Genomic DNA, 124969 nt, shown 5'->3' with positions numbered 1-124969 from the left:
CCAAAGTGATGCCATTAATTAACTGGTCAACTTTTGAAAATTAGCAATCTCAAACAATGATTTTGGAATGTCCATTTGACACTTTATCACTAGCCCTCCACCTCTGGATCGCGAGTTCAAAACCCACGTGGGGCAGGGGCCTGACACTGACCGTAGGCTGAAAATAAACCAAAGTCCCCGTCTCTCTCTCTCTCCTTTCTGTGGGTGTGGGTGGGTATGGGTGGGTGTGGCTGATAGCTACATGCACATTATTGGGGTTTTCCATTTCGTATTATTATTGTGAAGAGTATTTCATCATATGGTGAAAAAACCTACTGTTTCTGTTATGTTTTTTTTATTAGGGCATCTGTCGGAAGGGTAAGTGAGCTTGTGCCGTGGTGCGTCTGTCGTCCGGCCGTCTGTCTGCCCGACGTCAACTTTTTCATTTAAACAACTTCTCAATAACCAAGAGGCCCAGGATATTGAGATAGCAAGCTGGGGTGAAGGGTTATCAAGTTTGTTCAACTGAAAGACCTTGACCTTCATTCAAGGTCACATTGGTCAAATAGGTTAAAATCTTCAAGCAACTTCTCAACAATCAAGAGACACAGGGACTTGATATTAGGCCTGTAGCATCTTTGGGTGAAGGGCTTCCAGGTTTGTTCAAATAACGACCTTGACATTCATTCAAGGTCACAAAGGTCAAAAAGGCTAAAATCTTCAAATGACTTCTCAATAACCAGGAGGCCCAGGGACTTGATATTAGGCCTGTAGCATGCTGGGATGAAGTGCTTCCATATTTGATCAAATGAATGACCTTGACCTTAATTCAAGGTCACGGGGTGGGATAGGCTAAAATCTGTGAACAATGATTTTTAGATAGCCAAGAGTCTCCGAGACATGATATTAGGCCAATAGTATGCTGGAATGAAGGACTAGAAAATTCATTGATATGAATAAACCTAGCCTAGTCCGATATTTAAATAAAGTGGTAATCAGCATAGTATCTGCAGAAATGACCTCAATCAACATCAAAGTTGCTGTAGAGCAAGGTGAGCGATACAGGCCCATTGGGCTTCTCGTTATTATTCTTAACACTTCTTGATAACACTTTCGTTCGAAAAAGAACACTGATATAACGTTCATATTTAAGTACATGATGGAGAACTTCAAGTCGATCATTAAACTAACATTTTAGTGATCAGAAGGTCAAGGTAACATCTAAAAATAAATGTTTTAGCTAACTTTTTTCCATCACACATGAAAGAGCATGATCCGCTGAGGCGGAATGTGCAATTTTTTTGATAATCGGGTAAAAAATCAAAGTTTTCCCCGCCAAAATTTAAAAATAGGCAAAAATGCAATTAAAATGCTTCTACATATACAGACATGATTTTTGACACAACAATAACATATAAGAGTGTGCCTACAAAACCAATGATATTTTATTGACCTTAACCTTCATTCAAGGTCAAATAATAAAAAAAAAAAAAGATTGAAAAATAAATCCTTTCGAATCATGCTCTCCGTCTGTTGCTTTTCTCCTTGCACAATTAATGCATCTTGTAGTTCATGATCGGTGCTAAATTTCCTCTGTTACATGTTGTAAGAATATATCAAGGTCAAGTTCCCAGATTGAGGTCAAATCAAGCTCAAAATTTTAAAATTCAAAATGAGGTTTAATGTTTTAATTATATTGGGATATTGTGATAGATTATCTATGTAATATTCCTGTGGAACTTATGGTATTTCTTAAACCAATTCATATGAACAATTTGTAAATTTTGATTTTTTTATCAAGACCACAAATTCTGACATCTCCATATTTCAAATATGGAGTAATGAATTAATTGATCAATTGAAAATTGAAGTCATGGCAATGAATTTTCCTTAATTAATGTTTCAATAAACATGTACTTTTTGTGCCATGTTGCCACATAAGTTACAGTAATTAGTATGTAAATATGTGCTAGCCTGTCAACATCCACAAAGCGAGTAGTCTACCATAATCACAGTCATGCCAGTAGATAGCGGTACATATACTTATTGCCTACATCTATAGGGCCTACTTCTGTGTACTATAAGAAAATGATTCATATATTTCTAGTTGTCTTCACAAATTATGTATTGAATTATTTATAGCTCGAAGGGCAAGAGAGCTTAGGCCGTGGCGCCGATATTAACAACTCTAAAGGTCCACCAGTGGGATTCAGCACAAAGTTAAACAACATGATTATGAAATGGTACTGACCAAGTCTTGTTATCATTGGGGTCGGTCCGAAATCCAGTATGGCCGCCATGACTTCATGTATTAAAAAGTTTAAAATGGCCATAACACAAAAAGTAGACAATATACAGAGGTCATGTAATTATATTATTTGTAGATACTGTCATGGGTTAATTTTATCTTTGTACAATTTTCAAGGTCAGAGGTATAAAAAACAATCTATGGGGTCAAAGGTCACCAATTTATTTTTTTTTTTTTAAATTTTTTTTTTTAATATTTTTACATAGATCGATTCATTATGTCATGCTGATGATTTTAGTACCTTCGATGGCACTTTAGATTCAGGTGGTACGCCATTTTGAAATTTTAATGATTGCACGCTCATTCATGAATCTTTAAACGACATCCTCTAAAAAAACCAAGAGGCACAAAGATGTGATATTAGGCCTGTAGCATGCGTGGGTGAAGGGCTACCAAGTTTGTTCAAATGAAAGAACTTTACTTACATTCAATGTCACAGGGGATCAAATAGGCTAAAATGTTTAAACAACTCCTCAATAACCAAAAGTCCCAGGGACTTGATGTTTGGCCTGTAACATGCTGAATTGAAGGGCTACAACGTCACAGGGGTCAAATAGGCTAAAATCCTGAAATGACTTCTTCTGAATAGCCAAGAGGCCCAGATTCTTGATATTTGGTCTATAGCATGCTTGAATGAAGGTCTAAAAAAAGTTTAAGTTAATGATCTTGACCTACATTCATGCAATGTCATAAAGGTAATTGCTCCCTTAAGTTTGTCAAAAGTGTGAAAAGCCCGTCTTTAAACGACATCTTCTCAATAACCAGAAGATCCAGTGACTTGATATAAGGTCAGTAGCATGCCTGAATGTAGGGCTACTAAGTTTGATCACATGAATGACCTTGACATATATCGAAGGTCATGGGTTTCAATTATGTTAAAATCATTAAAAAAACTATTTCTCAAACGGAAATTCCCGGGATAATGATATTTGGGGAATAGCACGCTGAGTTGACAGGCTACCAAGTGTATGCACAAGAATAACCATCAAAAGTCAACATCCGGTATTCGGTAGGGATCAATTTTCTATCGGTAATGCGTAAAGCACAATACATACAACGACTGGTTCGTTTCGAATAACAACTTAGAGGCCCAGAAATTTGATAGTTGGTCTTTAGCATATACATTTTAAACTTCTCAAATTCCACCAGTGGGATTCACCACAAAACTTTTATAAAATAACTACGTTATCTTATGTGATTGCACTGCCATTATACGGAGGTTATATAATTATATTACTGGTATGTCTAGGGCTAACGTTTTTCCATCTTCAAGTTTAAAGGTCAGAGGGCAAATACAAAAAAAGCTTGCTGTAGGGTCAAAAGTCATCAAATTTTTCAACTTTTGCATTTTTAGGTGCTATGAAACAGCAACCTTAAGCGGTCATCGCCAAATTTTTCTAGAACAAATTTATTCGAAACTCTCGAGGGAATCAAAATGTCGCTTATTCTATGATAAGTCCCGAGGAGTTCAGGATGGGACCGGAAATAATATTTCCCAAAAAACGCTAACAACACACACGAGAATCTTACTCCTTCCGCGAAGAATTTATTTTAGATTTAGTAATATGATTCAAGCTTTTATATGTTTGAAGACATTTGTTGAATTTAAATAAATTTTAGAAAAAACAGCTGAAATCGCACACATTGATTTGTTTTAAGCTTGCCATACTTACACTTTTGGACATAAAACTATACTTTTATCTAATGTGATATTGGAGATATCATGTATGATAGTTCATTTTCATCATTCAACATAGATATTCTTTTGAATACAAATGAATGTATTACATCTAAAATATCTGTTAAGATTTTTGGATTGTCATAATTCATTTTAAGATGTCCATCATATTAGAATATATCTTCATTTAAAGATATCTTAACTTATCTATGATTCAATATTTGTTTGGCTCTTTTCACTATCCTTACAATAATATTACTTGTACCGTCGCATTAATTAAAACATTCACAGTTGTTTATTGCTTTTTTTTTACTCTTATCCAAGACAAGGTTCTTGAAAACACCGAGTCCAATAATAATACATATATTGTTCGCTAAAAATTTTCATTTTCATAAATCGTACAGCATTTTTAGTATTGATATATTTACGAAAACGATGTTTGTCAGGCTTCTTGATTAATAACCATGTAATTTTTTTTTCGTATGACCTAATGTAATATTTCCTATTGTGACGTCATAAAATGATAATGAAATCACCTCACACTTTGTGTATTATACCATGACATCACAAAATGTAGACAATAGATAAAGTCACAATTTTCTTCCGAATATAGTAATACGTGTTTTGCTGTGGTCAGTGTAATAGCAGAATAATCTAACACTGACACACTCGCTTTACATGAAGCACATTAAAGGTTATAATACAACTTTAATACAAAAGAAGAATGATTTATTAAAGAATTAAATACACTAAAACAAAGCTGAAAATTATTCTTTAGATTCAAACCAAACGACTTCCTTGTATTATAAAGCAGCTAGATCAGACAGTTCAGCAATCCCTTCACTTAGTCAATAACATAGCCTCAGGTCCCATCATTATCAGCACTTGTACAGGAGGGAAAACCCCTCAAAACGACAACGTTCAGGAGGGAAGATGCGAAATGGTACAAGATGTAGATAAAGGAGACGTTGAAAATGATACAGTATCAAGTTTAAAACTTTGATAATTAAATTCCTCTAAATAACTTTGACCAGTATGAATAATACTTATAGCACCTATATGAACTATTAACTATTAGTATCCAAATACTGATATTTGGCGGTTTGGAAAATACTTGTGAAGAGGGCACGATCTTTATGAAAATGTCATTTCTGATGCAATTTTATTGTAGTCGAAAGTTTATACTGCAGATGACAACTGTGATAGACGGTCCGTCATCCTTTCTGGACTTTTTATACTATTTTGTGTCGACGCAGGCGCACATTTTCGATGTTTGTAAAATTTTCCGTCAGTTGAATCACAAATCATTGCAGTTGGTAACCATATTAGCGTACCACGCGTCCGTTGTTGATACTGTAATAAGTATATGTTGTCCAACATTAGGTACCATCGCATACTTTACAGGTTCGCAAATGCTTCACAGTTGTGGTTCGAAGTGTAGAGGAATTGTTCCTGCATTTGTCAATTATAGTAAATGCTCTGGTAATCCGATCAAGGTAAAGAGTACGTCCCAGTTATGCAGTTATTGAACTATGTCGGATAGCTGTTCCAGTTATAGCACGTACATCCATGGCATGATATTACCGCATAGCGCGAAATTTTAGCGGTCATACAATTTGGCGATTTGGTCATGATAACTGAAAGTTAAATTTTGGCTGGTTAAAATTTAGTGATTTCCCTTAAATCTGGGGTTTTAATTGGGCGTTGAGCACATATATATTACCTACCGATATATAGATAATTATGTTATGTCCATACATCCAATCCATGTTGATTAAGTGTGTTGTGTATAATCGATCCTCTGTCTCGAAACCGGAAACTATTACCAATTTTTTTTAGACGAACACATACATGTAGATTTGTCAAATTAGTGTTGATATGAGTGTAGATTTGTCAAATTAGTGTTGATATGAGTATGTGTACAAGCAACAGTCAAAGAGAATTTAATCAACCTAATGATATTGCAGTGGTCATCTACTGTATGATGTGTATACGTACAGGTAAGTTAAACAATGAGTCTACAGGTAAAGTGTTAACATCAGTTCATTGAATGGTATGGGTAGATGGTTTTGTTTTCACAAAAAAATAATTATAATGCGATATATGTCATACTTTTATTGCTAAACATGTATCGTGAGTAGTTGTTCACTAGCTATATCGTATTATGCAATTGAACGTTTCAAGGGATATCCTTTCTTGACTTGATTCGTTACCGACACATTATATTGACCAGTTACCGTTATTTCAACCACAATTCTGCAGTGTGTATCCATGTACAGCCTTGTTAGTCCATCATTCTTTCTTTGCATATTTTTCTGGTGATATTTCCCGACATTGTATATCTAACGTGTGAAAGAATCGCCCTCGAGTGAACGCCATTTTGGTGTTGAACTTACTAATTGTCGTTGTCAATTATGCCTAATATTCGGGCACCGTATTGCAGTTGGTAACCATGTACAGTTTTGTTAATCCATCATCCTTTCTTTGCACACTTTTCTGGCTATCCATTAATAACGTATTCGAATCATGTAATCGAATCCTCATTGTCGAACGTTTTTACAGTTTCAAAAGGTTTTTTTTTCAAAATATAGAAGATTGGTTGTTTGAGTGAAGATCATTCAGATGTTGAAGTCAATTATGGACAATGTTCTCGTAATTCTTGTTGTTGTCGATATTTTGGTTTCATAAAGTTCGCATGTTTGTTCAAAAACTTTGTTTAAAGCGACTATTCGGGGAAGAAATAGGTCAAAGTTGAAAAAACGGCAAATCCATAAAGAAAATACACTCTTATGAAAAATTCTTATTGAAGTTTTGGCGATATGTAACCCCTAGAATTAAAAAATAATAATTTTCTGGGGAATCCTCTCACTGTCGAATGACGAGATAAAATGCAAATTTCCCGCTTTGGGCGCATGCGCAAGAATCTAGGCAAGTAGAACGTAAACATATAGATCTATATATAAGCGGCAGAAACATGGCTTCGAATTCCGAAGCCAAGAGATGTCGGCCTAGAATTGTAACGAGTTCGGCAACATAGCGACGTAAATAGAAATGGTCACAGGTCAACCCGATTATACGACTGGGGAAACAACACACTAGGTGGAAGACATTCAATGAAGAAAATAGTTTTCCTTTCCCTTTTTTTTCAAACCGAAGCCATTTTCCAAGCAAAACCGGAAATTCCCCTTCTTTTGGATAAGTGGTAAGGCCCCCCCTAGCCTGGGTTTACGGTATTGTTTGTCAAGGTCACATTGGTCAATAGGTTAAAATCTTCAAGCAACTTCTCAACAATCAAGAGACACAGGGACTTGATATTAGGCCTGTAGCATCTTTGGGTGAAGGGCTTCCAGGTTTGTTCAAATAACGACCTTGACATTCATTCAAGGTCACAAAGGTCAAAAAGGCTAAAATCTTCAAATGACTTCTCAATAACCAGGAGGCCCAGGGACTTGATATTAGGCCTGTAGCATGCTGGGATGAAGTGCTTCCATATTTGATCAAATGAATGACCTTGACCTTAATTCAAGGTCACGGGGTGGGATAGGCTAAAATCTGTGAACAATGATTTTTAGATAGCCAAGAGTCTCCGAGACATGATATTAGGCCAATAGTATGCTGGAATGAAGGACTAGAAAATTCATTGATATGAATAAACCTAGCCTAGTCCGATATTTAAATAAAGTGGTAATCAGCATAGTATCTGTAGAAATGACCTCAATCAACATCAAAGTTGCTGTAGAGCAAGGTGAGCGATACAGGCCCATTGGGCTTCTCGTTATTATTCTTAACACTGATATAACGTTCATATTTAAGTACATGATGGAGAACTTCAAGTCGATCATTAAACTAACATTTTAGTGATCAGAAGGTCAAGGTAACATCTAAAAATAAATGTTTTAGCTAACTTTTTTCCATCACACATGAAAGAGCATGATCCGCTGAGGCGGAATGTGCAATTTTTTTGATAATCGGGTAAAAAACGATGGAGATATGGACCCAGTTTCCCTAAAGGTCGTAGGTCTACTCGTAAATGTAAACGTAGACGTAAATCGAGTTACGACTTTATTTACGATTCCGTAAGGCGTGTTTCACAAAGCGTCGTAACTCTGAACGTAAACGTACATGTAGACGTAAACGTAACTTACGACTGGAATGGAGATCAATTATTCTGTAGTTACGAAAACAGATAATGCGGATTACTCACTTCCGTTTCGGTGTTTTTTTGTCGTCTGGGACTTGATATTTGGCCTGAAGCATGCTTAGAAGTCCGTTCAAATTGAGGATCTTTACATTCAAGATAACATGGTTAAAATACGCCTACATCTTTAATCAATGATTTCTCGATATCCTAGAGACTCCGAGGCCTGATATTTGGAAAATAGTATGCTGGAATGTAGGACTAGAAAAAATATTCACATGGATAAACCTAGCTTACTCTAATATTTGAATCAAGTGGTCATCAGCATAGCATCTGTAGAAATTACCTAGATTAACTTCAAAGTTGCTGTAGAACCAAGTGTGTGATACAGGTCCATCGGACCTCTTGTATATATCCAAGAACGTAGTTGACCGCTAAGGCCCATGGGTCTCTTGTTTTTTTCTTTTGAAATGACAATAACCGATCAATTATATATGTGCTACAGAAAAGTATAAGTACCAATTATATCGAAGCGTTCCGTTATAGTACTTTATGGTTTGCTACGCGTGTTGTTATCATTATAGTACATGTTTGTATGTGTCTGTCCATGTTCATGTTTGTGTGTGTCTGTCCATGTTCATGTTTGTGTGTGTCTGTCCATGTTCATGTTTGTGTGTGTCTGTCCATGTTCATGTTTGTGTGTGTCTGTTCATGTTCATGTTTGTGTGTGTCTGTCCAGGTTCATGTTTGTGTGTGTCTGTCCATGTTCATGTTTGTGTGTGTCTGTCCATGTTCATGTTTGTGTGTGTCTGTCCATGTTCATGTTTGTGTGTGTCTGTCCATGTTCATGTTTGTGTGTGTCTGTCCATGTTCATGTTTGTGTGTGTCTGTCCATGTTCATGTTTGTGTGTGTCTGTCCATGTTCATGTTTGTGTGTGTCTGTCCATGTTCATGTTTGTGTGTGTCTGTCCAGGTTCATGTTTGTGTGTGTCTGTCCAGGTTCATGTTTGTGTGTGTCTGTCCGGGTTCATGTTTTTGTCACTACGTAAGGGTGTGATCAGGAGTCTGAATGTATTTAATTTTCTTTCGATGTTGTTTGAGATGTATTTGTATTGTACTTTATTTCTCTTACTCTTAATATTTGGAGAAAATAAAGGAAATAATAAGAATGAAAACAGCGCATTATTTCTAATGCATATTAATGAGAATTCGATTTTCATTCAAACAATTTTGCGCACGCATATTTAATGGAAATTACATAGATGCCATTAACAAAGTTAGTGCTAACATCAATGGCATTAAATCAGCCATGATATCCAGGGCGTAACCCAGTCTTATGCATTCTTCATTAATTACGATGATACTTCATTTAAACTAACTATTTGATTTTGCTGAAATAGAACATGCATTTCTCCCATTTCGTAATTGTTATTCACGTTAAAGAATCAGGCTGTTACCACGGGGCATGTAACCAAAATATTGTTAATGTCCCTGTATCTGTTAAGTGGCATACTATACCTCTTTTCTCAGCATTAAAGGAATAGATGTTTTCAGATGCCGGTCAAGAAAGAAATAGCTATAAATTGACCTATGCATATTTCGTTTCTTTACTTTTTAAATATTGAAATTCCATAGTCAGACTTTTCTTAAGTGTAAATCATAATCGCTTCATGTAATGACGTGCAGTAGATTTCCTATTACAGCTAATCACAGTGAATATCTTTAGAGACACAAATATTACTGAGAAGACTACTTCATACTACACAATTCAATAAACGGATAATGATTAAGTAATAATCATACATAGTAGAAAATGTATGGAAGCAAACATTTTCAAGCAGAAAATTGGATTCATAGAAATACCAAATGTTCACTACATGTCGTAATCTAATCGTGACATAATTGAATTGACGTGATACAGATTAAAATAAAACCCCACACATATGGAGTATATATAGTAGTTTCTGTATAATGTTATACTCTCGTTCGTATTACACAACATTAACGCGTTGGATTGAGACCGTATCTAATTAGTGGCTTTCCCCTTTAGTACATTTATTAGCTCACCTGCCCGAAGGGCAAGTGAGCTTATGCCGTGGTGCGGCGTCCGTCGTCCGGCCGTCCGGCCGTCCGTCCGGCGTCAACTTTTTCATTTAAACAACTTCTTCTCAATAACCAAGAGGCCCAGGGACTTGATATTGGGCCTGTAGCATGCTGAGGTGAAGGCCTACAAAGTTTGTTCAAATAAATGACCTTGACCTTCATTCAAGGTCACAGGGGTCAAATAGGCTATAATCTTCAAACGACTTCTTCTCAATAACCAAGAGGCCCAGGGACTTGATATTGGGCCTGTAGCGTGCTGGGGTGAAGGGCTACAAAGTTTGTTCAAATAAATGACCTTGACCTTCATTCAAGGTCACATGGGTCAAATAGGCTATAATCTTCAAATGACTTCTTCTCAATAACCAAGAGGCCCAGGGACTTGATATTGGGCCTGTAGCATGCTGGGATGAAGGGCTACAAAGTTTGTTCAAATAAATGACCTTGACCTTCATTCAAGGTCACAGGGGTCAAATAGGCTATAATCTTCAAACAACTTCTTCTCAATAACCAAGAGGCCCAGGGACTTGATATTGGGCCTGTAGCATGCTGGGGTGAAGGGCTACAAAGTTTGTTCAAATAAATGACCTTGACCTACATTCAAGGTCACATGGGTCAAATAGGCTATCATCTTCAAACGACTTCTTCTCAATAACCAAGAGGCCCAGGGACTTGATATTGGGCCTGTAGCATGCTGGGGTAAAGGGCTACAAAGTTTGTTCAAATAAATGACCTTGACCTTCATTCAAGGTCACATGGGTCAAATAGGCTATAATCTTCAAATGACTTCTTCTCAATAACCAAGAGGCCCAGGGACTTGATATTGGGCCTGTAGCATGCTGGGGTGAAGGGCTACCAATTTTGTTCAAATAAATGACTTTGACCTTCATTCAAGGTCACAGGGGTGAAATTTGCGATAGCCAAGAGCCTCCAAGACCTGATATTAGGCCAATAGAATGCTGGAATGAAGGACTAGAACATAGTATCTTTAGAAATGACCTCATCAACTTCAAAGTTGCTGTAGAGCCAGGTGAGCGATACAGGCCCATGGGCCTCTTGTTACGATTGATAAGCATATGGACAATGTGGTATAGCCCCTATATCCATATCAATATATTACAACAGGAACAGTTTTTAAAATGTTCCTGTATTTGTAATGTTGTGGCATTTTGTGCCAAAGTTTGTTTGTTTGTTTGTTTGTTTTTTTTAATTTTTTTTTTATATACAGAGTGGCATATGGTTTTATTAATCCACTGTCGTTTGAAAAACGGGGGGACTATAGGTTTACCCTCCGTCTGTCTGTCTGTCTGTCACGCAATAGTTGTCCGGACAACTCCTTCTGAAGTACTACTCCGATTTTAATGAAACTTGGTATACATGATCAGTATAACATGTAGTTGTGCATCCCACTTTGTTTTTTTTGAAAAACCGATTTTCAAAATGGCCGCCGGCTTCTTATTGGTTGAGGCTTGTCCGGACAACTCCTCCTAATGTACAACTCCGATTTTAAGGAAACTTGGTATACATGATCAGTATAACATGTAGTTGTGCATCCCACATATTTTTTTTTTCGAAAATCCTTTTTTTCAAAATGGCCGCCGGCTTCTCATTGGTTGAGGCTTGTCCGGACAACTCCTCCTAAAGTACTACTCCGATTTTAACGCAACTTGGTATACATGATCAGTATAACATGTAGTTAAAAAAATGGGAAATGAATAGGTGCACTCCTAGCTCAGGCAGGGGACTTTGTATTGCTGTTGCAATACTATCAATCCTTGTTAAATTTATATGTACGGATAAAAAAGTTTTGCAACAAGCCTTTAGATTTCTATTTAGTGTGAGTGTTGGTCGAGTATACTACTTCTGTATTCTTTCCGTAGTCCAATGTTAAGTCCATTACCTACGCTATTTGATTGGTCAGAAAACAAAATTATTAGTCCAATAGTGAAAACGGAAATGAAGTGGATCACAGCTTACCTCCGAACTATCCTAAGAGCGGAAAAACATAGAATATATCCTATTTTGTTCTCCGTGAAAATGACCCGTCATCCGGTTTATATAAATTATGTTGTGTCATGTAACATCCATTGTTCAAATCGTCTGCTGTGACGAGGATTTGTTTTGTTTCACTTACGTTTAATTTTAAGTGTACTCAAGAGCAGACGTAGACTTGCGTGTAGAGTTAAGTGTACTCGAGAGCAGACGTAGACTTACGTGTAGAGTTAAGTGTACTCGAGAGCAGACGTAGACTTACGTGTAGAGTTAAGTGTACTCGAGAGACGTAGACTTACGTGTAGAGTTAAGTGTACTCAAGGCAGACGTAGACTTACGTGTAGAGTTAAGTGTACTCAAGAGCAGACGTAGACTTGCGTGTAGAGTTAAGTGTACTCAAGGCAGACGTAGACTTACGTGTAGAGTTAAGTGTACTCAAGGCAGACGTAGACTTACGTGTAGAGTTAAGTGTACTCAAGGCAGACGTAGACTTACGTGTAGAGTTAAGTGTACTCGAGAGACGTAGACTTACGTGTAGAGTTAAGTGTACTCAAGGCAGACGTAGACTTACGTGTAGAGTTAAGTGTACTCGAGAGCAGACGAAGACTTACGTGTAGAGTTAAGTGTACTCAAGGCAGACGTAGACTTACGTGTAGAGTTAAGTGTACTCAAGAGCAGACGTAGACTTGCGTGTAGAGTTAAGTGTACTCAAGGCAGACGTAGACTTACGTGTAGAGTTAAGTGTACTCAAGGCAGACGTAGACTTACGTGTAGAGTTAAGTGTACTCAAGGCAGACGTAGACTTACGTGTAGAGTTAAGTGTACTCAAGGCAGACGTAGACTTACGTGTAGAGTTAAGTGTACTCAAGGCAGACGTAGACTTACGTGTAGAGTTAAGTGTACTCAAGGCAGACGTAGACTTACGTGTAGAGTTAAGTGTACTCGAGAGCAGACGTGGACTTACGTGTAGAGTTAAGTGTACTCGAGAGACGTAGACTTACGTGTAGAGTTAAGTGTACTCGAGAGACGTAGACTTACGTGTAGAGTTAAGTGTACTCGAGAGCAGACGAAGACTTACGTGTAGAGTTAAGTGTACTCGAGAGCAGACGTAGACTTACGTGTAGAGTTAAGTGTACTCGAGAGCAGACGAAGACTTACGTGTAGAGTTAAGTGTACTCAAGGCAGACGTAGACTTACGTGTAGAGTTAAGTGTACTCGAGAGCAGACGAAGACTTACGTGTAGAGTTAAGTGTACTCAAGGCAGACGTAGACTTACGTGTAGAGTTAAGTGTACTCGAGAGCAGACGTAGACTTACGTGTAGAGTTAAGTGTACTCGAGAGCAGACGTAGACTTACGTGTAGAGTTAAGTGTACTCAAGGCAGACGTAGACTTACGTGTAGAGTTAAGTGTACTCGAGAGCAGACGTAGACTTACGTGTAGAGTTAAGTGTACTCGAGAGCAGACGTAGACTTACGTGTAGAGTTAAGTGTACTCGAGAGCAGACGAAGACTTACGTGTAGAGTTAAGTGTACTCAAGGCAGACGTAGACTTACGTGTAGAGTTAAGTGTACTCGAGAGCAGACGAAGACTTACGTGTAGAGTTAAGTGTACTCGAGAGCAGACGTAGACTTACGTGTAGAGTTAAGTGTACTCGAGAGCAGACGTAGACTTACGTGTAGAGTTAAGTGTACTCAAGGCAGACGTAGACTTGCGTGTAGAGTTAAGTGTACTCAAGGCAGACGTAGACTTACGTGTAGAGTTAAGTGTACTCAAGAGCAGACGTAGACTTACGTGTAGAGTTAAGTGTACTCGAGAGCAGACGTAGACTTACGTGTAGAGTTAAGTGTACTCGAGAGCAGACGTAGACTTACGTGTAGAGTTAAGCGTAACTTTACGCTTTGCGGAGTTACGACTTTAAATGAAAAACATTTTAGACGTAAGATACGTCCACGTCTACGTGTAGACTTACGACCTTTAGTGAAACTGGGACATGGCACTTTGTAAAAAATCAAAGTTTTCCCCGCCAAAATTTAAAAATAGGCAAAAATGCAATTAAAATGCTTCTATATATACAGACATGATTTTTGACACAACAATAACATATAAGAGTGTGCCTACAAAACCAATGATATTTTATTGACCTTAACCTTCATTCAAGGTCAAATAATAAAAAAAAAAAAAAAATTAAAAAATAAATCCTTTCGAATCATGTTCTCCGTCTGTTGCTTTTCTCCTTGCACAATTAATGCATCTTGTAGTTCATGATCGGTGCTAAATTTCCTCTGTTACATGTTGTAAGAATATATCAAGGTCAAGTTCCCAGATTGAGGTCAAATCAAGCTCAAAATTTTAAAATTCAAAATGAGGTTTAATGTTTTAATTATATTGGGATATTGTGATAGATTATCTATGTAATATTCCTGTGGAACTTATGGTATTTCTTAAACCAATTCATATGAACAATTTGTAAATTTTGATTTTTTATCAAGACCCCAAATTCTGACATCTCCATATTTCAAATATGGAGTAATGAATTAATTGATCAATTGGAAATTGAAGTCATGGCAATGAATTTTCCTTAATTAATTTTTCAATAAACATGTACTTTTTGTGCCATGTTGCCACATACGTTACAGTAATTAGTATGTAAATATGTGCTAGCCTGTCAACATCCACAAAGCGAGTAGTCTACCATAATCACAGTCATGCCAGTAGATAGCGGTACGTATACTTATTGCCTACATCTATAGGGCCTACTTCTGTGTACTATAAGAAAATGATTCATATATTTCTAGTTGTCTTCACAAATTATGTATTGAATTATTTATAGCTCGAAGGGCAAGAGAGCTTAGGCCGTGGCGCCGATATTAACAACTCTAAAGGTCCACCAGTGGGATTCAGCACAAAGTTTACCAACATGATTATGAGATGGTACTGACCAAGTCTTGTTATCATTGGGGTCGGTCCGAAATCCAGTATGGCCGCCATGACTTCATGTATTAAAAAATTTAAAATGGCCATAACACAAAAAGTAGACAATATACAGAGGTCATGTAATTATATTATTTATTTATTTTTTTTTTTTTTTAATATTTTTACATAGATCGATTCATTATGTCATGCTGATGATTTTAGTACCTTCGATGGCACTTTAGATTCAGGTGGTACGCCATTTTGAAATTTTAATGATTGCACGCTCATTCATGAATCTTTAAACGACATCCTCTAAAAAAACCAAGAGGCACAAAGATGTGATATTAGGCCTGTAGCATGCGTGGGTGAAGGGCTACCAAGTTTGTTCAAATGAAAGAACTTTACTTACATTCAATGTCACAGGGGATCAAATAGGCTAAAATGTTTAAACAACTCCTCAATAACCAAAAGTCCCAGGGACTTGATGTTTGGCCTGTAACATGCTGAATTGAAGGGCTACAACGTCACAGGGGTCAAATAGGCTAAAATCCTGAAATGACTTCTTCTGAATAGCCAAGAGGCCCAGATTCTTGATATTTGGTCTATAGCATGCTTGAATGAAGGTCTAAAAAAAGTTTAAGTTAATGATCTTGACCTACATTCATGCAATGTCATAAAGGTAATTGCTCCCTTAAGTTTGTCAAAAGTGTGAAAAGCCCGTCTTTAAACGACATCTTCTCAATAACCAGAAGATCCAGTGACTTGATATAAGGTCAGTAGCATGCCTGAATGTAGGGCTACTAAGTTTGATCACATGAATGACCTTGACATATATCGAAGGTCATGGGTTTCAATTATGTTAAAATCATTAAAAAAACTATTTCTCAAACGGAAATTCCCGGGATAATGATATTTGGGGAATAGCACGCTGAGTTGACAGGCTACCAAGTGTATGCACAAGAATAACCATCAAAAGTCAACATCCGGTATTCGGTAGGGATCAATTTTCTATCGGTAATGCGTAAAGCACAATACATACAACGACTGGTTCGTTTCGAATAACAACTTAGAGGCCCAGAAATTTGATAGTTGGTCTTTAGCATATACATTTTAAACTTCTCAAATTCCACCAGTGGGATTCACCACAAAACTTTTATAAAATAACTACGTTATCTTATGTGATTGCACTGCCATTATACGGAGGTTATATAATTATATTACTGGTATGTCTAGGGCTAACGTTTTTCCATCTTCAAGTTTAAAGGTCAGAGGGCAAATACAAAAAAGCTTGCTGTAGGGTCAAAAGTCACCAAATTTTTCAACTTTTGCATTTTTAGGTGCTATGAAACAGCAACCTTAAGCGGTCATCGCCAAATTTTTCTAGAACAAATTTATTCGAAACTCTCGAGGGAATCAAAATGTCGCTTATTCTATGATAAGTCCCGAGGAGTTCAGGATGGGACCGGAAATAATATTTCCCAAAAAACGCTAACAACACACACGAGAATCTTACTCCTTCCGCGAAGAATTTATTTTAGATTTAGTAATATGATTCAAGCTTTTATATGTTTGAAGACATTTGTTGAATTTAAATAAATTTTAGAAAAAACAGCTGAAATCGCACACATTGACTTGTTTTAAGCTTGCCATACTTACACTTTTGGACATAAAACTATACTTTTATCTAATGTGATATTGGAGATATCATGTATGATAGTTCATTTTCATCATTCAACATAGATATTCTTTTGAATACAAATGAATGTATTACATCTAAAATATCTGTTAAGATTTTTGGATTGTCATAATTCATTTTAAGATGTCCATCATATTAGAATATATCTTCATTTAAAGATATCTTAACTTATCTATGATTCAATATTTGTTTGGCTCTTTTCACTATCCTTACAATAATATTACTTGTACCGTCGCATTAATTAAAACATTCACAGTTGTTTATTGCTTTTTTTTAATAATAATACATATATTGTTCGCTAAAAATTTTCATTTTCATAAATCGTACAGCATTTTTAGTATTGATATATTTACGAAAACGATGTTTGTCAGGCTACTTGATTAATAACCATGTAATTTTTTTTTCGTATGACCTAATGTAATATTTCCTATTGTGACGTCATAAAATGATAATGAAATCACCTCACACTTTGTGTATTATACCATGACATCACAAAATGTAGACAATAGATAAAGTCACAATTTTCTTCCGAATATAGTAATACGTGTTTTGCTGTGGTCAGTGTAATAGCAGAATAATCTAACACTGACACACTCGCTTTACATGAAGCACATTAAAGGTTATAATACAACTTTAATACAAAAGAAGAATGATTTATTAAAGAATTAAATACACTAAAACAAAGCTGAAAATTATTCTTTAGATTCAAACCAAACGACTTCCTTGTATTATAAAGCAGCTAGATCAGACAGTTCAGCAATCCCTTCACTTAGTCAATAATATAGCCTAAGGTCCCATCATTATCAGCACTTGTACAGGAGGGAAAACCCCTCAAAACGACAACGTTCAGGAGGGAAGATGCGAAATGGTACAAGATGTAGATAAAGGAGACGTTGAAAATGATACAGTATCAAGTTTAAAACTTTGATAATTAAATTCCTCTAAATAACTTTGACCAGTATGAATAATACTTATAGCACCTATATGAACTATTAACTATTAGTATCCAAATACTGATATTTGGCGGTTTGGAAAATACTTGTGAAGAGGGCACGATCTTTATGAAAATGTCATTTCTGATGCAATTTTATTGTAGTCGAAAGTTTATACTGCAGATGACAACTGTGATAGACGGTCCGTCATCCTTTCTGGACTTTTTATACTATTTTGTGTCGACGCAGGCGCACATTTTCGATGTTTGTAAAATTTTCCGTCAGTTGAATCACAAATCATTGCAGTTGGTAACCATATTAGTGTACCACGCGTCCGTTGTTGATACTGTAATAAGTATATGTTGTCCAACATTAGGTACCATCGCATACTTTACAGGTTCGCAAATGCTTCACAGTTGTGGTTCGAAGTGTAGAGGAATTGTTCCTGCATTTGTCAATTATAGTAAATGCTCTGGTAATCCGATCAAGGTAAAGAGTACGTCCCAGTTATGCAGTTATTGAACTATGTCGGATAGCTGTTCCAGTTATAGCACGTACATCCATGGCATGATATTACCGCATAGCGCGAAATTTTAGCGGTCATACAATTTGGCGATTTGGTCATGATAACTGAAAGTTAAATTTTGGCTGGTTAAAATTTAGTGATTTCCCTTAAATCTGGGGTTTTAATTGGGCGTTGAGCACATATATATTACCTACCGATATATATAGATAATTATGTTATGTCCATACATCCAATCCATGTTGATTAAGTGTGTTGTGTATAATCGATCCTCTGTCTCGAAACCGGAAACTATTACCAAATTTTTTTAGACGAACACATACATGTAGATTTGTCAAATTAGTGTTGATATGAGTGTAGATTTGTCAAATTAGTGTTGATATGAGTGTAGATTTGTCAAATTAGTGTTGATATGAGTATGTGTACAAGCAACAGTCAAAGAGAATTTAATCAACCTAATGATATTGCAGTGGTCATCTACTGTATGATGTGTATACGTACAGGTAAGTTAAACAATGAGTCTACAGGTAAAGTGTTAACATCAGTTCATTGAATGGTATGGGTAGATGGTTTTGTTTTCACAAAAAAATAATTATAATGCGATATATGTCATACTTTTATTGCTAAACATGTAGTCCATCATTCTTTCTTTGCATATTTTTCTGGTGATATTTCCCGACATTGTATATCTAACGTGTGAAAGAATCCCCCTCGAGTGAACGCCATTTTGGTGTTGAACTTACTAATTGTCGTTGTCAATTATGCCTAATATTCGGGCACCGTATTGCAGTTGGTAACCATGTACAGTTTTGTTAATCCATCATCCTTTCTTTGCACACTTTTCTGGCTATCCATTAATAACGTATTCGAATCATGTAATCGAATCCTCATTGTCGAACGTTTTTACAGTTTCAAAAGGTTTTTTTTCAAAATATAGAAGATTGGTTGTTTGAGTGAAGATCATTCAGATGTTGAAGTCAATTATGGACAATGTTCTCGTAATTCTTGTTGTTGTCGATATTTTGGTTTCATAAAGTTCGCATGTTTGTTCAAAAACTTTGTTTAAATAATTTAAGTATCAGGGATCAGGCAATCTATTACAGTGCTAATAGTATACATGTATATACATATATTCACTTTCTTACTCTCTATCTGTACATATCTTTTTCATTCTCTCCCTCTCTTTCATATGAACAAATACATACATGTATGCAAATACCAGAAGTATACCATGTCTGTTAAAGGCGTTCGGGTATATGCAAAATCAATATGAAAACAATAAAACAATTTTGTATAATTTCCAAATAAATTAATAATATGTTTATATCGAAAAATAAATGTTGTTATTTTGCTTTACAAATGTTTTGGATAATATCAAAAGTTAACAACATGAATGGGTATCACACATAAAAATACATATTGCTATTAAATTCAATATTTAATTGCATCACATCAAACCCAACCCAAAATAAATGAATATGCCAAACAAGACGTGTCTATGACATATGCAGTTAGAAGCATTTGCGATAAGGTAAGAGTGTGGTTGGGGATATGGGTGGATCAGGGATACAACATCATCCGTTGGTTACATGTAACTGGTCGGCTAAAGCTGTAAAACCCAGTCCCTTAACACTCAATTTATACATTTCGCCACACGTCTCTACGTGTGGGCGCAACCCCGGTGTGTGGAGGCCCGGATATAAGACTGTACCTCCCCTTTGATATTTGATCCGGTTAGTTTTGAAAAGATATTGAAATAGCTTCGTGATAACTATAATAACATAACAATACATGTACATAAATCGTATCAATATCTTTCACATAAACATGGTCAATCAACGTCCCCCTTCTGTTGTGACTTCTTTAACACACTGTATGTATCCATGGGATTCCATCAGTAACGATAATTATGATTTTTTTTCCCAAAATATTCCGATAGAAATTATCAAAACATTGTTGACCTCATATTAGTATTACTTACTAATTGCACCAAATGTGTCATTTTATCTTTGAAGTGTTCAATATTGTTCGTTTGTGGTCTATAAATAGTAATAACAATAACATTTTCGGTTTGAAATGCAATATACTCCAAGTCATCAACTTCAAGGTAAATTCGCTCAAATTCTGTGTTTTGTTTACTCAATACTGCTTTTCCACCATGACCTTGTGCTTGTAATTTGTTTGTATCTTTACACGACATTTTTCTGGTTTAACTGTGTAATTGAAAGTTGCTTACATGGACAGTTTCAGTTCTATCTTCCTGTAACCAGGTTTCTGTAAAGCATATGTAATCTGCATCAGACTTTTGTTTGTTTGATCGTATATCATGTAAATGAGGAGTAATGCCCACCGTATTATGATACATTATATTTGTAATTTTCCCCAAAATCTTGCATTTGATGAATTGCGTCTTTTATTTTGGGTTGCAGAAAATTGCTTTTTCGTCAAAATCTTAAGTCCATTTATAGATGTAACACGACTCAAGGCAACATAAGCCTGGCCTGGTACAAATACAGTACTGTCGGTCGTTAAACCCTGAACCTTATCAACAGTACACGCCCATGCTAGGTTTAATGGACGTTTTCGTCTTGTATTTCTAGTTTCTGCCTATTATTTCTTCTTGACGTTCTATCATAACGAATGTTTCATTGCCCACTTTTCTTCCTGTATTAGACCAACCATTTTATCATAAAAACAAGCTTCAACACATTTGACTGTTACGCTACTGATATATTTTATCAACTGTTTAACTGCCCCAAATGCACCACCAAGTCCATCCTATGCTTCGACATTTTGGAGCTTAGCAAAGAACATTTTCTTGTTTGCGTTCATCTTTTGTCCAATCTTCTGCTCCAATACTGACATGATCGTTGGAAATTGTGTGTTATGTATTCAACTTATGTTCATCAACCTGGTCATTACAAGCATATATATGGATTGCGTTACTTACTTCACCCGGTTCTCTATTGGACAACAGTTCTCTCTCATTATTGAACACATTATCGTTTTTGTTTTTTACTCGACATCGGTTCAACACCATATCAAATATTCTTTATCATCTTTCTGTTTCATGATTTTGTTTAAGTTTACGAAACAAAAATTGTCAGTCCACAGGTCGTAGAAAATACCTTTTGCATACACTGACTTGCCTTTAACAGCAGGGAGCCGATAAAAAGTATCCGACAGCTAAAATACTAACGTTGCCAAACGGAGAATGATCACCAGTCTGTTTAATTTGCCTTAACCGACCGTGAATATATGAAAGTAATTTCTTATCAACCATCAATATCTCGTCAATGACAACCAGGTGTAGTTGAGCTAATTTACTTCGCAAACTGTTCAACTTTTCATCATCAAGTGGTTGGTATATTGCGGTGGCTTCTATTTGTATTGCCAATGTGTTGTGAATGGTTGCACCACCAATATTACATTCCACGACGTTGGTTGGAATAACTAATAAAACTGATACATCATCTGGAGGCGCAAAAAGTCGTGTACACTCATAATATACTTCTTCGATCAAATGACTTTTTCCAGTACCGGCTCCTCCACTGAGGAAGACATGTATTGGGTCAGGATTTCTACCATGGATTGTGTGGAGACACCATTTCATTATCTTTGCAAATACATCGCTTTGTTTGTCATTCACTGAACTCAATATTGACACTCCTTCTTCCCTTGCTACCACTTTTGGGCATATTTCTACGATTTGGGTATTCTTATTGCAAACCAAATCAGGTATTCCTTCAAAATATCTTCGTTTTGTTTTGTGTTTGGCTTTTCCTGTTCACATTCAATGCGTTCTGATTCAGTTTCAGGGCAACTCTGTGCCCATGCATCCTCTCGAGGTCCATCATTTTCCAACGCATTCTCGGCATCGTCGAGCACATCTATACCTTACTCAAAGAAACTACGGTGCGTATCTACAATCGATTTCACCTCTTCCAATGCTTCATTAATTCCAAATTTCACATAACCAGTGTTATAAAACTCCTCGTATGTTTCAAGCCCGTTTGGCTTTAATTGTGCATCTACTCTATATACGGTAGGAAAAGTTGGAGTATGCTCTGGACATATTTCTCTGGTGTCCATGTGATTGAGAAAACGGGGGTATCGAATAACATCGACATCTGTTCTTGTTCTTTTCAATATTGACCCTAAACCATTATGTAGAGTGTACACGGTGTTATAGTGGTTACAATCTCGTGCAACTGCTGTTGAGGATAAAACTCTGTACTCAACACAAAATGTACATATCAACTAAACTGGTCACCCATATACTACAATCATCGGTTTCTGATCTGGCTTTGATAACAGAGTGTGGAAGACTCATTCTAACTAGATTGTATAAACTTGTTTTTCTTGGGCTTTCTTTTAGTCTTGAATTACAAACTCTTTTGCTTCTTGCGCACTTATTCATGGTGATGAAGATATGCACTCCCCAATTTTTTCATTGCCTGCTCTGCGTCAGCATTTCCCTCTCTGGCTTCTGTTTGAGCATGGTCAAGTATTTGACTCATTTCCCTTTCTGCTTTGGCTATGTATGACACCATGTATACTACACATGCATAAGCATCAGTAACGTATTGGATATCAATATATGCATATCAACAACGAAGCAAGTTACGATAATATTGATTAATCCAAACATCCCGTTGTTCCCTTTTCAAAACTACGTTTGTCCTCGTCGTTAGAGTATCGCAAGCCAGTTCAAACAAGCACTGTGTTAGTCCGAGTTGCTTAAAGATATCATCAACGGTTGTGTTTCCGTTTTCTTCATTTGCCATATGCTTCCAGTTTCAACTGGCATGCCGCTAACCTTTAAGCTATGCGCACAAATTCTTCAGCGCTCATAGTGGGTTCACACTTTGTTTGAGGTATTCATTAGCTGGGCGTGACACAAATGTATTGTTTGAGGTCTGGGGAAATTAAATCTACATGCTTTCCCATTTATTTACATGATTTGGAATGTCGTTTGCTATGCTGCTGTACACTTGTTACAATTTCACGCATTTCTGGCCCATGTTCCGAAGGTACGTATTGCACAGGATATGTATTTGTCAATAAATTCAACTATATTTTGGGTATTCCTACAAAAACAAAAACAAAAAAAAACAATGAGTATGTGATCCTCTTTGTTGAAATTCTGATACACTTGTTATTAATCATGTTTATGAATAAAAAGGATCACTGGATAGCAGGTGAGCCATTTGGGCCCATTGGGCCCTTGTTTTACGAGGGTGATCGAACGGTTTTTTGTGGAACTCAAACGGAAGATGAATACCTTTCAATGTATATTGAGGAAAAAAAATACAACTCCAGGTGACCATGCCTGATGTAAGGGGGTGGTCGGGATTGAATGAAAAATAAATAAATAATAACCTGTGTTGCGAAAAGCTTGATTAATATTTAGTAATATTTTGTACAAGTAAATAATCTATATTTAACATATGTCTAGGTCGTATTCAAATGTTTAGGGAAATCATTATTTTTCATTAACCGTATGACAAGTGCACCTAACCAACCTTTTCAGGAATGGGATCATCCGGTTTTCTAAAAGTGTACGTGCTTTCTGCGTCAAGTGAATCGTGTCATGACACAGGGGGCTGACTTTAACACAATACCCGTGAAAAGCATATAATGCAGAATAATATCATGGTAATAGTTTTATATAGCTCGACGAGCGTGAATCCACACCAAACCCCTGAGAGTTTGGTCATGGAGTGCACTTAACGGGCGAAATTCTATTTATCTGTTGCCCAAATTGTATTCATATCAACTGTATACTACCATTTGGTAACAGTTCAATGCTGATATTTACCTTCATAAAGATTTTTTTATTTACTGTAGGTTGTGACGCGTTTAAATTTGCCGTTTCTCAATCACTGACGTCATCAAGTTCAAATACCGTAAAAGCCGAAATTTCGAGAAGGAATAATACAGTCCCTCATGTCGTTATTAATAGCAAATTTTGCTTTATTTTATTTTTCATATACGTTTGTAGATATCGTCAATTTGTTCACAATTGCATACTTTGTGTTGTTTAAAGTCAAAGCCGTTTTTCTTCGCAATGATATACGGTTAACATTTAGAAGTGATGCGTTGTTGAACGGGTATTGCACAGGACAGACTCGATTCCTCGGAAACACTGATGTTTCTATCGACTTGATTTACGTTATTTTCAGAGAAATATCAGCTCTTAAATTCTAAATGAAAGTCGTCTTGACAGTAGGTGAAAACGATTCCAAGGATCTTGGTCGCATCAGTGTCGCTAACCAAGCAGACGATGATCAACTTCAGAGGGGCTCGGTTTTGTAAGGTAGGCCTTTTGACATCAGTGAATATAGCCACAAAACTAAAATCCAGTATATACACACAACTGGAAACCGTGTCGATACTTCCAATTTTTCACAATTTTTTTTTATAAATACTGGACTTTTGATATTGTCGTGTCTTGCATTTCTGAAATTTCGAAAACGAGCCCCTATGAGTGTGATGACAATGCCAGTTTGATAATTTCGTATACGTATATCAAGGATGGCGCTTATAATAAGTTCGTGTTGACTACATTTTTTTGGTTATAAAATACTACTCTCAGTACTTGTGAAGTTGCTTTATTCTTTTATGGCGGCTTTTGTAAATAAATGCTAGCATTCGAAAGCTTTCTAGGCCGAAAGTAACTGGCGGCCATTGTTTTAACCTACAACACCTAAAAAAAAAAAACCATTGCTCATGTTTCCGTTGGACACAGATATTCCTCTGGGTGTTGTCATCACAATATAAAAGTCAAAACTAGCACCAACTCAACAATTTACCTAGATAAACTGGCATATACATGTATACCTGACTAGATAGTAAAACAAATTAATACATAACCTCACAAGGCTCAGACTATCCAAAACATTCCAAATCACATACCTATGATGTATTTGTATCCAGTATATAAATTAACATTGTGCTGCATATATATTATTTGAAATACGTTGTTATACAGCTAGTTAACCTGTGTATATATCAGATAATACATTTAATTTTTTTATCAAAGTCTGATAAAATAATATGAATACAAAAACATGTACATACATCAGTTATTCCAATATACTTTAAAAATACATTTCTTTGGAACTATCAATCCTTTTTTTCGCTTAGTGAATAAAATATGAACAAAACTCTGACATAGTATTCATGTACCTGGGTAACTCTAGATGAGGTCAGAATGCTATCTGCATTTCTCATTGTCAAACTACCAATGTAAAAGTGGAATAATCAAAAACAATTCTTATAACTTACATGATACAGCAGAAACATCACCTTATCAAATATAACTTCATATCAACAGTAAACTAGTATCAGCTGCTTATTTAATTGAAAACTATCCAGAATTTACTGAAAATGTCTAAAACCCGCATGTTGTAGTTAAATGTAATATAGGAGATTGTAATTGTAAAACACAAATACATGTATATGATGAGCATCATCTTAATTGTGATAATTAAGTTCTAGTTACACAGTTTGTCATCAAGAGATGATAGGTATATCAAACTAGAGGAGGTGGGCGCTTGTTGATGCTCGTTCTTGTCTTTGGATCCAACTTCTCCGAAGACACCCATGTGGCATATTTGGCCGGTTCTCCCCTAGGCTGTACTAAATATTGGTAGCCTTGTTTGCATCGTCTGCGTTCTAACACTCGTTGTGTGTGTGTGTGTGGGTGTGTGTGGGTGTGTGTGTGTGTGTGTGTGTGTGTGTGTGTGTGTGTGGGGGGGGGGGGGGGGGGGGGGGGGGGGGGGGGGGGGGGGGGGGGGGGTTGCCAAGTGGTTAAGGTGTCCCGACACTTTATCACTAGCCTTCCACCTCTGGGTTGCGACTTCGAAACATACGTGGGGCAGTTGCCAATTACTGACCGTAGGCCAGTGGTTTTTCGTAGATCGCGTACTTCGGTTGTCATCAAATATTCTGGATGCTAATTCGGTGGATTTGGCTGTGGTTGCGACGGCGTAACATCAGGAAGACAGTATCCTGTTGGTTCTGGGACACGAACAAACGCTGGTTTGAGACGGTTCACGTAGATTGGTCGTGGTAGTAATTTACCAGAGCTACGGTCCTGCAATCGTAACAGATGAGTTGAAACCAACTCATTGATTACAAAAGGTCCAGCATACTTGTTTTGAAATTTCTGACCTTTGTCTGTAGGTTCCTTTAACAAGTAAACATAATCTCCAATATCCGCATGTAATGGGTTGATCTTTGAATTTTCTCTCTGAGAAAACCTTCCCTTGCGATTGTGGCGTGTTTTTCGACATCATCCCGAATGGTTTTCAAACGATCTGTAATCGTCCCGATATATCGGTGATAGTCCCTTGGAATGGTGTCGGAATTCTGTTCGGAGAACATGAGTCGAAAGTGGTAATCGTGGACGATAACCAACAATAATCTCGTAAGGACTGTAACCCAATGTAGTGTTAACAGTATTGTTCATGGAGAATATGATGGACGGAAGAACATCACTCCAAACCTTTCCATTTTGAATAAATGGTGTTAGTCGGTCTGCTAGATTTGATTATTAGAACATCTGTAGAATGAATGGCTGGCCACAAAAGGTATGCAATTTGTTGACCTTGACATTCGAAGTTCAAGGTAACGATAGTGAAAAGACCGTTCAGACAAGGGTAGTGAAGAGAAAACGTAGGTAAAACGTATCAAAGCGACCGTCAGAACGATAACATGTCTACCATCATTTCCTGGATGGAAACCCGTGTTTTGATCTTGATCAAATCTAGTCATATTTTTTTTCTACTTGATTTATTTGAGTATTCATCTACTTATTTAGAATGAATAAGTAGATGAATACCCCCCTTTTAATTTCTTTCTTGCATTGAAAAAGCATAATAAAGTTAATGAAAGTCTTTGAGTATGTTTATAGCAACTATTAAAGTGTCCATATCTTGAATGTGTTTATCATCCTAAACCTTGACAAAAATGGTCCCAGGCATCTTTGGGTGAATACGGACCAGATTAGTAACGATGGTCAATGGGGCCTGAGGGACAGTGTCAAATAGGGAAATATAGCAAATTCTTTAAAATCCCTTTTATGTAGAAATGTAGTGTTTCCCCCATATTTAATGCCATATCTGGGTGAGCGATACATACCCTCTGGGCCTCTTGTTTTTAATATATGCTCCGAGAAGCGTTTTGACCATGTGGACGGATGAACGGACATCTGTGTATCTGTCCGTATATATCGTCACGTAGATAACATTTAGTTCAGAGATTTAACCAAGACATTTCGGGCAAGGTTAATGTATCTAGTTTCTGTGATTAAATTATAGCTGTTTTAATCAAAACTTGGATCAAGGACAGATGTGGCCGGACGTTAAGTCGTTCTGATATTGCACCCAGTTCAATCATTTAAACCATATTATAAATTCAGGGAAAAAATCAACCCATCTAGAATCACTGTCCTTAATCGTTTAGAGTGCAAAGAAGAAGCCTAGAATTTAACAGAAGTAATACATTGACCACGGATATTTTTCGTGGAGATATTAGAGAATCGGGCATGTCAGTATCGTCACCAACATCCCTTCAGACTTCGGGTTCCTGGTATTAAACATAAAAATGTGTAATAGCAATTTTGTTCACACCAAAAATTACTTGATACCTCAAAATCATGAACAACATGTCAAACGAAATTCACCGCCGCTAGCTGCCAGCTCGGTGATCATCTAATGCGACGTACCAGTCGTGCGTGACCCGGTACACGAACCGTGAATGCTGATATTTAAAGCTATTATGTGTACGTGTATACCCATGTACTTAGCCTACACGTAAGCACAACCACCATGTTGTATCTCCACCAGTGATATTGTGACCAGACAATCAACTTTGTAAAGTTTGGTGTTGGACGTCCGAGAGGAGTGGTAAGTACACGAAATAGTATACATAAGTATGTGTACTTACATACATGAATATCAGGTGTTTGTTAACATCATACGAGTTTTACTTCTGGACATCTGCCTTCTAATAGAGAAGAAACAGACAACATATGTCTATTGATATCAATTGTGTTTAACGTGTATACGAATACTTCCATTATAGGCAGTTATTCTTTCTTTCCTTATGTTTTGATGGAAGTTCTGGGAGATACCCCAGTTCTAAACACACCACATGGAAATCTAGACTCAGCACTATACGATTAAATGTGACATTTCATAATGAAATTGACCTGAAATCTCGCCAGTAAATACCAGTGGTTCCCATGGGTAATCGAGTAAAATAAACACCATACTCTATGATACACACGTATAGTACTCGGTCACGTCCATTATAACACCGGGTTTTGTACAGATAATTGGTCCTGCCATTTAAACTGAAAGTTTACACACACACAAAAAAACAAAACTTTTTTTTACCATTTTGAGAAAAATATAGAAAAAAAGACAGTAGGATGTTTGCTTGATCCCCTTTCACTGTCTAACTTACAGACGAAAGCTATCGAGGAAATGGAGTATTTGACTAAGTAACGCCCGACTGTATCTCTGTAATGTGACTAAATTCGTTCTTATCAACTATGCCAAGTCCATTTACATATTCCCGAAAAAGACACATTTATGTAACATATGTATCAGGTAAATAATTGATATTTCTATCATCGACATTTTACCTAGGTAGATAATAAAAAGAAAAATGAAAAACAAAACTGGGACATCAATAATGTACACGTATATTTGAACCAGCTAGGTATGTAACCTGATACGTAATGTCACAAATATAAACATGTTTGTAGACGGTAATTGCTTGGATTTTTGGATATTTATTTGCCATCTATTGTCCTTTTTTACAATACCTGTGTGTGTTCAGACTTCGGCACTTATAACCTATTGAAGGTGTAGGACACAGGGACCTGACACACGATAAGACGTACAGATAACAGAGAGGTGACCTGACACACGACAAGACGTACAGATAACAGAGAGGTGACCTGACACACGATAAGACGTACAGATAACAGATAGGTGACCTGACACACGACAAGACGTACAGATAACAGAGAGATGACCTGACACACGATAAGACGTACAGATAACAGAGAGGTGACCTGACACACGACAAGACGTACAGATAACAGAGAGATGACCTGACACACGATAAGACGTACATATAACACACAGGGACCTGACACACGACAAGACGTACAGATAACACACAGGGACCTGACACACGATAAGACGTACAGATAACACACAGGGACCTGACACACGACAAGACGTAGAGATAACAGAGAGGTGACCTGACACACGACAAGACGTACAGATAACACACAGGGACCTGACACACGACAAGACGTAAAGATAACACACAGGGACCTGACACACGATAAGACGTAGAGATAACAGAGAGATGACCTGACACACGACAAGACGTAGAGATAACAGAGAGGTGACCTGACACACGACAAGACGTACAGATAACACACAGGGACCTGACACACGACAAGACGTACAGATAACAGAGAGGTGACCTGACACACGGTAAGACGTACAGATAACAGAGAGGTGACCTGACACACGACAAGACGTACAGATAACAGAGAGGTGACCTGACACACGACAAGACCTAGAGATAACAGAGAGGTGACCTGACACACGACAAGACGTACAGATAACAGAGAGGTGACCTGACACACGACAAGACGTACAGATAACAGAGAGGTGACCTGACACACGACAAGACGTACAGATAACACACAGGGACCTGACACACGACAAGACGTACAGATAACAGAGAGGTGACCTGACACACGGTAAGACGTACAGATAACAGAGAGGTGACCTGACACACGACAAGACGTACAGATAACAGAGAGGTGACCTGACACACGACAAGACGTACAGATAACAGAGAGGTGACCTGACACACGACAAGACGTACAGATAACAGAGAGGTGACCTGACACACGATAAGACGTACAGATAACAGAGAGGTGACCTGACACACGACAAGACGTACAGATAACAGAGAGGTGACCTGACACACGACAAGACGTACAGATAACAGAGAGGTGACCTGACACACGATAAGACGTACAGATAACACACAGGGACCTGACACACGACAAGACGTACAGATAACAGAGAGGTGACCTGACACACGGTAAGACGTACAGATAACAGAGAGGTGACCTGACACACGACAAGACGTACAGATAACAGAGGTGACCTGACACACGACAAGACGTACAGATAACAGAGAGGTGACCTGACACACGACAAGACGTACAGATAACAGAGAGGTGACCTGACACACGATAAGACGTACAGATAACAGAGAGGTGACCTGACACACGATAAGACGTACAGATAACACACAGGGACCTGACACACGACAAGACGTACAGATAACAGAGAGGTGACCTGACACACGGTAAGACGTACAGATAACAGAGAGGTGACCTGACACACGACAACACGTACAGATAACAGAGAGGTGACCTGACACACGGTAAGACGTACAGATAACACACAGGGACCTGACACACGACAAGACGTACAGATAACACACAGGGACCTGACACACGATAAGACGTACAGATAACACACAGGGACCTGACACACGACAAGACGTAGAGATAACAGAGAGGTGACCTGACACACGACAAGACGTACAGATAACACACAGGGACCTGACACACGACAAGACGTACAGATAACACACAGGGACCTGACACACGATAAGACGTACAGATAACACACAGGGACCTGACACACGACAAGACGTAGAGATAACAGAGAGGTGACCTGACACACGACAAGACGTACAGATAACACACAGGGACCTGACACACGACAAGACGTAAAGATAACACACAGGGACCTGACACACGATAAGACGTAGAGATAACAGAGAGATGACCTGACACACGACAAGACGTAGAGATAACAGAGAGGTGACCTGACACACGACAAGACGTACAGATAACACACAGGGACCTGACACACGACAAGACGTACAGATAACAGAGAGGTGACCTGACACACGGTAAGACGTACAGATAACAGAGAGGTGACCTGACACACGACAAGACGTACAGATAACAGAGAGGTGACCTGACACACGACAAGACCTAGAGATAACAGAGAGGTGACCTGACACACGACAAGACGTACAGATAACAGAGAGGTGACCTGACACACGACAAGACGTACAGATAACAGAGAGGTGACCTGACACACGACAAGACGTACAGATAACACACAGGGACCTGACACACGACAAGACGTACAGATAACAGAGAGGTGACCTGACACACGGTAAGACGTACAGATAACAGAGAGGTGACCTGACACACGACAAGACGTACAGATAACAGAGAGGTGACCTGACACACGACAAGACGTACAGATAACAGAGAGGTGACCTGACACACGATAAGACGTACAGATAACAGAGAGGTGACCTGACACACGACAAGACGTACAGATAACAGAGAGGTGACCTGACACACGACAAGACGTACAGATAACAGAGAGGTGACCTGACACACGACAAGACGTACAGATAACACACAGGGACCTGACACACGACAAGACGTACAGATAACAGAGAGGTGACCTGACACACGGTAAGACGTACAGATAACAGAGAGGTGACCTGACACACGACAAGACGTACAGATAACAGAGAGGTGACCTGACACACGACAAGACGTACAGATAACAGAGAGGTGACCTGACACACGACAAGACGTACAGATAACAGAGAGGTGACCTGACACACGATAAGACGTACAGATAACAGAGAGGTGACCTGACACACGATAAGACGTACAGATAACACACAGGGACCTGACACACGACAAGACGTACAGATAACAGAGAGGTGACCTGACACACGGTAAGACGTACAGATAACAGAGAGGTGACCTGACACACGACAAGACGTACAGATAACAGAGAGGTGACCTGACACACGGTAAGACGTACAGATAACACACAGGGACCTGACACACGACAAGACGTACAGATAACACACAGGGACCTGACACACGACAAGACGTACAGATAACGGAGAGGTGACCTGACACACGACAAGACGTACAGATAACAGAGAGGTGACCTGACACACGGTAAGACGTACAGATAACACACAGGGAGCTGACACACGATAAGACGTACAGATAACACACAGAGACCTGACACACGACAAGACGTACAGATAACAGAGAGGTGACCTGACACACGACAAGACGTACAGATAACACACAGGGACCTGATACACGACAAGACGTACAGATAACACACAGGGACCTGACACACGACAAGACGTACAGATAACAGAGAGGTGACCTGACACATGATAAGACGTACAGATAACAGAGAGGTGACCTGACACACGATAAGACGTACAGATAACACACAGGGACCTGACACACGACAAGACGTACAGATAACAGAGAGGTGACCTGACACACGGTAAGACGTACAGATAACACACGGGGACCTGACACACGACAAGACGTACAGATAACAGAGAGGTGACCTGACACACGGTAAGACGTACAGATAACACACAGGGACCTGACACACGACAAGACGTACAGATAACACACAGGGACCTGACACACGACAAGACGTACAGATAACGGAGAGGTGACCTGACACACGACAAGACGTACAGATAACAGAGAGGTGACCTGACACACGACAAGACGTACAGATAACACACAGGGACCTGACACACGACAAGACGTACAGATAACAGAGAGGTGACCTGACACACGGTAAGACGTACAGATAACACACAGGGAGCTGACACACGATAAGACGTACAGATAACACACAGAGACCTGACACACGACAAGACGTACAGATAACAGAGAAGTGACCTGACACACGACAAGACGTACAGATAACACACAGGGACCTGACACACGACAAGACGTACAAATAACAGAGAGGTGACCTGATACACGATAAGACGTACAGATAACAGAGAGGTGACCTGACACACGACAAGACCTAGAGATAACAGAGAGGTGACCTGACACACGACAAGACGTACAGATAACAGAGAGGTGACCTGACACACGATAAGACGTACAGATAACAGAGAGGTGACCTGACACACGACAAGACGTAGAGATAACAGAGAGGTGACCTGACACACGACAAGACGTACAGATAACACACAGGGACCTGACACACGATAGGACGTACAAATAACAGAGAGGTGACCTGACACACGACAAGACGTACAGATAACACACAGGGACCTGACACACGACAAGACGTACAGATAACAGAGAGGTGACCTGACACACGACAAGACGTACAGATAACACACAGGGACCTGACACACGATAAGACGTACAGATAACAGAGAGGTGACCTGACACACGACAAGACGTACAGATAACAGAGAGGTGACCTGACACACGACAAGACGTACAGATAACACACAGGGACCTGACACACGACAAGACGTACAGATAACAGAGAGGTGACCTGACACACGGTAAGACGTACAGATAACAGAGAGGTGACCTGACACACGACAAGACGTACAGATAACAGAGAGGTGACCTGACACACGACAAGACGTACAGATAACAGAGAGGTGACCTGACACACGACAAGACGTACAGATAACAGAGAGGTGACCTGACACACGATAAGACGTACAGATAACAGAGAGGTGACCTGACACACGACAAGACGTACAGATAACAGAGAGGTGACCTGACACACGACAAGACGTACAGATAACAGAGAGGTGACCTGACACACGATAAGACGTACAGATAACACACAGGGACCTGACACACGACAAGACGTACAGATAACAGAGAGGTGACCTGACACACGGTAAGACGTACAGATAACAGAGAGGTGACCTGACACACGACAAGACGTACAGATAACAGAGGTGACCTGACACACGACAAGACGTACAGATAACAGAGAGGTGACCTGACACACGACAAGACGTACAGATAACAGAGAGGTGACCTGACACACGATAAGACGTACAGATAACAGAGAGGTGACCTGACACACGATAAGACGTACAGATAACACACAGGGACCTGACACACAAAGACGTACAGATAACAGAGAGGTGACCTGACACACGGTAAGACGTACAGATAACAGAGAGGTGACCTGACACACGACAACACGTACAGATAACAGAGAGGTGACCTGACACACGGTAAGACGTACAGATAACACACAGGGACCTGACACACGACAAGACGTACAGATAACACACAGGGACCTGACACACGATAAGACGTACAGATAACACACAGGGACCTGACACACGACAAGACGTAGAGATAACAGAGAGGTGACCTGACACACGACAAGACGTACAGATAACACACAGGGACCTGACACACGACAAGACGTACAGATAACACACAGGGACCTGACACACGATAAGACGTACAGATAACACACAGGGACCTGACACACGACAAGACGTAGAGATAACAGAGAGGTGACCTGACACACGACAAGACGTACAGATAACACACAGGGACCTGACACACGACAAGACGTAAAGATAACACACAGGGACCTGACACACGATAAGACGTAGAGATAACAGAGAGATGACCTGACACACGACAAGACGTAGAGATAACAGAGAGGTGACCTGACACACGACAAGACGTACAGATAACACACAGGGACCTGACACACGACAAGACGTACAGATAACAGAGAGGTGACCTGACACACGGTAAGACGTACAGATAACAGAGAGGTGACCTGACACACGACAAGACGTACAGATAACAGAGAGGTGACCTGACACACGACAAGACCTAGAGATAACAGAGAGGTGACCTGACACACGACAAGACGTACAGATAACAGAGAGGTGACCTGACACACGACAAGACGTACAGATAACAGAGAGGTGACCTGACACACGACAAGACGTACAGATAACACACAGGGACCTGACACACGACAAGACGTACAGATAACAGAGAGGTGACCTGACACACGGTAAGACGTACAGATAACAGAGAGGTGACCTGACACACGACAAGACGTACAGATAACAGAGAGGTGACCTGACACACGACAAGACGTACAGATAACAGAGAGGTGACCTGACACACGATAAGACGTACAGATAACAGAGAGGTGACCTGACACACGACAAGACGTACAGATAACAGAGAGGTGACCTGACACACGACAAGACGTACAGATAACAGAGAGGTGACCTGACACACGACAAGACGTACAGATAACACACAGGGACCTGACACACGACAAGACGTACAGATAACAGAGAGGTGACCTGACACACGGTAAGACGTACAGATAACAGAGAGGTGACCTGACACACGACAAGACGTACAGATAACAGAGAGGTGACCTGACACACGACAAGACGTACAGATAACAGAGAGGTGACCTGACACACGACAAGACGTACAGATAACAGAGAGGTGACCTGACACACGATAAGACGTACAGATAACAGAGAGGTGACCTGACACACGATAAGACGTACAGATAACACACAGGGACCTGACACACGACAAGACGTACAGATAACAGAGAGGTGACCTGACACACGGTAAGACGTACAGATAACAGAGAGGTGACCTGACACACGACAAGACGTACAGATAACAGAGAGGTGACCTGACACACGGTAAGACGTACAGATAACACACAGGGACCTGACACACGACAAGACGTACAGATAACACACAGGGACCTGACACACGACAAGACGTACAGATAACGGAGAGGTGACCTGACACACGACAAGACGTACAGATAACAGAGAGGTGACCTGACACACGGTAAGACGTACAGATAACACACAGGGAGCTGACACACGATAAGACGTACAGATAACACACAGAGACCTGACACACGACAAGACGTACAGATAACAGAGAGGTGACCTGACACACGACAAGACGTACAGATAACACACAGGGACCTGATACACGACAAGACGTACAGATAACACACAGGGACCTGACACACGACAAGACGTACAGATAACAGAGAGGTGACCTGACACATGATAAGACGTACAGATAACAGAGAGGTGACCTGACACACGATAAGACGTACAGATAACACACAGGGACCTGACACACGACAAGACGTACAGATAACAGAGAGGTGACCTGACACACGGTAAGACGTACAGATAACACACGGGGACCTGACACACGACAAGACGTACAGATAACAGAGAGGTGACCTGACACACGGTAAGACGTACAGATAACACACAGGGACCTGACACACGACAAGACGTACAGATAACACACAGGGACCTGACACACGACAAGACGTACAGATAACGGAGAGGTGACCTGACACACGACAAGACGTACAGATAACAGAGAGGTGACCTGACACACGACAAGACGTACAGATAACACACAGGGACCTGACACACGACAAGACGTACAGATAACAGAGAGGTGACCTGACACACGGTAAGACGTACAGATAACACACAGGGAGCTGACACACGATAAGACGTACAGATAACACACAGAGACCTGACACACGACAAGACGTACAGATAACAGAGAAGTGACCTGACACACGACAAGACGTACAGATAACACACAGGGACCTGACACACGACAAGACGTACAAATAACAGAGAGGTGACCTGATACACGATAAGACGTACAGATAACAGAGAGGTGACCTGACACACGACAAGACCTAGAGATAACAGAGAGGTGACCTGACACACGACAAGACGTACAGATAACAGAGAGGTGACCTGACACACGATAAGACGTACAGATAACAGAGAGGTGACCTGACACACGACAAGACGTAGAGATAACAGAGAGGTGACCTGACACACGACAAGACGTACAGATAACACACAGGGACCTGACACACGATAGGACGTACAAATAACAGAGAGGTGACCTGACACACGACAAGACGTACAGATAACACACAGGGACCTGACACACGACAAGACGTACAGATAACAGAGAGGTGACCTGACACACGACAAGACGTACAGATAACACACAGGGACCTGACACACGATAAGACGTACAGATAACAGAGAGGTGAGCCGAGAACGTAATGTTTGTCTCCAAGAGACCAAACTTGCTTACGTGACGTAAAGGTTGTGTTAACAACCCGCGTTCTCGAGGAAACACCAGCTGATTTACATCCTTACTTTCCCGTAGTTCAAGAAAACCCGTCTGAACAATATTGGTTTCGGGAGATAAATAATTGTCTTTGCTTGGACACATTTGCCATGTACATTTTTATTCGATTTTTAGCTCGTCTCTTCGAAGAAGAGGGACAACTAATGTTGTCATCCCTGCGTCGGCGTTGGTCTTCCAACTTTAATTTTTTGGTGCAAGTGTTGAAAGACATTAACAAACAACTTAATGATTGTACTAGGGTACTGATATTTGACATTAGGTTCCTTGTGGGATTATAATATTCTCTCCCGTAGTCAAACTAAGGATATTTGGGTGAAAACAATATGCTTTTTGACATCTTTTGGACTTGGACAAAAACTTTAAGTTTTTGGTGCAAGTGTTGAAACCCATTAATTTATCACTTTATGATCGTCCCCTGTAAGTACACAGTAAGTAACACATATATCGCCCCCTGTAAGTACACAGTAAGTAACACATATATCGTCACTGTAAGTACACAGTAAGTAACACATATATCGCCCCCTGTAAGTACACAGTAAGTAACACATATATCGTCACTGTAAGTACACAGTAAGTAACACATATATCGTCACTGTAAGTACACAGTAAGTAACACATATATCGTCACTGTAAGTACACAGTAAGTAACACATATATCGTCACTGTAAGTACACAGTAAGTAACACATATATCGTCACTGTAAGTACACAGTAAGTAACACATATATCGTCACTGTAAGTACACAGTAAGTAACACATATATATCGTCACTGTAAGTACACAGTAAGTAACACATATATCGTCACTGTAAGTACACAGTAAGTAACACATATATCGTCACTGTAAGTACACAGTAAGTAACACATATATCGTCACTGTAAGTACACAGTAAGTAACACATATATCGTCACTGTAAGTACACAGTAAGTAACACATATATCGTCACTGTAAGTACACAGTAAGTAACACATATATCGCCCCCTGTAAGTACACAGTAAGTAACACATATATCGTCACTGTAAGTACACAGTAAGTAACACATATATCGTCACTGTAAGTACACAGTAAGTAACACATATATCGTCACTGTAAGTACACAGTAAGTAACACATATATCGTCACTGTAAGTACACAGTAAGTAACACATATATCGTCACTGTAAGTACACAGTAAGTAACACATATATCGCCACTGTAAGTACACAGTAAGTAACACATATATCGTCCACTGTAAGTACACAGTAAGTAACACATATATCGTCACTGTAAGTACACAGTAAGTAACACATATATCGTCACTGTAAGTACACAGTAAGTAACACATATATCGTCACTGTAAGTACACAGTAAGTAACACATATATCGTCACTGTAAGTACACAGTAAGTAACACATATATCGTCACTGTAAGTACACAGTAAGTAACACATATATCGTCACTGTAAGTACACAGTAAGTAACACATATATCGCCCCCTGTAAGTACACAGTAAGTAACACATATATCGTCACTGTAAGTACACAGTAAGTAACACATATATCGTCACTGTAAGTACACAGTAAGTAACACATATATATCGTCACTGTAAGTACACAGTAAGTAACACATATATCGTCACTGTAAGTACACAGTAAGTAACACATATATCGTCACTGTAAGTACACAGTAAGTAACACATATATCGTCACTGTAAGTACACAGTAAGTAACACATATATCGAGTATGTATCATGGCAAACCGTGGGACTTGCTGTTGATATATAATTTGTGAAGCTGTTTGTAAAGTTCAACAAAATATCGCAACGGTTTTTTTTTGTCCTTGTAATATTTTTGTAGAATCAATATAAAATCCACATATGTTGAAATAGGTCCATTTTATCGTATTTATTAAACTAAACTTTCTAGGAGTCGAAAGGCGATTAACGGAATATCCGAAAATCAACCAGTGCAGTCCAAACTCTAGGTTCTTATCATCTTTACAAAACGTTACACACGGTATTTAAGCTAGAGTTAATACAAATAATTGACAGGTGGCATTTTATCACTCAGATGGTCACATTTCAGACAGGTGTGCTAATAACCTTAATTTCCCTTTGTCCGAGGCTAGGTGTTATACCTAACTCAGTTAACATCAAAAGATGGATGTACATACATATTGCGTGATTTAACCCGATAACAACGAGAAAAAAAAGGAAGTATACATGTCAATTTCAAAAGAAAGACAGCTGGTTGATGCAATCAAATAACTTTTAAATACAACATTTTTACAAAGCGAAATTAGGACGGCGAAGAAAACCAATATTATGAAAAATGTAAAATGTGCAATAGATATTTGTATTACCAATAATTTCATAAAATTCACTATGAAAAAAACAACAACAAAACAACACGCGAGAATATTATGTTTGATGGGACACGATTTGCTGATTTGTATCACATATATTACACAGAATAGCCATACCGTTTTACAAACAACTGTCTAAAGCACACAATATGAGCATTGGTTTCACACAGTTTTGACTTCATGATATGTACACACTGATTATATTTTGACATTGAAATGCACTTTTGAACATAACATCATATCTATGTTCCATGTTTGGTTAGTTGTATGACGTAGAATTAGTGTTTTTCTTATGTTTTCCTTTTAAATAAGTAAGTAGCATATATACCATATCTGTTCACAGAAAGTCAGTGGACATGCAATGTTACAGTGTGCATGCTTTCTTATCTCCATCAGAAAAGAGTTGAAATCAATACTTGCTGCGTTGGAGTACCTTGCCACTCCCAGTTAAATATTAAATATTACATCACTGCGCGGAACGGGAATAGCTAGTTTATTCTTACTATTTCTTTTTTTTTCTGATTTCTCTTTTTACAGAACAGCACGGAAATGACATGTATTCTTTAGCTGTTATCTTGGGTTTATTTCTTCTGGCGGACGGATGGAACCAGAAGGTTACAGAAGCCGACATGAAGCTCGAGAAACTGCTCCAATTGCTCATGGAAATGAAAGTAGATTTGCTGTTCGAAGCTGGCATTGGTGATGTATATCACTTACATTTAAAAATATGGATATAGTTAATTTTTGAGTAAATATGTTTCTTTAACAACATCATACGAGGGCTGATTGATATGTTGTTAGCCTCATTATTGAAGAATTTGAATTCTGCCGGACATATTGTATTATTTTTCAACATAATCCCCTTCAGTATCTCTACATTTTTGCCAGCGGTGTTCAAGGGTCTCAATGCCACTTTTATATAACTCCCTTTCTTGGTTGTTTAGAAAGTTATCCATTGCATGTATGACGTAATCATCGGACTGAAAGTGGGTGCCTAAAATAGCTGTTTTCAGTTTTGAAAAATAGATGTAAGTCTGATGGAGCCAGATCAGGTGAATAAGGCGGATGCTCAATACATTTAAAGCCACAATCGTGAATGGTAGCCATGGCAATGAAAGACTTTTGCCCAGGAGCATTGTCCTTATGGAATAACACACCTTTAGTGAGCTTTCCCGTAATTGCCTCAGAAGGATGTTTCATTGATTGTGTGTCCCTTTTGTAGATAATCTATCAGCAGAATACCATCTGCATCCCAGAAAACCGAGGGCATAACCTTCCCAGCTGATGGAACAGTCTTTGCCTTCTTGGCGGGGAGAGCCAGGGTGCTTCCATGGTTTAAATTGCTGTTTGGTGGTACCATGTTTCATCCATAGTGACAAAGTTCTGAAGAAAGTTGGCAGGATCTTTCTCAAAAAGGTTAAGATTAGCACGTGATAATGTTCGCCTGGTGTGCTTCTGATCAACTGTCAGAAGTCTAGCTACCCATCGGGCCGAAAACTTTCTCATTGCAAGATCCTCGGTCACAATGGAATGTACTCTTACGTGTGAAATGCCAACTTTACTGGCTATATATCTTTCTGTGGCTCGTCTGTCAGTAATAACAATATCATAAACTTTATTGACCATTTCTGGGGTTGCAACCTTGACAAGCCTAGGACGGGGGTCAGCATCAAGGCTCTGTCGGCCGCGCTTAATTTCCGCCACCCACCTTTTCCCTGTATCATATGAAGGGCATCTTTCCCTAATCCCCATATCCTTAGGTGTTAAACATTTTTATGCAAATATTGGATCTCTGTTCTTTCACCCATTTTGTCCATTTTGCAAAAGCAGTCTTTTTACTTTAGAGTAATACCTCGTCGATATAAACTAACCAAATGAGACTTGTCCTTGGGTACACGGCCCTATATAGTAAGAGAGTAGTAGGACTTAAAAAGAACATCCATGAGTACCACCTTCAACACGAGGCTAACAACAAATCAATCATCCCTCGTATCTAATTTGATAAAAGATACTATTCTTTTGCTATACATTGTTAAATCATGGATTTATGTTTACCAGGCAAATACGATTGTTAATATCCTATGCATTCGAGGTAATAGCAATTGTTTATGTTTTTATCTTCATCATTTTTGCTACATGTTTATATCAGATGAATCCTGTAGCGCGAGTGATGAAGAAGTCACGCATGGTTGGTTGCGGAAAATCAATGAGGAATACCGAATTGAAATGAACAGAAATGTGTTGGATAACTGGAACTACGAGTCCAACATCACCAATACTACAAAGAACACGGTTCGTGATACATATCCCCAACTGTTCTTGGATACATGTATAACATAGCATTAACCAAGTTATACCTGTTTTGTTTTGTATGAACTTATGGTAACAATTAACAGATTAGTCTACAGAAGCCAATATATGTAGATAATGTGACACTATAAAACACTACATACATGCTTTATATATGTAAACTAATTACTTTTATTACAATTAGATGTACGCAGGACCTTACAATTATATCAGCAACAGTGCGGAGTTATCTTACACACACACACAACGAAACATACAAGACTGATGATATTGACCAACTCACTTAATAGTTTAACCTATGATGGAGTTCAGACGACGGACCAGCTCTAAAATAAGACTCTACACCTTGTGTTTCGGCCTTTTTATACCAAAAGAGGGAAACAACGCCCCCTATTATTAATAACAGGAACTAGTCACGTGAACGCTTACACGTCACTGTCGATAGCAAAGCATCTAACTGATGCTGACAATAACAACACATGTACAGAGAATTACACACCTGGCATAGTGAACAAGAACGTAAGGCCTATTTTCGCCACAGGTTCATAAAGGAGTGGTGATCTGAAACGTAGGTTCCTAGATGAGTGATGATCGAAAACGCTTCTGTTGAATGCTTCGTTTTTTGTATAGAGAGTGTAAGGAATGCTGTCCATGGGTATAACGACTATATCAACTAACACGTGACGTTTGGTCTACAACAAAACTCTCCTCTATGATATCACGATAACACATCTCTACATTGGTCTGGTACCTGTATGTTTTATACTGCAGATGACGGAAAGCAATGTGAGGTTCACGGCATATGCACGACAATTGGGGGAGGAAGCTGGTAGGTGTAGGAATCCAAACTTCTCTGATGATATCAGCAGACAGCTGAAGCTGTTGAGCCAGATATACTCGCCCAAAGACCCGGATACTGTCAAGTAAGTCATACCGTATATCTACAACAAATAACATGACATGTTTAGTTTCTTTTACGTCCGTCTAAATTCGACTCGCGTATTATGGTATAGCCGCTGCGTCCGTTTTTATGTCGGTCAACAATTGCTTAACGTTTTGGTGCATGTTTCTTCAAAGGTCTACAGTTCAGTCAGATAATGTGTCGTTGTCCTAATTCTTTTAACGTGAATATTGTAGAAGAACATGTATTTGCGTTGGGGAAATGATCCTTTCTGGGGAAAATAAAATTTTGGTTTTTATAATAAGTACATTATTTACAGGATTGCATAAGCTGACTTTGTCCTAAGTTTTCCGTTTCCATTAACCTAGTTGAAATCTGGTTAAGAAGCATTGTGTGTTCCATACTAGAGACGCTTTAACTGGTATCAGGATTATACTAATGTACTTAAATCAAGAGGCAGTGTATAGGCAAAAATGCTATTATATTAAATATTAATACTACGAGGGCTGATTGATAAGTTGTGAGCCTCGTATTGAAGGAGGTACATACACCCAAGGATATTCTATCTGCTATTCCCTGACTATATAGGGCCGTGTACCCAGGGACTGGTCTCATTTGTAAGTCCTGCTATTCCCTGACTATATAGGGCCGTGTACCCAGGGACTGGTCTCATTTGTAAGTCCTGCTATTCCCTGACTATATAGGGCCGTGTACCCAGGGACTGGTCTCATTTGGTTAGTTTATATCGACGAAGTAGCACTCGAAAGTAAACAAGACAAGCGGCTTTTGCAAACTGTACAAAATCGGTTAGGGTTAGGGTGAAAGAGTCTGGCATTGTCATGACCACATTCACGATTGTGGCTTTAAATTGATTGAGCGCCGCCTTATTCACCTGATCTCGCTCCATCAGACTTTCAGTTATTTCCAAACCTGAAAACAGCTATTTCAGGCACCCTAACCCTAACATGCAATGGATGACATTCTGGATAGCACGAAAATGAGTTCAATAAAAGTGGCGTTGAGGCTCTTAAACACCGGTGGCAAAAGTGTATAGATATTGAAGGGGATTATGTTGAAAAATAATACAGTATGTCCGGCAGTATTCAAATCCTACAATATGAGGCTCACAACTTATCAATTAGCCTTCGTATAGTGATGACTATCACTTTTAGTAACAGAAGCATCCGTGCAACCATTTTTATCACATAGACATAACACTGGTTATTTCCTTTAAATATCTAACACTGGATCTGGTCAGACGGGCGTAGTATGCATCTGTTATATCCTGACTAGGGAAACACGTGATTGATATGACGCCCTTGCCGTTGTAGGGAGTTGGAGGATTTAAAAGCCGATCTTACCGAAATATATGGAAGTGCTGTAGTAGAAATGGACGGGGAAAAGCTACAGATCGAACCAGAGCTGACTGAAATCATGGCTAACAGCCGAAACGAGGCGGAGCTCCGGGAGGCATGGGAAAATGGCGTGACGTCACTGGCAAACAGATGAAAAAAAAATTTACTAGATTGGTAGAACTTCAGAACACTGGAGCCAAGGATAACGGTAGTATATACGACTTTGTTGTTTGAAGATATTTCCGAAATTAATAATCACAGCAATATTGCTATGTAATCGATATTTATGTATTCTGACTGTCGCTTGCCCTTCCTGGACACCTGGTCTTATTCGCCTTGTCCTTTTAATTGTTTCCATACAGATTTACACTGTTTCCCCACGTTTTATCGATCTAGTTAGAATTACTGTATCTTTAGTATGGCGGCATTCTCTGTTAGTTTTAATTGCAATTCGGTCAACAAAAGCAAAATCTAATGGCTTATATGTGTGTGGTCTAGCTTTATATTTAACTTGCGTAATAAAGGTAATATTGGAAATGATTTAAACGTTATAGAGTGAGAAACACAGCCATTAACAAAATCATTTTGGAGAGTATTTTTGTTGATATCGTGTAATTGCTAATCTACGCCCGATAACGAGTTACATCTGTGAAAGGGATATTTAGTAAAGATTCAAGAATGGTGTCAATCCACGAAATAAAAGATTTAGGAAAACCAGGAAATTTGAGCACTACAATCCCAGTCAAAATCCTACATTCTCTATGTGGCGAAGTGAGATAAATGTGTTATATACCATCATATAGGTTACAAATCACAAGCGGAGGTCTGGCTTACGATAGATTTCGACGAAATTAATGGGGTAGAGAAAATGTGTGACAAATTATGGACAGAGCTGAAACCTTTGTACTCAGAACTTCTCACATATGTCCGAAATAAACTGGTGGATTTCTACAGGGATGACATCACTTTTCCAGACGATGGGTCCATACCCGCTCACTTACTTGGTAAATATCTTCATGGTTTTGTTGGATGCTTGTCATAGACAATGATGTGTTGATAAATAAAATCATTGAAGTGTTGATAAATAAAATCATTGACGTGTCGATTGATAAGATCATTGACGTGTTGATGAATAAAATCATTGATGTGTTGATAGATAAGATCATTGACGTGTTGATAAATAAGATAATTGACGTGTTGATAAATAAGATCATTGACGTGTTGATAAATAAGATAATTGACTTGTTGATAAATAAGATCATTGATATGTTGATGAATAAAATCATTGATGTGTTGATAAATAAGATCATTGATGTGTTGATAAATAAGATCATTGAAGTGTTGATAAATAAGATCATTGAAGTGTTGATAGATAAGATCATTGACGTGTTGATAAATAAGATCATTGATGTGTTGATGAATAAAATCATTGATGTGTTGATAAATGAGATCATTGACTTGTTGATAAATAAGATCATTGACTTGTTGATAAATAAGATCATTGACTTGTTGATAAATAAGATCATTGACTTGTTGATAAATAAGATCATTGGCGTGTTGATAGAGAAGATCATTGACGTGTTGATAAATAAAATCATTAACGTGTTGATAAATAAGATCATCTGCGTGTTGATAAATAAGATAGTGATGTTTGAATAAATAAGGTCATTTATGTTTTGATAAATAAGGTCAATGAATTATAAATAACATTAGTTTTGGTCCATATTTTACCACCCCTGTATGTTTTGAGATATCCCAGGGTTGGAAGCTTTAGATTGATATATATGACAAAACAAGCTTTCTGATTACCTTTTATTGAACATTGATTGAAATCTTCGTATATCGTGGTTTGTGTTGCTAATAAATCAGTGGACGGTTTTAAACGTATCGGTTAGTGAGTCTTCAAATAAAATTTATCACTGGAAAGTCCAAACAGATTTACAGCCTATCCAGATTGATTTGCAATATTCTGTAAATACGTTTGGCACTCGATACCGAAGACAATGCAGCACTTTATTCTTTTGTTTCAGGTAATATGTGGGCGCAAGATTTTGAATCAATTTTCGATATAGTGAGACCTTATGATATACAAAACGAAAATTACGATGATGTGCTGAAAGATCAGGGGTATACACCAGTGAAAATGTTTATGAAGGCCCAGGAGTTCTATATGTCTCTAGGACTGCCGAGAATGACGAGAAAATTCCGGAGGAAATCTATTATTGTAAAACCAGCTGGTCGTAAACTTGTTTGTCATGCCTCTGCGTGGGACTTTTTTGACGACGACGATTTCAGGTAAAATTGGCATATTGTGATGTTAACTTCCCTTTGTTTGTCCTATTATTGATTGTTTATTACATTTTTCAACATTCTGCGATTTCAAAAAATATCCATCTTCGCTAGTCAAGGGTTAACTCCGAAACTTTATAGCCAAGGCTTACTATTCGTCTAATCTTCTAATCAAGGTTTACGATCCGTCTACCCTTCTTAATGCCAAGGGTCACGACCGTCCGACCATTCTTTTTGCCAAAGATCACGACCACCTACATTTGACAATCACATTCTCACCTATCCAGCTGATTGTTTATTTGTACATCAGTTATACAGTTCATAATGTTACAATACCTGTTTACTTCCATGTTTTGATACAACCTCGGTGTTAATAATAAGCTTGCAGCATGGCGAGATAAGCGCGCATACCATTCAAACCTGGTATAGAAAAAGATGTAACATCGGAAAGTTCCGGCGGGAACATAAATGCCGCTACCTTCGGTCTTCAGAGGGTATATAAAACCGTCTGCTAGCATGTCAGTTAGACCAGATTTCGACTACTGACCAGGCAGCAGCGTTGAATAGATAGAGGTATAAACTACGAGTTGAAGTGAGTGAACAGTCTGTAGATGTAGCTGAAAGAGCGGTCGTATAGAAGATAACATATGGACCCTACTGTAGTGAGCAGACGCTTTAGCCCATGCTCTGGAGTGCTCAGCACTGGTACCTATGGCTGGTTGTGACTTTGAGCAGCGGTGCATTCTAGTTATGTCCCTTTGAGCGGGCAGACGTATCGGCCTTGTCGTCTGGTGGGAGTACTCAGAGATAGAGTACTTTGTTCTAAGAAAGCTGTACATTACATGCTACCATATACGTTACCTTGTGGTATTAATAGTTAATATTAATTGATTTTTTTAAGAAGTGAGTAGATATAGGTAGAGACGTTTTGCCCTCGCTCTACATTAGTTGATATCTGTAATAATTGTTAGTCAGTTCTGCTCAGAGCATGTTTTTGTATATATCGGCACTCTTGAGCATCCGATTAGAGCACCGATCAGAAATCCCAGGAAGTAACTTTGGTACGGACCCCCGACACATTACATACCCTGTTGCTAAGGATCACGACCCACCTACCCTTGTTGCTAATGGTCACGACCCACCTACCCTTGTTGCTAAGGGTCACGACCCACCTACCCTTGTTGCTAAGGGTCACGACCCACCTATCATTCCTGCTAAGGGTCAAGACCCACCTACCATTCTTTACTAGTAATACTACATGTTTTTGCCTATACCAGTATTACTATATATTTCTTAATGAAGACTTTTAAAAAGCATCACCTCCATACGTCAATACTGTGTTTTAATAAACAGGATTAAGATGTGTACCAATGTAACTATGGATTACTTTGAGACGATTCACCACGAGATGGGTCACGTGCAGTACTTTATGGCATACGAGAATCAGCCAGTCGTCTACCGGCGAGGCGCAAACGGGGGATTCCATGAAGCTATCGGAGACACCATTGCCAATGCTGTCCGAACACCCCAACACTTGTGTGAGTTGATTGGAGTAGCCTGTCCGAGTCCGGGCGTAGACACGCACGGTAAGTTATTTAAAGGGGCAATCCATCGTTGAAATGAGTTTATGCTTTCAAAACGAGTGTAAACGGGAATCTTGTAATTTTCTCAACTAGTAAAAGTTATAAACGTAACCGTAATACAACACTCAATGTCTGAAGATGACCAGAATTATTGGAAATAAAAGTTTTGAAAATGTGACTTCGACCCGAAGTGCGAAAATTAATCGCCGCCAACGACTATAAATACGAGCATGCGCAGACAAGTTCACGAACAGAAAACGAAAATGGCGTTCACGGCTCAATCGGCGAGAAAATGAGGACACGACAAGGTAGCGAACGCCATATAAACTCTTATAAATAAGGGCAACTATTTGGAAAGAAGGAAGAGAGCAAAGGAGGCTGTGTCAGTCGATTCGAACGAGGAACTCGCATTGTTTCTGGAAAGTTCTGCGATATAAATTGATAGTCGACGCAACAGACTTACAGGTTCGTAATCATAGGGGGATAACCTGATGCGGGTAACAACAAGATGCGGGTAACATCAGTTACCCACATCCAATATTGCGCAGGGCGGAAACGGCGAGTATTATCTGATGTGAATTATCAATGTTCTTTAACTCTATATGACATTCTGAATATAAATGTAATCTGAAGCGATGAGTTAGCGATACTTGGTGTAATGAAGCTGATATTAACATCGGAAGTTTTGGCATGATGACAGTAACTGTATGTCTATGATGCGGGTATCGTATAAGGTACTATGAAAAATGGTGCGGGTAACTGCTAAACTGAATCAATAACTGCATATGATGAGCTTAATTGGGAAACTACAAACATAAAAACCCTGTTCCATAAAGTGTCTTTAGATCTAGATATATACATGTAGATAGACGAGCACGCTCGGCGTTGTTTGAAATGGATTAATTCGGTTCATTCGTGGTATATACATATCAATGTATTACATACTATATACAGAGACCCCCCTTCATGTTCTATACTCCTCCAGAACGTCAGAGTTTTGCGGATTTTCTGTACAAATACGATATTTATTCCAACAAAGTTAATCATAAATATGAGTGTAATCTACTTTTATTCATCAATCGTATAAATTAATGTACAACACACCTCTGGCGTTCGAACGAAGGAATGCCCCTTTAAATGTGTATTGTTTCCGGATTGAGCAGATTAGAGAAGTTCAACACTCCGGAGAGAACACATGTTCAACGCTATGAATAAACACACTGAACACTTAACATATACCGAAGTGGTACCATAATTAAAATACAAATTAAATTAAAATAAAATATGTGCATCAGAGAAGTCCAACACGACGGGCAGAAAGTATACGCTACATGTATAGTCTCAGGAATGAACGATGGCTTATTAGATTAGCTCTCAGGGGATATACAGCAAATCATTCATGTACCTTTGTTCTCGAGACATAAATATACGCAACGATGATGACGATCGCAAATGCTGTTCTCATTATATGAATAACTATTTACTTGATTTGTAAAGCTTTAGAGATTTTCTGACTATAATACTATTCCGTAGTTACGTTACTGGGTCTCGACTTTTCCAGAGGCGGATATGAACTACCTGATGAAGAAAGCCCTCTTAAAGGTTGCTTTTCTTCCATTCGGCTTACTAATCGACAAGTACCGATGGGCAGTGTTCAGGGGAACCATCAAACCAGAACATTACAACTCCGAGTGGTGGAAGATGAGGTTTGTAGTCGTGACTTTACGAAACGGGTCAAAGATGGCGTGATATGTAATTAACAGAGTGATAGATATTTGTAGGAGGAATTATATAGGAGGTTTGTGTAAGGGGCATGGCCACGACATAAAACTTACTGATGATAACATTTTTAGAGGGAACGCAAAATCTATTATAGAAGAAAGTGTGAATTGATGAATTATTTTACGTGTTATAATCATAGCTAAATATCAGAAATCATAGATGACCATTGAAACCATATATTTTCCTTCACACAGGATGGAGTACCAGATGATATCTCCTCCATCGCCTCGAGGGGAGGAGTATTTTGATCCAGGTGCTAAATACCACGTGGCCGCTAGCGTCCCCTACGTACGGTAATTGTCTCCACCAACTATATCCGCTATATTTGATTTTGACTCTTAGTATGTGGCTAGTACGTCCACTTTATGACTTCTGGTAAATATTTGGTATTCATAGTGAACGACTTCACGTATCACAATCTTTGGTTTTGACTTTAAGGAAGCGATCTCTATATGTTTCGAATATGACATTACGGAAGTGATCTGTATGTTTGGTACAGATCAGTTATGAAATTTATTTATTTCTGAATTCAGCGGTCATACATATAGATTACACACACACACACACATATATTATATCTCTAGCTTCGAAAGTCTGATGCAGAATAATGCTTTAATGGGAGCTGAAACAGGAGTGGCTAGCGGGACATATTACCCTCTAGGCCAGCAGCAGGTTGCTGTGTTTGACGACAGGTTAGCTATAGTCAAGATTATACAACTGCACAGATAGAAATAGACGTTATCATTAAAAAGGTCTGTTGCATTTTAAATAAACGTAGACATATATATATGTAGCTACGAAACAAGCGGTACAAAATGATACATAAATTGAAAGGAAGCGATCTGTATGTTTGGTATATAACATTAAGAAAGTGAATTGCATGTTTGTTATGACGTTAAGGAAGCGATCTGTGTGTTTGGTTGATGACCTTTTGTATAAGAAATAAGAAATGTGAGGATGAAGTGTGCCCCATCATTGGGATCGTCTGAAAAGTTTAAAGTACAAGACATCATGATATGATTGAAACTGATGCCTTTTACATTTTTGGTTCTTTGAGTCATAAATCAGACATAAGGATTTTAAGAAACGGGAAAAAGCATTAAAGCGTTTTTGTCTACTTTACTTAATGATTTATACGCCCTAGCCTGATAAACTTGCCTGATACAATACCGAATATAATCCTAGATGATTGACATCGCTGATTGTACATAGATAGAACAACAGCATGTGAAATACCAACACCGTTGTGAGACAACCTCCAAATGAGTCCACGCTCACTCCTCGACCTTGCATCATTCTTATGTTGATCTTACAGGTACTTCTTTAGTTTTGTCGTGCAGTTCCAGTTTTACGAAGCTATGTGTAAAGCAGCAGGTCACGTACATAAACCGCTGCACGAATGCGACTTCTTCAATAGCGTGGAGGCGGGCACAATTCTGCAGTAGGTAGTTTTATCTCACGATTCCTAATCTATGATCTGGACTGTGTTCTGTAGTCAACATATGAAGAAAGTTGGGACATAAAATAACTCCATCTGTCTTCTTTTTCAATGTTTTTGTTCGGTAATTTAAAATATCTCAAACAAGATGTATATTCATGGAAATTGTAAAACAGAATATTTGTTTTTTTTTTTCTTTTCCATTATAACCTCTTAAGAATTTATGATATTCTTGAATATTGGGGAAATATAACCACGTAAAAATAAAACCTTTACGGAATAGCAACGTGTAGAAGGTATTTGATTGCTGGTCAATCAAATCACCTATTTTGAGACGTATTATTGATTAGAGATATTTTTGTCACGAACAGTGATATGATGAAACTTGGGGGAAGCAAACCATGGCCCGAGGCTTTGGAGCAGATGACAGGAACAAGAGACATCAGTGCTGATTCGATCATTCGCTACTTTCAACCTCTCATGGATTGGATGAAAATTGAAAATAAAAAAACAACTGACAAACAAACAAAATTAAAAAGCAAGAAGTGACATTGTTACAATAGCTCACTGTAATAAAAGATTAGTCCGTATTTGATGTGTGTTGATTTAATACATCTGACTTTAAAGGACCATTATAATCATTTCTGTTAAGAAATTTGTTCAAAACATTTGATTAGTGAAACATTTAAATTTTGTAAAAGTCATCATAAGCTTCATACAACATTTCTTGAGTAAATTATCGGTCTTCTTTATTGCATTGCATTGATATTTTTTATGGGTACAAATACATTACTTCATTTTAAAACAATTTATATATTGTAGACAATTTCGTTATGGTATCTTCAAAGTAAAATTCTGCTTAAATCAAGTGATATTATAAATTGATGTACCGAAAATAACGGCTCAGTCATCATCATGATAATAGGAAGGACATAGAACAGTACCAAACCATATAATGAACATTTAATTAATTATACATGTGACAACACAGAGTCTATATCCCAAACATCATTATAACATTGGATTGGAAATATTCTTCCCTCAGTGGAAATTATTAATCCATACCCCTTGGAAGGTCAAGAGAGTCTCGACTTTTCGAAACAACTTGAGTGCGCCCTACAAATAACATCAACATTTTTGAATTTAGTATATTTTATTGATAAGCCCACCGTTTTTGATTACTATAAACAATTTTGGTTTGAATAGTTTTCGATTTTGTTCGATTCTATAATGTCCCAAATTCCTTTTTCGGAAGGTGTAAAAACAAAGAAAAAAAGGAAACTGTTAAAAAAGATTTTGGTTTGAATTGGCAAAAGAGGTGCTGTTATCAGTCAAATGGGAAGACAATCCAATACTCGCTTCATATGTTTTATAGGGCGCAGTCAATCGTAAAATACCAATTGCAAGCTGTCTCGCTAAATCGAGACAGTACTCTCAATGTCAAGGTGATGATTCAATAAAATTGAGTTTTGTAAATGATATGTAATGGTTTTGCTAGAATTCTTGGCCCCTTTATTTGCAAAAGAAATGGTCTCCACTGCCAAAGCAATATACTGTATATAGCTCGAGGTAATATAGTCCATATAGTCCATTGTATGTAGATTGAGTGCTTGCTAGGGGAATCTCCATTTCAAAGAAGATGCTTGAAGAAACAAGTGAAACGATGTAACAGGTTAGGAACCTTCTAAGTGTGTCACGGACACTTGGGCCGCCCTAATAAATTCTGATAACAGATTAAATGATCAATGTTCAGTGCTATCAACGGATCAATATTACATGGCTCGTCACGTGACGAAGTCATTAAATTCCGTCGCAAAGAAAACTGGATCACGAGGCAAGTGTAAACAGACACACGTCTTAGGCATAACACTTATTTTTGCATCTTTCCGTTAATTTTTGTTTGCAGTAAATTATTACATAGTATTATTATAAAAATCAAACTAAGTAATTCGTTTAGTTGTGGCTTTGTCGTGCGATAATCAACTTTGTTTATCGCTGGTGCGAAACTATTGGGGCCCCAAAGGGGGTAATTATAATCGAAACATAAACTTATTGCCTCTCGGCATAGCGATCAAGCTCAGTCTGCCTGAACAAAGGCGGACGATTTACAAAGAAAACTTGACGTCTTGACATCACACTTTTACACACATTAAGACTTGACTTCACACTATTACGCATGTTACAAAACCATTACGTTAAAGAATACAAGTCACCTCGTCAACATTGATTGACAGCTCTCTCTGGTAACAAGACATTTCAACCCACACACACGCAAACAATGGAACAGATAACCGAGCCGGTTATCCAGGTGTGACGGCTAAGTATAGATCGCCTCACCTAGAAATCGGCACGCGCACATGTACAGAACAATGAATAAAGGCACTCGTTCACTCACACCAACACACATATCTATACAGACATACACAGGCTAATAATTACATGCAATACATAACTAAAAGCTAACAATGTGACACTGCCCCCTGCTAAGACAGAAAGTCCTCGCATTAATTACAACATACATTAAATAATCACACATTTGACAAATTGCATCAAGATTATCAATTACATGAGTCACAAAGTCACATCCTCACGAAATCCTGAAAAGAAAATAAAGTTACCATACACTTCCAGTTCCGGTCCGTTGTCCGTTCCAGGGTCCTTCCAAAAACAAACTTGGTAAAAAAAACCCATCACATATCCGTTGTTTCCTTTCCAGCCGCATCCAGGTGACAATCGATACTAATCCGAAGTGACGGAAATCCATCCAGGAGACTGCGAATAAGGAACCATCACCGTCATCCGTGGTTACACGGGCACACCACCGATACTTAGCTCACGGTGGGGAAACCATCATCCACGAGGTCACGTGGGAACATCGTACAGCCATGGTCCACTATAGTGAAACCATCATCCACGAGGTCACGTGGTAACATCGTACAGCCATGGTCCATGGTAGTGAAACCATCATCCAAGAGGTCACGTGGGAACATCGTACAGCCATGTTCCACTATAGTGAAACCATCATCCACGAGGTCACGTGGTAACACCGTACAACCATGGTCCATGGTAGTGAAACCATCATCCACTAGGTCACGTGGTAACACCGTACAGCCATGGTCCACTATAGTGAAACCATCATCCACGAGGTCACGTGGTAACACCGTACAGCCATGGTCCATGGTAGTGAAACCATCATCCACTAGGTCACGTGGTAACACCGTACAGCCATGGCCCACTATAGTGAAACCATCATCCACAAGGTCACGTTGGAACATCAACTCAACATCGCATAGTCTCTGTGCCAGGCAGGCTTGCGCTTTCCTCGACTACTGACAGTGTGATGGCTATCCGAAATATGGAGCTGTACTAGGTGCTTGTGAGCAAGAAGTGGGAACCTTATTATATAAAGTTATATATGATTGATATGAATATTTCCCTTCGAGCCCCACAATGGATAGTAAAACAACCATAATTAAAAATGTTAAATCTTACCAACACTGGAAGCAGAAATGAACTGTAAAGTTTCGCATCTTCTGTAACTTTCAGAAATAACCAACTCCATTTTTCGAACACTTTCATATATCATCAGATGTATATTACGAGGTGCAGAACAATGGAAAAAATGAATGGCAAACTGTTAGAATAGCTAGTATAAGAGGTATATAGGAAAGACATCAGAAAGAAAACAAAGGGACACAACCCTGCAAGTTAATCGAAATCCAGCCCTGAATTTAATATGTGATTGTCTTTTCAGATTGTGTTCCTAAACCAAAGTCAACAACTGTATGATAGCTTGGCAGTGCCTAACTTCCGGTGTTTGGGCCAGATAAAACTCTGGCTACTCATTAATGAGACTCGTCAAGGGTCTTTAACCTGCAAGAAGGTGAGGCTGCCAAGATCTAATAACAAAATCTTATCAAAAAAATTGCAGTATCTTTGGATGGATACACTAACAGGGGGTCCAACGTGTTTGGTATGATGAGCGCGTATTTTGGTATGAGAAGATCAATATGGCTGACAAACACCGCTTCAGACCCCACCGTTGAGTACAAAATCCTTGATATTTCGTTAATATAGAATATGACAGATTAATGGAGATTGCGTTTCGGTGACAAAATGTTTGCAGTTTCCAATCATGTATGATATATTTGCTGAGAGTATATGGTTTAGAAGTTATTGAGCAGTTAACGCGATATTTTGAGACACACAACAACACATCGCACCTATTTTCCACTAGATTGATACTTTCAAGTCGAGTTGAATAGCATTGTAGCACATATAGTCAACTAATATCACTATCGAACCATAATGAAGCCAAATTCGACTCGCTATAATGCCCTATATTCCCATTACCGATCAGTTTAGTTTGGTGTACACAATCATTGGTATGTGTCGCCATGTATACGACCAGATTTGGTATGATGCGTTTTTGTAGTTCGTCCATGCAATGATGCCCAAACTGGCTTGTTCAAAATGCTCCTTTTTATTTTCGGGTAATTCATAATGGCGCGGTACCAGAAAACGTCTCAAGTTAAGCCTGTATAGATCAAAGCAACGCCATAAATACCCATCACAAACTATACATTCGCCGCGGAAATCAAACAAACAAGCCTTCGTTTTTTCCCCTGGAAAATCTAATGCGAAAAGGATGTGCGTTTCTACACAAAATCTGATCCTACATCAGTTCATACCGACGTGACACCACCACATAATGCTTCTGTTGAACTAAACGAATATACAACGGTTGATGATTACCAAATCTTGAACGTACTCGACACATATGAAATACTTGTTTATTACAATATTGCAACCAATTTACATACAGGTGTAAAGTGTACAAGATTTGTTCATTTCTTTAATATTCATTTTTCAGTTGTGCCCATGACTCGGTCCAGGACGGGCGTACAGTTTTGGCTCAAACAATGCCGTTTTATTCCCCTTCACGTTAGTACATCGCAAATTAAAGTCTAAAAAATAGACACATATTCATAAACTGTACCATGTGCATTGCTAGTACAATTCTGTTTTAATTAATGGAGCGATTTAAAATAACTCAATAAATAACTGACATTTGTTTCAGTAACCAGATATTTGACTTATCAACGTACCCTATAACCTGTTACACATACATGTAGAGTGCGGAAAGCGACCAATCGTGTTTACACTAGCTGTGCGGCATGAATTTGTTTTTCCTCGAGTGATTTCTTTATTTGTCTGTGAAATCAATAGATGTTATTTTCAAAATGTGGACGATTGATTCTTGTATCCCATTTCACGTGTAAAGACGATTTTTGAAAAAAAAACCGCATCATACCAAATCTGGTCGTATACATGGCGACACATACCAATGATTGCGTACACCAAACTAAACTGATCGGTAATGGGAATATAGGGCATTATAGCGAGTCAGAATTTGGCTTGATTATGGTTCGATAGTGATAGTAGTTGATTATATGTGCTACAATGCTATTCAACTCGACTTGAAAGTATCAATCTAGTGGAAAATAGGTGCGAGGTGTTGATTTTTGTCTCAAAATATCGCGTTAACTGCTCAATAACTTCTAAACCATATACTGTCAGCAAATATATCATACATGATTGGAAACTGCAAACATTTTGTCACCGAAACGCAATCTCCATTAATCTGTCATATTCTATATTAACGAAATATCAAGGATTTTGTACTCAACGGTGGGGTCTGAAGCGGTGTTTGTCAGCCATATTGATCTTCTCATACCAAAATACGCGCTCATCATACCAAACACGTTGGACCCCCTGACTAATATTAATATAATGTTTAGCAAAATTGTTTTCGTATTAAAGTAAACTCATATTTTTTACACTTATTTTCACCACATTTTTGGGCAATGAAGGAAATGTTTACGTTTGAGTGGATCCAAGAGATATAACAGAGTATTCTAAAAATGTGTGTATTAATTGTAACAGAAAAATGTCAAAAAACGATATGATGTGGAGTGCATTGAATGTTGAAAGCTTAATTCCTGCTCTGTAGTCAAGTTGTCAAGAATCAGATCCTTTTAAATACAATGTATATATATATGACTTAATAGTTGTAGTGAGGATCTATAAAAAGAAAACAAAACTTATTCTTTCTACAGAGAACAGTATGGAGATACAGATGAACTTAATTTTAAAATATGGACAATAAAATCTGATGATTTGTGTAAAATGGGCGTATTTTACATATAATCTTCATAATGTGATAAATTTACAGTCTGTCAGAACTGACTGAGAAAAACATTCCATACATGCATATGTTTCCTGCTTTTTCTATTGTCATTTCCTGTCGTGTCTAGCGTGTAACATCCCATCTTCAATACCAAAAGTTTTATTTTTAAAATCACACTTTCATGACTTAGACTTGATATGCCAAATAGAATAAAAAAAAACTTTGTTTCTACTAACCCGACTTAACCTTTAAAATATCTTGCCTATTCCCCCCCCCCCCCCCCCCCCCAAAAAAAATCCAGTGTTTTTTTTGATAAAATTGCCAATATTTATTACCATTGTGTAGTCGATTCCCGTGTAACCGTCACTAATACATGGTATATGTAAATCAGTTACACTTAAAATATAGATGTTGACAGGTTTTCCATCCATTGGTTATATATGATGCTTAAACAGTTCAATGAATTGTTCCATTGTCCTTTTTCAGATTTCCATGTGTTCGTATTGTTTTCGCCAGTTGTTTAAAAAAAAAACCTACCTTCCACTTAACTGGTACCCTCTTTTACCTTTTACCTGTTCGTAGAAACAAACACGCTTTCCAATTAGTGTGTGGCTTTTTAAAGAGTATCCAATGAAATTGTGTATTACATATGGGTATACCATGGGTTGGAAATTCATGGCAAGTCCCTGGAAGTGTAAATAGTTTTGGCAGCACGGAGTACTGAGTTGATTTGTCCAATATGTCAGATTTTTTGTTGAAAAAAAGGTAAATTATTTGAGGAAATATTCTACGTATTTATATCAATTGGAAGATATTAAATAAACTATATTCTTAATGTAAATGGCAACAAAGGAAAAGACTAGGTGGCCAGTGCTGAAACAATCATCAGTTTTTTTATAGTAAAAAGTTACACTACTATGTGTCGGACAAGGGAAATTAAACATAAGGCTAAATCTGCCAAGGTTGAATACAAACCAATGATTCTTTGGTTAGAAAAGGCGGTTAGATAAAGAGGTTCGATTATAAACTGTGATGTGTCTTTTCTTTTGCTTGTGTCTTCAGCAATTTCGGTTTGCTTTAGTGAGGTAACATTAAAATTGGCATCAGATCCACAGTTCCACACTACCAAAAGGAGACAAACATGAACATACTGTAGACTCCCAAAAACATGTATTAATAACAAGACTTTTATTTTGACATGAAGTATCTCACTGTAACTCTGCTACATACTAGCTGCAATATAGTGCTCGTCTAGAGAGAGCTATTACATTGTATAAACAAACACGCTTTCCAATAAGTGTGTGTCTTTTTTTAGAATATCCAATGAAATTGTGTATTACATATTGGTTGGAAATTCATGGCGGCAAGTCCCTGGAAGTGTAAATAGTTATGGCAGCACAGAGTACTGAGTTGATTTGCCCAATATGCCAGACTTTTTGTTGAAAAAAAGGAAATGATTTGGGGAAATATTCTATGTATTTATATTAATTGAGAGAGATTAAATTACCTATATTCTTAATGTAAATGGCAACAAAGTAAAAGAATAGATGGCCAGTCCTGAAACAATCGTTTTTTTTTATAGTGAACAATTACACTACTATGTGGCGGACAAGGAAATTAAACACAGGATTAATGAATACAAAATAATGAACCTTTGGGTAGAAAGTTTGAATCAGATCCAGAGTTCCACACTACCACAAGGAAACAAACATGCACATACTACAGACTTCCATAACATGTATTAATAAACAGACATTTATTTTGACATGAAGTATCTTACTGTAACTCTGTTAAATACAAGCTGCAATATAGTGCTCACCTATAGAGAACTACTATAAACTCAATTGCATTGGTCGAGCTGATTATTATGAGTAATATTCCTAAGGTCCCGGGTTCAATCCGTACGTGGTGGAGGCATTGAAATAAATTTGATTGGTCTTGTATCTTGTAATACAAATATACTTTTCCCAATAGAGCAAAGAGTTATTAACACCAATTATCTGTGTTCAGTGCCTTAAGCAATGTCAGTCGGGCACAGAGCCTCGTCACAATATTTTTGTTTTGTAAACACTTGATATATATGTCTGTTTCCGTATGACTCATATTGCCTGAGACACACTTGATATGTCTCTACCCTATAATAACTGTCGATAAGTGTAATAAGTGTTCAAAACGATACGATATGTAGTTAAAGATAATAGATAGCAACATACAAGATGTCCACACGTTTTAAACAGGATTTACCATCTAATTTTATTTAATATGTAGATCATATACATATACATCACAATCAATACGCATATTGAAATATGTGTAGACGTCATCATTTCTTGTATACGTATCCATGGTGATGTGCATTCTATGTCACGTACACCTCGTAGGATAGGAAGTGCTGACACGCAGTGTGTATGACGACAGAGATTTGTGTGATATCGGGCAGTGTCACTGGTGAAATAGACACGAATCCTCGTTCAACAGCCTGGATGAGTCTTTTCTGGAACCAAAGAAATTCTTCTACAACAAATTATTGACGGGGTGTGAATTCATACCTTGGTACTGGAGTATAAATATTTTAGTGAATTTTTTTCTTTTACTATTACCTAAAGGAAAACATTGTTAAAAGGTAAATATTAATATTGTACTTGTCAATTAACAAAATATGTTAGAAATTCTTCAGGTATACGTTGTGCTCAAGTCCAGGATTTTGTATATATTTGAAGATTAACCATTAAATATAACGCAATAAATTTTCCTTCATACAATATTGGGAGGAAAATCAGGTGAATAGGTGAATACAAAGCTATTGCCTTTGTTTAACCTGAGAAAGGCCCGAGGCAGGATGCCTAGATAAATATCACCTTTCGTGACCTTTGCCGCAAAATATTCCTGGAATATCTTAACCTGTTTCTATTTGGCGGTTTTGATGTTATTCTGTGTGTATGTTTACTATATGATTGTGCAGTCCGGTTAACGCAATATCCAAAACGTTTCAAGGCCGGCAGTATTTTCGTCTGTTGTTTTGTTATTACAGGTTATAACCTGATGATCGACAATTCTCATTGGTTATTGGTCAAACTTCTGAAGCTTCTGGAAATTCCCTGTTACCATATATAGCCAGGGTTAACAATTTGCATCATTCACATTTCATGCTCATTTCTTGTTGCTCACTTTTCGTGCTCACCTCTGGAGCAGGAATTTATCAGTTTCATGTTAATATTGCATTTTGTCAAGATCTATTGGAGAGTTCTCCACCAATCAGAAAACGGCAAAAATCACAGTCATATAACAATTATCGTTCTTATTTCTTGTTCTAAACCATCAATTTCAACGGTCAAAGTTCATCTAAATATTCATGGTGTCGTTAACCAACCATGTTGTATTGCAAAGAATGGGAAGGGTAGCAGGTGTCAAACATAGGGCCTTGTCTTGTTTTGATATGCTACCGGTCATAGTTGGTAACACAAATTATGGAAAGATTTTATTGGACTCGGCGACGGAGACATTGTCTGTTTAAAAAAAGCTCTGTATTTCGGTCAAATTGTCAAAAAAATGAAAACTATAAATATATAATTGTTTAACGACATATACTGAAATGAAATTGAAACAAAGGAAAACAAAATACAACAACAATACCGAGTATCGCTAAAGCAACACATGTCCCCTACTGGCGCCCGCTAGCAATTACGGTCGTTTACAAATACTCGAAGTTCGATCCGTATCCTTAAGGAATGAACGCTAACAATGAATATTCTAAAAATTTGTAATGTTTATTTTTATCCAACAACTCTGAAACTCAAATTTTCAGAGATGTTATGGTCCTTCATAATTATGTGAAATTTGATCAAAATCCCTCAAGGAATGAAACCTCTAGATCGCTGACAATGGATATTCTAAAAATAGGAATAGCGACCTTGACCTTGACCCTGACCCAAAAACCCTGAAACACAAACTTGTCCGTGATGTTATGGTTATTTGTTATTGGGTGAAGTTTGATCAAAATCCCTTAAGATAGAGAACTGGTTTCTGCTATCTTACTTCTGCGGAAGCTCAGAAGGTCCGGCGGTCGCCGTGCTTTTGCAAGGACAAAGACAATATATCATATTGCCAGGAATTAGGGGTACATGCTTCCTCAAAATAAACGAAGATCTTATTACATGATTTAAGGGTTTTGGACCCCACCTGGAAGTCTACTCTTTATGTAGCGATGTCAAGACAGAGGAATTCATCTTTCGCACCCGTGTGATCACAACTACCATATGCAGATACAATCCGGGAACAGTGAAGTCACGATTCGCGAGGCAAATTCGTGGACACTTTGCGCTTGTCGGATGGCTTCGTTGGCGTTTACTTTCCTGAATTTCATCCTAGAACTACTCAACAACTGTATGATGTCACAAGAGTAATTGTCGAATCCTAGAATGACGCAACAGCTGTATGATGTCACATGAGTAATTGTTGGGTCCTAGAATAGTGCGACAGCTGTATGATGCCTATAGAGTGATTGTCAAGTTTTATTATGACGCAACATATGTATAATGTTCCTGGCGCCACTGTTGGGTCCTAAAAAGACGCAACAGCTGTATGATGTCCTTAGAGTAATTGTCGAGTATATTTTACAAGTGTTTATTGATTGTCGGAACGAATTTCTACTGCAAGATAAGCCGCATTCTAGTTACGAGTTAAAGTCTGACAGCGCTGTTATATTACAGTCATGTAGACAATTGAATTAATGCAGGTATAACACAAACATTATCAGGAAATACGAACGTGATACACCAAAATTCTTTACAATGAAATCTTATCCTACACAATTTTCCGTTTATAAATGTAAGGAGCTCGATATACTAGGTGTTTTAAAACATTATGTTGTTTGAAACATCTGTTGCCGAATACAATTTTCAGAAGCATGCAAACCAAGAACAGTTTTATTTGATTGAGTATCTTATTTTTACTTTCTGGATAACTGATTGAACGACTATGTATTAAATCAGTCGTTCTTGACTTCTTAACCTTGTCGTTTAAATAACTTTCATTTCTTATACACAAACTGAAATTCTCGTAATAAACAAGAAATGATATACAAAGTGTGGTTTTCTTCCTACTGAGCAAATATCTATTTCTGATTTTATTATTTACTCGAGCAACATAAAGAGCAGTATCATTCGGACTGCAGAGTTGCGTGTGAAATACACTGTATATAGAATAATCAAGATTCCATAATATATGTTTTAATACCTACATGTACGTATTTCCAATATTAGATATTCACTGTAGCAAGTTTGTTATCAAGGTGACTGATTACGGCAATCTCGTGTTGGTCTGTTGGCGCTTTGGTGTATTTACGTGGACGCGACAAAGTTAAGAGATAAAATGTCGTTTTGTTACGTTTTAAAATTGCGCCAATAAGCCAACACGCGAAAGCGACATTTTACCGCGCCATTAGGCCAACAGGCCAAAGCGCAAACACGCCATCACGCCAACACGAGATTGCTGGAATAAGCCACTATAGTAATAGCACATACATATTGCGATACTTATGACATTTACGCATTGAAATGCAGAACAGGCAAGCTGTGGACATCTGAAGTTTCATGTATTTACGATGATAGCTGATATACTTTCTTCTGATTTAGCGAAAGATAATTACCTCCATGGCTGCCTGCTGGCTCCAGAATCCTAGATGCACGGCATCGGCTCCAGTGACATGCCACATGTAGCACACATTATTGTATACCATCACTAAGTATTTCTGTAATTATATACAATAATTGAGTGAAATGTTATAGGACGTTCATGTCAATGAAGACCATCATTAGGTATATCTGTAAATATATACAATAATCCAGTGACATGCCACAAGTAGTACATGTCAGTGTAGAACATCACTAGGTATTTCTGTAAATATATACAATAATCTAGTGACATGCCACAAGTATTACATGTCAGTGTAGAACATCACTAGGTATTTCTGTAAATATATACAATAATTGAGTGACATGCCACAAGAAGTACATGTCAGTGTAGAACATCACTAGGTATTTCTGTAAATATATACAATAATCTAGTGACATGCCACAAGTAGTACATGTCAGTGTAGAACATCACTAGGTATTTCTGTAAATATATACAATAATCTAGTGACATGCCACAAGTAGTACATGTCAGTGTAGAACATCACTAGGTATTTCAATAATTATTGAGAATAATCCAGTGACATCAACAGGTTGTACATTTTTGTAATTATCACTATATTATTCGGTAACTATATGCAATAATTCAGTGACAAGGCACATGTAGGATATGTAAGTTTTAACCAATACTTGATACTCCGAGAATTCTATACAATAATCCAGTGATATGCCACAAGTAGTACATGTTATTGATTACCATCACTAGGTAGTTATGTAACTATGTACAATACTCCATTGACATGTCACAGACAGAAAATATCAGTGTTGACCATTACTAGATATTGATGTGATTATATACAATGTCACACGTAGTATATGTCAGTGTTGATCATCACTAGGTATTTCTTTAACTATATACATGTACAATATTCCAGTGACATACTAACCTAAGAAAATTATAAGTGTTGACCATCTAAGATAATTCTATACTTACATAAAATCATCCAGTGATTTATTTATGTAATTATATACAATAATCCATTTAAAAGCCACAGGTAGTACATGAAAGTGAATACTATCACTAGGTTTCTTTTAAATAATATCCAATAAGCCAATGATATGCCACAGGTAGTGCATGTCAGTGTGGACCAGCACTGGGTATTTTTGTAATAATATACAATAATCCAGTTACATGACACAATAAGTACATGTCAGTTTCGACCACCATTAGGAATATTGTGTAATAATTCACAATAATTCCAGTGATATGCCAGGTATTTCTGTAATTATATACCTTAATCCTGTGTAATTCCACAATTAGTATATTTCATTGTGGGCATTTGTTTGGTATTTCTATCTTTGTATTCAATAATCCAGTACATGTCAGTGTAGACCATCACTAGATATTTCGGTAATTATATACAATAATTCAGTAACACAGATAGTATAAATCAATATTGACCATCACTAGGTAGACGTTGACAAATACAAAACTAATGTTAAAGTGACACAAAAATCGGCCAGGATTCCTAGTTTTCATTGCTTTTTTGATAATGCATGAGTAGTAAAAGAGATGCCGGTACTGCCGTCATATTCGTCAGAGAATTGATGTCTATTACACTTGTTAAGGTGCACACGGTATCACACAAATATTTAAATTAAAAAAAAAAAAATCACCAAAAAAGTCACACAAACATTTCATCTGTGGTGCTTAGAACGACTTAAGTCTCCGTGCATTGGATATTTTGGTCACAAATTATATGTCGCTTGCTGATGTCGTCAATAATTCATAATAATGTCATTATTATACAGATTATAATCAACTGTGTTCAGCATAATAAATAATATACTCACGTAATTTGTGTCCTCATAGAAAGTGGCGAATCTGGTGTCGACATGAATAGCTTCCGTCAGCGTAAAGGTGATCAAAAACTGGAAATATCACAATTATTCAAATGATTGATATTAAGGTTAGTGACTGTGTATAGGGCTAATCTACACTAGACATATTAGTGTCTAGGTGAGAATACTTACTGTATATACAACCTACATAAAAGGATATGTTTATATGCCTAGTAGTGTGTTACTATATTAACATCTACACACAAAGTAGTGTTTTATTATATTTACATCGACCAGACATCATTCCGTCAACTGAACAACATATTACCACACATGAAATGATGATGATCATATGATAACACTTCATTTATCATAGTACTGTATACGGGTATCATCATTTAACACTCGTTATACAATTGTTATCATCATAATCATCAACAGCATCATCATCATCATCATCATCCAACACATTGATCAACCAGACTTATCACATAATTATGATATTCCATTTGTTATAAATCATCATCATCATCATCATCATCATCATCTGCTGGCATCATATACCAAGAAATTAATTATCACATTAAAACTATATCTTTATATGCACTCAACATCATCATCATAATCATTATAATTGATACAGTGATCAGCCTTAGCAGCATATAAATTATTATCAGTTCAATTTATTTCATATTAAATAAAATAAAAGTACATATTTTTGTTTCATAGTAGATATATATTCAACACATCACTCTCTACCCGTCATCTATACACACTAACACTTTCATCCTAACTCGCATACATTTTAATACCCAGGAGTCAACTGTCAATATCATTTACAAAGCAATAAGTTTTTCCCATTTTTTTCCATTGCCTTTTAAACTTTTCTCTTTAAGTATCTCCTTTTGTATTCGCTATACATTTTTGTATATTATGGTAGTTCTTAATTGAGTTAACCAATGCACTTATATTTAAGGAGTAATGAAGACAACGCATTTTATACATATTAATTGTGTTTAAAGGCCGGGGATGGGGTATAAAAGGGAGACAACTAAGGAAAATGGAGGAATATGAAAAACGTTGGCTGCCTTCACTTCAGAGAAGGATTTTCTATAAATTCGTGTTTTCAATAAAGCTGATGTTACTAATTTTGTTGGGGATGAAGATATTCTTGTAAGGAATCTGAATATGGTAATGGTTTTCTTTTTAAAAATCTAATTTAGTCTTAATCCTGATGTAAAATATTTATTTGCCAATGTTGGAGGCTGTCAATCAAATTTGAAATTTGAATTCCTCCCCGGAAGTTGATACCGGAAGTTTACATACACAGCTATGCTTTGACCCTAGCTACGCATGCTGATTAAACAAAATTTCCTACCTTATCAACATTTTGGCAGCAATGTCCCGAAACTAGATCCCTGAGGTACATATAGATTACAGGAATGCACATTAATCCAATTATCTCACACTTTTCCTAAACAAATATGTATAAAGCAATCATCACCAGATTTAAAGTCTAGAAAAAGTATCACACAGGTTCTCTTGGCTAGTGGTCAGATTAAGTCCCAGAAATGACCCATGTATGGAACACCATCTGGATTAGGATACCAGCTCCTCACCAATTGTATAACACAGTTAGGCATAATGTCATGTTTATGCCACACAAGTTTCTGTCATTGTGGCTTTACATCTGTTTTCAAATTCATCACTGGCAGTAAAATTTTCATTACAAACCCTTTCCACTAAATCCCAGTCATAATGTGCAAACAAACTAAAAATATTGTCTCTCTATTCCTGGTTCACATCTTAACAGTATTTTCTTTCCTGGGCCATGTTTATCTTGCCACACCTTACAAATGACTGAGAGACCTACTGAGAATATTTCCCTCCAAACACTCCCCAGATTGTATCTGTTTGACCAGTGAGATGGAGGTCAGTGTTTCCTGTTGCATCATAACATGTGTTTGGTATAAGGTATCAAATTCAGTTTACTTAATATACCACTTACAATACAAAGGAATCCTTGAGCAATTATAAAATGAAAATAGGCATGAAATAAAGTTACGCTATTCTAAATCCAAAATTCATTAACTACATGTATGAAGTTATCTGACATCTACTGTGGCCACAAAGCTAGGTGTCCTGACAGCTATGAAATTTATCACACTGACTGCACTGGGATAGCCTGAGTAGCGCCTAATTGTAAAACTAACCCCAACTTCAATGAAATTGACTTGACCTAAGGGGTCAACTTTTACTCTTAACATATACATGTACACAAATATTTCTGACTATATTCGGTTGATTGAAAGAAAAACTATAAACCTCCAACACACAATTATAGAAATTCTGTTTGGAACAAATTTATATAAAAATTATTTCGGTAATATAGGCTACACATGGAACAAAGGAATACACACGTGAGAACACTCATATTGTGATTCAGTGAGCATCTGAATGTGACTAAGTGAGTTAATAATTTGTGATTATGGTATAGGCATATATACTATATTTCAGGTTTTATTTATCCTATTTATTCAGATATCTAGTATTTTTTCAGATAATTATTATCTAGAATGCTAAATACGATACAAATTGATATCTATTTCCTGACAAATATTCAGATATAATTTACATGTTTGAATTGAATACTGAAAAATGTATAGTACATAATAATAATAGGGGCCCTATTCATAAAGATATCTTAACTCGTTTATATATAAGAAAAATAAATGTCTGTATTTGAAATAAAGATATATTTAATCAAATCGTTTTTTTTTTTTTTTGCATGTAAATAGAAATGTCTATGTTTGATTTGAATATTTCTAAATAAATATGCAGGCTGTATCAAATCATAAATGACTGTTGGTTATACTGTAGTGATTCTGTATTGCTGTGACCATGTACATGTACACGTGGTTTAGGCCCATGTGGTTGTGTTTACAGCAGCAGCAAAGGCTGTTGTAGCCCCTCCTATTACCTTATCGGCTTAATTGCTAATCTTTTTTTATGTAGGTCATCCCCGGCCTTTAATTATAATGAGTATTTCATTATCAATTTCACCATTCACATTTTGTGTAAGGAATCCAAAAAGATAAGATTCTTTATTAAAATCAAAAGGAATAATGAGTGCATCTAAAAGATTTTCAAAACTAAGAAGAAGTTTCTGGACCTCTTGACATAAAATATGAATAATCTCGGAATTTCAAAGTGCCATGGGAGATATAGCTTTTCGAGTTTCGAGAATGAATTTGTTGTTAGAATATGGTGATTTATTCTGTACAGGAACCACTGAAATTTTGTGTTAGTATTTATAGCAAAAGGAAGCTAGCAAAAGGAAGCTTAAATATCTGTTACCAAGAGAAGCTACTAAAATCAAAGACTCTATTCCATTTCTTTTCACCAGATGGAGTTGCATTATGTTTTAACATGATACGATAAAATGTTTGGAACCTTTAGACTGTTAAAAGAATGGTTCCATAATAACAGGAATAAAGGGACATATCAATTTTAATTAAGGAAAATCTATATTGGAGTTAAAATGTTTCACTTCAGAAAGAACACTGTGATATTGGAAAAACAATAGTCTGTATTTGATAGATTTCAGTAAACTCGTGAAATGTATAAAATGTACCTGAATTATAGTCTTTGAATAGGTCATATATATTAACAACTCGCTGTTTATACCAGACTTTCATGATAACTGACCTTTTATCAATAGTAATTTTGTCATTAAACCATAAAGGGGTATTTAGGTATGTTTCAATTTTGTTGATATTTAAAGCTTTTTTTACTATATTTACATATACATATCAAGCATTGTTTTACGTTACTTACATCTACATATCTAGCAGTGTTTTACTATTGTCAAATATTAGTGTCAGCAATTGGAACTCTAGTAACTAGACATTAAGTGGAATTAGGACTCTGCTGGAGCGGAATATAAGACCAACATATGGTTTTACTAAAACAATGCTCACCAAACTGTGCAAAAGAGACATCTCTGTTAACAGTGTTAACAGTACATTACATCACCAACAGATAATGACCCTTCACAGACTGATTACCACAGAAGGAAGCCATCATCAGATATTGATACACAAGGCTCCGCAGGACCATGTTACCAGACTGGAGAATCAATATACCACCCTGATTAAAACTTTATGCAGACTTTGATTTTTGGATTCCCTAACAACTTTGACAACGGAAACACTATATGCAAGATAATCTCTAATCTGTAAGAACTTAAAAGTGTCATTTCTGAACCAGATGTTATTGACAAGAAATTCTTAATTGGCCCTTATACATAACTACCTTTTGATATATACAGGATAAATCCGATTGGAAGAGCAGATAGCAGTATAAAAAATAATCAATAAAGAGGAATACTCAGTGTCGTTCAAATTCAGCATATAGGAAGACACTCCAGTTTGTGTAAACTGGACATAACAGATGCCTTTTAAACTTATACTCGTTTAACCAAAACGCTAGCCTTTCTACGGTATATGTCGGAAACAACTTTCAGTTCTACTAATATAACCGAGCTCATATTCGGGTGTGGTTCAAGTCCCAAGATGTTTGATCGTTTATCGACTACTCTCTGTCGGATTTTATTAACTACCTACCAGAAAGAATACATGATTCACTACCTGGACGACTTCCTTACAATCGGCAGACCGAATGTGGTAGCGGAACAGACAATGGCAATTTTGTCCAAGGTCAATATCACAGTATCTCCTCACAATATGTGGGTCTATATGAGAGTTTAGAGTTTCCTGGAATCACTCTGGACACTCATAAAATGGAAGCAAGCCTGTCATAAAATACATCTGAAGAGAATAATTCAAATAAAATTCTTTCTGTGAATGCAGAAAGGTCACGAAGCGCAACCTTTTGAGCCTCTTGGGACACCTGAACTTTGCTAGGTGGGTGATTATTCAAGGACGCTTGTTTCTCTTGAACCATGCTGCCTCAGTAAAAATGTTGCACCATTGTGTACATCTTACTCAAGCCTGTCGACAAGACCTATCTATGTAGTGTTCCTTCACAGATCAATGGAACGGAAATTCTATCTTCTTCCAGGATTTGATGCATATTACGATGATGGACCAATTCCGCTTCTTGGCTCCGGAAACAAAAACTAGCAGTGCATGGCATTTTGAATGCTACGGTGGCTCATTCCACTAGAACCACATACACATCAGGTGTTTCCTGTTCCGAGAACTTCATTCTCAAGAATGGTATAAACAGCCAGGTAAGTGTGTTTACCAACATTACTGAAGAAATATTGGTAGTCTTCGGGACACATTGTTATCGTAATCTGAGGTTGAAATATTCTAAAATCAAACTATATTTATATGGAATTATAAATCCCATTGTGCTATGTAGGGGCTCAACACTCCTCTCATTAATAATCATGATTTACCACTATACAAACTCTAAGCCGTTAAACGGGGATCAAAGAAAACTACTGGTAGCTGCCTTCCCATAACATTCAACGTGATGTTAAAGTTATGCTCAGCATTCCAACAGGGTGTTTGATCCTGCCATATATCCTAGAATGGAATCTGCTTCCCGTGTGACTTCTTCGTGTTCTTGAGGTGCGGGGAATTCTAATGCATCATTACCACATTTAACTCACCAAGTTACTGGTGTATCAGCGACGTACATGTAGCAGCTGACAGAAATAGCATGACCTCGCGCCTCAATGCATCCAAAACCGACTTTCGACAAGGGGTCACCATTCACTCTTCTGTACCCATCACCATTTATGTACGGTAGCCGCTCTCATCAATATGCTGACAAAGATTCGTGATTGGTTGTTGTTCTTCGGACCCCTTATTTTCCTTTCATTCTGCTTTCTTAACTCGGCATGTTTTCATCCAGAAGTTAAGACAGACATGGATCTAACTAGGAGCTGCCCTTACAGCCGTACAGTCAGTTGTACCCTATCACCTCATCAAGGTGCGGGTTAGCTACTGTTAATACATCTGTACCCCTCATTACATTCTCCGTAAAGCTCAAGTAGAAATGTGTAAGGTGTCACCTCTTACTTAGCATTCCGTGCTCAGGAGTCTAAGTGTGTACTCATTATAGGGCGAGTATATCTATAATAAGTGATGTGCTAATCTGTCAACATTCATTCGGGATTCATGTGCATATTCCAGCGGATTTATATTTGTAATTATATGTTTATCTGATCACCCAGATGGGATCTATGTGTGTATCCGTTAAGAACGAGTATATCTAAACTACTACCGCGCTCATACCTACCTAACCGAAATGTTCGTATTGGAACACATACGGTAACCAGGACAGCATTCTTGAAAGGATTGAACCTGAACATTTCTTGTTTGATAATGATCCTATATCTTTATTCAATAATGAGTATTCTGTCAGATGCTGTCTGTCTGTATAACTTCACAATTATGTCATATTCTCCCACTGGCGCTGGGGATAAAGGTGTCTCATACCCCACATTCCCTCGTTGGGGGTCATCGTATCATCGTATGCTTACAAACCATGTCTCTTATACTCCTTTCGGCGTATGGCAGAACACTGACACCATGTGATAACATATAACATGGATTATCAATTATGCCAGACTACTGCTATACACCCAAAATCGGTTAATCCAACCCCAAAACATATAGTTAGCTGGACTTCATACATCAACTCTATTCGGCCCGGAGTAAGACAGTTAGTCAAACTCCAGGTCTAAGTGATGTAACTCCCAACTCTTGCCGACTCCTGGACATTTTATCGACCAAGCTATGGTACCTATGAGCTTCAGGTCAGCCATATTTCCAAGTCATATTCTCAACGGGTTGTTGGCCATAGCTTTTCAGCACCATGCTCTCAGCCCTTCAGGGTTCAAGTAGCTTTCGGCTATACCCCAACTGAACCTAGGGAGGTAACTGATTAGGTGACTGGCACCCCGTTTCTGCAAACTTTTAAATAAATTCTGTAAAACTAGTTTACATCGTTTGATATTTGTTGTGAAAATCATAGTCTAATATGATATTGGGTCTGCCTATCATCCCAACAGTCAATTTAGCACACGTGTAGGGCTTCACTTGAAGCTTTTGGAGATTTATGCTCCTCCTAGCTGAGAAGTACAGGATATGGCAAGGCTAAATAAACCTTATCACAGGACATCTAACGTCTGCTTGTCAACTACACACATGTGCAAATCTATACACAAAGCACCTCCTGGTTTTTATGTTCCCGGACTCTCAGCTAAATAAACCTTATCATAGCAACTTCCTAAGTCTGATTACCGTTACCACCAAGTCTTGACCAGTCTGGCACCAGCTATGACATCCATGACCTAATAATTATCTATGAAGTGAGTTTTCACTTTGGTACCTAATTTACATATTCTAAATTACAAGGTAAGGATGTCAAGAGATCCAATCAGAAGACCTCGCTCGATCGCATGGCTAATGACAATTCCTTCTCAGAAATTCTAGCCAAATTTCATTGTTGTTTCAACTGCCGGAACAAACAGTCGTACCATCCATCTGTCGATCGCCACCTTTATCTAATTGGCTGCCTGTGACATTATCAGTTTCACCCTTTGGCCTATGGCAGTAAACTGTTTGACTACATTTATATCTAGATGCCTACTTGTGCTTTACAATATTTACATCTGCATACCTAAATGATTTGTACTATATTTTGCACTTAGATACCTAGTGGTGTATTAATTTACTGGCATCCACATAACAATAACAGTTTTAATATATTTATATTACATAAATCAAATTTTTTTATCGTATTTACATTTACATTCATCGTAGTGTTTTACAACATTTACAACTACTAATGTATATACCTAAATGTTGTTTTTACGATGACATCTACAAGCCTAAAAGTTATGTTTTTGCTGTATTTACATATCAAGTAGTATTTTGCTACTTTTACATCTAGATGCCTAGTTGTGCTTGACTATAATGACATCTAGATATCTTGTAGTGTTTTATCATATTTACATCTACTTACCAAGTAGTGTTTTACAATATTTACATCTATATACGAAGCAGTGTTTTACTATTTTTACATATCAAGTGTTTTCCCCTATATTTGCATGTAAAGATCAAGTAGTGCTTTATTATCTTTATATCTAGATGCCTACTTGTGCTTTACTATATATACATCTACATACCTGGTTGAAATGTGATATATTGATATCTACATACCTAGTAGTGTTTTACTTCATTTACATATACATATCAATTGATGCTTTACTAGCTTTACATATATATACCTAGTTGTGTTTTACAATATTTAAATCTACATATTAACTTGTATTTGACTACATTTACACTTAGATGTCTGGTTGTGCTTTACAATATTGACCTCCATAGATGTGCGTTTACTAATCACCGATAGAATTTTGGACAGTTTAGTAGCAATGTTGCCAAAGGTATGTTAATCTTTCTGAGATACATACTTGTTTAGGCCTGCATATTTATTTACTGGCCTTTTACGGGGTCTTTAGGGTTGGTGAACGGGTATTCACATCTGCAGAACATGGTATGTAGGTTACTCATGTACATTTACTGAATATAGGTTCATAAAAGTCACTCTCATTAGGTATACAATTATCAAAAAACTGATCAGAATAGGAAGGGAGTGGATGTTTATTTTAGAAAATAGAGGGAGGAGAACGTCTAATGTTACGTGTTACGAGCAATTAATCTGCAGAAGGCAGAGTACTTATTATGCCATGCATATGGTAAGCTCTTACTAGGTTCCAGTTTTGTACTGTTCTGAAGTAAAATATTTCTCATATAGGTACGGAGGCAACAAAATACAATTCTCATACATTTCGGGTTAGGGCAGCCACTACCACTTCTAGAAAGTGTGTCAGATGAGGAGCTCATGTCATATAGTCGGTGGACATCAAATGAATTCCGCACATATATCCGCATTCCTAAGGTGATTTTGCAGTAATGTTCTTTCCAGTAAAGGAATGACTACTCTTAGTTTATGTTATAAAGCATGGCTTATTTAGCCTAACGTTTGCATGTTTGCCCAAGATGGTATGGATAGCTGGATCTTCAATTGTGAAACGAGCATTTCTAAATGCAAAAGGAAATTATTTTCAAAATGGGCCTGATTTTGGTTTAAGGCGATTCGGCGCAACCATATGGTAGCAAGGTTACAGTGCCCTGACCTGGAAAAGAATCACACCTAAATTATATCATCTGATAACCAAGGATGACCCCCCTAGTGTTTTAATAAAACACTATGTGGGGATGATTTTGGATCTGGTACAACAGTTATTAATTTACGAAAAAAATTGCGTGTATTTTATATCTTTACATGTAGTTGCCAGACACTCAGATTTTGGTTTGTTTTTGTTTAACGTCCTATTAACAGCCAGGGTCATTTAAGGACGTGCCAGCCTTTGGAGGTGGAGAAAAACCACCGGCCTACGGTCAGTACCTGGCAACTGCCCCACGTAGGTTTCGAACTCGCAACCCAGAGGTGGAGGGCTAGTGATAAAGTATCGGACACCTTAACCACTCGGCCACCGCGGCTCCGCCAGACACTCAGAATGTATGGTCCAATATATTGGTAAGAATGTGCTGGAGGGGGAAAGTGAATCATAAATCAGTAGAATTGGTGAGTAGAAGGGAAGGTACAATAGAAAGGTCAATGCATGGAGTGAGGGTTTCCAGAGTATTATCATGGAACACCTCGAGATACTGGATTGCTATCGGGAATTGTTTTGTGATGGTACGCATTTGTGTGAGCTAGGTATTGAGATTTTTTTTACAAATTGCAGAGTGCTCTCCAGTTAGTACTTAGGCCTAACCTGCAGCTCCAAGTGTATTATTCGGATATTCTCAATATGGCGTTGTCAGTTGAGTATCATGTTTCTGTTATATGCATACATTTTGTTAGCCTCTGGAACAACTGTATTATGTTTTGAGCCACCAGTATGGCGGCAACTTATGAGTGTTGGTCTCAGATTGGTGGTCAATAATAAGGTGACAAACTTTGTAACGTGGGTCGTTATCTAGATGCGACATGTTGGCCACTGATAAAGTGAGTATATGTTTTAACGGACATGTAACTTGGGTCACGATTTAGATGCGACATGTTGGCCGCTGATGAAGCAAGAATATGTTGTTACGGACATGTAACTTGGGCTGAGATCTAGGGGCGATATGTATTTTACTGAGGAGATGAGCATATGTTTTACGGACATGTAACTTGGGCTGAGATCTAGGGGCGATATGTATTTTACTGAGGAGATGAGCATATGTTTTACGGACATGTAACTTGGGCTGAGATCTAGGGGCGATATGTATTTTACTGAGGAGATGAGCATATGTTTTACGGACATGTAACTTGGGCTGAGATCTAGGGGCGATATGTATTTTACTGAGGAGATGAGCATATGTTGTTACGGACATGTAACTTGGGTCGCGATCTAGATGCAATATGTCTGTCACTGATAAGATGTTGCTAGTAAAGCCTTTGATGGTGGTTCGTCCAAACAAACCAGATCCGTTTTTCTGTCATTATGGTGGCTTGCCTGTAACAAAATATCAATTCAATGCCAATTTCCAGAATTTTTTTTATTGCAGTTGGGGTACTCGCATAGCATTATAAATCATACTCTTTTAGAGTAAGGGCCTCTGCTGTTGGCATGTCTGATTTCAAAGAATTTCGTAGTTGGGAAAGACAGGCTTTTAAGTCATACATTCGATTCCCAACTTCAGAACTGTGTTGAGACTGGTAAAAAATGTGTCTTGGAATTATTATGCAAGTGTAGGGAATATTTATGAGTAACTACCTAGTTATTATTTTTGATGGTTAACTGTTGGAATTGACTGTCAGTTTAAGACTTTCAGATGTCAGGAAGCGTATTTGGAGTGTGGGCCCTTCCTTGGTTAAGAGGGCCTTTCTTTGCGCAAGGAGTTATGTGGATGGGAGCCATCTTGTTTTGAGCAGCTACCATGCCAGTATCGGCGATTACATTTTCTTGTACCATTTGCAGCAAGATCTTGGCAATTTACTTTCAAGCTGTTGACACCAGTTCATCAGCTATTTGTTTTACAATGTAAATACCAATATGTTTTTGCTACTGAAGATGCAGGTGTCTAAAGTTGACATTTGAATTTGAAATTTGAATTTTAAGTTTTGCGGTATGGTGGCGGGGCATATGCCTTCCATCTTTTTGGTTGGCATTGTCATGTAGCGATCTTTGGAGGCAACATCAGTACCGCTTGGTACAAATTTTAACCATATTAACTAGTTCTCTTATCTCGAGGCTTAGCTTCTGAAGTTACAAATTGTACATGCAATTTAATCATTAGTTTAAAGGTTACATATGTTTCCAGTGTACCCTTGAATTTCAAATATTGGTAATGGGACCAATTAATTTCCATCAAGCAATTGTTAAAAGTGAAGAAAATTGAGGTGTTCATTTGTTCCCAGTGTTTACTAAGTTTGTCTCAAATAGTTCAATTCTAAAAAGTTTGCAATTTTGCACAAGTTATATCAAGTTGAACAGAGTTCGGTTTGCCTAATGTATGAAGTCGTGGCCATATAATCGCCAAACACTAAAAATAAAAATATCATTAGTAACTTACATGTATTTTGTGTTAATATTTTGTGCCTTTGGTAATGAAATCTACATATCGAGTTGTATTTTGCAATTTTCATCGAGATAACTGAAAGTGTTTTTATATATTTACATATACATACCCCGTAGTGTTTTACTTTATTTATATCTTCATATCCAGTAGTGTTTAACAATATTCACATCTACATACCTGGAAGTTTTTTTTATTATATTTGCATACACGTGTATGTAACAAGTAGTGCTTTACTAATTTGCATCTACATACCCAGGAGTGTTATGCAATATTCAAATTTACACATCTAGTAGTGTTTTAATACATTAACATCTTCATACCTAGTAGTGTTTTATCATATCTGCACCAATATAACAAGTAGTGTTTTACTATATTTGGATCGTCTTATCGAATAGTGTTTTAGTACATTTTCATTTACATACACTGTAGTGTTTTGCTGAATTTACATCAAGATTCCTAGTATTGTTTATATTTACTTCTAAATGCTTAACAGTTTTTTGCTATATTTGAAGCTACATATCAAATATGTTTCTACTCTATATATCTACATACCTAAACGTTTTTTTCCCTATACATGATAGTGACAGCTGTAGAAGAAAGGGAAAAATCTAAGAAAGACATCGCAGGTGACTTCGATATTTCTGCAAATACTTTAAGTACTTTTCTTTAACACAAGGATGTTATTATTACTCAGTATTCGTCATCGGCCTCACCAAGTCGAAAACGTGGACAATTGCGACGTTTCGTCGAGGCACAGTCGAATGTCCCGGATGACATTTTTAGTGCTATGCACACTGATCAATTTTTTTATTACTCTAAGGACCGATGCATGTTTTCAGCAAAAGTCCATTTTGGACTTTTTTATGAAAAAGTGAAAGCGTATTTTTTTCTGTGATTAAAGGAACGTTGTTTTAACAGTAGTCTTACAAATTTGCTAGTTACATTAGGATTAACACGTATAACGAATTTGTTTATCAACTTTTATTCCCGTTCGTTATTTATACAAAGAACTACTTGTATAACGAATTCAATTTCAAGGTCCCTTGGAGTTCGTTATGAACGAGTTTTACTGTATTTAAATCTACATACACCTGCATACCTAGAAGTGTTTTATAATAATTACACCTACATCCGAAGTAGTGTTTTGATATATTTGTATCAACCTGTATATAGGAAGTAGCGTTTTAAGGTATTTACTATATTTACATCCACATACCTAGAAGTAAACTATTATATATACATCTACATACCTAGTATTATACTACTACATTTACATCAACATACCTAGTAGTAAACTACTACATTAACATCTACATACCTAGTATTATACTACTACATTAACATCTATATACCTAGTATTATACTACTACATTTACATCTACATACCTAGAAGTAAACTACTACATTAACATCTACATACCTAGTATTATACCACTACATTAACATCTATATACCTAGTATTATACTACTACATTAACATCTACATACCTAGTATTATACTACTACATTAACATCTATATACCTAGTATTATACTACTACATTAACATCTATATACCTAGTATTATACTACTACATTAACATCTACATACCTAGTATTATACTACTACATTTACATCAACATACCTAGTAGTAAACTACTACATTTACATCTACATACCTAGAAGTAAACTACTACATTTACATCTACATACCTGGAAGTAAACTACTACATTTACATCAACATACCTAGAAGTAAATTACTACATTTACATCTACATACCTAGTATTATAGTACTACATTTACATCTACATACCTAGTATTATACTACTACATTTACATCTACATACCTAGTAGTATACTACTACATTTACATCAACATACCTAGAAGTAAATTACTACATTTACATCTACATACCTAGTATTATAGTACTACATTTACATCTACATACCTAGTATTATACTACTACATTTACATCTACATACCTAGTATTATACTACTACATTTACATCTACATACCTGGTATTATACTACATTTACATCAACATACCTAGAAGTAAACTACTACATTTACATCTACATACCTAGTATTATACTACTACATTTACATCTACATACCTAGTATTATACTACATTTACATCAACATACCTAGAAGTAAACTACTACATTTACATCTACATACCTAGTATTATACTACTACATTTACATCTACATACCTAGAAGTAAACTACTACATTTACATCTACATACCTAGTAGTGCTTACTATGTTTACATCTATATAACTACAAGTGTCTTAATTTATTCACATTCACATATATACTGGTGTTATACTATATCAAAATTTTCATACATAGTAGTGTTTTACGTCTTACATCTACATACCTTATAGTGTTAAACTATGTTTATATCTCTATAACTAGTAGTGTCTGAATTTGTTTAAATCTAGATACATAGATATGTTTTTATTTTATTCATATTTTCATACATAGTAGAGTTTTACCATGTTTACATCTAGATACCTAGATGCGTTTGAATACGTTGACATCTACATGCTAAGACTTTCTTGTATTTATATACATATATACTTATCAATGTTTACATCTAGATACCTAGTAGTCTTTTAATTGATCTACATCTACAAATGATGTAGTGTTTCACTATATTTACATCTTCATACCTAGTAGCGTTTTGCAATATTTACATTTACATACCGCGTAGGTTTTTACTATATTTACAACTACATATCTAGTAGTGTTCAAATATATTTACATGTACATACTAAGTGTTTTACTAAACTACATTCGCATACCGAGTAGTGTTTTGCTATATTTACATTGACACACCAGGCAGAGTTTAAATATATTTACATCTACATACCTAGTCGTGTTTTAAAATATTGACATCAACATATCTAATTGTGTATTACAATATTAATATCTTCATACCGAGTAGTGTTTTGCTATATTTACATTGACATACCAGGAAGTGTTTAAATATATTTACATCTACATACCTGGTAATGTTTTTATGATAAACATCAGCATACCGAGTAGCAGTTTACAATATTTACATCTACATACCTAATAGTGTTTAACTATATTTGCATCTTCATACCTAGTAGTGTTTTGACATATTTACATTTACAGACCAAGTGGTGTTTTAATAGATAAACATCTACATACCGAGTAGCGTTTTACTATATTTACATTTACATACAAATGAGAGTTTCGCTATATTCACGCCTACATGCATAGTAGTATTTTAGTTTATTTACATAAACATACATAGCAGTGTTTTGCAATTGATAAATTGATAAACACCAGCATACCGAATAGCAGTTTACAATATTTACATCTACATACCAAATAGTGTGTTGTGAACCAATATAACATACAAGGTATAATATGCCGACAATGGCAGGTGTAGTCTACGACCACACTAGTATAGGTGCGTAAAATACGTCCTAGTACGGGCTTAAGTGTAGACATTGCCGATTGTTGTCACGTACGGCGAGGTGACATAAACACCATAGCTTAAAGAAGTCTGCTCGTCACGTACATTCACGTGCTTTGGAATGTGCTGTTAACATCAACATCTGCGGCTGAATCAGAACAATAACGTCAACCCCATTGTCATTGCAAGACAAACTTCAAAATGTGTCAACCTTTCTCGTAGCAGGAACTCAACGACCGCTCATAAACTGTGCAGAGCGTCGACCCATGTCAGCAACGGTCGAGCCATTTGAGCATCTCTCCAAACCTCGGATGACGTCCACGAACAGCAGGCCCACAACCGACAGGTAACAGTTAGCTATGTATCCGCACAGCACGGGAAGCAAGCAGGACAACCATCCAACAAATAACAAGTAGGAATGCTCACAATCTGAAAACATTCCCCAGCAGGAGTGTTTCTCCACGGTTCACAATAGGATCGTGATCCGTGCATCATCCCCAACGCACATGTCAGGTCCGAGGCCATCATGGAATACACAACTCTGAGCTAGGGCATGGCGAAGGACGCGCTCAATCCTTCCCAAAGTACCTAGGGTCAGCCAAAAAAACTACTTCCCCCTGACGGCGCATCTGCCACGGATTGGGAAAAGGGCACACTGCAACAAAGCCACCTGTGAAGTCGACACCAGTCCCGGTCTATATAAAAAGAATTCTAGAAAGAACCAACAATGACCCACGGTGTCTCCAGAGAGGGACCGCTGGCGGAGCCTCAAGTATGTCAGCCGGCCTACTGCAGGGCAGTCTTTGAGGAAACAACCCCAGCGCAGCACAGCCTTGACACCTGCATGGGCCCGGAAGACATGCCACTGCCATCTGCCCCTCGATCATGGACAAAAACCGCAGGCCTACCATCTTTTCCCCCATCATCATTGAGCAAAGTTTCCCCCCCTATGATACAGTCGCAATACCCACAAGCAGGACTGCAAACTCTGTGACCAATCTCATATCCATTAAGGGATCCAGTAACTCACCGGTCTACCGACCAGGCGCGAAAAAAAATCCGCAACTAAGACAGCCCAAAATCATCCCAAGACACAAAGGCGGTCCCGCCGCGGAATTCCCCGTCTACCATTCCGATCCTACTACGCCATGGAGCTGCATCGTGAACATCAATACAGACACGTGAGGAGGTACATCTCCCCATTTCATTGATCCTCCTAGGGGAATCAGACTGGACGCAGTTTACAGGACAGAACACATCATGGAACCAAGTTAGAAACTTGACCATGTGCCCTGAACTGTTCCTAAACCCCGCATCGGTAACTATCCTGTGAATACTTTCCCCAGTAAATAATCAGGTTAACACTTCCGCAGCAACAGTGTCTCTAGAGGGCAGCAACGAGTTGTACAACGCTCAACAAATGGTTGGGGCAAAAAGGTCCCTCAAGTATCCGCATGGTTGCTCCGACGAGCAACCTTCTTCAGAACTATCAGTAGGCCTATTGCCCTCGAACCCAGGGGCGTTGGATTCATCAGTATTTCACTCTCTATATTAATTTCTCTCCCACATAAGTTTGCCTGTCTATGAGACTTGGCGTCACGCCGCAGTACTCAACAATTACAAGAACTCCCTCACAACAGGAACCCCTCTCCGTATAGGTCGCAGCTAAACTTCGGCCACCAAGGGCAGAAGCTTTCTACCCCTCACAACTGCTTAACTGAATTGGGTAGGAAATAACACCCCCAACCTCTGTATGCTTAAATACATCACACCAACGTGCAAGGGAATGGGGCATTTGCTGCGGAGAGTTCCGATAAGAAAACAATTATCTGATGAAGGGGAGGTACCCAGTGAGGAGCTCCCGCGCTTGACCAACATCATCAGGTTATCAATTTCAGCAATGATATCTACCAGTGTATCACCCGTTCGCTGAACCCGTTCAATGTTACCAATCATACTGACCCTTGATGTGGAAACACAATAGACGTGTTAAAATCGAACTGATTCGTGAACACAGCTAAGTACTGAATAATAGTACTTAAACCGTGTACCTCCCTGCGACGTATGGCTTTAAATAGCTTTCACAAAGGACACTGTTTATGTACAGCGAATACCGCTGTATAACTATCCACGAAAATGCGCCTTTACTACTGACACCAATGTTGTGAACGATGACCGAATATAACGTACAACAAGGTATAATATGCCAACAATAGCAGGTGTCTACGATTACTCAAGTTTGAGTGCGTAAAATACGTCATAATACGAGCTCTTAACAAAGTGTAGACTACGCCTATTGTAGTCAAGCACGGCCGAACTATACCTAGTAGTGTTTTAAGATATTAGCATCTAGATCTTTGTAGTGTTTTACTATATTTAGATATTTAAGGATTAACATCAATTATTTTTTCTGTTATACAGTCATAACAGAAAAAACTGGAGTGTACTCTAAATAAACCGCGAAGCAGTTTATGAAGAGAGTACACTCCAGTTTTTATGTTATGACTGTATAACAGAAAAAATAATTAATGTTAATTCTTATAATTTAATTTCGTCTTATACACACCAAGATATTTCACTTTCTTTGGCGAACTCTTTTCTGTGATAAATTATTACGCAACGTCATCAGTCAATCAAAAATGACGTTACATTTCGCAACGTCAAAAATTTTGTTATGGAGGTATGATAAAATTATTTCAGCCAATGAAAATGCGTGTTTCATACAAAATTAAATTATACATTCCTAGTAGTGTTCTACCATCTTTTTCATGATATCCTTAAATATCCTTTCTGCAAAGTATGTTGAAGTCAAATTGCCTCAACATCAATGTCGTGAAGTAAAGCTTACCTTCAAGGCAACGATCATCAGACAATGCTTCTTCATTGCGACTAGGTAGTCAGTCCGATTCACTATCTGGGCAGTAAATAATTTTGGTTTTGTTTTTATAGTTTGTCTTTTGACGTCATAAATGTCTGGCTATCATTAAAAAAGATTGCCCTTTACAACTTGTGATAAAAGACTCCTACGTATCAGCTAATATTCCGCTAAGGTGTCCGAACAGAGACATATATCAAAACTGTGGCATAGAACATACCAGCGACAAAAAATACATCCACAAACACTAGGGACAAATATCATAGCGTCAACAAACACAAAGTATATCATAGCGTCAATTAACAATGACAAAATATATCATAGCGTCAATAAACATTGGCAAAAAAATCAAAGCGTCAACCAACACTGATAAAGTATACAATAACGTCAACAAACACTGACAAGCAATACCACAATGTCAACAAACACTTGTGAAATGTACCATAGCGTCAACAATCACTAGGAAACTATACCATAGCGTCAACAATGACTGATAAAATATACAATATCGTCAATAAACAGTAATGAAATTTACCAGAGCGTCAACAAATACTGATAAAATGTACCAAAGCGTTAACAAACACTGACATATTATACCATAGCGTCAAAAAATACTGAAAAAAACATCATAATTAAACAAACACAGAGAAACTATTTAAAAATATCAACAAACCGTGTTTGTGAAAATATACCATGAAGTCAACAATGACTGACAAACTGTTCAATAGTGTCAGCAAAACCCAAGGGCATAATAGCAAAGGTAATTTTAAATATTAAATTTACAGCAATGAAATAATTTTGATTAAATATTATTTTTAACATTTTCATGAAATACAGGAAACATTGCAATTTCAGTAAATGGACTAGTGAAAATTGATAGATTCAGTAAGGTTTTATAGTATATTACTATTGTTACGGCCAATGTGACAGGCTCAGGGCTGGGGTTTAGCAGGGCAACATGCCAAATCAGTACCATTTAAGGACTCCATGCATATATATTATTGAATCTGGTCAAAACAATAAACACTTTTTTTCTAGACAAGCTTTTCAAATATATTGATTTAAAAAAAATGAATTTATAATTTTCATGAAATTAATTCATTCTTCAATATTTCTATATTAAAAGACAAATTATCATTTATAAATAGATAACAAATATTTCAGTTATCTTTTTATTAATTTATTGTATTTCAATTTTTTGTTTTTATTGGGGGGTTGGGGAGGGAGTGGGGGTGGTGGACATAATAAGTAATTAGAACGTTTTCAGGATTCAGTTTTGTAAGAGTATTTATTTGGTCAATATTAAAATGATATGATTTAGTCCTATATACGAGGGGTGTTCCATAAATAATGTCATCTGTGCTTTATTTCGCGGAAATCGTGCAAATTATGCACAAAACCACCTCGTGTCGATTGAGTGATCACTGGCTCGTGACACAGGTAAATATCTCGTCCACACGTTCACTGGCCTCGGTACAGTGTACATCGTTTCATAGCCTATTCGTTAGACTAGACACAAAATGACAGGAAAACGAGCTGAAAATGTTCTTGAAATTAGGGCCTATATAAAAGGTAGGTCATTACTCGGCATAAAGGCTGTAGATATTCACCGCGAGGTGTGTGACATTTATGGGGAGGGCCAAATGTCTCACAGGACTGTTTGTAGGTGGGTAGGTAAATTTAGTGCTGGGCAGCAGCAACTGAAAAATGCTGCTCACCCAGGTCGTCCTGCAACAACTACGACCAAAGGTAACATAGAAAAAATCCGAAATATCCTCAAAACTGATGCTCGATTCACCGTAAGACAATTGGCTCGAATGACAAACTTGTCGTTAGCAAGAGTTCATGCAATTTTGAAGAAACACCTAAAAGTTAGAAAGATGAATGCAAGATGGATACCCCATTTGTTAACGGATGAGCAAAAGAAGACGCGTGTAACAATGGCAAAAAAAATTCTCAAAATGTACCTAAAATATAGTAAAAAGGCTTTTGATAATATAGTCACTGGTGATGAGACCTGGGTGTATTATTTTGAACCAAAGCGGAAGGTTGCCAACCGAATATGGGCCACTAAAAATGCCAGACGCCCAAGTATTGCCAAACGAATACGAACGGTAAAGAAGGTTTTGTATGCTATTTTTTTCACTAATAAGGGTCCAGCTATTCAAATCCCGGTGCCAAAAGGCAGAACGGTCACAGGCAAGTTCTATAAAAACGTTGTTCTGAGAAAATTGAACTACTACAAAAGTCGCCGCCCCAAAACAGGACTTAAGTATGTCCGACTTTTGCATGATAATGCACCCGCTCACAAGGCACGTATTGTGACTGACTTTTTGGAGTCAGAGAAGGTTACCGTCCTTCCGCACCCTCCGTATTCTCCAGACTTGGCCCCCTGCGACTATTTTCTCTTTCCAAAACTTAAATATCATTTATCTGGAAGGAGATACAATTCGAGAAATGCCCTTGGATCTGCTGTTTATCAGTGTCTGATGGGTGTACCCATTGAAGAGTATGAAAAATACTTCCAAAAATGGATTGACCGGCTAAAAAGGTGTGTTCTGGCTGGCGGAGAGTATTTTGAAGGGCAGAGCAAATTAAAATGAACAAAAGCACTTCCGCTATATGAGCACCGATGCAAGTGACATTATTTTTGGAACACCCCTCGTATATGAATCTGTTTTGTTAATGTTCTAAGCTAAGATTTTTTGGGATCAAAGGTCAAGGTCATAAGGATACAGGTGTAATACTATGAATTACTGTATGATTGTTTTACACAATTTGTAAGCAAATCTTGTAGTGTCAATGGATGAAAACCATTTGAGGATTTTCTTTGACTAATGATTATTTTCTATATATTTTGTAGTGACCTATTCCATCTCAGAAGCAAAGATGTCTCAGTTGCCCAAAGATCATCAAGTAGAACATATAAAACATGACAATCGTTTTTTTACCCGACAGAAGTTCTGACCGATTCTGATGAAACAAACAAGTAATTAAATACATTATCAAATAATGTTTTGCTTTATTTTTATCAGGCTGGCCTCGAAAATATGACGAAAGAATCAAGCAAGATGCCGTTGAATCTATTGTGGTGCCACCTGAGCCCTGCCTGAAAATTTTAAAAACGTCAATCAAAGAAGCTTTAAAACCAGGTTCAACTGATTCAAAGATCAATCTCCGCCTTCCACTTGATGTAATTTGAATCCCTGAAAGATGTGGGATATGTACACCACATAACAAAGTCAAAAACCGTGTACAAAGTTCTAATAAGGCAATATCAAAACGGTTGCTGGTTGGGACTATAGGGTTTTTAACATAAAAGGTGATAGTTTTCTACATTCCCACTGAAACGATAGGTTTTGGATAAACAGAAGAAAAGATTTTGCAGATTTCTTGGTATTTCCAGATCATGCGGAAAAGAACTACTTGAGCAGTGGTTATCAGCTTGTGTTCAATTTTGTTAAGGTCGCTGGCAACAAAAAGGATTTTCAGAAACTGTAAAATGCTGACGTGCTCAAAGCTTATCTCTACAGGTTAAGAAATTCAGCAAAATAATGCAGAAAGAAAGGAGGTATACAATTTTCAAAAGTCTTAAGTAGTCTTTCTCAGTCGTATTATACATGGCAAGTTGCCTTGCCCCCTCTTGAAATGGAAAAACAACTCCAAAGGCAAAAAGCTGAATATGAAAAAGTATGCGTTTCCATGTTACACGAGGAAAAGAAATAGTTTTTATCTCTATTAAAAGATAAAGAAAATGAAAATATAGCCGAGGAAAAATTTCGTGATTTTATTTTCAACGAAACATTCACACCAACAAAAAGAAAACCATTTAATGATTTAGCAAATTCATCAAAGTCAAAACATCGGAAGGTATTCCTTTGGAATTAAACCAGTCTCCATCATAGTCGAGCGTGGAGAAAAACAAGAAATGATAAAAAGTTATAAGAAAGACGAAAATGATACAAACTCTTTGCCAGAGGCAGAGAATCTTAGCCAAGGAGAGAAAAGTCTTCGTCAAGAAGAGAATGATGAACTGAATATGTTGGTGCATGTTCTAGATGTCTTCAATGTGTCCAGGGAAGCATATGGAAACCTAAGCATGCTATACCAATATTTACCTAGATGACACATAATGCAGAAATATATTTCAAAGTTTAATTCTAATTTCAAAATCACTGATACACCAGACGGTCTAGGTGTTCAGCAATCTTTTAAAGATCAGCCTATCAATGTTCCGAGATATATGACGACCGTAGACAATAGCAACATAACCACTGTAAAAGTGTCTGGTGATGGTACCAATGTTAGCAAAAGATAACATTTTGTTAATGTGACTTTTACAGTGATTAATGAGAAAAAATGCATTTCTGCCCAAGGAAATCAACCTCTGTATACCGCGCTGCAAAGAAAACTACAAAGATTTACAAGGCAGCAAACTTGATGTCGATGGCAGGTAATTTGTCCTAAAGATAGTGTTAGGAGGAGACTGCAAGTATCTGTTTGTGTCTGTCGGAATACCAGGAATAATGGTCAAATCTGACAAGTGCAACCTGGACAAAGATTGGTCTATGACTTCTGTTGAGCGTGGAGCAAGATTGGAGTATCTTTATGATGAAGGATCTGTTAATCAACAATCAACAAAACGCAAATAAAAAAAGGACAAAAAATGTTGAATTCTATTCGATTGCACATGAACCGCTTTTCAAAGTACAGCCACATGAGGTTGTTATTGATCAACTTCACATGTTTATCAGAATAAGTGACAAGTTGTTCAACCTCCTAGTTATGGAACTGCGAACTCTTGACAACACGGCATCAACTGTGACATCATGAGGTGGGAATGATAGGGACAAATGTAAGCATGTAGTCAAGCTGGAACGGATGTTGAACAAACTTGGTATCAACTTTGAATTAACTGTTGATCGGGAGACCAAGAAGCTACAATTCCGAGATTTGACTTGTCCAGAAAAAACATATCCACATGAACAATTTCAAAGCTATAGATTTGGTGGCGGATGAATCTAGTGCAAGTGCAATTCATGGAGCTTAACAGAATGTTCCGATCAGAAAATTCAGATGGTATTATTTCTCGGTTTAATCAGCAAGGCCTCAAGAAATTGAATGACAATATTACCAAGCAGTATTTCAGAGGAAGCAACGATAAAATCAGAGGAAATTCAGCGATGAAGCAAGTTCTCGAAAAGCAAAACCGGATATCTCTGTTAGAGGATCACAAGAGAAAGCCAGAGAGGATTTTAAAGCGTAGCATATGTGGGGATCTTGGTCACACCAAAGTAACTCATTTTAAAGAGGATTGAAATTAATATCTCTGTAGTAAGAACCTGTGAAGAATATTGCTAAATGTAAAACAAGAGGCCCTCTGCTGGTTGGATTCGACCAAATGTCAAAATATGGTCATGTTCAATTTGTTAATAGCTTTATTTGTTAATGTCTAACAACGCTATATATAGTTATGTGGAAGGGACCTCAACTGCTTCAAAGATAAAACTTAGAAACCCAGTCAAGTCTCCCTCAGGGAGGGGAAAGATCCAAAGGATTGTTTCTACAACATGATTGTTTTTAAAGTAACCAAGTCCCCTAGGGGTGGGGAAAGACCCAAGGGCCTATTTCTAGAACAGGATTATGGTTATCTCATGGTGCCCAGCGATGCCATATATGGTTATGGGTCAGGAATATCAACACTTTCAACACTACAAAAAAGTGTTAATAGCAATATGGCCAAATCAGTTTTGGCCCCGCCCCTCAGTCTCATGGGGTCAGCTGGACCATTTGTAGCTTTTAGAATCCTGAACCCTTAGGGATGCTACCAATCAGATATGAATGATATTCATCACTTATATACTACCAGAGAAGAAGTCGTTCATATCATTTTAGCCAAATTGACCCCTTGTGCAAGACTGGCCTTTTTTCAAAAAGAAATATGGATCCAATAATATACTTATATTACCAAATTCTGATTCATATTTTTAATATAGATAAGATTTGTATGTTCCCAGTATGGGCAAAGTGTCGTGTATTGTAGGTATGGACAGAGGTATGGCCTATTTCATGTACACAATTCCGTTATCTGCTATTTTGTTACCCGAAATGAAACCAGAAAGGTTCAATCTAATTCGGGTAAGTTTATAAATCAATATCAACAAGAGGTCCAAGGGCCTTAACGGCCGTCTGACTCTAAATAAAAGACCCTTATACATCTTGTACTATTGTAGTATGTATTCTCTGTAGCGAGTAATAGTGGCACTGTTGACAATGCTGGCCATATTGGAATTTGGATCAACCCGAAAAATAACAACACTTGATCAAGACTATCTCAGGATCATTTCTGGTAATATAGAGCTGAATCACACAGGTGGAATTTGAGAAGTTTGAAATAGGTGTTGCTCAGGAAAACCACGATTGCGCAATCATGTTACAAAATGGCCGCCGTGGCTTCCATGTCAAAGTTTTTCCGAGGCCGAAAAATAACAACACTTTGTTGGCTCTTCTTCCTTAACATCCTCACCAATTTCCAGTTCAATGGCATCAGTGGAAACTAGAAAAGTTTGAAATGTGTTTTTCAAGATGGCAACCTTCATGGATTTCAGAACCATCTCAGGGTTATTTCAGGTAAGTAAGTGCTGAATCCCACAAGTGGAACTTTGAAGTTTGAAAAAATGGTGTTGTTCAGGAAAACCATGATAGCGCAATCATGTTACAAAATGGCTGCCGCGGCTGCCACATCAACGTTTTTATGAGGCCGAAAAATAACAACACTTTGTTGGCTCCCCTTCCTTAACATCCTCACCAATCTTTAGCTTTACCTATAATAATCTCCAATTGTTCTACATTTCATACCTGTAGTTTCATCTGGCCAATGACAGGTGATAAAACACAGAATCGATTGATTGATAGTCATATTTAATAGAAATAAGGATATAACTAATCTACTATATTTACCAAAGTCAAAGGATTGTAGTGTCGGTAAGACTGTAATTATTTGAAACTCACAACAAAACATTTGTCGCCGCCATCTTGCCACGTGGTACGATATACCCGAATCGGCAATGTGTCGATATAAATAAACTTGGGCAATGTATACGCATAATACCAACTGTAAACCTACATCCATATCACATAACAGAGAAAAAATAATAGGAATATTTACAAAAAAACGATGGAATAAATAATAGTTGTAGTGTATGTATATATGCCTTCTGCAGGTTATTCATGTAAAATCCTGCATTTACGTTCCTACGTTACTTACACATGTTGGATGTACCACTGTAGAAACTTCTTCTTGATAAGATTAGACAATCGATCCGGTGCAAAATATAAACATAACGCACATTTCATGACCAATAATTAGACGTTTATTGTAATTAATTCATGTTACCAGCAATTGGAAAAAGCAGCATAATAATTTTGTCGCTTATTTCCTAGGAGTTTTGATGAGAATTGGAACGAGTTGTCTTCCTTTGACACCCAGAGCTGATTGATGAAATTCCATAAATCATTTTTGGAAATTAATAAATCATTTTTGGATATCCAAAAATAGGCGATTTATTGATATCAGTAAATGAATGATGGAAATCAATATATGAATTATGGATATCCATAAATGGGGACTTTTTTTCCACTTGGCTTTTCATAATGATCGGCTTTAATTTTAGTCCGTAACACTGATGGACCGATTTGTACAGATCTTTGCAGTGTAATTGTTCAAATCTTGTTTGTAATGGATGGCATGTTTAAACCGTGTCATATAGTTCATTCAACCTTTTTAAACTGGACAAATAAATAATAACTATGAATAATGTACCCTACTATAATCACGTCAGAAACTATGACGTCATATAATGATGTACCTAATATAATTCATATTCCCACGATGTAGCCGCAAAAGTACTTGGGAGACAGCAGATCTGTGTTTGACTTTTCATTTTATTATTATTTACCGTCACAATGACACTTGTTGACGGTTGATTTGCTGTCTTTTGTTTTCTAGGTATTTAGAGTAGCCTTTACATGCTGTCTGCATCATTGTCAGGAAAGCTGGAACTCCAGTCTGTGGGGGGAAACAAATATAAATATACATTAATAAATATTTCAGAATTCTGTAGCCTAAGGCAATACTGTGCATCACAGCATTTTCTTGTTAGCACAGGGTTATACAAGGTATAAATGTTTTTAGCCCATCATGATAACCCAAGCAACACAAGACCAATCAAGAGCGTCGTGCCAGGCCTTAAACTCGTATTAACACATCAAGACACGGTCATATCAGGACACAAATACTTAATGATTAAATAATGCCGGTACGAGCAGCATTTTATGAAAACAGTCCTCCCGGTATCTGATTTTTAATATCAAATAACAAGAGGCCCAAGGGTCATCGGACTCTAAATACCCTTGTACTAATATAGTAAATATGCTCAGTAGGGAGTGTAGTGGTATTGTTAGCCATGATGGCCATCTTGGATTTCGAACCAACCCGAAAAATAACAAAACTTGGTCAGCATCATTTCAAGTAAGCTAGAGCTGAATCCCAAAGTTAGAACTTGAGAAGAAATTTGAAATAGGTGTTGTTCAGGAAAACCATGATTGCGCAGTAATTTTACAAAATTGCCACCAGTTTTTGGCTGCCATGTCATAGGTTTTACGAGGCAGAAAATTAACAACATTTTCGTTGGCTTTCCTTCCTTAACATTTCCACCAATTTCCAGCTCGATGGCACCTGTGAAACTTGGGAAGAAGTTTATAATATATTTTATTAAGACGCCAAAATTGAACAGGCCAATGTAAAAAACTACGATACGATTAATAAGACTATTTTTCTAAAGTCATAACAGACAACTGATCGAATATTGCCGATTCATTTAGGCATTTAATGTTGTTACCAAGTTTCAAGAAAATCCTATATGTGTTGCTGTTATGTGGTATGGAAACGAAGTATCCCTAGTGGGGTGTTTTGTCTGTAAACTTGTGGGGTGCACAGCGATCAGAATGTCAAAATCTGTTTTTATTTCCGTTCCATTATTTCCGTTGCTATAAAAGCACATGCGCAGTGAGATTTAATGATGAATAAGGGGAAAAAACATAAAATCTACATTAAATTTCCTCTCCTATAGGCGACTAAGATTTTTGCACGGAATGAATCGTTAATTCAACCCAAAAGTATATCTGAGTGAGTGCGGACGGACAGACGGACGGACAAACCCAAATCAATATCCCCCATTTTGGTGAAAGCAGGGGATAAAGATTATAGCACTTCACCGTTACAAACCAGTGTTTTCAACGTTATGATTTATATATACCGTATTTGACCTAATAAGGGCGCAGGGCGCGGGTAATTGACAGTGGGAGCGCCCTTATTAAGATTTGTTATTCTGAAGTTTTATGAAACAGACTATACCTTATAGCAGAATACCCAAGGTTGTGGAAACGGTAAAATATTCAGTCATAAAAATATTCTAGATGAAGATATCTATTCATTATCATATATTAAGCTTAAACATCACTTGAATACTCATGTAAACTTGTAAACCATGCCAGCTGATCTTTAGACCAGAAAACGTGTGTTCCACCATTTATGTTCAAATGGAACTCTTTTGTGTTCTATTTATAGAAACAGGTGATTTCCCAGATCATATCAGACATCGTTTTCTTTGACCTAATAATTGATTTACAATGTCTTTTACTAGCTTTCTGTTCTGAACAAAAGTTATTTATCAACAAGAATGAAGTCTTTGCTTTATCTTCAAATAAAGATGGTAAGTTATTATTTGTATGTGTGTTTAGTTTTGGGTGCTCTTTGCACTGACATGTCATCTGTAGCCTGTAGGAATACACAAAATGTGGGCACGAGTCATAAAGTTGTCTTCCTTTATCAATTACGTTAATATGTTATATATTTATATATAAATATACATCACAGTACAACTACGACAGGAAATTCAAATTTTTATCTTCGGATCACACACATATACGTACCTGACACTGCGGATAATAAGATTTTGATATTTATACGAGGGCTGATTGATAAGTTGTGAGCCTCGTATTGAAGGAGGTACTCAAGGATGTTCAGGAGGTACTCAAAGATGTTCTTTTTAAGTCCTAATATTCTCTGACTATATAGGGCCATGTACCCATGCCCAAGGACTAGTCTCATATGGTTAGGTTATATCGACTAGGTATTACTCTGAAGCAAACAAGACAAGTGTCTTTTGCAAAATGGACAAAATCGATGAAAGAGCAGTGATCCAATATTTGCATAAAAAAGGTTCAACACTTAAGGATGTCCATGATATGGTAGCAACACTATACATGCTATAGTGAAAAGGTGGGTGGTGGATTTTTAGCGGTTTTCAGTTTTCTGGGATGCAGATGGTATTCTGCTGATAGATTTTCTCCAAAGGGACAAACAAATCAATGCCAAATGCTATGCTTCAGTTCTGGGCAGTTACGGGAGAATATTAAACTTAAGCGCCGCGGAAAGCTCATTAAGATGTGACAATTCATCAGGACAATGCTCTCAAGTTCACAAGTCATACATGTAGTGGATTACTTTCTGGACAGCAAAGAAAATGAGTTCTATAAAAGTGGCACTGATGCCCTTGAGCACCGTTGGCAAAAGTGTATAGGATACTGAAGGAGATTATGTTAAAAAATAAAACATGTCTGGCAAAATTGAAATCCTTAAATATGAGGCTCAAAAAATATCAACCAGCCCACGCACATATATATAGATTTACAGAAAAGATGTGGTTTCTCTTACCTTAGCTCCCCAGTTGATCAGCCATGTTGGAATCATACCCTTGGGATTGTCATAATACTTCATAAATGCTGAAAGAAAGCATTTATAACATTGCAGTGTTTTTAAGAATGATAATTTGAACTTAACATCTACACGTTCTAAGTCCAAGTGTTTTAAAGAAGCATACTGAAAGCATTGCATACATGTTCCCTACAAGCCCCTGTTACCTATTATGGTCCTTAACAAATGTCTGAAGTTTGATTCAAATCCCTCAAGAAATGAAGCCTCTACAGTGCTGAAAATGATTTTCAAACAAGAGGACAATGGGCCTAAATGGTCATCCGACTATAAAAAAAACGTTTACTATTGTAGTAAATATACTCAGTAGCAAGTATAGTGGCACTGTTTGCCATTGTAGCTATCTTGGATTTGGCACTGGTGGAACTTGAGAAGAAGTTTAAAATGTGTTTTTCAAGATGGTGGCTATGGCGACCATCTTGGATTTCGGATCGGCTTAAAAAAATAACAACACTTGGTCAGGATCATATCAGGATCATTTCGGGCAAGTTTCAGCCCAACAGCACAGGTGGAATTTGAGAAGAAGTTAAAAATGTGTTTTTCAAGATGGCGGCTATGGCGGCCATCTTAGATTTCGATTCGGCCCAAAAAATAACAGCACTTTGTGGGGATCATCTCAGGATCATTTCTGGCAAGTTTCAGCCCAACAGCACTGGTAGAACTTGAGAAGAAGTTTAAAATGTGTTTTTCAAGATGGCGGCCATTTTGGATTCCCGACCAACCCGAAAAATAACAACACTTGGTCGGATCAAATCAGGATCATTTCAGGCAAGTTTCAGCTCAATAGCACTGGTGGAACGTGAGAAGAAGTTTAAAATGTGTTTTTCAAAATGGCAGCTTTGGCGGACATCTTGGATTTTGGACCGACCCGAAAAATAACAACACTTGGTCAGGGGATCATATCAGGATCATTTCAGGCAAGTTTCAGCTCAATAGCACTGGTGGAACTTGAAAAGAAGTTTAAAATGTGTTTTTCAAGATGGCGGCCATCTTGGATTTCAAACCGACCCGAAAAATAACAACGCTTGGTCAGGACCATCTCAGGATCATTTCTGGCAAGTTTCAGCTTAATCCCACTGGTGGAACTTGAGAAGAAGATTGAAATGTGAAAAGTTTACAGGTCGGGGCACGGCGGCGACGACGGACGAAGCATTCAGGTCAAATGACCTAAAAATCTGTATTGTCCAATGAACTGATATCAGTACTTTGTGGATTGAAGAAATCAAAAGTTCAAAGAAGTATACATAGTGCCAGATCTGCATTGATGGACAATTTCGTGATAACAGTTTAGGTCTTAACCACATTACTCATGATAATTTCTGTAAAGACCAAATGTTGAACTTTTACTACCAACAATAATCAGGCAGTCGTCGTTCTAGATGGGACATATACAAATGTATATATATATTCAAAAAAGTGGAAACTGCAAGTTCCAGCGTAAGTCCTATAGTTTACAAAAATATCTACCTCTAGTAAAGCCAATGGTAACTGTGGGCACTGATGGTTATATACAGAGTATTCTAGGACCATATCTAGCAGATGGCAAAAACAATGACACCGCAATGACAAGATATATTTTCAACAACTTCAATTGGTTCAAGGATGGTGATATGTGTATCGTCGACCGTGGCTTTCGGGATATCCATTGCATTTTGGATTTCATACAAATCATTTGTAGTATCTTGAACAAATACAGCAAGCCTCTATTGCAACCAATCGCATCCTCTGAAGAAATGGCTCGCAAAATACTGATCAAGTCAAAGGAGGAGAACCATCTTCTTACTAAGATGGAAGAATGAAATCTGCTAAAGAAAAGATCAACGTATGTCACAACTGACGCCTCTGGAGAAAAACATGACGACTTTCCATTCATAACAAGAGCCGGCCTGGGGAATATTATCATTGCTATATGTATATCAAATTAAAAAGCTAGACTGGTGGGGTTGTTGTGCCCATATTGTAAGTGCGTTGTGGTACCTAGGTATCAGTCACCACCAGGACACCATTTTTATGAAAACTGTATATACCATGTCTTTAGGATCATACATCACAGCGAGACGCATACAGAAATGGACCTTGCCACATACCTTCCAATGTATTTGAGCGTACTTTTTGGACATTGTGGTCCTAGTCAGAGGGCAATTACAATGAAACTGTATAACACTTTTACCACACAATTATTTTGTTTATGAATGTTGCTATCTTGATCATATGCATCTTTAAGTCTGGTTTTACACAAGACCTTCTGTACCAGGACAAGCATGTTTAAGTGTGTGTATTTTTCAAAGAACTGAATTTTCTTTAAATTGTAATGATTTTCTTTCACTTATGTGATTGAAGGTAGTCATAACTGTTGCCATTGATCTGGCGTTGGGACTGGTTATATTCATCCTTGTGATTGATCATCAATCATATTCATCTTTTAGACTGCTGATTAAGCATTTACATCTTTCAGACTGCTGATTAATCACATATATCCCGTGACTAGGTAGTGGTCATTACGAAATTTCCGTAGAATCTATTCAGGCATTCTGGACTAATAGGGATTTAAAGGACGACGAACGCCGCACCATGGCATAAGCTCACCTGTCCTTTGCACCAGGTGAGCTGAAAATGTTACAGTGTTTCTGAAAATAATAATGGTGACCTTGACCTAACACCATTATAATTGTTGTAAGTTACATCATATTCTCTCAAAGAATGAAGCAGCTAGAATGCCGAAACTGGGAGTTTCGGGGTGTTATGGAAGCACAATATTGTAATACCCAAATCTCTTCCCGCAATTGAAGGAGAATAGCTTTATGCAAAATCTCGAATGCATTGAAATATATAAGGTAATGGAAAGTTTTTTATGCCATTCTGGTGACTTTAGTATACAAGACACAACGTGAAGCCCTGAAACATTTTGACATCTCACCTTTAGATCCTCCTTGACCATCCGTGGAAAGTACACAGCTCTGAAGGTAATCATCCACCCGTATCACACCGCGTTTCTCTGGAACACTATCACACTGGACACTCTTAGCCATAACAGCCCATACTTTATTTCCTTCGACAGTTTGCATCTCCCGAAGTTCACGTAGATATATATACTGTCTTTCTGTTAAGGATATCATAAACATATATGTCTTACAAGTATTTTGCATGATTTGATGTCTCTCCCTGTCCAGCATTGTCAGTTTGGTAAGTTTTAACAAAAACAAACAAACAAACAAACAACAAAAAAAAACAAACAAAAAAGTGGATGTGTCGCCTGCGCAGCAAGCTAGGAGATGATTTAATTTTTTTTTTTATCTATTCCAAGTGTAATTTGTATGATTTGCCAGATGGATTCCCTTGCAATGAATAGAATTCACGAATGATACAGTGCATTCCTCTTTATATCATGTTACATTTGTCAGACAGAAACATGATATTAACAGGTATGTGACATTACAAGAAACGTTTTTTCCACTAAATCTGGATGCCACTCGCCTAGCTTGTTTTTGAAAGAGTCAATAATATATGTAGGTGAATTAAACTCTCGCGATATCTGTTGCACATAAGTGCCAAGAAATACATTGTCGCATAAGTCGAAAAAAAATCACACTTAAGTAGCAATAACACATAATAGTCAGAAAACCTGTTATATGTGATCTATGATAAGAAACAGTACTGAAGCATTTTTGGTAATTTATCCTGAAACGGCCTTCCATATTCAACATCGCGCAGATTGTTGCTTAAAGTTTCAAAAGATTTAAAGGTCAATGTTCGAAGATATCCGAATGGTTATCCATATATTCATATCATAACCAATTAAATTATTGACAAACAAGTTTCAATGTTTTCATACATGTCACACTTTTTGAAGGCCAATAAGGGAGACTGATGATTATTCTAAGGGATTTGTGTTATATTAAGGGAGATTTGTTCGAGACATGAATATCAACATTTTTACTGAGTTTTAAAGTAATCAATTAATTTTGAAAGTTACGAGGAATATTGATATTTATTTGAGATATTTCCATGTTATATGGATCTCTTGCCAATGGATATATTAATCATATTACATGAACACAACGAAAAAGTTTTATAGGGTAAAAAGCAATTGGTATACATTTTGTAATCTATAGTAATTTTGGTTTGTTTATGTAACATTTCACAGCTTTGTGCATATCACAAAATAAAAAACATTTGAAAAGGTTGAACAGCTGAAGATTATATAAATAAGACAAGCTGGTTCAATAATCATTTTGGATTTTCATATTCCGAGCGCGAGTAGCCACTGCAGTAAATCGTATATTGTCTCTGTCGGGAAGGTACAATCAATGTAAACCTCATAAATGACCATCACAAGCACAGAACGATGTACCAGTTTTGTTAGTTTTATAATATAAAAGATCAGATTCCATCATGCCATCACATATCTATATTGATCCATGGATTTGAAACACGTGTGATTGTGTGGTCTGGCCAGGCTTGTAATTTTATCGAGAACAGTTTCGCTCTAAAAAACAAGACTTATTTCAGTGGTTCAACAAACAGATTAAAATTCAGTAAGCAACCTTTATTCCATGCTGATAGATAATCTAGCGACAAACATCACACTAGCCGCGACTTCGTGTGAAAGCCATTTTGACTGAGTGCTCACATGATCGCTAAATCAGACCAAATGTCATAAAATCTCATCAAAAAACTACAGAGTTGTAAAGAAAAATAGTGTAAGCCAAAACACTGTTAAATAAAACAGGTGTCCTCTGTAAGATAATGTCAGCATCTCACAGTTATCTCCCTTCCAACAGGTTTTTTCAATATAAATTTGCAAAATCGATGCAGAGATTTGCTTGACATTTTTCTAATTGCTTATTTAAAATAATCCCTAAAATGTTTACAGCATTTAACTACAAGATTAATAGCATAGTTCATAAATAATTTCTGTACACGTCTACTTTGAATGACGTACTACAATGACGTGTCTCACAATTGGAACTAGGCAAATCATTACCTCTAGTGACTGAAATTACACCAGAGGTATCAAATTCCGTACTTCCGCTGGAGAGAAACTTATACTGAATATACCCCTTTTTATGTAAAAGCACTTTATTTGTAGTCTTGATATTTTTCATAAATGCATACATAGTTCAACTACATCACATATGAACCGATAGAAACTGCAAGTGCAAAATGAACTGTGAAAGGAAATATAACAAGAGGCCCAGAGGGCCTGTATCGCTCACCTGGTTTCATGAGATATGAAACAAGAATGATGCTTAAGTATATTTGTCACTGGTATTGCTATGTCAATATATCTCATAAGCATTTTATATGGGTACATGTACATTGGTTTTATTTTAATACTAAAAATGCCAAAAAGTGCATTAATCCATGAATGAAATTGACTTTTGGCGCGACCCCATAGGGATGCTACCACACAAATGTGAGTGATATCCAATGCTTAGTTTCAGAGAAGATCTTGTTTAGACTAATTGACCCCTTTTGACCCTGCCCTCTGCCCTTTGGGGGGGGGGGGGGGGGGGGGGGGTGTCAGCTCCTTTCTTTATACAATTTTGAATCCCTACCCCAATAGGATGCTACCAGTCAAACCATTGCTAAGTTTCAGAGAATAAGTTGTTTAAATCAATTTAGCCAAATTGACCCCTTTTGGCCCCACCCCTCAGCCCCCTGGCAGCCCGGGTCAACCCCAACATTTGTACAATTTTGAATCCCCATCCCATAACCATGCTACCATACAAATGTGAGTAATATCCATTGCTTAGTTTCAGAGAAGACGTTGTTTAAACAAATTGACCTATTTTGGCCCCGCCCCTCAGGCCCCTTAGGGGTCAGCCCCACAATTTGTACAATTTTGAATCCCCACCCCATAGGGATGGTACCAGGCAAATATGAGCGATATCCATTGCTTAGTTTCAGAGCAGAAGTCGTTTATATATATTCTGCAAAACTGACCCCTTTTGGCCTCGCCCCTCAGCCCCCAGGGGGTCGGCCCCATCATTTGTACAATATCAAATTCCTACCCCAAGGTGATGCTACCAGTAAAATATGAGAGATATCCATTGTTTGGTTCCAGAGAAGAAGTCAATAATATGAATATAGCCCGATTGACCACATTTGGCCCCGCCCCTCAAGCCCCTGGGGGGGTCAGTCCCATCATTTGTACAATTTGAATCCCCTTCCCATAGTGATGCTACCAGGCAAATATGAGCGACAGGCATTGCTCGGTTTCAGAGAAGAAGTCGTTTATATCAATATAGCCAGCTTGACCACATTTGGCCCCACCCCTCAGGCCCCTGGGGGCTCAGCCCCATCATTTGTTACAATTTTGAATCCCCATCCCATAGTGATGCTACCAGGCAAATATGAGTGATAGCCATTGCTTGGTTTCAGAGAAGAAGTCTTTTATATCAATAGCGCCAAAATGACCCCTTTTGGGCCCGCTCCAGAGGCCCCCAGGGGGTCAGCTCCATCATTTGTACAATTTTGAATTCCCCTACCCATAGGGATGCTTCTGACCAAATTTGTTCAAATTCCGATCAGCGGTTATGAAGACAAGAGATCCCAGAGGGATCTTGGCGCCCACCATTGAATGATCTTCATAGGTTCCATGTCAGATTGATCTTTTCTCTACTTTTCCCTTCATTTTACTAATCTGTGCAAATTGAGACATCCCTCCAGTACTTTTCAAACAAGGGAATCCTAGCTATATAAGAAATTTGAGATTTAACGATAATGGCTGTTTGTTTGCCAGGTTGTTTTCAGGACAGACTGGTCCAAAAATGCAATACAAGGGACCAAGGGGAACCTACTTATGAAATTTGAGAAAGATCCATTGAGTACTTTCTCAGAAATAGCGATAACAAACTTCAATTGTCAAAATCCAAGATGGCTGCCTGTCGGCCATGTTGTTTTCAGATTGGTCTCAAAACACAATATGCATAACTATGCACCAAGGGAATCTTACATATGCAATTTGAGAAAGTTCCATTCAGAACATTCTCAGAAATAGTGATAACAAACTTCAATTGTCAAAATCCAAGATGGCTGCCTGTCGGCCATGTTGTTTTCAGATTGGTCTCAAAACACAATATGCATAACTAGGCACCAAGGGAATCTTACATATGCAATTTGAGAAAGATCCATTTAAAACATTCTCAGAAATAGTGATAACAAACTTCAATTGTCAAAATCCAAGATGGCTGCCTGTCGGCCATGTTGTTTTCCGATTGGTCTCAAAACATAATATGCATAACTACGCACCAAAGGAAACCTATATATGAAATTTCAGAAAGATCCATTCAGTACTTTCTCAGAAATAGTGATAACAAACTTCAATTGTCAAAATCCGAGATGGCTGCCTGTCGGCCATGTTGTTTTCCGATTGGTCTCAAATCGCAATATGCATAACTAGGCACCAAGGGGAACCTACATATGCAATTTGAGAAAGATCCCTTCAGGGCTTTCTCAGAAATAGCGATAACAAACTTCAATTGTCAAAATCCAAGATGGCTGCCTGTCAGCCATGTTGTTTTCTGATTAGTCTCAAATTGCAATATGCATAACTACGCACCAAGGGGAACATACATATGAAATTTGAGAAAGATCCCTTCAGTACTTTCTCAGAAATAGCGATAACAAACTTCAATTGTCAAAATCCAAGATGGCTGCCTGTCGGCCATGTTGTTATCCGATTGATCTCAAAATGCAATATGCATAACTAGGCACCAAGGGGAACCTTCATATGAAATTTGAGAAAGATCCATTCAGTACTTTCTCAGAAATAGCGATAACAAACTTCAATTGTCAAAATCCAAGATGGCTGCCTGTCGGCCATGTTGTTTTCCGATTGGTCTCAAAACGCAATATGCATAACTAGGCACCAAGGGGAACCTACATATGAAATTTGAGAAAGATCCCTTCAGTACTTTCTGAGAAATAGCGATAACAAGAATTGTTTACGGACGGAGGGACGGAGGGACGGACGGACGGACGGACGACGGACCACGGACGCAGGGCGATTTGAACAGCCCACCATCTGATGATGGTGGGCTAAAAAAGTCAAATAAGTCAATTGTTGGCGGACGGACGACAGACGGATGGACGCCACGGTATGGCATAAGCTCACCTTGGTCCTTCGGACCAGGTGAGCTAACAAAAATGAAAGTGAGAGGTTGTGACGTCACAACTTGTAGGTGATTGAAATATGATAGGCGTAAATGCCTCCATGTCTCCATAAAAAGGATACATCTCGATTAGACATTGGGAAAGGGAAATTAACATTCCAATAGATAAGCTTTTTGTCAGCCTCTTCTTTTTCAAATAATTCTGAAAAAAAAAAAAAAAAAAATATATAAAAACAACCTAATTCGTAGTATATATATCCCCCACTTCCCCCTTTCGTGAGGGGGTAATCATATTGTAGGTGAGATTATAGGTTAGAACATGTAATGTTCATGCTGTTGACTCAGTTAGATCTGACCTTACCAAAACTAAAGTTGGAAGAGAACTAGCTGGATACTATTTCCAACAGTTATTGAGTGAAAAAACAGCCTCTGGAAAAAAAATGATATTTTTCGTTAACTAAACATTGATAACTCAGTCAAATAACATCTGCGAAAAGTGGTCATCTAACATGGCCGAGCCATTTAGGCATTTAATGTTGTTATTAAGTTTCAATGAAATCTGATAATAATTGCTGCCGTTATTAATTGCACGGAACCTTTCAAAATTATATTTTTCGTCAATCAAGAGGCCATAACTCAGACAAATAACGTCCGCGAAAAGTGGGAATAGAACTTGGCTGAGCCATTAAGGCATTTAATTGAATATCTAATGATGATAATAAGTTTTATAATAATTTTCTCAAATCAACATTTATGCTTAGGGATTAATTTTGACGTAGAGGCCACGTGGTTCATTTATAAGAGCAAATTCATGAATAAAGTGTAAATATATATGGGAGGGATTTGAAAGATCGGGAGGGCAATAAATCCCTAAGCATGAATTAATGTTGATTTGAGAAAATTATTATCTTCATACTAGTGGGGTGACACCTAAAGGAGTGTCACAGAAAGAATGAAGTGTAGTTAGGGAAGATAACTCTGGATGAGCACGAAAGCCAGAAAAAAATAAATCCTGAGGGTGATACAGAAATGTCCGTCTTGAGTTCAGAGGTTCCATGCACGAGTCCTGGTTTACATCAAAATCGTTCAATGTCAATATTTCGACCAATAATAAGCATCAGCGTGGTTATATGGCAAGAAAATCCGTGAGGTTGAATTTGCATCTAAAATTTGACCGATTGAATTCCTCAATGTGGTTGCTATGGCAATGAATCCCATGTGGTTGAATTCGAATTCCCCTATTTACAAAAATGTACCATTTTGCATCCAAATCCATTGTCTAAACTTCGACAAATCAGAAGCCTTGATATGGCAATGATACCCATGCAATGGAATTCGCAGTCCCCTAATACCAATACAATGTATATACCATATACCAATGGTAATCGAAATCAAACAATATCTAAATTTTCACCAGTCAGAGGCAAATAAGTCTGTGGCGGCCATCTTGGCTGACCGATCGGAAAATAAAAGATCAGTTGCAAACCCCATGACATTGAAGAACATTTGTGTCAATTTTTTTTTAAAGTTGGGCACTAAATAGATTATTGGTTATCTTATAACACTGGTAACCCAAAAAAACCTTTATTTCCTTTCCTTTAGTATAAATACCTTCACTTGCTCTTAATTTCCTCACTTTCACTTAATTTTCTCACTTGCACTTAATTTATTCGCGCCACATTTAAAACTCTCAAATACGTTTAAATATTAATACTGGCGCGAGGAAATTGAAGGTTTGAGGGTTACCACTGTAATAATTTTCATAATTCTTCAGTTTTCTGGAATATGACACATTAATTGATTATGAGACATCAATTGGCATCTATGCAAGCATACGTTAGGGTCTCTCGTGTGTTGTTCAGTGAGGTAGTCACCCACTACTATAAGGAGACCCAGCCTCAAAACGATCCTGATTGCAATATATACACGTGGTGATAAAACAACCAAACAATCAACCCTAAGTTCATCTTAGTAACAGATGTACTCGCGGTATTCTAATCGATAAATAATTACATATACGATCAAAGATAAAAACAAATGTCATGTATATCATTATGATGTCAAAATCAGGGCTTCTAGGGACCACAGAACCAAATCAAAAATAGATTGTGGGTTTTTTTCCGTTTGGGCAGAAGATTTAATAGGAAGGTGAATGCATCCGGGCCTACTGATTGGATATTTAGGTGACTGGTGACGTAACATCCGCCACCTCTCGATAAAATACGACCCTTTTTCAAAACCCTATTGTGGCCGTTCTATGAAAGATATAGAAAAACTAAAGATACGCTTTTCTTCAGAACTATCTCTTCTTGTTATGTTTGGAGTTTCAGATTTTTGGATTGAAACGCTGATTTTTAAGGACCGGTTAAACAGAAGCTACCGGTCAAAGTGACGATTTTGGCATGTTTGACCCAAAATATCTCATAAATACGAATTTCCACAGGGATACCAAATACATCCAGACCTAGATCGAGCCGAGTTTTACAATGGTTCAAAAGACCATCAAAATTGTATGTGCCATTTTTTCCGCTCCCAATTCGCTACAATAGCCGGCAAAATAGGCGAATTAGCTCATACTATCATTACGTTCCGTAAGGAACGATAACGAGTTATCGTTCCTTACTACACTTCATTCTTTATAATCGTTTAATATTCAATTTCCTAAAATCAACATGCTTAGGAATTCCTTAAAATTTTAGAGTTAATGAATTTGTTCAATTACCAAATACCAGGGCTAATTGATATCTTGTGAGCCTCATATTGAAGGATTTGAATTTTGCCAGACAAATTGTATTCATTTCCAACATAATCCCCTTCAGTATCTAAACACTTTTGACAGCGGTGTTCAAGGGCCTCAATGCCACTTTTATAGAACTCCTTTTCTTGGCTGTTCAGAAAGTCATCCAATGCATGTATGATGCCATCATTGGACTGAAAATGGGTTTCTGAAATAGCTGTTTTCAGTTTTGAAAATTGATGAAAGTCTGATGGAGCTAGATCAGGTGAATAAGGCGGATGCTCAATCAATTTAAAGCCACAAACGTGAAGGACAGCCATGGCAATGACAGACTTGTAGTGAACTTTACGCAGCCCTTAAGTTTAATATTTTCCCGTAACTGCCTCAGAAGTAAAGCATAGTATGTGCCATTGATTGTTTGTCCCTTTTGGAGATAAGTTAATTTAATTGATCCTATTTGGACCCACTCATCAGTCCAATGGGTCAGTCAGGGCAAACCATTAAGCTGTCATCCCATGCTGATAATGTTAAACAAGAGACCCATGGGCCTTAACTATAACCGGTCACCAGAGACTTGAAATATCAGCCCCTGGGGGTCAGTCAGGGCTAACATGTGCATACCACCAAACCGTCATTCCATGCTGATATTGTTTACCAAATTAGAATGAATGCCAGTACAAATCCAACAAATAAAAGTCAAAAATGTGATTTCCCTATATATAAACTGAAGTAAAGTTAACCCTCTCCCTAGGGGCAAATCTGAGACCCCAGGGTAATGAAATTTACAATATTGGTAAAGTTCCTTAAGACATTTCCATCTGAGAGTAGAGAAGAAGATTTTTGGAGTTTTAGTCAATTTGACTCTTTCTGGCCCCTGCCCCTCAGGCCCCTGGTGGTTGGGGACTATATAATTCACAATTTTAGTTGACCTTTAGCCATAGAAGCTTCCTGCAAAATTTCATTGAATTTGGTTCAGCGGTTTTGGAGACGAGGTCGAAAATGTAAATTGTTTACGGATGCACGATGAATGACACCGGACAAAAGGCAAAAAGAACAGGTCACTTGAAACTTCGCCTCAGGTGACCTAAAAAGTTAGAATGAATTATAATAGAAATCCAACAAATAATAGTCAAAAATGTGATTTCCCTATATAAACTATAGTAAAGTTTACCCCCTCCCCAGGGGCAAACGTGAGACCCCACACAATTCAAAATTTTGGTTGATAGCCATAAAAGCTTCCTGCCAAATTTCATTGAATTTGGTCCAGCAATTTTGGAGAAGAAGTCGAAAATGTTAATTGTTTACAAACACACGACGATGACCAAAAGGCGATTAGAATAGGTCACTTGAGACTTCAAGAAGAGTTTTAAAGCAAAAATTCACCAAAGTTCTCCTTTTGCAGCCCCACCCCTCTGGCCCCAAGGATCACAACAGCTTTTGGGTCAGATGACCTAAAAACTTATTATTGGTGCAGATGTTATAAAAAATCATAATATACTGATCATAAGTGATTATGCTTGGTTTGCATATATGCTACTTACATATATATATATATATGCATTCTAGAATAATTGTGTACCCGCTACTTACCACAGACATATGTATCCCACTGACGTCTATACTCCAAATCCATATATACTTCTGCACACAATTCTGGAGATACTTCAGTCAGGGTTCCATAAACCTTATATTTGTAGAGACCTGATGTCTGAAAATACAGAGAAAGTCATTTAAAAGATGTATGGAAATTTGAGAAATTGTGATACAAAGAGGTCTGAAATCAGAAAGATGGCTATATGAAAGGATCGAAAAACATTCATCTCTGCAACTTAAAATGACAATAAAAAACTTTTATTTATATGTTTACAAGTTGAAAATACTATACAGGGTATAATCAGGTTAAGGGAACATATCCTGTGTTGGATATTGAAGGAAAACCCTCAGGACAAAACCAACATGGAAACAAATATCAAACATCCTGCTATGTTTCCAGCCTGTATCTCACCCCTGCTCTAACAGAGGAGTGACGCTAAACTTTCCCGAAACATGTGGGTGGATACATGTTACAAATATTTATTCAGGAGTAAAATATGCATCTTAGTGTTTTCCTATAATGACTCTATATTTGACTATTTCGCAACAGTCTGGCCTACTTAATATTTCATGAAAAGCTGATAATAAGTATTTCTAATTCTGAAACTGTGCGGAGGTGTTTGTATACCCAAGCAGTATTCTGGGCCACATTCATGGATGTAAAAGATCACTGAAATATCGCTGCGGTCTGGGCTCTATTAAAAAATAAATGAAGATATAGTATTTGGAGCACAAAAAACACCTTTCCTTACCTGACCTACCGCATAAGGTAATGAACGAAATATGTCAAAATTGAGTTGGAAATTCCGAAATGGAGCAAAAAAGCGCTGAAATGGACCACATGTTAACATTAGTCACAGTACTAGCTAATTTAAATGTCAATATAATAAGACATGTAGTCCATTATATTTATTCATTTAATATCGTGTCACACAGGAATGTTATTTATCGACGTCACACAACAGGTGGCCGAAATGGAGTAATAATGGACCAATGCACGCTGGCCATTTGAAGAAACCCGATGTTGTGCTTTGGAATGCTGGTCGTTTTGGTAACAAGTCCTTTTGGGAGTCCAGAATAGTCTTGGGGTTGTTTCGGTACACATGCAAGATTTTTAAGGACTTTAGTAGGACATTCAGTACTTAATGAAACAATGCAGACTATCATTTTTGTCAGGAATGTATACATACAGGGATTAATAACTATGTTAGTGACGACGTAGCGAGATGACATTGAGTTAACTACACTACATTATTGTGAACCACTTTTCTCCAAAACTTCTCTTCCAATATTGAAACTGCAAACACACACAAGGAAAATAAAAATAATCAAATAATGAAATATAACCTGATTTTTAATGGCATTCTGATGGAAAATGGTGACAGTGACAATGATGTGGGTTTTTTTAACATGTGTGGACTCCAGAATAAACTCTTAAGCCAGATTTTGTGACTTTAATAAATATGATATATTTATGTGCAGAAACCAAAACAAATGAATTTAAAATACCACAAGAATATGATTACCACATAAAAAATAGGGAAAAGTTCAAATGTCGATCAGGTGGTAATCTGTAAGAAAAACATATTTCAAAACTTTACTCCAACAATGTTAGAGGATAACACGGCAAGAAACTTATGGCGTCAGAACCAAAAAATAGCCAGAGACCTATAGCTAGCTATAGTAATGAAAACTTCTGAAATTTCACAAATCTGAATCCGAAATTGTACAATGGTTTGAAATAGTATATGAAGTATCAAAGAAATTGATGTTCCTCGCGAGTATAGTAAATACTCATCTGAGGATGCATTCAAAAAAATTGAGTGTGAACTTGTATTTTTTCAAATGATAATCAAAATATTGTCATGATTTGGAATTTTAATGCTAGGACAATGTATATATTGCACTGGGTCCAGTTGTCAAATCAATACTGAATAACATGTTTTAAAGCTAGGACCGCTAACATATATATATTAGATTACATTGTCCCTGATGAACATTTATTAGATCTATTGGACATTAATGGTCAAGGTAACACTAAAGATGTGTATGCATATGAAAAACTTACCAAACGAAATTTTATTAATTAGATTTGTATGAAAGCACCGAAAAAAAACGAAACCTGGACATTGAAGTGATCATCAACGGCAGCATTCAATAACAAAATACATTGATATGCATTCGTCCGATCACGGTCAAATATTACATTGTATTAGATAAATCAGTTAAGTATATTTACAGAAAAATATATAAGAAAATCTTCAATTAACTGTTTTCTAAAGAGTGCAAGAAATAATTGAATATATACGAAATTCCGTGTTAGGCAATCATCCAGTCAAAGTGAAATTTTGCATGGTGTCTGAATGTTATATGTTGTATATGTTACAGAAAAAAATATCAACACTCAAGTGCCGACTACAGCCAGACTGCAGGGCAAGTTTATTGCAACTTCGTAAGATTTAATACCAAAACACAATCATGTACACTTGTTCGATCGAAGTGAAATTTTGCGTGGTGTTAGATAATAGGCCTAGTATAATCTGTATAGATTCTTCGTATAATACAGAAAAAAATAATATAAAAAATAGCAATTAACGACTTCCCGAGCGTGAAAAATACACTCGAGTGAACGCTGCACTAGGCCTACAACTTCAGCGGTGCATTTCCGTGCAAAATATCCCCGGAGACTGGTCACTCATAGCTGATTAGGTACACCGACACGGTACGGCTGTAGTCAAGTTTAGTTTCATCAGAATTCATTCGTATTTAAGTCATACATATATATTAAAACAAACTTAACTATGTGTATGTTTATTTAGAGAACATTAGTGTATCTGGGCGTTTTATTAAACCCACCTCGTTGTATTGTCGATAAATTTTCGCCTCACAACCATCTTGTATTGATTCAGTGAAGAACTCATAACCAGCTTCATTAATGTTCGGATTCTGGAGCTCGTTACAAGCCTCTTGGAAGTCGGCATCTTGAAACATGTTGTCTGTTGAACAATCTATCTAATTGCACTGGGTCCCGTTGTCAAGTCAATACTGAATTACATGTACATGTTTTAACGAGACTTTTTATCATGACTGACTTTGTTTACTTCCGGATCTAAGGGTCATGCGAGATACTATACATCCGGAACGATCAAAGTACTAAGTACCGAGCCCCGTTCGATTTGCACTCTTCTGATTCTAGAAGATATCTTCCGGTCACTCGATTTGAAGCTCTTCTGCTTCTGGAAGATCTTCTACTCTTCCGTCTCAAAGCTGGAAGATTTATCTTCCAAGATGGCGGCGACCATGTTTTAAGTGTGCGAGTGATAAGTTTCACTAGGGAAGGATTTATAACACATACATGCACATGTTTGTGTCATCGTGTTTGAGAAAACTTAAAAACTTGCTTATTTTTTGTTTTATTCTCCCGGTTTACTCGATTTACATATAACGGAATACGATCTTCTTAGAAGGCTTCTCTTCTTAGAAGAGTGCAAATCGAACGGGGCTCTGGCTAACGTCAAACTGGCCTGCGATAGTAGCCCGAAATAAGGTTATCGTATAGTTTAGCCTTTCAGAATTTTACCGGAAGTTACTGTCACCGCGTAGTTTTGATTAAAGTAGCTTCGGCAAATATGCCTGTTTCTGATGTTTATAATACGACTACTTTTGTCTTTCTTTACCCTCGCCAAAATACAGCTTATATTTTAAGACACTGACCATGTATTCTCTCTCTCTAAATATATATGTTAAAATTCTGAGCGTGATAGGACAAAATAAATTATGTATACAATAGATTTCTCCGTAACTTACCGAATGTACATGTATACAGAGACATATATGTCTCTGATGTATATTATCTTGTATGTACTTGTTTTTATGTACAAATATGAAAGTTATGTTTGATAGTGTTTACTAACGCAATTTACTCTTGAAAGTTTACATTATTTCAAGTTACCGCATCTATTTTACATGTACTATACGGCACAAGCGCGGATCCAGGATTTTTCGAAAGGGGGTGGGGTGTACTATAGCTCTGCGATAACGTAGCTCTGGACGACGAACGGACAATTTCTGACAGATGGTCGTCGTCAGAGCAGTGTAGGCAGGGTATGAATATTCGTTCCAGGGGGTTTCCAGTAATTTAGTGATAATGCGAGCGCGCCTTAGGCGCGAGCCGATTTTTTTGGATAAAGTACACCGCAAGTGTGTTTTAAAAAGGACTCACACAACTAAATAATTTACTATATGTTATTACTAGTGACCCCATCCCTTTATTCGCTCGTTTGAAGTTCAAATGATGTGAAATTTATATCAAATTAAAGTTTGAAGTTTTTTCTATCGGATAAATGTTGTTATTGTATAGGTTTAATGGCATATTAGAGCACATGGGCACTCGAAAGACAGAAACCCTGACATTAACAGTACACTGGGGAACCCCCACCTGGGGAATTCCCGCCTTTTTACACCTCGAATCCTACGCCATTCTTTTTCAGTAGGAGTGTATAATTTTGATTTTCCAAATCTCAAGACCCTACACTCTCGTATATAGACAGTACCAATTTCATATGTTATTTACTTAGGAAAATAGCTACAAACCTAAGAAACACATTTTCCTCAGGGACTTGGTTCAGAGAAACACAAGCTGATTGGCTGATTTAGTTGTGTGAGTCCTTTACACAGGGAATTTAGTTTTGCCTTCAGCGAAAAATGGAAGCCCACCGAAAAGGTAAGATAGCAAGAAAACTTAATTTACAACATATGTCAAAACAAGATTAATTCTGTCTTTGGGATAGGTTTCAGAAAAAAATGTGTAGAGAATTGTGTCATTTTGGGTCAAATAACATAATATTTTGCAATTTTTTAGCATTTTTTAAGCTGTTATCATATGTGGTATTCACAGCTATAAAAATCCCAGAAAATATAAGTTTACTAGTAGTAGTAGTAGTAAAATAGTTTATTTAAGTGTCACATGTTTCAATACAATTTAAAACAGTTTACACAATATCATAAAAACACTCGGCCGACTTCGACCTATGAGACAATAACATTTTCCATTATTTAAAAAAAAAAAAAAGTAACAATAATGAGTACTCGTAGTTGCAGGTAATATACAATAAATCTTATTTAAATATTCATCTATTCAGCCTAGGATTGAAGTCATGTTGAATGAATTCTAGTATTAATGTAACAATTAATGTTCATATAATTGAAACTCATTAGGCCCAGATATGACTTGGCAAAAGAATAATAATTTTTCGAAATACATTTTATCTTATATATTATACATTATTGTATAGTTGTACTGCCAAATTATAATATGACATAAATATACTGGAAAAACCAACCAAATTTCTAATAAAAGAAAAATATTATTAAAAACATTGCCGTCTCCTGTACATTTATATAAAACACCAGATAAAGAACATTGTAGGACATCAGTATTCATTAAAAATAAAAGTTTTTGGTGAGAATCAAATTACATAAATTGTGGATTTATCACTCCTGATTGCTCGAACAATGAGCTTCTTAAATCATCATAAAACTCGCATTCAACCAAGAAGTGTGTTTCATCTTCAATCTTATTTACATTACACAAGTGACACATTCGTTCCCGTAAAGGGGTTTTCGGAACAGTGTACCGACTAGTTTTAATTTTAAATTTCCACAGCGAAATTTTGCTAAATATTTACGGTGGTGCCTATTCATAATCGTAGTAACATAATGTTCAGGTGTTACAAAATATTTATACTTTCTATAAGTTCTGAGTTTGTTTCCATTCTCATTACCATTATCATTCCATAAATCTCTCAACCAATTCTCTCTATCTTCATTACATAATACATTTTTTGTAATATTTAAACAATGACTTGTATTAACATTTTGTAGTAAAAAATCATTTAGATTACGTTCCTGGAGAAATTTCAAAGTTCTACATTCCCAACTCTTTCTAAAAGACAGGGACCATACGTGTATCTTATAAGTTATACGATCTGTATCAGTATTACGTAGTCTCAACCATAATCTGCATACTTCAAGTTTTTGTTTAACCATACAAGAATCCCAGCCCATGTCGCCACGAATCGCGGTATTTGAAGCGTTCTTTCTCTGCAGGCCTTGTTTTGCACAGTTTGTACAAAATATGTATTAATACCCAATATACCCGCGCCGTAAAATAGAACAGGTTCAACCAGGGATTCATATAGTGATTTAAAAACTGAGTATGACATTCCACCAGCTAGTATGAATTTAGTATATAAAGCACACAATGCTCTACCAGCTGATTTTGACAGTTGCGTACTGTGACAGTCATGTCTAGGTGTTCAGTGAGCCACAGTCCTAGGTACCTATAGCGATCCACGATCCAAATGTCAAGGTCACCACAGGTAAATTTCCTGACAGATTGAGGCACCGACGGGTTCCTAAAGTGGATCACTTAAATTTGGTTTTAGACTGGTTAACCTGCAAGCAAAATATGTGTTTATACCTACATAAAGTCAAATCCGGTCAAAGAAATGCTCCTACCCTGTGGAATAGACACTTGTGAGCATGACAGCTGGGCTATTTTTCATTTTTGGTTATTTTTGTGAGGGTCATCTATATAGCAGAATAATGTTGAATTTCAAACACGAATAAATATCTTAAAATTTGCACAAAAATAGTCATATAATATACCAAAATGTTTGTTTGGACATAAGTGTCTTAAAATCACAAATAATTTGATGTAGATGCTAACAATTTCTTCTATAGAATTACTTTGTGGTAAGTTGTAGCATGGAATAATTCTAAGTCACAAAAATAACCAAAAATGAAAAATAGCCCAGCTGTCATGCTCACAAGTGTCTATTCCACAGGGTAGGAGCATTTCTTTGACCGGATTTGACTTTATGTAGGTATAAACACATATTTTGCTTTGACCTTGAAATGCAAATGGCGGCTGTGGATGATATTACACAAATATGGCATAAAGGGGGGCATTTCAGTTATTACAAATGCTCTTATACCATACTTTTAAGACATATGATTATAGTAAGAATGACCTTTTTAAGACAAATTGTCAAACTGGAGAGTTTTGGGCCCTTTTCAGAAATACATATCTTTTACCAAAAACTGAACGGATGGACAATTTTTCCTAAAAACAGTCTTCCTGCCATGTCTAGAGTTCTCTATAGTATCTAATAAAAGCATTTTTGACGTTTAAAATACCTTCTTTTATGCCATAATTGTGTGATATTATTCACAACCGCCATTTGCATTTCAAGGTCAATATAATATCAGTGTTAATACATATCATAAAGCCAAATCTAGTCAAACCAATGCTCCTATTTTGTGCTTTAGACTTTTGTGAGCAAAACGACATGCCTGTTTTGCACAATTAATGCGATACAAATGAGTTAATTATGTCCCCCTGAAACATACATTTTTCTCATGTTTTGTTGAAATTTACAAACAACTGAACAAATTAAATGTCAACAGCAAGGCCCAAAGTTTAACATGATACATATCAATATGTTATCAGGTTACTTCTATTAAATTGCACCGTAGTAGGTATTTATAGCCTTGTAAACTATCAACTGTTTTGGCTGGATTTGCTGTTTAGATGCCCCACTCGCTGAGCTTGTCTAACATACGTTGGAGAGAGTTTTCATCTGGGGCCATAAGTGCGATGTCATCTGCATATAGGAGAAGTGAAATATAGATATCATCCACTGGTATACCACAGTTTAGACCATTTATATCATGTACGAGGTCATTAATATATATAGCAAAAAGTGCCGGAGATATCCCGCATCCCTGTTTTACCCCCTTTGACACAGTTAACCATTCCGATAGATGGTTGTTAAGTCTCACAGCACATTTAATATCCCGATATATAAACGATTGAACTGCTCCCAGCATTTTCCCGGAAACACCAATGGTTAGTAACTTAAACCATAGACATTTTTGGTTTACATTGTCAAAAGCTTTCCCCGCATCGACGAAACACACGAATGTAGAAAGTTTAGATAATTTACGAGTGTTCACAATACTATATAAAGAATGTATATGGTCTAAACAACTTCGCTTTTTTCTAAATCCATTCTGTTCATCGGAGATGATATTATTTTGCTCTAACCAGCTATTGAGACGTACTCCAAGAATATCAGTGTAAATTTTACTGGGAATAGACAGTAGTGATAATCCTCTGTAGCTTAAAGGATCCTTGGTATCCTGCATATCCGGTTTAGGAATAGGATAAATAATAGACTTGGACCATTCCGATGGAATTACACCACGCTCAAAACAATATGAGAATATTTTGAACAACATATCAATACAGGCTTTATTACGTAGAACCTCTGCAGGTATACAGTCGACACCGGTTGATTTTCTGAGGTTTGCTCGATAAACCGCGCACTCTGAACCTCCTCATAAGTAATTGGAATATTTATAATAGATATGTCAACATTACTCGGAAAATTGGACTCCTGTAGCTGACGGTTTACATAATTCAAATGCATTTCATCAAAATCAGAGTTAACGGGCGTCGCATTGTAGAGAGACTCAAAGTTGGACTTCCAATACTGGAGAACATGGGGCATTGTTGTGATGATATGACGTTTACGCTCTGGTTCCAAACGGAGTGCACTTTGTGTAACCTTTAGTCTTTGACTTTAAACATATTTATTGTTCATAATAGGTAGACAGGATTTGGCACAAGTTATAACAACTTATGAAGCCATCTCCTATCAACAAAACATTTTACACAAGTGATGATATAGACATGTACAAAGTCAAAGTTTAAATAAGTCAATTTTACATAATTATGCAAATGGTGGTATAAAGATAGACATAACTTGCATGTTTATTCAGTCTTCATTACCAAAAGTAACAGATTTATATTAATTTGTATATTCAAGTAAAACATTGACACTCAAAAAGGAAATGGAATGCATTTCACAAAATGCCCACAAAATGCGCATTATGAGTCTTGAACTAGATTTACATGGAAGTATAATCGTTTCCTGGTCCACTCGTGAGTGGATTTTTTCATGAACTTGTTGTTGTAACAGAGTGCACGATAAATTGAATTTATTTCAATGTCCCGCTAGGGACTAACCGGGTATGGCAAGCCAAGTTGTCATTTATTTGCGGAGCAATGTTGATAAGAGACCTATATTAAGTATATAGGTGTTGATCCAGTATTTTACCAAATTATAAAGATAGATCTTATATGACCTTAATACTTATAGTCTAGATCATAGAGGACAGCTCTCAATGATAACTTGACTTGTGATTAATCAATGGACCTAGAATCATAATCATGGATCCGTACTTCCAGAGTGACGCTAAACAAAAGTTTGTGGTCCATGGAAGTTGAGCTGTCCCTATGATTATGATGGCAGCTGATAACGGACAGTTGTGATTTTTATATCATTTTGTTTTGTTTTGGTGTTTATGACAAATAACCTCTCCTCTGTAAATTGAATAAATAAATAAATAAAATTGTAAGCCACTTACTAACTAAAGCCTCGGTCACAATTCCGACTACTTCACTATTGACAGTGTTGAACGGAAATGTACAGCATTTAGCACAGATAAAACTGTTGGTGACTTTCATTTTGTTTTAACATAATCAACTGGTATATCATTAGTGAATTATCGTACTTTAAAACTGACGCGAACACGGTGAAATATCGTGTATCATTATTTCACAATACTGCTGAGTTTTTAAGAATAAAACGGATATATGAGAATGATTAATTAGGCTTATCGTGTCATAATTATTATTGTTATGGTTTCCACAAGTAACAGTATCTTTCGGACGTCACAAATGTCTGATGTCTGTGTATATATATAAACCGTCACCATTTACATTTACTAACCAGATAACCAGTTTTACAGGTAAATGGTACGGGGTGTTCTCTGAACGCCAACATTTTTTTTAACAATAGGTAGGTGTTGTTTCAGGAAACAATGGGAAGGCAATTATATACGGCTTCATATAAGTTGTCTTTTTTACCTGTACAGTCACTTAAGATTTACCTGTGTTCCACACGGCATACAGAATTGTATTTTCCCCTATTTTCTTACAACATACATGCATGCATTAAAGTTTAAATATCTGAAATATAAATGTATATAGAGAAAGTTAAAAATGAATATACATGTACATGTACCTCTCAGCAAAGGCAATATAGCAAGTTTTAGGGCGATATGCTGGAGCACCTACGACAAAAACCTTTTTTTTTTGTTTTTTTGTTTTTTTAAATAGTAATGAAATAAATAAAAAATGCAAGAGCAAAACCTATTTATAACGTTTGAAGATTTTTATAATCACTTACAGTCAAACTTTATTAACCTGAACTCTGATTACTCGAAGACCCTGTTTACTATAAGTATTACTCCGGTACCGGTCAAAATCCTTCTTTTTCTGAGTAATACAAACTCGGATAATTTTAATTTAGTTGATGTCTTCAGAGAGCAACATCCTGATATTTCAAGAAATACATAACAGAAGAGTAGACCAAGAAAAAGCCAGGCTAAATTTTTTTTAGAATCTGTAAGGTAATACTCTATTATTTTAGTATCTGTAAGCTTATTACCAAGTATTGTTGATTCAGGCATATATTCCGGTTACAGATCTGACCATTCCTTCCAAGAAATTACATTGAAATTTAATTAGTTTAAAAAAGGTAGAGGTTTGTGGAAATTTACTAGTTCACTGTTACATGACCAAAATTATCTTGATATTATAAATAATACCCTTAAAGAAATAAAAGCCCAATATTGTCTTCCTATTTACAATCCTAAAATTATAAATAATATTCCAGACAGATATTTACAATTAGTTAAAGACAATCAACTATTGAAATTAGAGGAAAAACAATTTCGTACACATCTTTAAAAAAAAACAAAGCAGGTTAAGTGAAAACAATCTCAGAGATGAAATGCAGCAGATGGAAAGTCAGAATAATGGAGATTAGGGAAAATTGGGTAAGAAAAAATAAGAGAATATTTAAGTAAATAGAATTAAGGGAAGTATAATAAGAGCAAAAGCATTATGATTTGAGGACGGTGAAAAAACTAACAAATTGATTTTACAGTCTAGAAAATAGGAACTTTATGTCAAAAGTAATTCTAAAGTTACAGCGAGATAATGGGGAAATAATAACAGAACAAGGGGCTATTTTAGATGAGGTTAAATCTTCATACAAACAATTATATGGGGTTGATAGTGATATTAGTGAGGTTAACTCGGAAGATTTTCTGGAAAATTATGATATTCCTGAATTAAATGAAGAAAAGGCAACTTGTTTATAAGGTAAGATAACTCTAAATGAGGCAGCTGAAACACTTAAAAACAAGAAAAATAATAAGAGCCTCGGGTCGGATGGATTTACTTCAGAGTTTTTCAAATGTTTCTGGAAGCAGATCTATAAATTCTGGTTATGTAAACGGTCGATTATGAGTTACCCAGCGTCAGGGCATTATCACTTGTATACCTATGGAAAATAAATCAAAATATTTTAAAAAGATGATGATGATGATGATGATGATGACGATGTAATGATAAGTGTAAATCATATCTGTTGGAATGGATCTTATGTGTTTATGCATTAAAAATGTCCTTTAAAAAAATAATAAAAACCGGACATACAATAATTTTCACACATATAATAATGTATTGCCATTTTTAAATTAGATATTAGATAAAATGAATATTTTAGATATACATATAAATGCATTATGTTTGGTTATAAATCCTTAATTTAACCTCCATGTAAGTATCAACAGGTAACTTTTACAGGTAAATTTACATGTTGGCATTGAGACTCCTTTTAGGAAAAAGACTATAATCACTATCAAAACAAACTGCCCTACAGGTAAATTCAAAATGTTGGCGTTCAGAGATACACCCAATGGTACATAGGTTGCCGTGTCCAACTGGCATGAGGCAAATTGTACCTCAGGCTCTATAATCTTATTTCCTGGACGAGAACAATGTGTACTAATTACGGGTACAAGGCTATAGGTTGTTTTTGGGAAACGGTGAATTTACATTCATTATACCATTTGGAATTACTCTTGTTTTTTTTTTTTTTTTACTTTAATCTCTTTCTTTACAATTAATTTTTTAAAGCAATGTCTTTATATTTTTGAATATAACAAGATAAGAACTGCATCATTTCTTAATTTGATTTGCATTAATTTTTTCTGAATTTATATCATTCAACATTGAACCTCTACATACCGGACACCTTCATAAACCGGCCAATACGTTTGGTCCCAATGACTTACGGTTTAGACAGGTTACAATGTAATAAGAAACAGCTTATTTTTACTTTCTAATTTCAGTATAGAATGACTTCAATTCAATAGAGGTGGTCTTCCTAAACATGTCAACCAATGTGTTAATGGTTTTACAACTTATCTTGACATTTCCACCTTAATTACTCTGGTATTTCGTTTATACATGTAATTTTGGTCTGATTAAGGCCTCTCAAATGAAGAGCAACAATCCTTTCCTTCAAGTCAGGAGATAATCTTACTGTTCTGTTAATTGCCCTGAGGTTATAACACTGTGACCCTGCTTTGCACAGCTTCATCATTTGAAGCCATACAGTGACAAAATTGACACAGGTATTTCTGGATAACATAAGAAAAAATAGCGGAACAAGGAAGAAAGGCATTGTTTGCTGTATCAAATGTTTGTAAAAGAAAATATTTTAACGTTGAAACCCAATTAAGTATTTTTGACACTTTTGTGGGTAGTATATTGAATTATGGATCAGAGGTATGGGGATTCCATAAAGCACCTGGTGTGGAAAAATTACATTTAGGGTTTTGTAAGAGAATTTTAGGGGTTAAGAGAAGTACTCCAAATGTAATGATATATCAAGAACTTGGAAGACTACCTTTACAAATGATTCGAAAATTTAAATTTTTTAAATATTGGCTTAAACTTAAATCTTCAGACAATTGTATTTTGAAAGCGTGTTATGAAGAAATGATTCAAAGAGGCAGTGAGTGGACCGATAGTATTAGAAATGAATTATTTAGATTAGGTTTAGGATACTTATGGAAGATTGAACCCAGCGGTAACGAAACGAATATATTAAGTATTATTAAATCTAGAATACGTGATAATTTTCAACAACATTGTATGGAGTTAATAAATTCATCGTCTAAGTGTTCTTTGTACAAATATATTTGTGGAAATTTCCATCTTAAGCAGTACTTAACAAAACCCATTGGCCAACAAACTATAAAGGAAATCGCAAAAATTAGATTATCATCGCATAAGTTGTATATAGAATCTGGAAGATATAGAAATATTGAAAGAAATAATAGAATTTGTACATATTGTGACAGCGGTGATATTGAGGACGAGTATCATTTTATCATCAAATGTAATCATTTTATAGATATAAGAAAGTATTTTATCAAACTATATTACCATACAAAACCTAGTATGGCCAAATTTATACAACTTTTAACGACGGAAAATAATAAAGATTTATGTAATTTAGGCAAATATATTTCTATCGGTTCAAAAAGACGGTTAAATGCTGTTTAATTGTTTAATGTAATAGAACGCTCTCTACACTAGCGAAGCGATCGTGTATGTGTGGTTTGTGTGTGCTTGTGAGTTACAATGTACAATGTACTTTGTATTTGTATTGTATGTTATTTGTAATGTCTGCACTGTATATATATGCACTACTGATAAACCGTAAGGTTTAAAGTAATAAATGAATTGAACTGTGAACCCAGGACAATACCTGTAGCTGGCTCCTAAAACTCACCTGGCACAGTATCAGGGAGTGTCAGGCCGGAGTCAGTCATGCATGACCAATAATAATAACAATTAAACAGATACTGTCATTCATTATGGGCAGTCCAGAATTACATACTTGTGTGTACGTTATGTCAGAACATTAATTTACCCAGGTAATGCTCGTAAATATGTACAGTTGTAAATGTATATTTTTCTAATGATACATTTAAATATATAAACTAAAATGATTGTTTATTTATAATTACTTGCCTGAACTGAGTACATATATGTAGAGAATGTCTTATTAAAAAAAACACACAATTCATTAAATACCGTAAACTTTCAATATTTTTAATAATCAATAACATAATATAGATACATTATCTAAACTTCCTTTACAGTCATGATATATTTACATGTACGGTAATAAATATTCTAATTGAAATAATTTTAAATTCCTTAATAAAATGAAATACAATTTACTTACATCTTAATAAAATATGAAATAATAAGCAATTAACTTTCATAAAACCTGATTATAGCATAAATTGTATAACTGTCTTTTATGGATCTTAATAAATATAAATTTAATATGTAGGCATTATTACCATGTATTAACAATAAAAGAAATATTCCTAGTAGACTAAACAAATGTTAATAGTAATATTAACAGAACAAAAGTTATTTGTAAAATTCTATTTATCTATATGTAAATTATATTAAAAGCATCAAAGTATTAATATATATATGATATAGTCTGATTATAGAACTGGGGTATAGGCATGGTGTCTTATAGGACTCAATGTAGACTCGGAGTCCACTTGGAGTGCACTCCAAGTTTACCTGGAGTCCAAACGGAGTGCACTCCAAGTCCAAATGGAGTGCACTCGGAGTGCACTTGGGTGTAACCTTTAGTCTACACTCAACTGTATGTACTTAGGGCGTGTCTCCAGCTAATGGGAAATAACTCTTGTTTTCATTTTATACTGCAGCCATCACCTATACATACAATACTATATATATCTTAAATTTAATTGAAATAAAAAAACACTAAACAGTGGTATATATTAGGCCTTTATTTATGTCAATTCAAAGACTAATGATCGAGGGACGGGTCGTTTCCGCTATAAACACTGTATATAGGTATACATTCCAAAAATGACTCACCTGAGATTTTTGTACCTGCGCGCATGCGTACTTACATATTATCGTTAGCGTTCATTTCCGCTAGAAGATTGAAGAATAAGTACAGACCAGACGATGAAAGTTGATAATAAGCGTCTCCTCACTCATATGATATTAAGTTGATGTAACTAATTGGATTTACTTACAGGTAAATTTAACACCTGAGTGCTTAAGATTGCATCATTCACCTTTGCAAAGCCACAGATTGCTTGTTGTATTTGAATTCACGTTACCGCGCCGTGCACTTCCTAGTTTTCTCCATATTATTTTGACCAATATTGACGATGTGTTTTCTCCTTAAAATCGCCGTTTATCTTCTAAAATACATATGTATATGCTCAATACATGTAAATATGGTTTGTGAAATTGAATCAATTCTGTAACATCAGAGACATCTATAGATATATATATGTCTCTGGTAACATATTCAGTCAGTATATACGCATTTCCTGTACAACTATATAACATTTAAACATCGCAAAATAAATTTACTTAAAGAAAGCGAAATGATAGTTGTCTGTATTTCATGAGATATTCATTGTTATATTGTCATTGTTTTTTTTTCAAATAAATAATAATTTTATGTTGAAATAAAGAAAATATTCAATTTTTTAATTGATAAGTTGGTAATCTGTGTCGCTACATATATGTTCCTCATGACTGAACTAATAAACATATCCCCTTTCTTAGTTTTTTCTTTTCATCCAAATCTTATTAATCATTTATATATTATTTCACCTATTGGTAACATAAATAAGTAGATATTTCACCTAATTTTTCTATATGTTTAATTATTTTCACAGAAACTTGCCACCTTTAGCCAGTCACCATGTCTAACTATCCCCCGATGGGTACAAACTATTTTGATGATACCCGAGGCAGTACTAACCGCCTGGAGTCTGCCTCAGAGCTCGGAAGTGCATATGAGCTTCGGCGCCTTGGAGACTCGCGGTACACATCCCAAGCCAGCATGACTATGTCGTTGTACGGAAGTCGGAGTATTCTGTCCATGTACACGCCCTCCCAGGCATCCTACATTCTCCCAGTTGTAACAGATGCACCAGATCCGATAAAAAAACCAGCAGACAACTGGGGGTTTGCCTGTTGTTCGGTGTTTGTGAATCCTCTATTTGGCCTCATCGCTGTATTATTAGCTGGTAAGAAAAACTACATATTAAATACCATGTATTTGGGGAAATCTTGTATTGCAGTATATTGTGAATTCACGCTGAATGGTGAATCTAATTTAATTTGTCACCTTAAGTTTATGTATTGCTTATCAAAAATGAAAATTGGTAGAACGAATTCTGGTAGCCAAAGTTTAGTATATGATGTGCTCTAAGATGAAACAAAAAAAACCCGGATATTGCCCAATGCCTATCTTCGATTGATATTGTCTGATTTGGATGAAAATGGTATTTAACACAAGAAACATGATGGTGAAATCTGTTTTCTGATTGGTCATGATCAATTTCAAGGTTTCTGTTTGGTCAAATTCTAAATATTCAATTTTTAATTTTCTGGAACACACATTTCGTAGGTTGACTTCCTTGGGATAGCTTTGTCATATTCCATTGGGATTGTTAATTTTATGACTGAAAGTACTGTATTGTCTGATTTTTATGAAATGAAATGATGGTTACAATAATAATCTTTTATTTTTTTAACAGAAATGTCGAAGGATTATTTCAATCGCTGTAAATATATCCAAGCCTCGAAGTACGGATCTTACGCTAAAGGTGCAGCAGCGGGTGGCATAGCGTCAACAATTATTGTACTGGTTATGATCATAGCTCAAGTGCTTCAATACCATATGAAGTTTTACTACTGACCTCGAGGGCCTGCTTCTTCTTATCTACAATATTTTTCATAATTTTTCTGATTAATGAGAGATAATTTGACAATTCCTTCAATTATAACATGAAGAAGGGTTTTATAAACAGGAGTCTTTGGACTAGAGTTGTTTATGAAATAGCCCAGGTCTTCAAAATAGGCCGTTTTCTGACAAGTCTTACAGTATTTAAAGGAATTTTAAGGTCAGTGGAAACAAATTGATGACCAGACTTGACTTTATTAGACTACGCTGTTACTCTACATATACATCTCATTTTTAAACTTTGAAAATTGTACAATTTTAGTTTATATGTGGCTTTGACATTATGTCAGTAGCGAAACCAAAAAGTTTAATTTGTACTCTAACTACCATATCTTCATGTTTGTAGAATGAAGTTTGATAAGTTTCTCAGCTAGTCAATTATTTGTCTGTTTTCCTATTCAAACATATTCTAATATTATAATCACAAATTTAATTATGTAGAATATTTTAAAGATTAATCTTGAAAATTAAAACAGTTTCTATTTTGAAAATACTTAATACATGATTATCATGGCGCCAAAAGATGAATGAACTCATTGTGAACTTTTAAACGTTTGGCCATTGGGAAAAGTTAATATACATGTTTTTCTTTCAATTATTAAGTCATTTTATTATCTTTATTATACATATCACATGTAAATAGATCAAAGTATATATATATTTTTGTATGACAATGTATATAATTGTTTATGTGTAATAGTAATCCCAGACATCATCGTATATGCTATTCCTTGTTTGTGTTTGTTAATATATTTCTTGAAAACATCAGTTTTGGACATTTTTTTTCATTCAAAACTCATTGAATTGTTGATAAGAAAGCACAATATGTTGTCATTTGAAGTGCTATTTTTTATTGGTGAAGTTATTGACAAAAATTGTAAGAATAATGACAAATATTCTACAAGAAAAATTCTTCCAGTTCAAGTTTATAATTTTTTTTTATAAAAATCCTCCAAACTTCCCTCCCCTTCTCATTTTTCTGACTAATGATTTTTCCTTAAAAAGTAAACTGACTTTGAGAATGTGTTTTATTATAATATCTAACAAAGTTTTTGTTAATGAAAAAAGAAAAAACCAATGAGAGGTTATACTTTCTGCTAACAAAATATTAATAAATATTTATAAAAATATCAAGCATTTTTTGTTCCACATAATTTCTTGACAAAGTTTCTTCTCTGAACCATGCAAACACTATATTGTCCATGCAATTACATGGTTTTTAAGTACACCAATATGATTGCTGCAGTATTAAGCATTTTATGTTTCTATGTGAAGGTTATGTTTAGGACACTCATGCAAAGTCAAAATCGATTTTATTAGTTTTAATTCAAAGTTTTTTTTGTACATATTTTCTCATTTTTTCTTGTGCCATACTTATCATCACTGTTCTACAAGGTAAATTTACGCAGCATAAGTTGAAACTTGGGATTGCTGTTTAAAAGCTTGTATAAAATTAAATGTGGTATATGCAGTTTAAAATGTAAGCATATCTACTATATACAGCAAAGTACAAGGTTTTATTTCATCTAGAAGTATATGTATATTAACATACATTTACACTAAAATATTTGCAAGGAGTTGTTTTAGAATTGGATACAAAAATAACCTTCCTTTTGTGAAATTTATTTTCATTTTTAGCTCACCTGGACCGAAGGTCCGGTGAGCTTATGCCATGGTGCGGCGTCCGTCGTCCGTCGTCCGGTGTCCGTCGTCCGTCGTCCGTCGTCCGTCCGTCAACATTTGCTTCAAATCGCTACTAGTCAAAAAGTTCTAATTGGATTTTGACCAAATTTGGTCAGAAACATCCTTGGCAGAAGGGGATCAGATTTTGCATA

The 124969-nt window shown here is 36.9% G+C and overlaps 4 protein-coding genes across 5 annotated transcripts; 2 read left to right on the top strand and 2 right to left on the bottom strand.

Annotated features, from left to right (window-relative positions):
* Positions 1–28059: 28059 nt before the first annotated feature.
* LOC117322215 (angiotensin-converting enzyme-like) lies at positions 28060–52200 on the top strand. 2 transcript variants are annotated; one of them, XM_033876988.1, is made up of 12 exons: positions 28060–28174; positions 40327–40488; positions 41939–42081; positions 42871–43022; positions 44332–44563; positions 45159–45359; positions 46386–46650; positions 47998–48230; positions 49789–49933; positions 50204–50302; positions 51325–51450; positions 51819–52200. In XM_033876988.1, the coding sequence occupies exons 5-12, from the start codon at positions 44473–44475 to the stop codon at positions 51994–51996; spliced, it is 1338 nt and encodes a 445-aa protein (XP_033732879.1). In that variant the 5' UTR covers positions 28060–28174; positions 40327–40488; positions 41939–42081; positions 42871–43022; positions 44332–44472; the 3' UTR covers positions 51997–52200. The 2 variants fall into 2 exon arrangements, with proteins under 2 accessions (XP_033732879.1, XP_033732880.1); XM_033876989.1 differs by lacking the exons at positions 51325–51450; positions 51819–52200 and adding an exon at positions 50594–51315.
* Positions 52201–59767: 7567 nt separating this feature from the next.
* Positions 59768–83078, bottom strand: LOC117322214. Its single transcript, XM_033876987.1, has 4 exons — positions 83010–83078; positions 65122–65199; positions 63285–63386; positions 59768–60131 (listed from the first exon to the last, which is right to left on the bottom strand). Exons 1-4 carry the CDS (start codon positions 83043–83045, stop codon positions 59997–59999), a joined length of 351 nt encoding a protein of 116 aa, XP_033732878.1. The 5' UTR covers positions 83046–83078; the 3' UTR covers positions 59768–59996.
* A 7308-nt stretch (positions 83079–90386) lies between these two features.
* On the bottom strand, positions 90387–109550 carry LOC117322213 (phosphatidylcholine transfer protein-like). Its single transcript, XM_033876985.1, has 6 exons — positions 109174–109550; positions 106315–106432; positions 102110–102189; positions 96788–96962; positions 93814–93881; positions 90387–91104 (listed from the first exon to the last, which is right to left on the bottom strand). Exons 1-6 carry the CDS (start codon positions 109306–109308, stop codon positions 90997–90999), a joined length of 684 nt encoding a protein of 227 aa, XP_033732876.1. The 5' UTR covers positions 109309–109550; the 3' UTR covers positions 90387–90996.
* An 11733-nt stretch (positions 109551–121283) lies between these two features.
* On the top strand, positions 121284–124071 carry LOC117322212. The gene is made up of 3 exons (XM_033876984.1): positions 121284–121406; positions 122062–122415; positions 122929–124071. Exons 2-3 carry the CDS (start codon positions 122088–122090, stop codon positions 123087–123089), a joined length of 489 nt encoding a protein of 162 aa, XP_033732875.1. The 5' UTR covers positions 121284–121406; positions 122062–122087; the 3' UTR covers positions 123090–124071.
* Positions 124072–124969: the final 898 nt, after the last annotated feature.

The sequence above is a fragment of the Pecten maximus genome, chromosome 2 (assembly GCF_902652985.1).
Source record: "Pecten maximus chromosome 2, xPecMax1.1, whole genome shotgun sequence".
Classification (NCBI taxonomy): Eukaryota; Metazoa; Mollusca; class Bivalvia; order Pectinida; family Pectinidae; genus Pecten; species Pecten maximus.
This window is presented reverse-complemented; position numbering and strand designations above follow the sequence as displayed.

Bases quoted from the DNA above. Each gene is read 5' to 3' on its own strand.
- LOC117322213 (XM_033876985.1), bottom strand. From the start codon at position 109,308: ATGTTTCAAGATGCCGACTTCCAAGAGGCTTGTAACGAGCTCCAGAAT. The intron at 102,190-106,314 runs GTAAGTAGCGGG...TTTTTTTTTCAG, and splicing joins GTGGGATACATATGTCTGTG to AATTATTTGAAAAAGAAGAG. The intron at 93,882-96,787 runs GTGAGATGTCAA...GCTTTCTTTCAG, and splicing joins TGGTCAAGGAGGATCTAAAG to CATTTATGAAGTATTATGAC.
- LOC117322215 (XM_033876988.1), top strand. From the start codon at position 44,473: ATGGGAAAATGGCGTGACGTCACTGGCAAACAGATGAAAAAAAAATTT. The intron at 45,360-46,385 runs GTAAATATCTTC...CTTTTGTTTCAG, and splicing joins CATACCCGCTCACTTACTTG to GTAATATGTGGGCGCAAGAT. The intron at 46,651-47,997 runs GTAAAATTGGCA...TTTAATAAACAG, and splicing joins TTTGACGACGACGATTTCAG to GATTAAGATGTGTACCAATG.
- LOC117322214 (XM_033876987.1), bottom strand. From the start codon at position 83,045: ATGAAGAAGCATTGTCTGATGATCGTTGCCTTGAAG. The intron at 63,387-65,121 runs GTGAGTATATTA...ATATAATTACAG, and splicing joins TCTATGAGGACACAAATTAC to AAATACTTAGTGATGGTATA. The intron at 60,132-63,284 runs GTAATTATCTTT...CTTTGGTTCCAG, and splicing joins GCCAGCAGGCAGCCATGGAG to AAAAGACTCATCCAGGCTGT.
- LOC117322212 (XM_033876984.1), top strand. From the start codon at position 122,088: ATGTCTAACTATCCCCCGATGGGTACAAACTATTTTGATGATACCCGA. The intron at 122,416-122,928 runs GTAAGAAAAACT...TTTTTTTAACAG, and splicing joins CATCGCTGTATTATTAGCTG to AAATGTCGAAGGATTATTTC.